Source organism: Anopheles bellator, chromosome 2 (assembly GCF_943735745.2).
Source record: "Anopheles bellator chromosome 2, idAnoBellAS_SP24_06.2, whole genome shotgun sequence".
NCBI lineage: Eukaryota > Metazoa > Arthropoda > Insecta > Diptera > Culicidae > Anopheles > Anopheles bellator.
This window is the reverse complement of record NC_071286.1, coordinates 76,060,893-76,205,071: the sequence shown is the minus strand read 5'-3', so window position 1 is coordinate 76,205,071 and position 144,179 is coordinate 76,060,893. Positions and strand designations below refer to the sequence as shown.

Sequence of the window (144,179 nt, the reverse complement as noted above, 5' to 3'; positions counted from 1 at the left end):
CGTGCATCAAGGAGGGCATGAGACTGTACCAGCCCACGATTGGCAACATGCGATGCGTCGGTCGAGATATAGTGCTGCAAGGGTACCGCATTCCGAAAGGTGTAAGTGCACTGCACTATGAAGAGCTGGAGCAGCATATGATTTCTTCCGATTGAATTTTTGTAGAGTGATCTGGCGATGCTTACGTCGGTGTTGCAGCGTGACGATCAGTTCTTCCATCGGGCCAGTCAATTTCTGCCGGAACGGTGGCTTAGCGAACGTCCCGAGGGTATGCCCAGTGCGAAGGACACGAATCCGTTCATTTTTCTGCCCTTCGGATTCGGGGCGAGGAGTTGCATCGGCCGGCGGCTCGCCTTGATGGAGATGGAGATCATTATTTCGCGCTTCGTGCGAAGCTACGAACTTCGCTGGAATTATGACGATTTAAAGTTTAAAACAAACGTTATCAACACTCCAGCCAATCCGCTTCAGTTCCAGTTGCAGGATGTAACGAATTAAAAACCGAAATTCCTTACTTACTTATTCACCCAAAAAAAAAATGGAAAAGGTAATTTTTTTAACTGATTATGGAAAAGAATATGATACGAAACATTGTTTCGATGGCCTTTAATAAATTAGAATGTATTTATGGCACACCTTGTCGTTGATAAGGCCCATCAGATAACTGAAGCCCAGCCACCTCGGGGTCCACGGGAGCATGAGCAATTTCGAAATTAAACAAACCACGCCAAGCCTGTAAGTGAATCAAAAACAGTAGCCGGACGAATAAAATATTCGCCATCCACACGCGCTAAAAATGCAATGCACAAAATTAGCATCCTGCTGCCACGCCGCTGAGGTGTTATTTATCTAGGAAAATGATGGCGAACTTGATAACATAATTTACTGCTTACGGCCGGGTGTCTTATCGCATCGGCCACTGCATCTCCGCAGTACATTGTTGCCCCGTACGGCCGCCGAATGGTGAGTAATTACTGAACAAATTCATTTAAATTGTGCATAATTTCTCAATTATTAAGCCCTCGACACCGAGGTATGGAAATGAGCCGAGCCGGGGCAAGAAAGAAGCGTGCAGCCAGTGCATAAATTGCTCGGCCAAAGGTGGTTCGTTTCTTGCAGGCCTTTGCGTGGAACGGTTTCGGTGCAAACCAAAATGCATCGGCCAGCCCAGCCAGCCAGACCTCCGTCGTCAACACATTAGTATGCAAATGAAGGGCGGGGGTGCTCCCCGCTGCCCGGTCGGTCGGGTTTGCTGGTGATTAATTTTTCGAAAAAATGGCCGGCCAGACGTTCGTAGAACCAGCGCCCGGAGCACATGAGAGCTTTTTCATGCTCCACCGACGGCCGTGCATAAGGCCGTGTTGCTGTTTATGAGTTTAATGTTTTCGCTGTTTTTCTTTTCTGCTGCGGTCCGATTAGTATCCGAGGACGGCTAAATCCTTACGCCGGCCGTGCCGGCTTAATGTCCATTATTTTCACAATTTCATTAGCATCATTAATGGGCAAACTGCTGCTGCCAGCGCGGTGGCTTCTTCTGAAGCCGTACACTCTAATTGGAGCCGCTCGCAATGGCAATCTGCGCACTCGAATGCAATTCGAACGGGTGGCGGGAAGGTGTGCGAAATGGCACACCTCAAACCGTGAACGTGCCTCGTGACATTCCGCTTGACGATCTGCAATTGCAGCGCAATGCCCTTTGCACTCATTAAAAGGTAAACATTGCCGGGTCGATTGCCGGGTCGTGCGTGCGAAATAAAATCACCACGCCACACCGCGAATAGTAATGATGCACATGAGTTAGCCGGTCCCCGGACCCGGCACATAAAGTGTCCCATAAAGCACCCGAACCCGTGACGGCCGTGCGATGGGCCGTGACGATTGTTACGGGCGTAATGTTGGGCTATTTTAATGGCTCGTTAGGCTGCAATCGGCAGCCACTGTTTATCTCACGGCTCGCAGCTCGCAACTACAGATAACGCGATGAATAAATCGAGCATGAACCGTGTGCTGGCTGATGATGAGAGCCGTTCCCAGCCCGGGCACGGTCAATCAATTTGGTGTCGGAATCACGAGCATTACGGTGAGTTATAGAAATGGTACGATAACGCTGCACTTCATACCGCCGGCCAATGTAATTGGCTGCAACAAACGATACGATTGCCAATTAGTTTGAGATAGATACACATGAATTTAAAGCACTTGCATGAGTGCATAAAATAAATGAAGCTTAATGAGCCGGCTGAAGACCAAAACGGCCGGTGCTTTGAATAACTCACAACCTCCAGGAGTTGGAGTAATCTAATACAAAATTAAAAAGTCATTTAACTGAACGAGCCAGGAATTTGTTTATGAACGTTCCTGGTTGGAAAAGGTGGTTTTATCGCCGATGGAAACCGATACACTGAGCCAATGCCGGATAATAACACTTCTTTCTTCTATTTCATTAATCGTTCGCCTATGGGCGACCCGGGCCGTCAGAGCTTCAGAGCCATTGGTCAGCACCATCTGTCCGTCCAAAAGTTAAACAAAATATAACCAGAAACCAATAATAGCCTTGCGCTTGGCCGCGGCTCCGAAGGCACCGAAAATGATGCTTCATTTCGTATGTTTCTTTCGTATTTCGTCTTCTATCCGACAGCGCGAGCCACATGAAGCTGTTTCGCTGTGGCCTTTGCTTTGAGGCCTTAGCTTTTGATTGGAAGCGATCCTCGGGTCGCCCCGTCCCACCCTCCCCTCGGGGGTCCCTCGTGTTCTGGCGGCTGAAAAACATGTTAAGTGTAACTAACTCATTATGTGAAGCAATCTTCGGGGGGGCAAGGAGAAATCTAGTTTTTTCTCTTCCTCTTCTGCGGATCGTCGTTATTTCTGTTTTGCTTTGTTTTGCTCGTTCCCGGGCCCGATCTTCTTCGAAACACGATCCCGGGTCTAAGTCGTCGTCGCGGGGATGATAATCAACATTTCTCGAGTCCTCCATCTTTTGCGCCCGGGGAGGCGTTCGCGCGCGCGCTCGCGCTTGCGCACGGCCACTCGAGGACCTGCCTGGCTGCCGGCGTTGGGGCCAAGCCGGGGGGGTCCAGAAGAAAAATGAACCCCCGGTCGGAGACGAAAAAATGCCCAAACCAAGATAAAATACGGCCCGAAATCGGACGCACTGTCTCTCGGGCTCCGGCAGAGATCCCGTGGTGTGGCCGGCCCGGGCCACAGGGAGTTAATTTGGAAACTTTAAATTATCTCATTATGGATGATTTTCGGTTTTCTTCGAACGAACCGAGTAGGGCCCGCCGGGCCGCCATTGCAGTCGGGGAGGAGTCGCTTCGAGGTTAGAAGAAGAGGATCGCGTAAATGGCGGTGGACGTTCCGTACGTTGATCGTTTCGGGGTTTTGTGGATGCGTTTGCGCGAACCGGGCAGTAAATTGACACATTACGCAGTATTACGCGGGGCCAATCGTCGAATTTGCGAAGCGATTTGAACAGTGTCACGAAGATGCCATTTAAGCGACGATCGTGCGTGGTGCGTGATGGGACGGATCAATTTGCCCTCACACGAATGGCGGCTGATGGAACGAAACGCGGGTTCGAAGGTTGAAAGGTAACGTGCCGGGGCCGTGGCCCTTCCTGACTCAGCGTGGAAAAATGTGGAAAGTTTTCTCACGCGCAAAATTAGTGCGCCGCATAATGCAGAGTACGAAATATGAAACCCCGAGCCCACATTCCCGGTTCGATCCCGGAGCCTTACGAAATTCGATCGCACGACGATCGCCGACACTTTGCACCACACTTTATTTCGCCCGAACTCAATCGGTAGCCTCGGGCGGCTCGAATTGCGTTAATTTAAAATTCAAAACTTCAACGGCCTGTGGGGCCGGTGGCCGGCGGGCTTCCGTTTTCGAGCAGTTACGCGGCCTGGCTGGGCTGGCCGAGGGAAGCATCAATGATTAACCGTCACGTTGACGTGAGCGAAACAATGCTGGCGGAATGGAAAGTCCACCACGGGGTCCATTGTGGGGGCCCGGTAATGGGGAAAATGCATCCTTTCGCCGTCATCTTCATCACGCCACGAGCTGGAGCTGGCCCAAAAGTCGTGATAAATGATTCGTTGCTCTGTCTCTCACACACTCCGGTCCGGGCTCCGGTGGCTGATTATCAAAAATAACACATTAGTTCCCGTTTTTATTTCAATTTAGCGTGGCTGCATCATCATCATCATCGGCAGCGTGCCTGTCTGGGCCCTGGGCACGCCCGGGCCCCCGAGAGGCCATAATTCGGTTCGCATGTCCTCCGTCGCTGGTGGAGATATAAATATTTCATGGATTATGGAGATTTAAAACGCTTTTCAAACGAACGGCCGTTCGGGGTTCTTATCGTCGAGGCCGGCCGAAAAAAAAAAAACAATAAAGAAGCCCGATCCCAAAAACGTGAAACGGAATACCATTGGGCGACGGGGCCGTCCGGCCGAAAACAGCAAGAACGGCCAAACATAATAAAACGAAACACAATCCCAAATCACAATCGTGAGCCAGCAGCATCAAACGCGAAAGCGCGCGAATGGAGAAATCAGGACAACGGAGAGCGCATCGGAGGGCGAAGAACGAAACTTCGCTGCCACCGAATTGCCTCCGATTTTGGTCCGTGCGCGCGCGAATTTCGCGAAGAACCGGCGGCCAAAAGAACCCAAATTCCCCCACTTCAATCCTGGGAGAGAAAAAAAAACCGAAAAACAACGCGAAACATAAATGTAGCGGCCACGGACGGCAGCGCGCCTGTCACGCCGTTGAAATTGGCGGCCATTTTTATTCCACCATCGGTGCCCATCGGGAACGGGTTTTTTGGTGGGGCCCGGGAAGTCCATCCATTTCTCGACACCCCCAGCGGCTGGCGTGGCGAAGCGGGAAACTTGGGGAATACTATGTTTATTTATGCTGCGCACCGCACGCGGTCGGTTCGGCAGACGGATTCAGACACCGGGGTTGGACGACATAATTTTTAATGTCGATATTTTCCAGCGCGCAAAAGAACACACTGGAGCCTCGTCCTTGGAGCCCGGGAGCTCCAAGTGGGGCGAGGGTTCCAAGGAATATTTTATTAATTTTTTGTCCCGCTTCTCCAGCGCCCTTTTTTTCTGCCTCCGTTCGCGTTCGGATTTGGTGCGCGATTTTAACAAACTTTTTCGTTATTATCCGTCGTTCATTTTTCCGTTTTTGCTTCTGCTTGAGCCCGGCTGGTCTTTTTTATGACACGCTCAATCCGGCGGTGGGCTGTGTATTCCATCAAAAGCCCGTCACGGCGCTTGATTGAACTTCCTAACTTTTGATTTAGGAAACGTTCCGTCAACCCATTCCCCGGGATGGGGTAATAAATTTAACGACCCCCAAAGTTGATCGGGTATCGCTCGGGTCATAAAGCTGCCTCGTGAAAAGCGAACTGCGAACGAAAGCAAAAGCTGCACACCCAATAATGGCAATTTATTGGACCGGCTTTCGTCCTCGGAAAGGTTGACGTGCGAGAAGAACAAGAGAAAAAAAACCCGGATTGTGCCCAGAGAGAGACACGCTAGCCCCCCCGAGTGACACCCGAACCCATAACTCATAAACGGGAGCACCGGGGCTTGGGTGGCAACATCATGCTGGCCGGTGCGGGGAGACAGGTTCTAATCGAGAGGCAGCAACGGGCAGGAGACCCCCCAAACCCGGCAACGAAATTGAATTTTTCGGTCGTTCGGTCCGGAAATTAACATGTTTCGGTGTTCGTGCGACCACATTTTAAGTGTACGCCGCGCGCAGTGAGTCCTTTTCGTCTTCGATTTCGGTTCGGTTGGCAATTGGCAATAAAATTATGAAACCCCCCACCCGAAATGCCGCCACGATTTTATTGGCCCTGCCGGTGGGTCTGGAGACGCTCCGACGTTCGGAAGACGCTCCAACTGCTAATGGGTTTTTGGGGTTTTGTGCTGATCGTCGATGCCGATACGGGACGGGCCATAAAATGGGCCCGGGCCGGGTTCTTCGGTGGATCAGCATTGTTTTAAGTAGTCCTTCGGTTGCGGCAGGAGCTTTTCGTGGTGTTGTATTTTTTGCAGAAACAAATATTAGTCAGCAGGGGTCTGAATGACTGTAGGATTCCATTACACTGGTTGTACCGAGCATCGGCTGTGATTGCCTGTAATGTCTTAACGTCGGAGAGAGTGCACAGTGTTGGCATTAATTGTGCTGTTGATTACCTTGCAATTGAAACGATTGCTTGCGGCCCGACTAAATGCGAGCCACTTCAATACTCAATGATCCATTCAACACCCAAAGCAAGGCGCGTTCTTTATCATGCTCAATAAAACCCCCAGAGAGCCCCCCGAAACTGGTTTTCGGTGGTCGTGGTGGATGGGAATTAAATCAAAATAGAAAAGAGACTCATCATTCTACCCAGCGGGACGCCTCGATTGATGCATAGCGAAAGCATATCCCGCCGATCGAACCGAACCGAACCATTCCCGAACTTGGTTCGCCTACGCCGACGGAGACAAATTGATATCGAATCGATCGATTCTCTAATTACCTCATTTGGTGAAATACGCTCCTTTATGTGCCTTGCGCACGGCATAATTTATGTAGTGAAAGTCAGCGGGATGAGTTTTCGGTTCTCCGTCCGTCCGTCCGTCCGTGATCTGCGCCCGAGAACGTTGACCGTCCACCGGACGGTCTGATCGGTTGATGGATCGTCGGTAATTTAATTGATTTATTAGCCGTCGACCCGGGGAGCCGTTGTTAACGGAGCCCAACCCAAGCCCACTGGCTCAAACCAAAAAATCATGGCCCGGTGCCGAAATAATAGGAATAGGCACCGGCGGGAGAAAAGGAGTCTCCACACGAAACCGCAATTACGTTGTTAATAACTGGATGGATAATTTATAAAAACAACTACATCATTTCTTAATTTCGCGGCCGTCCATTGAGGTCCGGCCGGGGCCATTGCGATCGCTCGCGATTGGGTAGCTCGCTGGCTGGCTGGCTGTCTGGCTGGCTGGTGATCCTTGCCGACTGTGGACGAAGGGATGGAACGGCCACGGGCCATGCACGTCCCGCGTGTTGGAAGACCGCAGCTTCCAGCCTCGTGGAAGGTGTGTGATTAATGATCGCGAAATTATACGTTTAACTGTGGCCACGATCGACATTGGGGTTGGGCTGGCCCAAATCACCCGAAAGGTGCACTTCGAGCTCGGTGCGAATGATCTGTAGTTGGAAGAAGGCAGTCAAAAGCTGGCCGGGACCGAGTCGAGAAGTAGAGAATCTTCAATTTAAAATATTCTAACAAAGTTTTGTGAAAAACTTTTTCGAATCAACCAGTAAGAACCGTCAAGGAATATTCTCATTATTAAAAGATTATTAAGCGAAACAAAAAGTTAGTTGTTCTTACTTCTTCAGCCTAATCTCATTATTTTCTCCATTTTTGATGGCACGCATTTTGGACCCTGACCATGATTCTTATGCTCCACCTATTTCACTTCTCTCTCTTTCTACCTCTTTCTATTATATTTCTCGTCTGTCCGATAGCATAACCTCGTGGATGGCCGATCGGAAATTGAATACGAAAGTAAAGTGGGACCCGTAACCATGTTTATAAATTTGGGGTAATAATGATATTTCCATTCATTATTAAATCTACCAAACCCCTTTCTACCTTCCACGACTGGGCGGGTTGTTTATGTAGTGTCTCGCGTCTCGCTTCGTCGTACGGCTTCGTTCAACCCTCATCCATTATCACGAACACCCCGCCGGCCTGTGCATGCTGAAGTCGTTTCCATGTTGGGTTTGGGTTAACTTTCTTCCCCACGAACCACGGACGATCACGGAGGGAAACATTTTTCATTACTTGTCGATGGCCCCGGGGGTTGCAGGCCCCGGCCCCGATATCGTGCTCGAGATCGACAACATCGCGTCATCGGCGGTGAACCGGGTCGAATGATCGTGCATAATCTGTTCACCATATTTTGTTCCATCGATCCGGCTCGGCCGCTGATGCTGATAACGAGTGCGCCACGCCACGCCACGACGACGACGATGTTGCACCATGCTGGGTGCTGGGTGCGCAGCATAGATCGCCACGGCGGGCGATCGTGAAGTTATAGTTTTGCTGAATTAATTCGATTTTCTCGATCGAGAGGCCCGGCGCGATTCGGGACGAAGATTTGGTGCATCCAGAAGAAGGAGGGTGCCGTAAATGGGTCCTGCCACATTATCGCTGTCTCGGGCGGCTGGTGGCTCCGATCGCAGGGCATCGCCGCATCGAAACATGGCCCGATTCGATAGGAAATTTATTTTCCGCGAAGAGCGCGCGCGATAGGGGGCCTCGGCGTCGGGGGCCCGTGGACAAATCGCGGCCCATCGCGGCGAGGAGTCCGTGCACATGCAATCGATGCGATTAAGGCTGGGTTCGATTAATGAATTCATTACAACACCCGCTGCGTGTTGCGGGACCAATAATGACCTCGCGTGGACCGTGGAGCACCCGGAGCATAAGGTGCGCCAATCAGCAACCTATCAGCAGCACTAAATTATGGGAGATTTCATACGTGCGTTCCGTGGTTCCGTGTTTTTTTTTGCCTGCGTGCCCTGCGTATCGATGAGAGCCGCACATCGACATGTTTTGAGGCTGATAAGTGGCTTCCTAGAAGTTTCGCTATCGCTTTGCAGATGGCTTTTTAATAAGATGCTGGCCCAAGATACTCGGGAAAGTGGGCCTGCGAGGCGGTAACTGAGGACTGAATAACCTAATAAATCCCCTCACTATAAAATTAACCAAGAAAACGAATAATGTACCTTTCACGGGACAACCATTTTTTAAATAATTCCAACAAAACAATTAATAACATTTCACCAAAATAAAGTCCTACTGGGCCGGTTTTGGAGCCCACACAAACCACGATTCGATTGCTTTACCGAGGACAATCTCCAAATCAATGCACCACTTAATCAGGATTAACCCATTCATCGGCCGTCCATTCGTGGGGGCTTCGGCATTTATTTGAACTTGCCACCCAGTAGCATGGCCAGAACGGGCAGCCAGCCTAATGAAGTTAAGCCTTGAGGGACGCTGAAAACTTCGCGGCCATTGCTGTCGCCGTCCCCAAAAAAGGAACCTTAAGTTTCATCAATTTTTTGGATAATTTTATTAAATGTCCTCTGCGAGGAGCACGGGCGCAGGCTCATTCGTATGCAAAAGTCATTCAACCGCACAACAGGTAGCTGGCTATTTGTTATGTTTCTCGAATTTCCGCGCCCGGACAGATTTCTGGGGGCCCTCCGCCGTCGCCCCGGGCGGCCTCTATTGAATCCTCCATTTTGAATACAATCAGCCTCTCGCTCCGCATACAGGCGGGGGGCTTTTGAAGGGGTGGTGGTGCTCCAACCCCCGTTTTTGGGCACGATAAATCCGGTTCCGGACCCCCTTCGTAGGGGGGGCTCCGATCCGAGGAAGGCTACGATATAGCTGTCCGGGAATTAAGACCATTAAGCCGAAATTTATATTAATATCATCCCATCGCGGCTAATTAATGGTCGACGATCGGACCGGTCGACTGGCCGGCCAGCCGACCGGCACGGTGCGTTTCGGGACCTCCTGCCAGCTGCCAGCTTGCCAAGTCACATTTTTTCCGCCTCATTTTTATGCCCTTTTGGCGAATGTGTTTCACTTCGGGTCTGTCCACGGGCAGCGGGCCCGTGAGCGAGAATGGATTTTTCGGATAGGTGCCCGGTGTTCCGGGAAGCTCTGCGGAACGGGGTGGCGTGGCGGTCGAAGTGGTGACCCGTGCCCGTTAAAGCGCACTACAAACGCACCGAACGAAATAATCAAAGTGAGTTAAATGGCCCCAACGCAGGCCCTCGCAGGACCTTGGCTGGCGCGACACGATGCGTTTTACTTTTTTATTATGCTCGCAACATTATGTTCTTGACGGGGCCGCCACTGGGGGTTTTGGGGGACAAGTATTGTGCCTGAGGTATTTTTGGAGTTGACGGACATCGTGAGTTCGGGCTAATTCATTTGAAGAGTTTGAACATTTCTATATCGAAGGGCTAACTTTGAAAAATCCCAACAATACTAAAGTATGAATTGAATAAACACTAATCAAATAAATCTGTACATTGGGGTTATTTGAAATCCAAGATATAGGACAATAAGCCACAGTCCTTTCGTTGCCCCAAAAACAATATTCGCCTTGGACCTTGGAAAATAAAGCATCTTTCAAATGAGTTACAAAATATTTTAATGAATTTTTTAAAGAAACAAATGCTTCCAATGGCCAAATAAGGTGTTTTAAGATGTTTTGGAACAAGTTAATGTTTTTTAAAATAAAATTTCCTTCATATTGTTTTTATTAGTTGAATTGATTCAATGTTCGAAATATTTTCCTTAAGTCATTTAAAAGTTTCGTTCGCAATCTTTAGGAGGATTGATTGTGCTCTTAATTGTTGGTTCATTAAGACCCATAATGAGTCGTTTCGTTCTGGACATCATCTGCTTCAGTGGAAAGGATAAAATCATGACCATGCGATGCATTAACCGCAGCCGAAAGCGCATCGCTTCTTTAGGAGGACTCCCTAAACCTTCTTCAGCCCATTCTGGAATCCATTCGATACGCACTCGCGGGCTCCCAAGCTAACGACAGAGCCTCCAAAGCTTCCATTCGCTTTCTCCGCGATAAAAATGGCGGCGATCCCGAAAATAAATTCCCGATTATCGTCTTTCGATTGGTCCCTTTTCGGTCCCGGGGATCGAGCAGGTTCAAGACCATCCAAAAGCGCGGGGGGTGGTCCAGTGGAGAGCTTTTCGTAAAAATGCACTTTAATGATTCCATCCTGGCCCTGACCCTCGTTGGATGCGCCGTCGGAACCCCCTGCCGGGGACACTTTCCCCATTCCCGGAGCCCGAAAACGGATCGGAATGGAAATTTGAATTTATAATTTCGAGCCACCCCAGGCTCGAGGGTCGCGCTGCGCGGTGATGTTCTCGAGGTGCTCGTGACCAGGGACCGGGCCCTGGGCCGCCGGGCGTTGCGTTATCTAAAACGAGAATGAAAATAAATTTGATAATTTATGAAAATACATTAAGACCTTCGCCGACGCCGAAGACCCTGGGGCCTCCAATCGCCGGCCGCTGGCGAAGAATAAGAAGCGAGTGGTCCAACGGTTTACGGTCCATTTGTCGCGATGGCGAACGACGGGACCCGGGACCCGGGCTGTCGGTCTGATATAAACTCTTTATTTTACAGCGAACAGCCGGCCACGGGTGTGCTGGAAATGAAGCTACCAATCTTTCGGTGGGGCATCAGGCTGCCGCCGCCATCTTGCCCGGTCCGGCGATTGTCGTCGCCGTGTGGTGTAGATAATTTAACGTGCCTTTTTACTGGCTAGATTTCGGCCCGGCCGGGATCAGGGCCAGTAACGACGCGGCAATAAAAGCAGCTCGGGGCTCGCTGGAGCCGGTTGAGCATTAAGCATAGTCTCACGCACATAAATTGAAAGCGACGGACGAGAGTGTTCTGGGATCTACCACCCGATGGCCAATAGGAGCCAGCGTTTGGACAACATCTTCGTCGAGGCCCCCTAAACATGGCGGTCAGAGGCACGATGCTTAGCCTAATCCCGTGTAGCACCATCTCGGCGGAAGGTTTTGTGGGTTGGCTGCCCAGCATGCCGTGAGGTCCGTGGGATTCCAAGTTGCGTCCAAAGTTTACGATCTCATTAGTGGCCGGCAGAAGATCCGTGGCGAAGATTTGAGACCTAGAACCCGGCGGATGGCGATGCAGGGCGAAAGCCATCGTAAAGCGGGTGAAACTGGAGAACGCGCGCAGTACGTTAAGACTAAAAACCCGCTGCCCGAGGATAAAATATCGAGTTTCCGGAAACAATTTAATCACTCCGTAGGGCGAATTGAAAAATCTTCCCTAATTAGATAGGGAATAAATTAGGCAAGGCAAGGTTTTCGTTTGGGGTTCTGGGACTCGCGGATGGCTTGGAACTATGCGATAGTTCCTTAAGCACGACGGGTGTCCAACATTTGTTTTGGGGCTTTGGTCAAACCGCACCAGGATGAAGCTAAATACGCTCAAGGCATAACCTAAAGACGGCGACTATTCACAATTACTTATATAAAAACCTAAAACTTACCTATAAAAACCTTAATACCTTATAAACTTATTGAAGCTAAGAACTTTCCTAAAAAAAACATTCTCAAAAATTTCCTTCTAAAATATAGGTGATTCAACTGTTTGGACTATAAACTACTAACCGACATGGCTTTTAAAACGTAAAACGTCATTCTGAAAATTGTTTAAAATGTAGTAAAAACTTTGAAACTTTCGAAATAAATAGGGCGCTTTGTGTCTGCAGAAAATTGGGAAATACTTAAAACTTACTTCCAAAATGGTGAGTATTCAGCTTAAACTGTACGAAATTTGAAAAGCTCCCTTCATTAAAGGTCATTTCCACGTCGGTGGTTATGTTAATAAAAAGAATTGTCATATGTAGAGCTTCGAAAAACCCACAAGTCACGTGCAAGAGAAGCCAATGCACCCACAATGAGTGGCTGTTTGGTGCGGATTTCGGATTTTGGTTTGAAGCTGAAAACTTGGACGACATTTGGTTTCAACAGGACGGTGCTACGTGCCGTAAGGTGACAGCCACAATCGATATTTTGCGCCCCATCTTCGGAATCCAAACAATAGATGGACCACTCTATACTTCTTAAGAAGCATCAGAGTGTCTTGCAAAGCATTAAAAAGAAACTTGAAGCGAATCCTACTCCTACGTGATGAGCATTAATCTACATTGAACAACATCATTCGAAGCTATATGGTGAACTAGCTATTAGCAACGTGTTCTTATAAAGCAAATATTCGATTTATGTCTCTATTAAACAACTCTATCGCACTCTTGTACAATATAACCTGTTCCCCGAATCTCTTTTGTACTATAATTCTCGTTCTTCTTTTACTATACAAAATTTATGTTGAAGATGCCTTAGTTTTTCAACGGCCCTCCAACAGACAACAGGCACGACAGACTGGGCCAGGGGCATGCCAAATCTCAATCACTATCATCCGCACCTATCCCGGGATGAGCAAATTATAATGTTGCTTCCAACGTTCGCTGTCGACATCGGCGTCGTGCGTTTACCTTTCGTGTTCGTTTCGTTACGTTACGTTTTCCCGTCCCAACCCGATTTCCCAGTTGTCTCGGGCTTCAGCGTTCGGGCCGGTTCCGGCGAGCGAGCTTGCGCTTTTAGTGGCCCCAAAATTTCGGCCATTATTTGCGGTTCCGTTTAATGGGGGGGCCTCCAGCCAGCTTTAGGCCAGCGGGTTTTGATGTTTCCATTGCCGCCATTGACGCAGCGGAGACCCATGTTCGTTTGCGTGCTCGCGGGGTTCCGTCTTTTTTGCGTTTGTCCGCCACAGACGCAGCCACACCACTCTATTCCGGTTCGCGCAAAAACATTCTGCGCCGTACGTGAACGGAATCGGCGGTGATGGGAGGGATGTTCACCAAATGGCTTGCGTGCCGAGCGCAGCGAGAATGGCCGAGAATCGAACAACTTTGGCGATCTTTGGTTGATGAAGATTGAATTTAAATTAAGCTCTTAAGCGCTCGCAGACGTTGCAGGCGTTTGAAGGATGCGTTGCCCCGGGGCACGTGGTACTCGTGGCGCTGGTGGATGTGTTACTTCCAGGACTTTCTTTTAAAACGGTCACCACATGCTCTATAGTTTGTTGCGTGTTCGGTAAGGATACTCATTGACCTTGTGGGAAGTAACATCACAGTTGTAGTCGGCGAATTGCCTGAAACTTCTGATAGGGTGAGCTAACAATAATGAGACTTGAGTGAGACTTGAATACTGGTGGGGTTGTGACGTGTTGTTAACAGTGTATTGAGTCACGTTTTGACATTGACGAATCGAAAATTAATAATTAATTTAATAACGACCAATTATGCCCATTAGCAACAACTATTATGTTTCGGGCTGATTAACATATGTTCTATGCTCCTCTGGTAGTAAGAGTCACTTATTTCGGATGACGTTACATTATTTCCATGCGGGCTTACGGGCATAGTTTTATGAAAATAGTATGCTGGGCGAGATGTGTTGGCACAAAGTTTCTGTCCATCGTCCATCGGGTTTGGGGGACTTTTCACATATCCTTTCCTCACCGCGCATACTCCTCGCTGGGGCCACATACTGACACATACTCCACCGAAATACGCACCCACATGCACAAGGGGCGAGATTCGGGCGTGCGCACACGCGATCGGTCCAGCATCGGCGAGGGAAGCATATGCGCATAGCAGCATAGCAGCATAGCAGCATAGCAGCATAGCATCATGGCGGCCTCGATGCGCAATCGGTAGAAGCCAACGAAGCGACGAAGAGGAAAAGACGATGATGATGGCTTTGTTTCTATGCGCGATGGCGCGTTTGCCGAAGGAAAAGAAGAGACCGAAGAACATAAAACCGCGGGCGGAGCTTCTCGATTTCGTGGGTTCTCTCCGCGCTTTTTGGACATCATTTTTTCCCACATCGCATCCACCTCTGGACGGGGTTTCCACGCATTTTGGTTTTCGATTTTTCTCTAATCTTTCGACCGGAGGGACCGGGTAGCTCTGGAACCGGTGGCGGGGTGAACTGAAAATGAAGCTTTTATGGTCGAAAATTTATCCCCGCGCCCGGCGGACCTCCGGCCGGTTTGATTGGGTTTATGAGTTTTGAGAAAACCATCCGGCCCGGGCTGGCTAATGACAGCTTGTTTACGTCACCGCTTGTTTTTTCGGTTGCCGGCTTGGATTGGAAAGCTTGGGAAATTCAGAACCGTGGGATGAACCCGCCCCCGGGGCAGGGGACAGGAAATAGACTTCCTGCGCCCTAGAGCGCCGCCGTTCCTAAAAGGGGCTTTTGTATTTTTATTTCACCTTAAAACGGACATTTTTGTCTAATGTTTCCTCCCTTTTTCTTCTATTGCGGCGGCGGCCGGCGGCGTTACTGGCGCCGTAATCGGCAATAACTAATCCGAAGGCCTTCGGATCTTCGGACGTCGATCGAGGGAACTCGATTCGACTTATTCGCTTCTCCAGCGGATCTCCGTGGTGCACATCTGGGCTTCGTGGCTGAAAGCCTGGGAGAGCAAGAAATGCATGGGAATGTTAGATCGAGCCGTGTGTTTTACGATAAATCGTTAGTTTGGAAACATTTTTACCTATTGGTATGCCTTAGGCCTCGGTGGTTCGGAGGTCATACATCAAACCGCCGGCCGGAGTCCATAAACAAAACGGGGTCGAACGGAATGAAACTTTACCGAACCCTCGCTCGGTTTTACTGGGGTCCTGTCACGATGCTTCAATTCTCCCTTCACAGCGGGCAACCGGGCCTGCTGGAGTAATTTATGCGTTTACAGTTCTATTAACATGCGGCGCATTTGCAAAGTTCCGGCCGGCGTCCGCGGGGAGTCCGCGTGTTTCAAAAGTAGCACATTCTCTCTACGGTGCTTTCTGGAGGTGCTGCTTACTTCCGAAAAGGGTTGATTGACAAGTGAAGTCGTCAGTTGGAAGCCGGCAGCGGTAGCCTTGCTCCCCTATTTATTATGTTGTCACGGGATCGCTGGTTCATAATGGCCTTTTTTGTGCGGGAGTTTGACTAACTAGCAAAATGGTCACAACCTGCTTCTTGGGTGGTTGTTAATTGCTCCTGGATCCGAGGTGTGTCCTGGATGTTTATAGATGAAGATTGTTCATTGATCTTTTTTTAAATTGGAATTTTTGAGAGGGAAATAAACCGATAACTCCACGTCGTTCTGAGGATCATTTTCCGTGTTTGCCTAGCTCTAGATAATATCACTAAAGCAGTTATGTTAATGTTTAATATTACTAAAGCAATTGTATCAATTTCGAGCATATTTTATACGGGAGACCTGTATGGGTATTCTGTTCCAATCAAAATAATCTTCTTCTAAACTTAAACTTGATCTAATGTTGAACGCCTTGATGCCTTGAAATGAAGGCTAAATGCTGAGCTGTAGTTGAAGAGCTGTAGAGAGTAGAGTTGACTATACCGACCGATATGACCGATTCTATGCGAAAAAGACGATTATCTGAGTGCTTAGTGACCAATCTTTCACAACGGACGCGAAGACTATCCGCTCCGCCGGCGGCCGTGCAAAACCGCGCCCTGAGCCCGAGTGTTTATTGGGCAGTAAGAAAGGAAATCCCAACAAAGCTCCCATCTGCGCTCTACTTTGTAGTAAAATGCGAGTTGGTGGTGCTGCCAGTAGCCAGGAGTAGAAGTAGCGAAAAACGAACGACCGCGCGGCACTCCATTAGCGAACGGGGCAACATTATTAATTCATCCAAACCAATCCCATCGGGCGGCGTGGCGAACCGGGTGCCGTGGGGAACCGGAATGGCGCGACCTGACAGATGATGGATTGACCGTTTCAGTGTGCAGTAGCCGTTTCGAACGGCGAACTAGCGGCGAATTCGAGTAAAAAGCAGTACACACTCCTAATTCCTCTCGCGGAGCGGCCCACCAGTCAAGCGGAACGAAAATGGGGAACATAAATCAGCCCACCCGACCCGGCCCGCTCCACGAGGCCAGGACTGCCACGCCTGATTATGTTGGCTGCCTACCCGGGTCCGGACCGCGGCTCGGGACTCGGAATTGAAGTTTCGCCTCATTAAGTGCACCATTATCGCAATCGATGAATCGCGGTCACGTCGCTCGCTGGCCGTTGCGTTGCCATAAAGCCGTGCTATAAACCGCCGATTGCCGGGATAATAGGGTCCCGCGGGTCACCTCGTTCGCCGCGCCACCCCGAAGCGTATGTTTATTTAGAAAACTTGTCAATCGCCCAGCGCCGCGGAACGGAACGGGCGTATCGAGAGATTGGTCATTAAAATCGACTGGATCGATGAGCCACGGCCAGCCCGGGCTGGCGCAGGTCGTAAAAGCGAAATTGAACTTTCCAACGGTTGGGGGCGACCTCCAAAATGGCGGTCCGAACGACCGAGCGAGCCTGAGCCACCCACAAATGGCGAATGGGGCGATTTTATGACTTTCGGATAGATTTTTACTGCCCTGCCCGGGGAGAGATATTTTAACTGCTGTTTAAATAATGTTCTCCCCGCGGTCCGGCATCGGAGCACACGGGTCCTGGGATGCCTCCCCCCCGGTTCGCGTGGCAGCCTCACATTAGACCACAATGCCGTGGGGAAATTTTCTTCGCGCCCGGTGCTGATGGGACCGAAAGATGATGGCCAAAGTTGAGTCCATTTTATGGCTTCATTTTTGTAATACCTATTTGATGGCGCAATATACACGCGGCCAGTGGGTGGGTGGGTCCGCCGGTCCTTTCCGTAAATCGTGCCGATTGCATTAGAGAAAATTGCTTTCCGAACTCTAGGTTGACCTCGGGTACGGCCCCCTGTTGAAAGGTACGGCTTCGAAGAATTGTTTTATGTTCGTTTTATGGTAATTACGAATCGATGGTGCTGGTGCTCAAATTATGAACCGGGCCCGGCTCCGGCCCGGTTCGAGTTTTGGGGCAAATAAAATCCCAAAACCCCCCCCCACGAGGTCCATAAATTTTGCTACGAAAGCTAATTATGCGGCTTTACGGTTGATTGAATTGTAGATTATTCGATGCTTCTTCCGATCGGTACCGAGGGTCCTTTTGGGCCGTGCGATAAGAGATGTGCTTTTAGATTAAATAGGGTCCAAACTAGGCCACGGTTGGGCTATGAATAATGTATGGCAAGTAGATTTATCTTTCACAAAAAAACCCGAAAGAACTATTCCTAACGCTCGATGCCCGATGCGAGCTTGCGGAACATCCGCCATCCGCCACACTTGATGGTTGAGGTTCTTTCAAAAAGGGATGGCCCAAAAAAGACTCCGGGTCCGTGTGGCTAATTACCGACGCGAAGATGAGGGATTCGAAAATAATTACTACAGACCCCGAGCGGCGAGCGAACTATAATAAAACGGACCGCCGGAAATCGATGACACTTCCGTTCTGCGGGCCGTTTGCCGAAAAGAAGCCACCGGATACGCTTCCGGTGCCCGGCGGCCTTTCATTTCGCCTTAACCCTACCCATAATTTATCGTTTTATTACCCCAAAGCATTGATTACTCACGGTTAATAGTTAGCATTTGAAGCGAACCGCCAGCACCCAGATGTCACTCGCCGCGAATGAACCCGGAATTGTAACAGAACCGACGACATTCGATTGGCCGTCCTGCGGGCGACATATGTTTTCACACAATGTGGCGCTTTGCAGTCAGTTCGCCAACGCTACAACGCTGCGGCTCCGAAGGCCCCCAAAGGCGTCCCCATTAAGCATTAGCTCCTTGGGCGCCGCGAGCGACAATTATGGCTATCGACTCTCCTGTGGGGCCCGCGGCCTCAAGCCGGTGCGAGAGAAGGGCTATGGAAAATTGTTTAATTAAGTTACCTCAAAACGGCCGAGCCCGAGCCGAGCGTCGAGGTGAGCGAGTCCTTGGCGAGCGAGTTGCGAGAAGTTTTTTCCCCTGGTTTCGATGTTCTTTTTTTACTGAATCCCGCGGTCACCGGTCGGCTCGTTACTGCTCACCGTTTGGGCAGCGCTGCTTAGGTGGTTAAAGTTTTATGTAATAATTACAACGGCACCGCCACCGGCCGCCACCGGACAACAGCAGGTCCCACACCGGTGCCGGTGGTGCAGCCAATTAAGGGAGCCGCGCTAATAGAACCGTCTCCCGTTCCGTCGGAGGGCAAACGGCAAAAAAACACTGGCCAACAAATTAGACCGAGGGCAAGACCGGGGTTGCACGAAGCCGTTTCGGTACAGCATGTTACAGATAATTGGTTTTTATACAACGAACCTGTGGAACTTTGAAAACAGGTTGAGTTTGATGAAATGCTAATAAAATTAAAATAAAATGCTCGGAGTTCGGAGCACTCATTTGCCTATCAAGCAATCTCTCTCCGGTCCGTCTCTGGGTAATTAAATCTTTTGGATGAAAATCTTTCTCAACTACCTTTCGACTACCGAATCTTGACTTGGCCAATCGCGGAGAAGCACACTCAAAGCAGGGCTCTTTTGCGGCCCCTCTTTTGTCACCAATTATCTGTCCGAAAGCACACTGCGGGGCATCATCACTGGCCGTTCTGGTTCAGGTCCAACTACCCCAACAGACCACAAGTCTCGGAGTGGTCTCGGTCGAATTTCCTCCCCGTGGCAAGTGCCCGTCCATTAGTCAGTTGTCAGCTGTGGGTTGGGTAACGGAAAGCTGCGCAAACGGGCGAGGATCACCAGAGCAATGTCGTCTGTGTCGCTCGAACCGCAAACCGATCATTATCACGACGACGACGACGACGACGAGTTTCGTTCCAGTGGCCAAGCTCGCTGGGCCGAGATATTAATGAGTTCGTCGGCCGCAACAGTAGCCACCGGGGGCCCCGGTCCTGGTGCAGCATAATAATCGCTCAAGGTTACGTCAGGCAGTGAGAGGTTATCTCGCAGCGGAACAGCGGGACAGCAGGACCGCGGGGCATTAACATGATCAGTGGCCACAGATTAAGCCATTCTCACGACTGTCCTGCCCAGAGGGGGCAGATTGATCCTCCCTGGCGAGTGCTGCTTAAACCCGTGGCGCAGCAAATTGACTCGCTAAACACCCGGTCGGACCGAGCTCTTGTAGCTGGGAATGCCGGAACTAGGATCGCCGTAAGATGATCGCGTTTCGGCGTCACGGCGAAACGCGCCATACGGCACCCGGGCCCGGAGTCTCGGGACCGATAAACTCCGAAACGTGACACGCGGCTGAGGCCGGAGCCTTTCACGGAGCCGAGCGAGAAATCGAGCCCCGGCCCGAATCGAGGGTCTCATCGTGGAGCATTTGCGATCACCGTTCCACGCCGACGGCCAGGCTGGCCTTTAATTTGAATCGCACTTCGGGGCGAACAACGGAGCGCGGAAATAACTGTATTACTTTCACGAATTTAATTTAAAAATGATGATCCTAGCCCTGGATTAAAGACCGCACCGCAAAAAAAACACAAAACTTAATTTATGGTACGTGCTTCGGTTGGGATCGGGCGGGCCAAAAGAACTCATCACTGTCACACGAACCTCCGTCAGAGTGGTTCGAGATCGTAGCGCTCAGATTAGGACTGGTACCTTCCCCAAAATAGCCAGCCTTCGTACCTTCCACCCTGGGCAGACGTCAAACCGGGTGTTGTTAATATACCCATAAATCCGACATCAATCACGCGCTTCGTCCGTGATTCTCGACCGTGGGGTCCAACTCAAGAACCCGGGTTTCAGGATCTGATTGAATTCAGCCGACCCCGCCGCGCACACAAGAAAGGGAATAATCAGAAAATTATGATCAATTAGGCAAACCCTAGACGCCTTTCCATTATCGCCCGTCACCAGTGATCGATCGCACCGATGCCGATGCGTTCCGCGGCCAAGAACGCCACCCAAAAAGGCCCCCGGGGGGGTTTCAATTTTTCATCCCCAACACTTTCCGCCCCTGATCTCTGAACCGGAGAGAGACAGAGAGAGAGAGAGAGCCCTACTCGTCAGAGATCAAAGCCGGGACCACAATGGCACTCGGTGATAGTTTCTTCACGAAAAAAGGTACTCGAGCACGATTCTTCCCCGACTTGTTGCCAACTCATTGTGGTCTGAAGCTATATCCCACATTTTGGTCTGGGTCTGGGTTTATGGCCTCAGCCATCAACCCAAACCCCAAATGAGTTCGTGAAATGAGGAAATCTCGTCGATTGAACCCCAACAACGAAAAGAAGGAAATTTGAGGCCAGGTGCCAGGTGTTGGTGTACAAACCCCGGCGGCCGAATCAATAGAAGATCGTCGGTCGGATGGGGGGAAAGAAAGTGGTGAAAAATGGCCCCTCTTTAAGGGGTAATCTTTCAGCCGGCTTCCTTTAGCGGGCTTCCTTTCCTTAAAGGCGGCGACCATTTGCTTTGTTGAAACGAAGATTACCGGGTGCCTACCAGGTTTACCCGGTGCCATTGTCCGGCCGGTTGTTACCGATACCGTTGTGGCCACCGGCACAAAAGTCCCCTTTCCCGGAGCCGATCTATCGGATTAAGCAAATCTTAAAACCCACGCGCCACGCCGCGGATCCGTGGATGCAGAACTGCAGACCCGAATGCAGAAGCTGGCCCGGTGTCCGCGGGATTGTAAAGACCCGTTTATGAATTGTAATGAATTGAGTGAGGATTATACAAATTGGTGCAGCCCACAACGAACGGAGCCCCTTCAATCTGCCAACGGTTCGTTGCATCGTTCCAGTGGGAGTATCTTAGGTTCCCATCGACCCCAAGAAGCTGAGTGGCAGCGGCGTGTTCGGTTAATAATCCCCGCGGAATGGACACGGGCTGAGGTTTTTGGCAAATTGGCACTCCATTCGTTCAGGAGAAGCCAATGTTGATGCATTTTAGTGAAAATGATGCCTTTTGACTCTTTAAAGGGGTCAGTGAAGCGCTCGACGATCCGGTGGAGATCATCCTGTTAGCTTTCTTTACGATTTCTTGCAGCAGCAGTGGCTCCCGATAATCCGTTTCATGTTAATTTTTGTCTTGTCTTCTTTCTTCCGCTAAAACGATAAATATTAAATCACTTGAAACAAGTATTCAAAGCTAGTGTTAGCATAAGTAACATAAGAAACTTTAATATATGATCAACCTTTCCAAACAATCTTTTTAGTTCGCTTTGGTATTTACTAGTGTTATATTATGTATTTTTTAATTCAGGTCCCTCTCTTTACGTAGCATTTGAATATTTGATAAATAATTGAATGAACGCTTCTGATTGTTACTCAACTTTGCCTTATTGTGCCAGCTTAATGATGATCAGTCGTCGACGCAGTCAGTATTCTTTTTATTGTACACCCTGGACTTATTCGTCCAAACAAAACAACATTTCTCCTCCACTTATCCTGCCACTGCGCAAAACTTTACGCAAGAAAGCTATCGAAAGACCGAAAATGACACAAAAAACAAACCCGTCGCGCAACGCGAAGCCAGATTGCGATCCGACCCGAGCTCGTGGGTCGTGTTACCGGGGATTTTGGCGAATATTTATGACTTTTCATTTATGATAGGCTACCACATAAGCGACGCATCGCACGGACTTTTATTTTGCTTCTCCCCGGCCGAGCCGTTTAGTTAAATCTCCTGCACCGTGACAGGTCGCTACCATCGCCATCCGCCATCGGGCCCCAAACGCAATGTTTTGTACGACAAACAATCCCGCATCTGGCTGCAACTGGGACTCGGGCGCATCGAAGATTAATGCACCCGCGCGTACCGAACTTTCAGCGGTTTGTTGACGGATAACTATGTGATAATTTATGTGCCGATCGCGTCACATCTTGCTTTAACCGCCTTGCTGGCCTTGCCAAAGGATACACTTGTCACGGGATGGATTTTTGCGTACCACGATTCGGACGAGTCCGAGAGTTGCTTAATTATATTTTGCTGTGATTAATTTTGCATCAAAACGTCCACCGGTTCTCTGGGCGCTTTTATGCCATTCGGCTGGGTCGCGAGCGTCCTACGAGAGGGTTCTACAGATAATAACAGCATCGGCCGCGTCAGGCACTCTGACACTCGGCGCTGTCTTGTTACGATGATTGATGGGTAAATGGGTCGGAATGGGTGATAAAAGCCTCGAGAAGCCGCCGCGGAACGGAACGGCACAACGCTGGGCGTGGGTTTTTCGGTCTTTAATGGAGGACCGTTCCATTGACCCGTCCTGTGGGAAGAAGCTTTTTGTGTACTTTTTGGTGTGTAGCAAACGAAAATTGGGGGTTTCCGTTACAATCAGGTCTGAGTGACTCACGTAGTTTGCTATTTCCGGATCCGGGGCCTTTTTTTCGATCAACTCTCCGGAGGGCGAAAGTATGGAACATAACTCATCTTTTTCGCAACAACACGCTGGCCGAAGGAGAATTTAGTTCGTGGTAACGAAACCATCCCCTGTGGATAGTGGGTTATGAGCTTGAGCTTAAAGCATTTTAATTTTGGAAAAAAATAATTAAATTGTTTGCAGAACATTAGAAGCTCGTTCAAGTTATTCAAGGACACTGTAAATGTTTAATAAATAATAAAGTAAATCCTTCTTTAAACTGAAAATTGTGTCGCTCACTGCTCCTACTGTGAAGCATCCGAACGAAAGTTTCCAGACCGGGCATCACAGCCAAGGGCTTACCTGTGCGCTTTCCAACCCGTTGCTCCCGTTCCTTTCCCCGCATTCATCGGCCGACGAACGGCAGACCGAGTGGCGAGCGTCAGCGACTTTCGCATTCCGCCCGGGCATCTTCTGCCAAGCCGTTCTACCGAGAACCCTTGGCGATGCTCCGAAGCGCATTAAACTGAACCGAGGCCCCGAGAACGCTGCTCCATCGCTAAACGGCCGACGGGGTGGAAAGGACCCACCAAGGACCGCGGCCGGGCCGGGAAGCCGTTCGCGTGGAATGCGCCGTTGCGTAGCCGTTTCGTGGCGACCACAGAAGCAGGACAAAAACTGAGCCCCTCCGAAGAACGATCTCTTCCTCGCTCCGTGGCACCGGGGAGGGCGGTGGTGGTGGCCGCGAATGGCGTGAGAAGAACGTGCGCGTTTTACTCTTCTTTTGCGGTTCGCTTAATGACGGTGGCTGCTGTTGCTGTTGCTGCTGCTGTTGTTGGTGGCTGCTGCTGCGAACGAATTGGACCACCCAAGTTGAGAAATTTTTCGTTTCTTCCTGGCACGTTCCCCACCGGCACCGTTTCAGCCCCGTTCCCCGCCGCTGCCGCCATCCGCGAGCCGCTGGTTAGCATTTCTGTAGCAGCTTCTTGGGCGCTTGCTTGCTTGGGCTTCTTCAGGTTCAGGAAGTTCGGCCAGAAGATCGGTTTGGCCGCTCGACGGAGCGAGCGTGGAATGTACCCGAAACCGTTGGAGCGCCCTTTATTTTGTTGTTTTAATATTTTCTCCTCACTTTCTGCGGTGCACTTGGGGCGCTCTGCCTTTCCCGAGCCGTGGGGCAATCAATGCAAATGCAGCGGCCTCCGCGATGGGACAGGGTCTCGTTCTGCGTTTGTGACCGGCCGAAAAGGATGTTGCTAATCGAACTTTCAGCAGTGAGATGCTCAACCACTCCATAACGAGAGCGAGAGAGAGCGAGAAAGGGAGCCCGGGAATGCGTTCCACGGAACTTAATCGGCATGAAATCTGCAGAACAAAAAATGAGAAACGATTCACGATGCTCCGTGATGCGTCGATGCGATAAAGTTATGCTCGGGTTCATTCCTAACCCGACTCACCCAGTGTCCGGCAGTGTCTAATCAGTCTACGGGCGGCCAGCATATTGGTGTGTTTGCGGTGCAAAAATGGGGCTCATTCTGGTCCTGCGTGCATCGGAGCGATCCACGGCCAGCAGGGCGCTTTTGTGGGTCAGTAGTGGCAAACTGTTTGAGGGAACCAACTCGGTTGGGTTCGTCGGACGGTGCTCAGTTGGATGGCGTCAATCGTGGCATTAGTGTGTTAAATTAGATAAAGTGTAATACTATCTACTACCGTGAATTAGAACACTCAAACTTAATTGGGCAGTGAGATATGTGTTGGTTTATAATTATATGTAGGCATATGATGTTGTAATACAATATTGCCTTACAAAGATATTATTTGATTGCCAAAGTGTCGTTGAGAGGTGTTACAAGTGCATTAGTTGAGTTTATTTTGTAATTGAATCCAAGAACTAAGGATTAGATGAAAATAATATGAAGGTTAATTCTATGTATGCGATTTTGTAAGATTTTTGTTGGCACTACAAAATTAGTTAAAAATACAGAGAACGGATTGTGTCTTCAATTTTAGTATTCGTAGCGAACGACAGACGTAAATAAATAAAATGATGTTGTATGTAACTTCATAGGAGGAATTTCTAATCCATAAAAAGTACCGTATTTTATCTTTTAGAAATCACTTCTCTATATCACCGTAATAAGTCGTTTCTTTATTTTCAATCAATGTTTGTAAAAAATGTTTAAAACACAGACTAAATTTGTAACATGCTCTGGACTTGTTATCAATCGTAGCGGTCCTGGAACTACTCAACAGATAACAACAGATGACTGATGACTGTTCCACTGATAGCGACCCTTCTCCTTCTTCATGTTGGTGTCAAATGTTGACTTGCAGTTGTAATCTACTCACTTCTCTCTTCTCGAGCTCTGTCTGCTTGAACGACTCGTTGATGTTTCCACATCAACAGTATTTCGAAAGATTTCGAAATTTATTGTACTTATGTGTAAAATTAAAACATTGTTACCATTTATATTTTAGTGTTTCAAACGATAGGTAAAAACCGGAGAGTTTCATTAAAACTAGTCTACTTCTAATTCAAGAAATATTTACTATGCTTGTATGAATCGTGGGGTCCAAATTTTCATCCCGAAAGAAAGTTTTTTTTTCTTTTGTATTATAGAGACTTTGAGCTGTAATCGCCTAACATTCGTCTCTCAAATCCCGAAAGAAAGCGAAAAATGTGTGACTAATAAAGGATAAACCACGGTCATGCTGTCATTGGAAAAAGAAATATTGAAAACTATTTTTTATAGTAATCATTAAGGCTTTGAGAATAAAAATACTTCCAATCTTTCAAAAAGTGTATGAATTTTTCTATGAACAGCACACAAGAGAGACCCCATAAATATCACACTCTGGTCTGCCTATTTCTTCGAACCCGAAGCCGTTGCACCGTTCTAGACCCCGCACCAGCCTAGCCTATCACAAGTCACAGGTTATCGGTGACCCTGTCCATTCGTGGCTCGACGTTCTTTCTTTTGGTGATTTCTTATGCGTGTACCACACAGCGAAAGGCCTCTCACGGGTGCCAAAGGCCACCTAACTAATCATTTGGCACCATCATCAGAGCCACCCAGCAGCACCATCGGTTGTGACCATCATCGGCAGCAGCTCCTGGGGCTCCACGGGCCCGATTGCCCTCCGTTGTGAGTCAACCGAGTCACCGAGCTTAACACGCTCCGATGCCACCGGCCACATCAGGGTTGTCCCGGGCCAGCCCGACCAGCCATTGTTACCCACCGGGGGCTAATGCTTCTTCTGGGGCCTAGGCCTTTTGCAAAAGATGGTGCTACAACAAGCCCCAAGTACACAATTCAAAACAATCCATGAATAAATTTTGCACCACCAGCGGGCCACGGGCGAGAAGGTATTTCACGCCACGGGCCGCGCGAAAGATATTTTGTCGCCTTGGCTGTGGTGCCACGGTCCGAGGACCTCTGTGGAACCTCTTGAAGCATAATGCTCACCGGAGCATAGTGAGCGCGCGGTCGGTCGGTCGGCCGGGGTCGATGAATAATAAACGTGCGCCCCGAGCCGTGTACCGCATTCCGGCGGTCCTGAGAGCCCTTCCGATCCGTTTTCAGCACCCTGATACGGGCGGCAAACCCGTGACTGGGGCCCGCTGGAAAATGGGCCCCTTATCGATAATCCCTGGCCCGAGGCCGGGGGCCCTGGGTGTCCCGGCAGTGCTAAAGGCTTTTCTCCCCACCACCGGCGAGGTGTCCACACGATCGCGCCGAGCTGCAAATTGAATAAAAAGCCATTAAACAGAAATTATCTCGCTGGAAAACATTCCTTTTATGGTATTTATGCTGCCCTCCCGCTAATGGATTGCCATTGTACGCGGGTCCCGGCCCGATGGCGGTTGGTGGGGTCAGGTCGGGCAGCGGGGTGCTGCATCTGCCGACCTCGGACAGTGTGCGGTGCATTTTTATTCTGGAGCACGGAAATCGGAAACTCCACACTCCGAAGTGTCAACTATGTTGCTCCGCGGTCCGCGAGAGAGAGAGAGAGAGGCCAGGCCCCTTAAGACAGAGCGCTTAATTGTAACGTGCAACGCCCCGGAGCACGACACAGGAAAATCAACAAACAACAGAGCACGCCCGGCCAGCCCCGGTCTAGCAACTGATTAAATTGGCCGCGACCCGATGGTGTTTGTGGGGCCCTTTTTTTGTTGCAGTTTGCAGTAAATAAATTGCAATCGTCAATTCAATTAGTTTTTTGCATGCCCGCCGGGTGTTAGACGGCGGGGCTCGACAGGCACCGGAGCCACGGGAGACTACCCCCGCCCCGGGGGGGTCACGGGAACCGAACCGGCGGTCCTATTACTCATCTCCGTGGCCGTGTTGCCGCTGTTGTTGGGGCCGTTGTTTGCCGTAATTACCGAATCGTGAGCCGCATAGAACCACGCTCCTTATTATTACAGATGGCTGCCAAAGCTGTGTCTGCTCATTAGCTGTGTTTGTTTAATTTGTTTATTTTTTTCTGTTCTCTTCGTGCCCGATTCATTTGTTTGTTTAATTTATGGAGCTGTTTACAATCAATTATTGTGCAAGCCGGGCGAGACAGGATAGTGTCTGTTGCAAACTGTTGAAAGTTTTTAGCCCTTTTGTGGGTCCGAACTTAACCTAACGAAGAAGTAATATTTGACTTTTTTAAGTAAAAGCACGTTAATCATTAGGGCATCCGCTCAAAAGGTTTCAAATAAAGCCGAAAAGAAACTCTCCAAACGACCGGGCGTCTCCATTATCGTTTTATTTCTGTTCTTAAATTATTGTATGGTAAGTTTCCTGGACAGTTAGTATTAAGCATAGTACGAGTTCGTGAAAGGCTTTGTTTCTAAATATTTCCCTCTTTGTAGCATTAAACAACAAACATCAAATAGGAACCGAATAAAACTAGAAGGAAGCAGACAGGATATTTGCTCTTGCTCGAGTACATCGTAAACAGAGCCTTAAACGGAATGGCAACACCGACCACCAATCCTGCCGATAATCCTGCCGACCGTGTGACGCACTGAACCGATTTTATGTTTCCTAACAAGTCCATTTTGATGGCGTGGCCACACACACCGAGCCGAGCCGAGTCCATCGTTCCCTTCTTCATTGGCCATTTTGTTTCCGGCTTGGCTTTATTTCCCTTTTTCTCGTTTCGTTGGCTTCTTGCTCCAACCAAAATGTCCTCATAATGTCCTGGTAGTCTGACCGGCCGGCGAGTGACGTCGTAAAAATCCGTGAACAATCACATAAAAGCTTCATAATCTAATCCACTTTCGGGGAGTGCCGGTGTGGGTCGCGTGTCACGGTCTCCGGATGTCCTCCTTCCGGCGTCCTCGGCTTTGGTGGGTTTTGTTTTTAGAAACCCCCCCCCGGTCGGTGTGTGCGACAATGGTCGTTGCGATAAGGCACGTCCTGGCGATGGCCGCACCCCGACAACGTTCGCTTGGAATTGGGAGTCTCATTTACATACCCTCTCGTCTCTCTCTCTCTCTGTCGCTTGGAGTGTCCTGGCCCAGGGGCCGAATGACACATACACAATTTATGGTGTCGCCGATGTCCTGGCCGGGCTCCGGTCGGCCCGTGACTGTTTGTTCATTTGCCACCACCATTTATGTATGAGTATATCTCGTCGGCACGGCCAGCCCTTTTCCCGGTCGATAGCCGTGAGATTTTCCCGTCCAATTATCCGCCACTTGGTGTGGGTCTCTCTCTCTCTCTCTCTCTCTGTTTCGTTCACTCTAATCGAGGGCCATTTATTCAAGCAGGCACACTTTATTAGGCACGCAATAGGCTGGCGTGGGGTCCACTCTTCTGCGGATTGGTTTCGGTTTTTATGGCGGCACCGACTGTAAAGTGTTTTCGCGAAAATCCGTCGACGGGTGGCATATGCACGGATGTTTGATTTGTTACCCACACACGATGTTATGCTGTGATAAACACATTTCATAGGCCAGGCCGGCGTATTTGCTTGGCGAGTCGTTTGCCACAACAGCTCTTTAGTTTAGTGTTAATTTGTTTGACTTGAGTTCAACCGGTTCCGGAGCGTTCGAACAATGAAACCGTTGGTTGAAATGCTTTTCGAGAAATATGGTATTAATAAACTGTGTTGAATTCATGTCGTCAAAATCAGTTGTTTGAATAATAATTTCAATTGAAAATTTGTGTACACACCAAACGGAAGAACTAAAAATATTGTACGCCAAGCAGCACTTCAATAAAACATTCATATTGGAAAGAACAAGAACAAAATTTCAAATTATAATTATATTAACAAAATTCTACCAGGCACAGTAGGGTGAAAACATATTTGGAGTATCATGGGAGCAATATGGGAGACTGCCTCTGCCTTTAGGACTTCAACAAATTTTTATCTTATTGCGAGTTTCAGTTTTGATGGTCAATTTAATCGGGAAAGAGGTTTGACGACGTTTCAAATAAAATCATATTTAAATGTAACTTACACAATATGAAGTTTAGGATTGGAATGTGAGGCAAGTATAGACGATAGCGCGTAACACTGTATCTTGAAAAGGAAATTGGTTTCATTTACGGAACTATGTTTCGGCCCAGGATTAGGCATGGGTATTGTATGTGGTTTTTGCTACAAACTCATCATTCGTTCGGCCTTGTCCCTGCCAATGTGTTCATATTGTGCTCGATTCGTTCGCTGAGCTTCCTGATGATGTATCGATTGTTCTAATCCACCCGAACTTGCCCGCCTGGCGATTGAATCGTATGTAGACGGTGGCGAAATATTTCATTTTCTCACCTCACCTCAGGACATGCGGCGTCATGTTCGTGTTATTAGTTCATCACTCTTTGTTACATAATTCAGTTCGCTGGTGCTCGGCCTTCGCTTCACGGAACCCATCGCCGGGGTGGGCCAAATTCGGAAAAGCACAATGTCCTAACCAAACAATCAATTCGGCCGCCCGGGTTGCCGATTGAATTTTCCCGCTCTCCTTACCTCCGTTGCCCGCGCCATGGGCAGGATTGCGGCAGGATTCAATTTGCTCGCTCCACAAAATGTGATCGCCCACGTAATGGCGCTGCTTTCAGTGCGCCAGTCTCGCAAAGTCATGCAATGTCATCGTACCGTGCGCAGGCACCGAACCTAGCACCCGCCGGGAGGGTTGGCTAATAGAACGCGAGATTTCGTTCCCTGGGCGCCGCCTTCGAGGGAGGAACCGCCATCTTGGCCGCTTCGCTCAGGTGGGTTGTTTGATGTAGAAGATTTATTGTGTGGCGAGCAGAGTGATGATAAGGGAGTTTTCCACGGACCACAATGTGGCCCGTTTTCCGGCGTGGCCCCGCGGATCACCGGTTCGATAAACAGGGAGAGCGGTGGGCCCGGGTGTTTATTTTCCATTTCTTTTCCGTTCTGTCAGCTCGATTTTTTTCGCTCGCCAGATTCTATTCACCTGTCGCCAGAACGAGAGACCGCGAGTGGCCCCGTTTAGTGGCCAAGGAAGGAACGTGGCGTACCTTTCTCCACCGACGCCCTGTTTCTCGGGTTTTTTTCTTTCTCCTTCAGGGGTCCCTTCTAAGGGGGGGTGGAGTGGGTTGCCGGAGATAGATAAAGACCGGGGACCGGTTCGGGGAAGAAAAAAACATGTTGCCCCACGACGAGCGGGCGGAACGTGATTTATGGAACCAAACAGAAGGGACATAATGAAAAATTGCTGCCCCGGGAAAAATTATGGCCATCGAGCGGGTCCCGCGTGTCGACCGGGCCGGTCCGGGCTTGGGTGGAAGGAGTTTTCGTTTTCAAGAGGTTCTACGTTTTTTCTGCGCCCCATCGCAGCGACGGAAGCACCGCCGAAGTTTAGCTTCATGTTTAACTTAATGCACTCTCCACTTTCAATTATCACGGCATGATCTCGCGCCCATCGCCGCTATTTTGCTTTAAACACGATCAAACAACTATAAAAAGGCGATAAACACGAACTAGCTGCTAGCGGTTGAAGCTTCGAAAACTGTTTCTACTTTCCGGTATTCAGGAAAGTGTATTGAAATGAACCAGAGCTCGGGGTGGTTTAGATTTCGAAACAATTCCGTAATGTCTTTTCAGTTTTCCGGTGGCTCACGCGATCTATACCTACCGTTGGATGGTCCAGAAATGGACAACTTCTGCTAGCAAGGAAGAAATTGTATTTCGGCAGGATAATGTCGCACGCGTCTCGATAGTTACTTCCGAGTACCTCTGAGAGAACCCAGCTTCACGGGATCGGCATATTTTACCAACATCAATTCGTTCAAATTACTAATAATTAAAATTATTCCCAATCAGAAGTTTGAAATGATACAAGAGCATGGTTCAGGACTCAAACAATAAAATCCTTTTTTGAAAGCTTATGAATAAAATCTCCATAAGCTTCCACAAGTAAAAGTTGTGCTCCGATCGCTTTTTTTTTAAACGAAAACGCAAAAAAGCGAACGTTGCCAATGCCCTTTAATCAGAACGAATGGATTATTAATTTATTGGAGAATAAAACTGAGATATTTTTATAGCTTCAAGACAAATGAGAGAAAATGACCCTCATATCAACTCGAAGGAATGCAAAGAACCCTGCTACAACCCTATTCCCTTCATTTTCACCCTGCAGGTGATCCGCAGAATGATCGGCGGCTCGGCCAAATGAGACACCACCCAAATTAAGGAAAGTGTCCGAACTAATTGCCCCCTCCAATCCGCGTATGGCTCAGTTCTTCCCGATGAAAGATAAGAACTTGATTAAACCGCTGCTCCGCTGCTGATCGCTGATGTGTTACCCCGAAAGCCCCCAAAAAGGCTGGACCCCAGAAAACGCCGGCCAAAAATTCCTTCACGCACCGTGTGCGCGTCGGCCACTTTCTCCGCCGCCGGTGGGGCGTAGCCCGTTCGTCCAGCAACAACCCATCAATTAGGTGGCCAGCATAAAACTCACACTCAGCCTGCACCGGTCAGCAATCTCTTCATCGATCGATCGGCCGCCAACCGGGGGCCAGTGCTGCAATTTGGTACGGCCGCACACACAAGGTAATAATTACCACTGGCGCAATTGCAACGCTGCGCAAGTGAAGTCATTAAAAGATGGCCATTTTGTCTCGTCAACTCGAACGGACAATCCCAGTCCCGCGATTGTGGGGTTCGGTGCCAACTTTCCCACCGAAGGCTTCGGCCGCCCCGAGGGGGTCGTTTTCCAATAAACAACAGAAATAAGATAATTAGCACCCTTCGCGGCGCAGTGTCTCGGGCTCGAGGTCTTGTAGGATCGGCGTTGGATTGATCCTCGGACCGATCCGATAGCCCGCTTTCCGCCGCCACCGCCGCACTCACACTTGAGTCAATCGATCAGAACTGAACGGACGGCGGGGAAACCTGTTGAAAGCCCATCAGCAACTGACCGGAGTCCGGTGGCCAATCGACACTACTGGTCGATGCGATGGTGAAGATGCAATAAAAGACAGAGACTCATTTTCTGCTCCGGTCGAGAAGCTGCCTCCAATCAGTAGCCCACTTAAGATTACATCCCGAGCGAGCAAATTTATTTCCACCACCGAGTGGGGCCAGCAAATGCAAATGCTGGACGCAACGCAACAAGATGGCCAACGATTGGCTGTAAAACGTTTGTTGGATTATTTTATTGCACCCTTTTAGGGTGCGCTCGGTCGGTCGGCTCCGTGGTCCGTGGCGATGCGCCGAGCTGCGTTCGTTGGGTTGTTGAAGAAAGTGGTGCAAATAGGGGATTGCTTTTAATGGCCCCGGGAAGCCGGAGAGTGAACGGAGAATTGCGCTTTTGGCACCCAATCCACAGCTGCGCGAGTGGATAATTATCACGTTTCGACATTGTGCCATTGTGGGTTGCAATGTTGTACACACAATCTGCACATTTGTGCCATCACCTAGGAGGGCACTCGGTTTCGCTAGAAAGGCCTCAACACTTGGAATCAACCTGTTGGAATTTTGCGGTCATTCCATAAGTTTTGCGGTTTAATAACAGAGGGCTCAGCTACTAGTCTGAATTTACTTTGTTACGTTTGTTGGAGATTTTCGGAAGGATAAAGTGGATTTTGTGCGTCGAATCATCACTGTGGATGAGACTAGGGTCTATCATTATCATCAATCGGCCAAAAAAATTCATACGTGGTAAACGTTTTGTTCTCGGAACTAATTTATGAATATTCAGGGAGACCATACTGATTAATAAAATGTATTTCAAACCGTAAAATTTTGTTCTTCTTATCGAAGCTCAAAACTTATTGAACAGCATGGTTTTTCGTTCGTCAATTCAACGTCAACATAAGAGGACCATAAGCGACGACGAAAAGAGACGAAAATAGGATGAGGTTACAACAATAATAAAACAATATTTACGTCCCCAATTATTCCGCTTACATATCAAAAATAACTGGAGAAAGGATCAAACCGGATTCGAAATTCCTCACACTTTAAAGCTTACTTTCCGAAAGACCCAATGAAAGATTTGACGAGAACTACTAAAAAAGGCGTCGTTGGATGGTTTCAACATATTTTTTTAAAATAAAATAAAGAGTGATTTCGAGAAATTTATATTTGTTTAATAGTCTTTAGTTGAACTCCTGCTTTAATCGATCTAAATACTTTTCTTACTTACCGAAGTTTAGTTGCTGCCGATTCTATTCTACTCACACTTCGTTTCACTTCACAGCACTGCGGATCAGATTCTTCACCGTAATCCGTCATCACCGAAAACTCCCGAAAGCTACGCACTTAAATCCTTATTAAGCCATCACGCCCGGTCCCGGAGTCTTTGGGTACCGTGTTGTCGACTCACGGAGTAAAAATATTAATAATTTAATCCACGAATTATTCTCAGCCTATCGGATTACCGGAGCCTGGTGGCTGGTATCGGTTTGCCAAAAAGTTCACCGATCGCGGCGACACCGCGCACGGGATATCTGGAATGCTTGGCACACAAACAGAGCCAAGCACACGTACAGCAGTGAGCACCTCGGAAGGAGACTCAAAAGTAACGACGCGAACACCTTCTCGTCGGCGATAAATGTCGAGTGCAACCAAAACCCGCGCCCGGCGACGACGACGACGACGAACAAACGAGAAATATATTTAAACTGATTATCGAGACGAAATCTGCAGAAAGACGAGCCGACGATCGTCCCACCCGCTGCCCCCCTTCACGATCGTCATCATCATCATCATTCAACGGTCCAGCGGCTGCTCAAATTATTTAAATGTTATAAAATGCGCTCAACGAGCCCGGGAAGCAGCGACCGGTCCGCGGACCACACACGTCGAATTTCCCATGGCCGAGAGGCGGCGAAGATCCACCGCCCAGACGCGTCTGCGTCTGGAGCCGGCGCGAAGGATGCGCGGACGGAGAGAGCGGAATGATTGAGAGCTCGCGAGCTCGCGAGCCGCAAACTGCAACTGGGTACCGGGTTGTCGCTGGTCGCTGGGGAGTTGCTAAATGGAGCCGGGCGACGGGGAACGAAGAGACACATTCGAACACGAAGGTGCGCACGTTTAAGGAAAGGTGAAACATAAATAGTCCCGCCGCCCGGCCCGGCCACAGCCGCGCGGCCGTTGCAACGCTGCACCACTGGCATGCAGATAGGCGGCAACAGCAGCAGCCGGCAAGCCGCGGCGGCAGTGGAGTGGAAAAGAAGTTGCCAATTGTGTTGTGTTTGCCCGTTTTCGTCCCACTCGTCCCACTCGCCCCTCCGTGTCCCTGCGCTCTTCGCAGGATCTACGGCTCGGCTCACGCCCGGCTGAAGACGTCCACCGAAAACCGTCTTGCGGTTGAATTTTGGAAGTCGACGACTTACGCTTATCGTGGCTCCGTTTGTCGCCTTCGCCGGGGGGATGCAGATTTGGTTCGTGCCTCGTTTTTGTTCGGCGCTCGGCGTTAACGGGAACACATAATAAGCGAGCGAACGATCGAGCGAGAGTGGGTTTCGTGCAGGATGCGATCGTGATGCGCTCCTCGATGCTGGCAGTCGTTCTGGCGCCGAACGGATCGGGGGGGGTGTTTTTATTTTGTTGTTGCTTAAGGGGTGTGATACTGATTTTACACCACCGAGGATGGGTGTTAGGCCTCAGCCTAAGCATGCGAACTTGGTTGCTATTCAGTTCTCGTTATTGGTTTCTACTCCTTAAGTCGTAAATGTTAATACAAAGGCGAAAGGTTTTATGCTGAGACTAAGAACCTAATTTTACTAAACAAGTTTTTGCGTGTTTTCCCACTTTCCCATTAACCTCTTCGGTTTGAGCCACAAAAAGTAGCTTTCAAAGGGCTAATTACTCATTGATGTGTACGACGAAGTGCACGACGCCAATTATGGCAACGATTGGGCCAATAAACCAAGATTTGTGTTTGAAAGTCCCTAACCGAACCCTGCTTGCCTACCGATACAACGAAACAAACTAACGATCAATTCAAATACATTCTTATATCTTTCATTGAGGCGCCGGATCTGGGCTGAAGTACAGATACTTCTGGCAAACATTTTTCTTCATTGATCAGAACCAATAGAACACCCAATCGTAATGCATTCGAAGGACAAAAGTCTTTTCAGATAGATATAAAAATTAGCACAATTTAATGAACGAATGTAATAAGGTTGGAAGGTGCTTCCTGGAGAACTTAGAGTATTTAAATTGATAATTAAGGCAAATTGTGAATTTATCGGAATAAATTAACAGTGGGCTTAGTGGATTTTATGGAAGGTTTCGTCTTACACATCCTTAAACGGTGTTCACTATTACCGAATAGTTCTAATCCCTTCATCTTGGAAGTTGCCAGAAGCCGAATACGTTGTTCCTTTAAGCAATCTCTCTCTCTGTCTTTGTGAGCCACAATTTGCTTATTAATGCAAATATAGTTATCGCTCGCCCAGGCGGTGGCCAAGCATCGGGAGGCTCCGAGCACACGGCGAGCTACATGCACGCGAACTACCACCATCAATCATGCGAGGATCCACGGGCCGATTGGTGTCCCTTGGCGGCCCTCGTTCATGTTTACGCACGTTCCGAAGCAATTCGCATTCGCTGCATTTGCATTTGCCATTGACGGCTTTTATTTGTTTGCTATATAAAAATCGTAAAGCCTTACCCAATCAAAAGGGATGCTCGGGATGATGGGCCGTGCTGGGTGCGCTCGTGATCGCATCCGTAATGGGTTGATGAAATAATTTTTTATTACCCAGCGCACTCGAGGGCGATCCGTTTTCGGTGGACGTTCATAGACGACGCACAGCTCGGGCAGCTCTCGAATGACCATGCAACATAAACAGAAGTGTAACAATGCGCAACAAAAGGAAAAGCGAGAAGGAAAAAGAACTGTTATCTTCCACATGCCAGCCCGTGGCCCATAAAAGCGGGGAGAGGCCGGAGGCAAAGGACCCCCATAGCCCCGTGCAATCGGCGTACACAATCGAACGTTCGAACCGCCGGAACCACAGTGCGCTCGGTACTTGAATGTACTTATTTATAATAAATATACATGTACGAACTGTCAAGTGAACAAACAGTCGAACAAACTTGCCAACTGCTCGGCGGCCCGTCCCTTTCCCGCGGGGCGGCCCGACTCTCCCTAGGCGCCACATTCATCGGGGGACTTCACTTACTCAGCAATATCGGCCGGGATATTGACAAACCCGCGCCCCGGCCGGCAGCCCGACCGACGAGAGTCCCACCCACATCGGGGCTCACCATCATCATCAGCCAGCGGGACATGGTGAGCGATTATGTTCGGAAAGAGCCGGCGACCCGGCGAAGAAGAAGTACACCCACCGGAGTGCGCCGGAAAGTGCACGGCGCACCCCGGCCAGGGTTCGAAGGGTAATAAATCCAATTCCCGTTTATGTTCGTCGCATGCCAGAGAGCGCATGAATTGCACGGAGGCCACGGGGGCCGCGGTGCACTTTTATTGTGAGCCCCTCACCCGTTCGTTCCCTCCGTCGTCGCGATGGTCCGTTGTTCGCCAATAAACGGTACGTATGATTGACATGCGGCCAATTGTGCCCGCGAGTGGCTTCCTTCGCCGGGAGTTACCCGAGCATCCGATGTCCCGATGAAACGGTTCGCGGGCAGCCGCGAAGCAATCATAGTTCCTTTGCGTTGCCTTGACATGAGCTAATTTTCTGTAACTTAAGACCAAAAAATTATATTTTTGTTAAATATGCTATATAGAGGGATATAGAATTGAGAATGCAGAGCCGAGCAGGGCAGGATTCATTTGAAATTAGCGGTCTAGTTGATACGTAGTTCTAACGAAGGGAAAATACTTAAAATAATAAAGAGTACTAAGAGTTTACAGTAAGACATGGAATGGAGCATAGAATCAGGGTAATAAAAGTAAAAAAAAAAAAACAAAGGTATGCGTCAGAAAGAGAAGAAATAGACAGCGTTTTTGCACTGATTAATAGACATGTTCAGTTACTGCAATATTGCATACACTGTAGATAGATATTGATGAAGCCTAGAGGACGAATGACTGGAGTAGTCAATTCGAAAAGATGGCTTCTTATAACCCGTTCAGGTGCGAACAAGTTAGTAAAAAGGTGGCAGTAATTTCGGAAGCTAAAAGCATGAACATCGAAATCCTCGCCAGTCCTCGAGACAGACACTCTTGTAAACCTTCTCTTTATCTATTAGTCTACTCGATGGCTTCTTCCCGACATTGAGAGACGCATCCGATTGGCTTCCCTTCTCGCTTCTCGTTGAATGCATGGCAAAACTCGCACCAGTTGAATTTTGCTTAAATTGTTTGAAAATTATCCGAATTTTGCTAAAAAATTTCCCAGATTTTTTATGAGGGCTCTCCTATGTAAAGCAGTTCCGGCTTACGGAAACTGCCCTCGGTGTCAGGTCGAGAAGAAAAGCACGAGAAGCGTTTTCCCTAAAGCCTCAGACGGAAACTGATTTTCTTTCGGTGGCCAGGCGAAAGTAAAGAAAATTGTAACGACGGCTTTTGCGGTTTTCAGCGAAAATGTTTGGAAATTATTTATTTCTTATTTATTCATTTCGTGCGGCTCCTGCGGTTGCCGCACCCTGTTCGCCAATCTGCAGATCCGCTGGAAGCCCGGCTTCCGGGTGAACATGCCGGACCGCTTCAGAAGGCAGCGGATGTACTCGCCGCACAGGAACTTGCCCTGCGTGATGATGTCCTGTGAGGGGAGTGCCCGCTGCTTCTAGTCGAAACATACATAACATACAAGAATACAATAATCAAACAGTAATATGGATGAAACAGTTTCTAAGAAGACACGAAAGACAAATTTAATTTATTAAAGTAACAATTTCATTTCGATCGGACGGAATTAGGATGTCAATAAGAGTTTGATGGTAAATGTAAATAAAATCATTTTCCTGTTTAGTCTCGTTCATAGACTTTCCCTTTCGGGGGACGGGATCTGCTTTAAAGTTTTACTTCTTCCCTTCACAAAGTAAAAAACAGCAAGTTAACGTCCCGAAGGAAAGGTCAAAGAATGGGCCAGGCGATTTCTGCCTCGCACGGACTCCGAAGCCTCCAAAGTCCAAGGACCTAGTCGTCGTGCAGCCGTCGCCAAGAAAAGGTGCCAACATGCCGACTGCTCATTGACTGCCTTCCGTCGCTCACCGTACACTATAAAACGTCGCTTGCCCCGCCGTCAAACGTTTGCCGGCGTAAGCCCCCGACGCGTCAGACGACGTGGACTGACGCGGTGTGTCATAAAAATCGGTTTAAAATGTGTGCGACAAACGCGGCTCGTGACGACGGGGGTTTCCGATCCGGCGAGTGAAAGGAATTTAAGCCGCAATTCCACCGACAGAACCGACCGAACCGGTGGTCGGCGATGAGGTGTGTAATCTTTATGGTTTTATGGCGGCATGTTATGTCGAGCGATCGGAGCCATCGACACCCTTCGGCCGAGTCCGGGGGAGAGTCCGGAGGATCGTCTATTCGCCTCTCTCTCTCTCTCTCTCTCTCTGTTGAGCCTCGTGGAGTCGACTGACGACAACGCGGCGGGCGCACTTTCTGATACGGGCTGGCGACCGTTTACCTCGGGGTCTCCCGGTAGTTGCGCCCCCGGGACAGGATAAAACGTTATTTAATGGCCCACGGGCTGCGAGGGATCGCCGATCGGGAGCCCCAGGAAAGGAGGGCACCCGAAATAAGATCGGACGACTATCTTGAAGACTTCTTTTGATACGCGGACGGACCGTCGAACGATTGTTCAGGCGGCGTCGTTGAAGGAAGGATGTGTTTTTTTTCTTCAAGCACCCCCCGTTGGGGGTTTATAGTCGTTGTTTTCGGGTTGTCTTTATCTGGATCTGGTTTACTGTAAAGGTTACGGGCTCTGTCGGCACTCCGTCATAAAGCCGCGGCTTTTCAGGGTGGCTCACCAACGGGTTGGAGAGAGATTTTCGAACGTTTCACCTCGATACTCAGGACGTGGGCTACATATCTTGTTTATCTAAATGTGTAGAGAAAGGAGTTGAGTTTCCCAAAGCAGATTCTAGATTTATGGCCCAAGAAGATGCGCTGGATACTTTCTACACATAATGATGATCGTAACTGTGGTCTCGCCAAGCAACAAATAATTATTCGATCATTTGCTGTGGATTCTAGAGCTCATCTATTTCTGATCTTAACCAGAGAAAACGGGCTACATCCCCGGATCGAAAACTCAACCATCTGTGTTAAAACTATTACTAACAGCTAATAACAACTGATGAGACAAAACCAATCGCAGGGAGGTCTAAAGAGAGAGCCGTCTGAAAACGGAGAGAGAGTGAGTTCCAGGTTCCAGTATCAGGAATTAAACGAGTCAAATTGAGCAAGGAGTGTCGACGAGTCAATACGGAAAATCAAGACCTTAAAATACGAATATGGCCTGGCCTCTACGATGCCCAAGGCCGACCTTATGCCGAATAGAGAAGGATCGGACAGGAGAACAATAAATAGCTTTAAGGTAAATAAAACTCCGGAATTTGGAACTTGGATATGCAGATATTGAAATCGAATATCCTGGGGGCACGATTGATCATGCTCATGATCAATTCTGATGGCGTAAATGCTGCTTTCAGTTGATCCTTCCAGAACCCAGACCACATGCCCAGCCGCCATATTAACCGTAATTGTTTTGCCAACAAGAGCCTCCACCGATGCTGTTGACAAATAGGGTCCGTTAACGGGCGCAGAGCAAACCGCGTGGCAAGCCACACTAACCACACTCATCGATAGCCTAACATCTTCCGGTCTGGGTTTGTGGTTTTGTAGAACGCGTGTTCCATGCGACCACCTGCGTTAATTATTCCTGTCACGAGGCCGGCCGACCTGATTACCGACCTGAACCTGTACGCAGGACCACAGGATCGCACAAGCTGCCGTCCCATTGATACATTGTTTCATTGTGTTTCAATTTTTATGATTTTATTTCATTTGGCCATTCGGCCAGTCAATCGTCTCGAGTTTTGTTCTTCGCCAGCCGCTCGTCCCTTTGCCGGCTGCTGCTGTAATTTATTATCCCATTTGGTTAAGTTGGTACACAGTTCGAGTTATGACGGTCCGCCAGGCAACGGGGGGACAAAAAATGTAAATTCCGTCACCAACCCTCCGGAGGTGGATCCTTGAGCGAAGGGCGTACCGAATCACCTTCAGTGAACCGAACGTTCGGCACCGTTTTGCAATGTTGCCAGACACACATTAGCCACGGCCATTCGATGCACCACACCTTGGGCCGGCGAAGGGCGAAGGTCACTGTCGAAGCATAAACCGCCAGCATCGGCCAACCCGCAGCGGGCTCGGTGGACGTTGGGTCGCTGTGGCCTTTTCTTGTTATCCAATTTAAACGTATCGGTTACAAGTCATTAGGAACGGACCCGGGGTGACCGGTGCCGGAAAAGTGCAACGGACCGAAACCGAGACCGAGTCAACACAAAATCGGGACCCAATCCCGGGGCCAGTCCGGGTGCAGTCCGGGGCCAGTGTTTCGCCAACAGAGACGGGAAATATTTTGACTTTTTAATCGGATCTCGACGAAGGATGCTTCGGCCGCAGGAGACGTTAAGCTGTGGGTCTGTGCGTTTTTTGTTTTGGCTGCTGCTGCGAGCCCACTGGGCGGACGGACCTGTCAGAACGGCCAAGGTGGCCGTTTGGTTCTGCGTCATTTGACCGGGGCTGAAGATGTTCCGAGCTGAACGAAAGGAACTGTTTTGGGCTTGCACCGGCCACAATTTGCTTAATCGACACTTCGTCCTGTGGAAGTCCAGGCAGGGTTTGGGATTACCGTCAAAGTCAACGGTTACGGTCGGTCGAAGGGTTAAGCGTTGTCAGGTTTAAGCTCATATTTTGAGCCAAATTAGCGTCGCAGGTTTACGGACCTTAAGCAGGTGGGTCCTTACTCAAAACAACTTACTAGGAATTTCAATCATTCTTCGCAAATCTCGTTAAGGATTAACGCCAACGCTACGCCATTAATGGCACCACGGTCTCGGTAATGACCAACCCGGAGATCCGGAGCAGTTCTCGATTACCTTTCTGTCGCCAAAAGCCACACGTCATTCTTCGTCATGTTAGGGTCCTGACCGGACGATGATCACACCCGTCCGCGATGCTCTATAATCAGCGCGGCGTACCCGCAAAATATTTACTCAGTTCCTCAGTCCGCCAGCTAATTATCACGTTCCGGTGTAATCAATCAGCCCGCAGCCTGGACCGGTGACCGGTTGACTCAATCACCTGCCGCCGGACCGGGGCCGGGTTCCGAATTAGAATCGGGAATCCGAATCGGGCTGCGCCATTTTTATATTTCTTCTACGATCGATTTCCACACAGGATCGGCGTCGCCATCGAGAAACCGGTCGTCCGGGCGTTTCGTTTCGCGTTTTCAAAGTCCGAATCGGGTCGGGAATCCATTGAGACCGGGCTCTAGACTCTAAAAACACGACCATAAATTAAACATTCGACCCGGTCCCATTGTGGCGGTGACCGCAATGTTTAGAAGGAAGCGCTCACCGCGGGACGGAAAAGGATCGCCGGTCGGACGGCGGTGACGGCGTGATAAATGTGCCCCGGTCTCAGCCAGCGCGAACACAATACACATAACAGCGTTCCGGTGGCTTCTTCCCGCTGATAGCGCTTCGCTCTGCGGCGGCGGTCCGGATCTGAGGCCGAAGATGGACCCAAACAATTTGGGTTCCCGAAAAAAAAAACAACGGCCCGAAGGGCCCGCACTTGATGCACCCAACCGGCCGCGGCGTCCTGTGGCCTGTGTCTGCGTGTGTGTTGTAGGGCCCCGTGTTCAAGATGGCTCCGTCGCTGATTAGTTACGATAAAGCAGAATTTATTGCGATGAATAACAATGTAGCAGCACTGCTTTGGGTTGCATCAGCTTCTTCCTCCTCGGGCGCTTCCGGAGCCTGATCCTTCTTCGCTGATCGCTTTTTCGGCCGTTTCTAAATTGTTGCAGCCTCGTTACAAAATGACCGGCGTGCATCGGAGTCTTACGTGATTAAAATTCATGGAAATCGGTGGCCATCGGCAATTCTAATTACGGTGCGGGGCTTTTCTTCGACGCACGCTAAACACGCTGGCCGTCACGAGTTTTCCACGAACTGTGCAGGCCATTAGGAAAATTCAATCAGACTAAACGCCGTGGCCACGGTGCGTCAATCGTTCGCTGCTCAATTATGGATACGTGTTCCCTGGCCACCGATGGCTGATTGGATAAATATTTGCCGCATCAAAGACCAGGCGGGTGTGGCTCCGGATCAGCGGAATTACTTACTTTTGGGTCTGACTGACCGACCGAACCCGAGTCCGATCACGCGATCCCTTTGAGCCGCAGGATCCGCCTCGGTTTTCTCGGAAAACCTCCTCCGGCGCGATTCCCGGGCAAACGATGGCATATGGTGACCGAGCATCGGTAAACTATCGGTGCATCGGGACAGATAATGAGATATTATCAAGCCACAATGCCGGCCCCTAACGAGGTCCTAATTGTTATTGCATTCGGATCGCGCGCTCCACGGCGGATTGGATTTCATGACGACGACGACGACGAGGCATGTGTCAATAGACGCTGAAAGCGTCCGTTTCCCGTGTGCGGTCTGTCAGGCCAGTCGCATTACGCACGCACGCGCTCTGTTTAAATATGTATTTTAGTCCCAATTTGTGGTATTCGGTGCGCCGCCCGGCATAATTGAAACGGCCGTTCGGGTGGATGGGCCCCCGGGTGCACATTTTCTATTTAAATTATTACCTTTAAACGGACCTCACCGAAAGGCCAAAGCTGCATGCTGAACACGCGGGGAGTAAGTTGGCAAAACAAATCGCTACGCAAGCTGGAACCACGGTACGAAGAGCCCTAGAGAGACAGAGAGAGGCTCCTAGAACGGATTGACATTGTTCGGTGCCGGGTTTTTTGTCCGGTCCGATTCGTCCTTGTCCTCCCGGACGATAGCCCGAGAATCGGCCCGATGAGCAACGATCGCTCGGGACCGCCGTGGAACAAGTTATCTTGTTAGTTGTCAGTGTCCGCAAGAAGTAAAATATAATAAATTGTTCTCTTAATTCAATTTATATATGAATTTATTCCAGTGTTTTTGCCCCCCTTCGCGGCCACGTCGTCCGCAGAACGCACTCGCAGGGCGCCCACCATAACGTTCGGCGCGATGCTTTATTGCGCCTGCGCTCGGGCGATCACATTTCACAGGGGCGAATACAATTTATTTCTGCGCGTTCGGTTTTGCCCAGCCCGGCCCGGCCCGGCCCGGCAAATCCGCGGCGGAGCGGCCCCCGAGCTTAAAACAACGACCGCGACCACGACAGCAACAACGACTACTACGAGTACGAGTGCCACCGCCAACTTCTTCTTCTACACTTCTGCAACCCGTCGCTCGCTTGTTGGCGGTGGCGGCGCAACAACATCGTTTTGCGTTTGCGCGCTGCTCCCAAAGGAGCATAAATGTGATCGCGACTCACCTCGCCCGATCCGCACGGCCACCCTTCGTCCGTGTGCGTTTGCTGCGAGTCAATCTTCGGTCGCTTCCCTGCGCCCCGTGTCCCGTCGCCGGGGTCCCCGGATCCGCCACGCTATTAAAATGGCAATGACAAAACAAAACATACATTAGTACATGCATTACCGAGCCGGCCAACGGACGAACGCAGGGCGCGCGGGCCCCGGGACGCGATGAGCGAAAACGATAGACTGCAAGCGACGAACCCCGGTTTTGTCGACGTCGTTGCGCGACTTCGCGGGACAGCCACAGCGAGGATCGCGTTCGGTGATCACAATCACTGGTGGCGGAGAGGGAAACCGCGGGGCGGGACGTGGAGGAAGGGGAAACAATTCTGCTTCGCTAATGGGACCCGCTCGCCTGAGCACCGTGTGGCAGGCGGGCACCGGCCAGCAGGCATTGCGTCTCTATAAAGCCGATTATTAAATTGAGCGTTTTGTTCGGCCCGAAAGGCCCGGGCGGCGGCGACGAGGCGTTTACTAGCATCCTGCCTGCGTGTGCGCTTGGCGCTGCTAGTCGCTAGTCGTCCAATGTGACACCGTTCGACTTTTTGCTCGACTCGTGCACAACAGGACCGGCACCGGCGGCCATCGTTTTGCTGTGGAACTGTTTTTCTCCACTTCGCAGCCGTCGGTTTTTCTCGCTAGTCGCTAGTCCCGCGGGGCCTTGGGTTTCCCACCAGACGGTTTTCCGATAGATCACCGATCGACTCGGTCGATTCGGTTCGGAATGTTCCGTGAAATGAGCCGGAGCACCTGCAGCCCACGGTGGTGGGCATTGCGCAAGTGTACGCCCGTGGGGCAGTGCGATGTTGATTGAGTTCAGCCATTCAGCGACACGGATCTGATATCGGGATCGGTTGTTCGGTTGGGCTCATGTTTCGGTTCAAAACATGTTAATCAAACTCTGGGGCCGTCGCAAATATGTGCATTCGATTGCCCGTTTTCCGCCCGTACTTTCTCTTTTACATATTACCTTCTATTTGCTGTTCCCTAGAGGCAAGCCAGCGTGGTTGTTTATTTACTAGAACGGACAGGGCCTTTTTAAGGCCACCAAAATGGCTTGATTGAGCCGATCTAAAATTAAGAAACGTTCTCTTAGTCTTAGACTACGCCAGAAGGTATGCAACACACATAGCAACATACCAACATACCGTTACTAGGCAATGGTCCTGTTACTTTTTGTTGTTTTTAATAATTTAAATTTTGCAACAGCAACATATGTAACAGTGCAGATCGGTGCCATATTGATTCCCCCGTCGATGCTAACGGAATCAGTAAATTGAGCTAATCGGAATTGAACAGTAAATCAGACATTATCGCAGCCCCAGCAGCGCGAGAGATCCGCGCACTAATAATCAACAATATGTCAATCCCGTTCGCTGGCGCGATAACAAAAAACTCGCCGAGTGGCTAGGATTCCTTTGCCATCCAGCACGGCGGATCTTACATTCTGGCGGAGAGAAATTAATATGTTGATCGATTCCCATTTGGTTTATCGGACAGAGTAAATCAATTCCGCTTTTTTCGCCGTCGGAGTCGGGCGGGCTGTCGCGAAAATATGCCCTCCACGCAATGGCCGCCAATCGCGATCGCGGGGTGCTCACATTTTCGCAACGACCACTTCGCAGCCACTCTACGCACGCACGCACGGTAATCAATTTGTATCGTGGCGGCCCTAGATGGTGGCGGCCCTGCGCAGCTTCGAACGGCCCATCAGGCACTCCGATCACGATTCACGCCGTTTCGATCAACACAATTGCGAGCGTCCAGGCCCCGACTTTCGATCCCGTTCCGAGGGGCCTTGTTGTGGTCTCTTTTTTCCGCTGCGCCGATGGACGATGTCTAAATCGATCATAACACATCGGCACGTCCACCGACCGGGGGAAAACATGTTGCTTCTCGGAAGAACACTTGAGGCACTGATTGGGGCGGACTCCACGACCACGACGTCGAATTCCTCGGGAGGCCCTCCCCCCGGCGGGTTGTTGCCCGCCCTTCCTCAATCGACAGCATTCCGACGGGCGAGCTGAACAAACAGCGAAAAGGGGGTTCAACGATGGCGGTTGGCACGGCACCGGTGACGCGGGGGCACCAAATTGATCGCGATCGATAGCCGGCCAGCGCACCCTACCGGCTGCACTTTCTGACCGGCGGGGGGGGGTACTGACAGTAATTATAATTATGATTCGAGACCCAACGCCAACCGCGACAACGCGATGGCACCCGATAATGATGATCAACGCGATCAGCGCGATTCGCTAACCGGCCGAAGGGTGACCGGCGAAAGAACGAGGATCCCAACGAGGGGGCTTATGAATTCATCATTAAATCAATTATAATTGAGGCCCTCGGCCATCCGACCGATCGAACGGCCGTTAAATGTTGCACCGCTGCGCCCGCGATGACCATATGTATTATGCCATTACGATGATTGATAATTGCGGAAATAGCTCCGCAGCGTTGCGTCCCGGGAGGATTCGCAGCGCCGTCCGCGCTTGGGCTTAAATTGCACGCCCCGGAATGCAATCTCTCGCCGCTCGGTCCCGTCGGCATCGGGCTCGCGCTGGGATCGGGACCGTCCATTCTGATCAAGATTCTACACAGCACATCATACGAAAGGTCCCTCGAAGGTTCGGTTCCTCCGGTTACGGATCTGCGCAACGAGCTGCCGTTAATCACCGTGATCGTCATCAGTGTGTTATGGCCGTGCGCTGCTGCTACGTTTTATAATTCAAACTATCAACAACATACAGGGCAACATAAGACGCTGTGCCGTTTTTATGGGACTCTAGTTTTACACCAAAACCGCGGGTATTTTTTTCAACGCCATCACGCCATTGTGGTGGCGCTTCTTGTTACTGTTGGTTTTGCCGTTTGCATGCCCCGGTCGGTCGGGGTCTTTTTGCGTACATTAAAGCACTCAAAAAGCCATTACAAACATTACACAGGCTGACAAGCAAGTTCGCAGCTACTGATTGCTAGGTTTCGCAAGTAAGCACTCGGAACGGAACACGGCGATCGCGGAACGTAATGATAACCATTTGGCACGCCGCGAACCCTTGGCTGGCTCGTCAGGGGCGCTCAACATAGTTGTTTGCAATTACCTGCCAACATTCGCGAGCCGCGCCGATCGCCGCTGATAATACATAATTAGGTGACACTAAATGGACGCCCATTTGCTGATGAGATGGTTGCCGATACCGGCGCGACTGGCCCGACGATCCCCGGACATCACACCGACGGCTGATAAACCCACGGTCCCCACGGTTAAGTGCCGCCTCGAAAATGCTGCGCAATCAAACATCCGGCTCGGGGGACAGTGCCTGTTTTGTGCGATCACCCGCCAAACGTTTTCATTATCGGCGACGACATCCGTTTTTTTGCTCTCTCTGCGCGCGGCTAATAATAATAATAATGATAGCATTATCAACACAGTGCCGGTAAGTGTTGACTTAGCTTCGCGTTTCACGTTTTATTTCTCCTTTTGCGGGCCTTGCGGGCCAGCATAATGCATTCCGATCTCGTCCTTGCGCCGCGGGCTTCACGCACTCACGCACGCACGCACGAACGCACGTACGCAAACGCAAACAACGACGGCACGTCTTTATCGGGTTGCTTTGATCGATTTGCTGTGCCGGTGCTGATGCTGTTCGCCATTCGGACGGAAGATTTGCGTCCCCTTATCTGGGTTCGTGACTGGACCGATCTTGGTTCGATCGATCGCAGCATATTATTAATATATGATCCGAGTGGAAAAACGGGGACCATTTGCGCCATGGGTGCGTGAGACGTTTTCTCATTTTGTCGCCATACAAACACATTCACACGGGCACGGGTGCGAAAGGTAATGGAATAATTATGATAAACATGTTCATTATGCGCAATCCGGCCGGGTGCATCCTTCAAAAGGAGTGCGATGTTGCGTTGGTCCTGTTTGTTTCTTCTTCCACCAAATTTGCGGGAAAATTGTCAACTCAACGAACACGGGAAACTTCTTTAAAACATTACTAGAAGCACCTCTGGAATAATGGAAATCATTTTTGGAAGAAAGGAAATAGTTTTATTATTTACCACCGGTCGACCGAAAGAATATGGCCATAGGCCACGCCCATCGCAGTACGCTTCCCCTCGTTTTCGTTTTATGGCTGAACTTAACGAACGCTATTTACCCGCTTATATACTGTACCGCGTGGTTCAACTTAACGAAAGTAAATACGATCTCAATTTTAACGAACAAATTCATTAAAACATCCTTTTCCGAGCTGTTCTGTTTGCGCGGCTCATTTGCATGAAAATAAATGCGGTACGATAATTTTAATTTATGATTCCGCACCAGACTGAGTGAGTGAGCGAAACCCACCCGGCGGTTCTCTCGCTCGTGCCCGTGTAATCTCGAACGGCCGACATTTAAGCCATTTTTTCGCCATATTCTTCCGTTGGTTGAGATTCACGGATGCTGCTCGCTACATTTCAATTCGCAGAGAGAAAACTTGTTTTCAATCCGCTTTTCAGGTTTTGCGAAGCTGAAGCTTGGCGCGTTCGTTGATCGATTTTCGGTGCTCGCTCCGACCGACCGGCCATTAATTTCTGCGCCTTTTACGATTCCTGCTTCTGCGGTCCACTTCGTTCAGTCGAACGAGTGATTTAGAATCGCGCAGGAGGGCGCAGAAAATTGGCGACCAAAAAGGAAGGAAAGCAATAAAAGCTGCAGGAACAATGGAGCATCAGATTCCATTCGATCCAGCGGCCGTGTTCCGAGACGGATGTGTTTGAATCATCACGATCGCCGGTCGCTCCGAAACGCAGGGATCATTTGGCGACTCTTAGAGTTGGGGTCGGCGGCCACAAAAAAGTGCTACACTTAATGGATCCTCGAGACGCACACGGCTCCACTGACACGCACCGGTCGGCCGGCCGGCTAATGGTGATGCAGAGATTTGATGAATTAATTTTCCAACACACCAGTCCGGGGCCCGGCCCCGCTCCATGTCCACGTCAAACAGTCGTCATTCGGTGTAAGGCGTTTTTTTTTTCTTGTTGGGGTCCGGCTGCTGTCGAATCGTCTTTTGAATGTTTTAATTATTTCATCAAGATGGAAATCAATTGGATGATTGCTAAATGATGGCCGCGGCAACGATGGCGTTCCGTTGCACGATTCAGTTTCGAAGATCGTTGCCCCGTTTCCTGCCGCGCTTTGTCGGAGATTTGAGGAATTGGTGGGTCCGTGTCACGCAAGCATCGGTTTTCTTTGCGGAATGAATTGGAGGCGAAATTATACAATTGGAACTGAAACAGTGATTTGTTTTGGTTCGCTGCAAATGAGGTATGCTTTTTAGTTTCCAAGGAAATTACACCAATTTATTATCTGTTAGGGAAACGGCTGTAAGGCTCATTTCATTTGAACTTGGCCATCAATAATAAACACCCAGTACAGCCCGTTATTAATTTATAAATCAAAGCGAAACAAGTCCCTCGAGTTCTTCTCGAGTGCCTGGCAGGCATCCTTCGTCTTCGCCGCTCCTTTGTCATTTAGCCTACTGACCCCACGGCACGCCGATGACGAAGTTTGATCGTTCGATCAATTCTACTTCAATTCTTCCAACGGGAACCAAGCGCTCGGAATGCTTTCGCGCGCCCCCAACCCAAGCGTTGGTGGTTCAATCAAAATCCCACTTTTCATCCCACGATCACTGTGCGATCTATCCGGTTGGGTGTTCCGTGCGAAGCAAAAGGGCCCCCCAGCCCACTCCTCCAGCGATCGTTGTCTCGTAAATTGAATTCACCCATTTTCGTTACGCCGCTGCCCGGGTGTTTGCCAAGCTTTACACGTGTAAAGTGGCCGTTCGGTTTTGAGGGGCCTCCGGCGGCCGACAACCCGGCCAACACCCCGGCGGGATTGGCGGTTCAATTCGAGGCGCGAGACTTCATCGATTAATCGATGCCGATAAATCCGTGGCCAATCCGGTGCCACGCCGGTGCTGCCGATGCTGGGTTGCCGTTGCTTCTTTTGTTCTCGTGCCGATCAACCCGAGAGGGGTGGGGGCAAAGTCTCGGGGCCCCGGCGATGCGATCTGCAGGCGGAGAATGTTCGCGGCGATGAAGCTGAGGTGGTATTAAAAATTGAAAACTCCGCAGAAGTCCGCGCTTATCGGAAAGCCATTATTTTATGCCAGCACCGGGCCGCATCAAAACGGGCAAACAATGCCGCCTCGGAAAATCGCCTTCCATCGCCGCGCCGGGTTTGTTGTCGAGCCATTGTTTCACGCTCTTTCGCTCTCTCGTCGGGAAATACCGAGCCCAGCACAGCCGGCCATAACCGCGGCGGTTGCGAAAGTTGATAAAGAAATAATTTAATCATTATTTACACAGTGACGAACGTGGAACGCACGGCCCACCACCGTGCCGTGGCTCAGCCGAGGGCCGGTCGCTGGCGTAAATGGGCCCACAGAACGGGACCGATAGGTAATCGATTAAGCGCTTCACATCAACCGTTTCAAATGGCAGCGCAGAAAGCGAGAAAGGATCGGGATAAATGAGAAGAAAACTTTCCAACCGCCTCTCAGATGTTTACTTTCGTGTGCGATAATGGCGAACCGAACGGAAAGGTCGATGAAACCGATCCCTAGTTTTATTTAGTAATACATCGTCCATCGTCCGTGGTGGAGACTCTTAAATGTACGTAAATTTAATAAGCAAAATCTCGGATTAAAATGGCCTTAAATTGGTAAGTAAAGGGGAACTATGGTTGATCCGGAGCGTATTGGTGTTTGGCTAAACTTCTATGATCTTGATCGCCATTGGCAGGACTTTTTGCCCATCACATTCATTAGTTCAGTGAACTATTTTAAGTCCCCGTGGCACAGGGCACTTCACACACTGTGAAGGGGTGTGAAAGAAATATGTTCACATGAGCCACGGAACAATCACAACCCGGGGCCGGGGCAGAGAAATGTAAAGAAATGTCTGAATGGGCTGCACGGCTTTGCTTTGATCGCGATCAACACCATTCCTGACATACCGTTGGCTTTCGCGCCACCAGCAATTATCGCCTCGCCACCATTGTGCCACCAGTCGGGACTCCCAATCGCCGCTCCGACGATGATGATGACGATCGTGGTGAAAATTTCCCGTTCGGGCGAGAGTAATTATGAAAATTAAGCTAATGATCAAACGATCGCCACCTCGCGGCCGGATGCGATGCAGTTATGAATTCTCCGGCCGTCCATCGGCGGTCGCTTCCCCCGCTTCGTTACGCTTTCTGTCCTCGTCCTCTAAGGCTCAGGCCAGCTGCCAGCTTTTTATGATGATGATGGCCGCATTGTTGCCCCGCCGATTCATTGTGCGATGAAGAAATGAACCAGCTCTCTCGAGGGAGAGTTTGATTGAACGAGCTGGCCGAACAACCGATTTCTCCTGGGCTAGTTTGATCGACCCTTCGTAGAGACATGTCATCGATAATGGCCAACTGAGTTCCCGGGACCAAACATCCCCGGGACCGTTCTCAACCTTCGAGCTCGAGTTTCGTCCTTCGCGGTAATGGACGAGGCACGCTTCACGCCTCAAACTCACCGTGTTGTCACCGTTGTCCTTCCCGCCCGAAGGACATTCCGGGAGTGGGAAAGGGAACGAAAACGGTAGCGTCTGTCACCTCGGTGCGTACGGATCTCCCGTGGTGCTTGTTGGTGCTACGCAGGCGAGACTCTCCGGAGTCGTCTCCCGGGCCTTGGCCTTGCGTAGCTCACGATCGTTGAATCGATCCAGGTCTCTTCCCGAAACAGTTAATTACGATATTCAAATGGGAAACGTTTTAATGGCGCAGCCACCGGCGGCGCACTGCACCTTGACTTCCCGGACGCACTTGCCCGGATTTAATGGGAGTCGTGCGACACCCGGTAATGCGCTGGTGTCCTCCAGGATTCAATCTGCAAAACCTTGGCTCCGGCTCCGGCTCCGATGGGAGATTCTTCCCGAAACACGCCGGGAGGGTGTCGCGTGGCTCGAACCCGTCTCAAGGACCCGACCCAGACACAATTCCTGCCTTACGGGCGACGGTCTACTTAACGTGCCGTGAATTATGTCGTTGCTCGCTGCCATTTCCCAAAACTCGGAGCTCGCCCCTTCGACGCACTGAAACATGCTAAGTGATGATCGTTTGGCCGAAATTGGCTCAATTCGCTGTCGCCTGTGCGTGATCACTTTAAGTGATCGATCACTGCCTAATGCTTCATAAGGCTTCCTTCAGACGATCGAACGCACCCTCAAACTCTTGTTATGGTGATCAGGGACCGGCGCTGTTTAATGGCGCCGGATTCGGACCAACCCAAGCTTTGAATGGGCCATTAAACTCACTCAAGCAGGGCGGAAAATATGGCCACCGCCAGTAGGGTTGCATTGCGAGCGTTAAACCAATATCTGCTCCCTCCGGCTCCGGCCAGACCAGGGGTTTAAAAATAGTGAAACCGATCGCAATCCATTAGCAACCCAGTATTAGGGGGGGATGTTTGGACAACTCGCTTCCCGATAGGAAGCGGAACGGTTCACCCCTAAATATAGGCTTCCAAGTGCGAGCCTTTGGTTAGGAAGGTGGTGCGAATTGTCAGCACCATCGGTTCGATACAAAATATCGAACTCGGGTCAATCGATCGATAGAAAGTTGGATGTCCAAAAATGCCATAAACCCAGGTCTAGGTCCAGAGCCACAGTGTTGTTACCGTGGCTCGAAATAATTGAACCACTTTCGGTGTGTGCGCGCGCGATCGCGCTTTGATCGTTGCCGAAATCCCTGTCCCGGCCCAACCCGGAATTTGGGCGTTGGTTTTTGGTTTCGAATGCTCATTTCCCCCTTGGGTTTTTTCCGGTAATCCCTGTTTTAATCACTTCACCGTGTGTGGGGTGTAATTTTCTTGTTCGGCCCGGAATTCCGCTCATTTCCGCTACCAGTGCGCGGTACACGCGTAATTGCTTCGGAGGATCGGCTTAAGCTGTGGCTGGTGGTGGCTCAAGCGCAACGAATCGAATTCTAATCGCACCCGCGGCCCTTAATCGTGGGCATTCGGGTGAGCAGCGATCCACAACAATTACACACCGAGAGCGCAACGGCCGAAAAACGGGCGTCCATTGGCCAGCGATGGGTTGGCAAGCACAGAGGGCACACGGCGCAGTTTGGCAATGGCCAACCTTCAAACCATTACCGGTAATCAAATTCTCCCGCACTGATGGCGGCAAGTCGAAAATCGGATTTTGAGGTTAGGAAATTAGAGAGGCGCAACGGGGCGAACAGACCCCGAGGAAGCAAAAACGGGTTGGTACGTTGGTTAATTTCCACCATCTTCCGTTGGGTGTTAATTGAAGAGTCCGCGATGCCGCCGCATCATGGCGCAAGACGCCTCGCGCAGACGCTGATTGGCCGCAATTAGGGTTTAATTGTTTATTTATTTACGGTTATTGTTTCAACCAATTTCCGTTTCCCCTGACTCACTACTGCAGGCCGGACCCGGTGGAAGAGAGTTTAAATTATAGCCACCGAGAAACTAAATCCTCCCCAAAAAAACACAATAATAGGGCCCAGATCGCGGGAACGGGCATTCATTGCAGCCTTTTTCCGATCCGGAGTACCGGCAAATGGTGCCTTTTCCTTTGCTACAATTTGAAACAATTTTCCCGCACACATCGGTCGGTTTTGCGCCACGTTGCGGCCACCGGTGCTAGTGAACAAATTAATTATGAGCAAAAACTGGGCTCAGCTTTGCAGCTGTGTATGCGGTTCGCGCAATCCGGCCCGAAGGTGTCGAAGGAGCGGCCCCACTAAGCTAGGGCCGTGGAAGACAGAGCCAAACGAAAAAAAAAACGAAACGAAACAGTTTAATGAATTTCCATCCAGCAACTGGCAGGGGCCGAGCCGTGTGGGAATGCTGAGCAAATAGCTCGACGGAGTGCCGGCCCGGGCATAAAAATGCCATCAACCCCGAGTCTGGCCCGCAGTCTGGCTGGTTGGGAAATCGAGAGCAACTTGGTTGCCTTTTCGATTTTTTTTTCCACCGTGTTCGATGGTTAATAACGTGCTAAAAAGAAATTGTTACACTTACAGCGGGCAGAAACCCGATCCTTTGAACGACTTCGACTTTCGACTTTCGAGTTTACTTGATTTGATGAGCAATCAGATTTACATTCAGTATTTGTATGAAAACCAAGAGATTCCTATTAAACTGGATAATAGTCAGGGTTAAACTGTCTTAATGTAGATCAACGATAAAAAGCCGAAAAAGGAATTTATTGTACAATGATAAACCGCTCAGACTTGACAAAAATCGCATAATTGAAAACCCACGACAGGCACTACACTACAATACATTTCAATAATTATGTTATACATCCATTCCGTGGCACAAGATCGACCGGATGCCGTTACCGGGTGCGTTGCCGGGTGACCTACTCCACTGTGCTTACAACGCAACGCACCCGTCCCGGCCAACTCCTATTGAGACGCCAACTCCGCGAAGCGCAAAGGTGCCATTTTCATACGCATTTCGCACCTTGGCTGCGAGGCCAATTCGGTGTGCTCACTGCTCGGTTATTAGCGATGGTTCGAACGCAAACAAACATCGCCGGCAAAAATTGATGAATATATTTCGAACCCGTCCCATGAACCGTCGCCGTCTTGAGGCGATAAATGCCCGCAACAAAAAAACGGTCGGCGGCGACACCACGTTGCAACTGAGCGGCCCAGTCAAGGCAGTGGCATTCGTCGACGAACGGTCGCACTTCACGCTGGTGGAGGACGGTCTCGCGGACGGACGGGTTGGCCTAGAGGGCCCCAACCAGCCCCTGCACCTGCAATGGACTGGAGGAGTCACCCGTGTGGAAAAAAAAAATCACGCAACGTGTCTCTGAAGATCTCGGGAGCGCCGAAGGGACTCCAGTACACGCTGCCTGGAGTAAAGACTGTGCAGAAATTGGACCTGCCAGAGCAATCCCTGCTGGCTGACGGGGCAACGGACGGTGCTACCGAATTCGCGATCGAAAGCATCTCGAAGACGATGGTCAGGACACGGAAACGATCGGTAAGAAAGTGCCAGATGTTCCGTTCCAGAGCTCCAAGAAGGCGGAAATCTATCACCCGGTACCGGAGAAACCGCGCTCTCGCTGCGACACGCACCCACCGGGCAAAGACCCGTCGCTGACGAAGGACGAAACGTTTCCCGAGCTGAGCGTAGGGTCAGTCGAAGGTTGCGACGATCAGGAGTCGGTTTGCTCGAGCAACAACGAGCCCGACGGCGATGCGTTCCCGAAAGCGTTCGAACGGGACCTAGTGACGCCGAACAACTTACTTACAACTTAGCGCCGAACGCCGCTGTTTATTATCAGGCGCAAGAACAAACAACGCAGATGCTCTTCCGACCGGTGAACATCCCACACATAATTGACCATGGGAAAAACATTGGTTTTCCAAATTCATACACAACACTTCAAGGATTGGCCTTGTGGTTTGTTAATGGCCATAGTGAATGCAAGACAAATCGGAAATTGAAGTTTTTTAAACTCATCGGGATCCTCGGAATGAGAACATTTAAATGCGAACGCTGTTATGCTTTAAACGCTAACGCTGTTAGCGATGCAATCGTATCGAAACGCTGCTCGATACAAATCAGCTTCTTCTTCTGGAACAACCGCTGAGCGGACATTTAAATCAGCATCCCGTCGAAAACTCGCTCAACTTTTGCTCGTAGTGACGCTCTCTGTCTGGCCTTTCTCGAGAAAGGAAAAACTGTAGCCCCCCAACTCCTTTCATGCGTCCGTTAGAGAGGGGTGGGGGGCTATTTTTGGTTGGGAGGAGACGCTGCATTAGCGAGAAAGAGAAGCCAACAGTTGTTTGCTGTTGTGTGCTCTGTCTCGTCTCAGTATGAAAAAAAAACAATTGTTGCTTCATTGTGATGCGGTCAGATTATAAAAAGTATCCTAAAGCCTTTCTCGGTTCAACGTTTTATCTTAGCCTCAGTCTGACAAAACGGGCGAGGTTATCATTATGACAAGCAGTGTATATAAAAATGGTTGTTTGTCTGTCTGTCTGTCTGTACCGCTTTGTCTCCAAAAGTACTGAACCAATCCGCTTGAAATTTGGCACAGCATAGTTTTGTGACCCCGGGTTGTGAATAGGAAAGTTTAACCGTCCCACATCTCCGTGGAGGGGGGCTACCATACAAACGTAACGTAACGTAACGTCCCATACGTAACGTCTCATACGTAACGTCGTAATACGTAACGTCTCAAGGGAAGCCAATCGTCCGAAACGGAGGAATAACGGGAGACGGGAAGGGAAACCGATCGGACGTCATCAGGAAGTCCGATCCTCTGAAACGCCGGATAGTCGAGAAATGAGAATGAAATGAGACGTGGCGAAGCTCCCCGGAATCTGCTAGTAGGGAATAAATGTATGAAGTTCAGTGGTTCAGCGGTGGATGAGTTTGTGGATGAGCTGTCGAATTTAAAGTGAGAAGAGCGAAATTGTTCACTGGGTAGTCTTTCGCTTTCGGCGGCGGTTCGTGCATGCATAGAGGGGGGGCACGGACCGGTGGGGCGGTGGCGTGGAACACGTGTGCCCAGTCACATATGTGAGGGGTTAATTGGGAAAATTATACAATTGAAAAAAAAAAACATCTCGATTGCTTCTCGGCAACTCGTGGTGGTGTGTGTTGTCGTCGTGTGTGGTCCGCTCAATCAAGTATCTGTTGGCGTGTTGGGAGGGGCATTGGAGCAGAAAATATGCTACACACACTGCTATGCTCGGCAGCCAATCCAAAAATAGTCGCAATAATAAAGTTGTATGAAGCATCTACACACATACACATGCATCCGAGTCTGAATTCCCCTCACGTTTTATTTCCCGTTCGATTCTCTCCACAAAATCACGGTGACCACGCCCATTTCCACACGAAACAGAGCCACCAACACTAGCGCAGTGCTTTGCTTCTCTTTCTTCGCCTCCCGCAGAGCTTTCGTTGCGCGCTCTCTCTTTCGCGCACTCGCACTCACACACTCAAGGCTTGGCGTGCGCGCGTTATGTAAACCGAACGAACTGTGTGGGAAGCGCAGAAGCGGTTAATAGAGACGCAACGCACAGTGTGCGAGCGAGACAGCCTGCGGCGTGTGAAAAGTGAGAGCGAGTGAGCGAGCGAGACAGCGAAGAATTCTGTGGGCAGCAATCTGTTAATAGAGAGGCAAGTGAGAGAGAGAGAGATGCAAGTGAGGCGAGCGAACGAGCGAAAGCGAAATGGAACGAAAAAACAACAACGGGCCTAAGGGAAGGGAACGGGTGGAAGGGGGTCGGTGGTGGTCGGAGCCGGATCGTCTTTTCGGTCAGTTTCAGTCAGTTTCTTGAGCTCTCACTCAACTGTCAGATCACCGGTGACATTTGACTATGTCACATCAACTCGCGTCGCGGGTTTTCCGTCCGAAGTGCGCCAAAGTGCCGTGACCATTTTCCTGAAGTCCTTGCGGGTGAACAATAGAGCACCGCCAACACAGACCGTCTGTACGGATTCTAGGGAGTGATCAATGCGAGTGTCCTTTAATCAGTGCGATCGTTAAGAAACGGTGAAACGGAAGTGGACATTCATAACATTAGCGCGTGAGGTCCTTCGAAGGTCTGAAGGGCGAAGAACTGTGGTGAAGTGTGTCGGAAGCCAGGGACCATGGCCCTGGAAGACCGCTGCAGCCCACAGAGTGCCCCGAGTCCGCCGCATCACCACCACAGCAGCCAGGCCCCGAGCCAGGCCAGCACTCCGACGACGATGATGGGAGAGGTGCCTTTGCCACCACTTCCGTCGCACCATTCACTGGCGGCCGCTAGCGCGGGTAGTTCGCCTAGCCGCGACGAGATGTCACTAGTGGTCATCAAGCAAGAGCCGGAGCTGCACGATCATCAACAACCGCAGGCGATGGTCGGAGGACACCAGCAGCAGCCGACGCCCCCCGCGACCCCCAGCATCTCCTTTTCGATCTCCAACATCCTGAGCGATCGGTTCGGCTTGAAGGCTCCACTGCCACCGCCGCCCTCGACACACACCCCGTCACCTTCGCCACCGATCAGCCCGGGAGGGCCACATCTCCACCCGTACGCCGCCCTCCAATCGGTGGCCCACCTGCACCCGTCGCATCCTGCCTACACCACCACCCTCACGGTGGGCCCTCACTATGCGCCACACCATCTGCTGCACCACTACCAGCCCTACCCGCACCATCCGGCTCCAATCGTTCCGCAGGCTCAGCGGCCCCGCGAATCCCTCTTCCGGCCGTACGACATTGCGGCCAAGAGCCCGGCTCGGCTCTGCACCAGCAACGGAAGCAGTGCGGCCACCCCGCACCCGTACCACACGGACAGTGAGTCGCAGGACTCGCACTCGGCCGCTACCAGCCCGGCGGGGACCCCATACCCCGGCGCGGAGCCTGGCCGGCTGGCCGCCCTGCCCGATGTGTACGACTTTAGCCGGAAGTCCGTGGCCGCCCTCGACCACCGGGCGGCCCTCCTGAGTGGGTTCAGTGCCGCCGCCAGCTACCCGAAGCTCCACGAGGAAATCATCAACAGCCACCGGAAATTCCAGGCGAAGCTGATCGAGTCCCAGTCGAAGGTGGCGGCGGCGGCCGCCGTTGCTGCGGCCGTTGCAGCCTCATCCATCGCTCCATCCTCCGTCTCCTCCTCCGTGTCCTCCTCGCTTCCTTCGTCGCTCGGGAGTCTGTGCAAGACGGTGTCCCAGATCGGGCAGCACGTGGCCGGCACCGGAACTCTCGGGTGTGCCACCACGACGGCGACAACGGGGAGTGTGACGACGGTGGCCAAGGGTAGCCCCAAACCGATCCCGAAACCCGGTGCAACAGCTCCCTCCGAGCACGGCGGGTCCTCATCGCACGATGGCGGCATGGAGTCGTCGGACGACGCCAAGTCGGAAACGAGCAGCTCGAAGGACGGCGAAGGCGGCGGCAATCTGTGGCCGGCGTGGGTCTACTGCACCCGCTACAGCGATCGGCCCAGTTCCGGTAAGTCACGCACCGCGACCGTTACGACGCGTTCTGTCAGAATATTTGGACCGGTTGTGTTCCGTCGAGTGAATCGGAGTCCGCGCCCAGTCAAGCCTTTTGGGACCTCAACCAACGTGCGTGCGTGTCCCTCCCGAAGCACGGCAATTAAAGTGTCTCCGTAGGCCCGGAACCAGAACCGGAACCGGGGCTATGATTAAAGCGGAAGCCGCTCGAAAACCACAAACCACGGTCCCGTTATCGATTGCGATGTCCCGTGCTTGTGTGACAGGTGACATTTTTGTTCGAAGGAATGTCGTCGTCGCTGAAGGGAATTAATTACATTCTCTGTCTTCCGAGTTCCGAGGGAAATTGCCTTATTTTTTGTATAAGATGACGGCAATCGTTATGAGACTTCAACAGACCCTCGGTACTTCGGACGTCGGGCAATTTTTGGCATCTGCTTAATAATTCCTTGACAGATTCTTCGTTTTGTTAGCTGTGGACACAACTTACAGTCCCGCCACAGTTTATGCTGCCCCGAGCTATCGATCGGCATCCGGAACCGAGGTCAACCGAGCTAATTATGACAATCAGTGCACCGTGTGATATGTTGCCCGAATCTGCCGTGGCCCCTGGCCGTTCCCCGACGAGGGTGATAATTTATTCACAACCCTCATAATTCTGTTATCGACGCGCACCCTGCCCAAAAGGCCGGCGGTGATAGTTTTATTTGCCTCCAGCCACCAGCCGATGATGATGGCCACCATCATCATGCTGCGAGACCCTCATTAGACGTCGTCGTGCCACCTCGGGAATTTTCGATAATTTATGACCCCCGGGTGGGTCCCCGATTGACGCCTCGGGCTCTCCAACTTCACACCCGGGGTCGGGCGATGATAAAAGAAATAAAAAGTTTCCCTGTCGCGGGCTGGTCAATCGATTTCGCTTGATTTACGCCGAATTTCCGGAATTGGAGCCGCTCGGCGGACCATTTGCATTTGCCGCCATGTTTTTCGGAGCACAAAACCTACCCACACCCCGGCCACAAAATCGACCATCGGTTGTGGGAGTAACATGATAATAGGTCCCCACCATTTGCAGCGCATAAAACCATCGAGCGATCCGCTGCGACGCTAAAACCGGGCATCGGTTGGCATTCCAACTCCATCTTGGTCGCCGCCGGATGGCTCCATTTCTTGGTCCTCCTTCCCGGGTGGGGTGGATTACGCCGCGGACAACTTGTTCTACGAAGGCCTAATGATCGGCCAAATCAAGATAGATTATTTAATTTACTTACCCTCCGAGCGGCGGCCGCTTCGCGAAGTATCCACGATCGATCCCGGGTTTGTCCCGGGTGCATTAAGAAATAATAAATGAATTACGATTCGAAATCGACGGAACGGGGTGGACTGGGCAAAAAGTGGCACAATGTAAAGTGGAGCCCGATCCGTCCGATCGCAATCGGGATCACCCATTTCATGTTGTCTGTGTCTTCGATCGCCTTCCGTGGCCACAAGGAGCCAGGCAGGAGCAAAATGGAGGGCCTCTCGCTCGAGGTTCGCAGTTCGTGAAGTTTTCGCACGATTCCATCCGGGGCTCTCCAAGGGGGTCACCTAGGGTCGCTAATCGCAATAAAACTGGCTGATATTTCAATTTATTAGAAGCAATTAGAGGAGTTCGTAGCGGAGCGAGGGCTGATCCCGATCCCAGTTTCAGCTGGAATGCGTCCGACGCTCCCCTCTCTCGGAATCCCCGACACCGAATGACTCGGATCAACTTTAATGGGCTTCTGTTCTGGAACAGCTGGCAGCAGCAACCTATAAATGGTTCTTGATTCCCAACCGCTCCCCCCCAACCCAAAAAAAGGGTTAGGTCCCGTAGCGATCGCTTTGTTGAACAAAGAGCCAGTGCCCAATTTAGTTGGGCAACAGGGCCCATTTTTCAATCAACATCCACCGAGTGTGGGTCCATTTCTCATACACATTTCTCGGTTGGGTTGTTCTACGCCTTGTTCGAACAAATTAATTTCCAATCCCGGGGTTTTTTTGGGGACTCGCGGCCCGATGCTGTCAACAGTTCATCCGTCGGCGTGCCGGTTGTTACTACTTTTTAATGGGTTCCATTTTTCATACGGTTCCGATCGCCCCCGGGCGATGTCTTTTATCGATCGCGGCTAAGTGATGCCCGACCCGCTCGGAACTCGCCCCGCCGGAAGATGGAATGTGTGAACAAACCTATGTCGGGCGACAGAAAATCGATCAACGAGCACTTCTACCGGAGGCCAAATTCCGTGGCAACACCTTCCGCGGGTTTTTTCTTTGGGTGGACTGGTGCGTAGTTTTTCTTTTCCAGTAAATCTGTCCAAAGCGGAGGGCATTCCACAGACTGAGGTTCACAGTTTTGGAGAACCCGAAGGCAAATAGGTCTCAAAGAAAACTCCACTTCCGGCCCTGGCTAAACGCTCACTAATTTACCAGGCAACGGGCGAAAAGGAACGGAATCTTAAGCACCACCACGACGACGCCACGATTAAGTTCTATGTTTATGGGAATATTAGGCCGCCGTGGGGCCATCGCAATATTTTATTCCACCTTCGAGTGGCGGTTATGGTGGCTCAGTTTTTAGAACTTTGACTCCAGCGAAGGGGTTTGGCTATTAAACTGTCAAACTGTATGATAGACCACGGCCCCGGGTGAGCCGCCGGGGCCGTGATATTAATATTCATATCCAGGATGTCGATCCACTCTGTGCTCAGAGCCCGCACAGAGTGGCCCGAAATTAATTATCGAATTAATATATTAATTAACCTCCCCCAAAAAAAGGGACCCGCGGCTTCGCGTTTGTCTCAATTGCGCTCAAGGCAAATTTCGGCTCACCGCCATTCGCCATTAATTAGTGCGATTATTTATTTCGTCTCATTTAAATGGTCGCGGTCCGGCCAGCAAGCCTGCCTAGGGCCTAGGAATAGAAAAGTCCCGCCGGTCCCCCTGGGGATAAATTTATGAACAGAGCGGAGTAGAGCGAGACACCGTGTCTAGCCCCCCATGTTCTGTGGCCAGCTTCCCCCCGGGTGCACCTCGATGTGGCAGCCATTTTGCGCACCGCACTGCAGTTCGCTGCGAAAACAAACGGCTCCGGCGAGCCTTTAATTTATCTCAGCCCAACGGTTAATTGAATTAGATAAGACGGACGTTAATGATTATTTATTCACTCCGCGGACCGCGCGGGGCCAATTTTGCAGTCGTTAAAGTCGGTGACATTTTTATTAATTTTCTTCTCTCTGTTCTCTCTCTCTCTCTCTGACTCTCTGTGGTGCAGGTCCTCGCTATCGGCGCACGAAGCAACCGAAGGAGAAGGGTGAAAGCGAAGAAAAACGCCCGCGGACCGCGTTCTCCAATGCGCAACTGCAGCGGCTAAAAGTACGTTTTGTGGGGGAACGATTCGCCAAGAAGTGGCCGTCCGATTCGTGACACGCGTTCGCCTCACGTTCTCTCTCTCTCTCTTTCTCTCTCTGTCTCTCAGAATGAGTTCAACGAGAATCGGTATCTGACGGAGAAGCGCCGGCAAACGCTCAGTGCCGAGCTGGGGCTGAACGAGGCGCAGATTAAGATTTGGTTCCAGAACAAGCGGGCCAAGATCAAGAAGAGCTCGTCGGAGAAGAACCCGCTAGCGCTGCAGCTGATGGCTCAGGGTCTGTACAACCACTCGACGGTGCCGCTCACGAAGGAGGAAGAGGAACTCGAGATGCGTATGAACGGCCAGATCCCGTAAACCGGTGCAATAGAGACCCAGGATATCAGGACGACGACGCGAAGCAATAACCACAAGCAACCCACAGTGGAAGCCCCCCCCGTTTCTTAGCTGCTTAAGATCACCTCACATTAATGTAAATTATTAGTAGCCACCCGTAGCGTGAAGGATGTAAATACCGTAGGCGCGCTACCGTAAGGAGTGCTTGTGCATGTGTTTGTGTAAATAAGGATTAATAGTTCAATTTATATCGTTCGTCCTTTTCCTTCGCGAGACTCTCGGTGCCTCGGGAGGCCTCGTTTTTAATGTCGGTTTCACGTGTCGAGTGACCCCTGCACACACAGTTCCAACCGATAAGCCCTGTAGGGCAGGTAGGGCACGATCGTTATTAAGTAGCCGTTAGAGCGCCACTAGAGTAGAGTTAGCCGACAGGGAAATTGTTTACCGCCGTGTAGTGTGTTGTAGGTCGCCCTGTAGGCTAACCAAACGCGAGCAGAAGGACCTCCGCCCTCAGAAGGGACCCCAAGGAGCGCGTGTATTGTTTGAAACAACGCCACTAAACGCACGCCCGCCAGCGACGCCATCGACGAGTTTGTTGATGGCGCAAAAGTTACTCTTTTAAGTTACTATAGCAACCGTACACTCTCTTGCACGCTCCCATGTGATATTTGAAGGAAGAAGATTAAATTAAAACCATGAAAATACTACCAATCGAAAGTGTGTATCTTGGCATTGGCCGTAGTGCAAAATCTGTATCACACATATAGCTCCTCCGGGGCTAGGGGTAAGAGAACGATGTTTTCATTTCACCATTCACTCGTAAAATTCCAGTAGCCGAGCCCGAAAACGGGTCCATCCCAGCCAGTCCCACCGTCGAAAGTATGCTTCAGCGGGCAAGAGCCCAGAGCCTACTTTGAATATAGTAGCTCCGAGCCGAGGCTTCAATTAATCACAACAACCCAAACCCAAAATGGCGGCCGGCGACGGTAACTTGGTAGCCGCGCGAAGTGGGCTTATGAAACGCTCCTCGGCCTCCGGTGTGAGGTGCTTTGTTTGATTGACCATCGGCTGAGGCTGAGCCGCCCGAAAAAAAAAACACATCATCGAAAGAAACAAACAAGCAGCAGCCGCTTTTGTCAATTTCAGCTATTTATGTTGCATAGTTTGGCTTGGGTAACACCGGCAGAAAGCGAACCCGAGCACCGTCCTGGCGCAATTAATAACTTCACTCCCCCTTCTGGAGTTTCTCGCATAATTAGCATAAACAGCTACTGCGGTGTTTCGGTTTCGGGGGGGGAGGCCTACCAAAAACTAGGAACGGAGTCAAGAGCCGTGGCAAGAGCGCCGGAGACCTCGATGATGATCAGCAGCCCCGGGTGCTGATGGGTCTGTTGGGACTCATTAAGATAGCTAAACGGACGATGATTTGCTTTGATCTCGACTTCGGTCTGCTTGGCGCAGATTGGCGCCCGGATTGGACGGTACGAAAATATCTGGTTTCTCGAGGAAAGAAAAGCGTCTTTTGGGAAATGTTTTTCCGATTTTCATCTCACCATTTGTCACTCGTCAACAAATTCGACCAAACCACCCCGATGAGTCTGTTGAAGATGGAGGCCCCCCTTTTACGAGAGGGGCCATTACGAATCGCCCACTCGGTCGGTGCTTTATCGCGACGCGAAGATCAAAGGAACGGGAGGCATCCGGACTCCCGAGGCCTTCGTTAATGATTAACCGTTTAATTAACAAGATGTTCTAATTGGACCATCTATCTGAGGTGGCCCATTCGGTCCCGTTAGCAGAGGTTCGGCTTTGCCCGCAATCCGCGGATGAATTTCCTCCCTTCGAACGCACGGATTTTGCAGGCAACCATTTTCGGTGGTCGAAGGAAATGAATTTCCAAAACGCACAGTGGCCAATCCCCTTTCGGGTGATGACGAGAAGTGACTAAACGGTGAACCGTTGGGCCGATGATTAATGGAGTGGATTCACTTCAGTAGTCGACGTGACCTGAAACACATCACATTTCGGCCCTGATTTAATTAATTGGGCTGCTGGTGGCTGACCCAGATGGGCGACCCCGATATGACGATGATGGTACCGGTGTCCTGGCTATCGTGTCCTGCACACGTGAGGTCAAACGTTGGGCTTCACAACGAGACCCGCATGAAGTCGGCCGGCGGAAAGGTGATTTATTAATAAGAGTCCTGCCATGCTGCACTCAGAACCGATTGGTTATGCATTCGACCTTATTTAATGCCAACCCATCACATTGATAGTAAAAGGTTTCGCCCGGACGCACTCGACGCGACGCTCGTATTTCAAACAAGCGATCTGCACCCTTCATTAACATACTCCAGCCGTGAGCCAAGACTGGTGCCGAGAAGAACTGCATCATTACATCATCCCCTACTTTTCGATCGCCCGATGGTTAAAGCTGTCACGCTGTCATCAACGCAGTCAGTGGACGATCATGTGTCCAATATAAAATGTTCCGGTAAACTTCCCGAACCCGAAACCGGCGCTTCCCGTCCTTCGACGGATGGCAATCCGATGATGAGGTCCTGCACCGGTCGTTCCCGGAGCTCCGGCCATTTCGAGTTTCGAGGATAAATCAATGCTCGGACGGACTCTCGATTTTCTCGCTCTCTGCCTACCTGCTGCTGGCGCTAATGGTGGAGAATTTCAATTAAATTGTTTGAAACTTTATACTTTCAGCGCCAGCGACGCGACCCGATCCAACGACGGTGTGACTGGACATTGCTCCAGCCCATGGATTCACTCAGACTGGACGGAGGGTGAGGAAAAAAGCGTTCGAATGGAACGATGGCCATCGATGTGGGTTTGCAGTGCAAACGGGCCAACTCGCAGAGAACGGTAAATGGGAATTCGTTCTGCGATCAGAACACACATATAGAACAATACGGATTTTAATGTGATTTTTATTATGTGTTGTATGTATTTTAGTTTTCAAAAGTATTTAACTATTTTAATAATAAAACAAAAACAAATCTCAAAAAGTATTTAAAGATTTTTGACTGTCGCAATCCTGTTTGTAGCTTTTCCATAGTCTCACATTCCAAGTCCACATTATTTTTAAAAATTTCTGCTGCATTATTTTATAAATTTCTACTACGCTTTGCTATGATATGAGATGCTTAAAGATCTTATCGAATTTCTAAGTTGATTATGCGGTAGCTATTAGAATTTTGAAATTGATGCGGTTTTACTCATTGGCATTGATGACATTAATCACAAAATGTCCTATTTTCTTAAAATAAAATATGTGTTTGAAAACTCTTTGATTAAAATATAAACAATGCCTATTTTATGCATTTAAAAATGTTGAATTTTGTTCCTAGTAAATTGTTTTGTGTTTCGTTCTTCTAAGATTACAACACATTTTTTTAGGGGTATATTTCTACGAATTTCTATCAGGAGTTCTACCGACACCCGGAATAAAAATCGCATGAATCAAATCAATTTCCTGATACTATATTTCTTGCTGCTGCCTGATAAAGGAATTGGTCTTGAGGTTCTATTTAGGTGTTCTATATTTAGAAACAACGAATGAAGTCACCTATTTTGTCGACAAAACTAGACTTAAGGAGCCTGCCCGGTGTAAGCAAGTATTGTAAAATCTTCCTCAAAACTTACATTGAGCCCCGTAATAAACTTGCAAACATTACACAGTCTTGCTTCCGCAAGGTAAACGTAAATTGTGATCACTCGAGGCATTGCTCTTGAAGAAAGGTTAACGGATACCATTTAAAATGGTTGAAAAATGACGATCGTATCGGCGCTGTCACCATTTGCTGGCCACAAAGGCCGAAACGGGTAGCCATTACGGGCAGCTTTGCACCTTTCGCAGCACAAAAATCGCGCCTTTTTGACGACGCCGGAACCAAACCTACGTGAGCCAGCCCATAAATACATCGACACATCAATCGGCACGAAAGCGACACTCGCTTTGACACTCGTCGTCGTCATCGTTGTGCACTTGTTGTGAAAGAACGGGATTAGAGCAGCTGTCGACAGCGGTAATCCCAATTTATGGTCGTCCCCGAAAGACACCGTCCACCTTGGCCCGTGGTCACTTTGGCGTCCTTCACGCTCGCCCGGAACGTTTGGCGAACGATGGCAGAAATGCGAAGCCCCGAAGCCCCGACTCGATAATCCCGAGGGTCAGACTGGGCTCGGACTCGAATTTAGGCCTGCTCTCGGGCTTGACCGCGGACGATGATTCATCCCACCATTCGATGCGGACTGTCAGATCGTATCAGAACCGGGGCAAATCGGCTGAATCCGGGGCCCAAACGGTAGCCCCGAACAACTTGTCCAACTTTGCATACCACCCAAGTCGGAATAAATTTGCCACCGTCCGGCGTCGATCTGCGGGAGCGATCGACGGGGGTATCGGAATGATAAACCGTTGTTCGCCATCGCCGCCATCACCGTGCCAGCCACTGTGCTTTGCGGAAGTCCTTTCTTCGGCCTTGCTTCGCTTCGCGGTTTCGGGCTCAGGGCTAATAAATTGGAAGCCAGCCACAGACACACGCGCGTACCTGATTCCCGGTGGTCAGCCAGAGCCAGGTTGTTGTTGGTCGGGCGATCGATTATTTTGTGGAAGTGAAATGGTCCGAAAAGGAGTTATAGTTTTAGAATACGAACTAACGGATTTATGATTATATTGCTAGTTTAGTTTAAATAAGTTTATATCATCTCGTCTACCAATGAAAGCCATCGAACGGTAGCAAGTGACGAACGAGTGCCATTTCCCAGTGGGACACCCGAGACAATGTGCTTAAAAAATGTGCCCACCTTGCCATCCTTGAAGATGGCTGAACTGTCCTGGGACGCCTCAAATTATGGTTCCTGTTTACGTTTTCCCATCGATCGGAACCCTCCAGAGACAGAGCCACGCTCGGATGGCAGTCCTTCGGAGAGAATCCTTTTCCGACTGTCCGTTGGGCAGGTAGGATGGCAAAATTAATGAAAAATGTTGTTCTGACTTCGCCGAATGCGAACGACGAGTTCTTTATTTCCCATCCGGAGGTTGGTTCGAAGTTGTGGTCAATATTTACCCTCTTCTGTTTTTCTACGCCACAAAGAGTCTATGCGAGAAGCACCACTTTTCTTGTCTTCAAATAGATCACACCCTTGAGATATTGGAACAGAAGCAGCTTCTGAATGGGAAGTCCAGGGTTTTTCATGCAGCTTTGGATCGTTCAAGCAATACGCAGGTTTTGTGCGAAAGGATTAGCGTTAAAAGTTCATTAATTAATATTGGACGGGTTATCATTTATCATGCGCTCAAAAGGGCAAGAGCTCAATTCTGAATGTTTTGTGGAAATATTTGACTTCAATCGGTGTTCCTAGAATTTACAAAGAATTGCAGTAGATCTGTGATGCTCAACCGGCTTCGAAATGCTATCATTAAAAATGTTCCCAAAGTGGGGTCCAAAATGGTTTAAAAATATTCTAACAAAACTTCAAAGCGACTTCTTCATCGTGTGACATCCTGAATGCTCTCCGATCTTCTCAAATACTCTTCAAAGGGATCCACCGGGTGACGACGCTTAGAACAACACTGAGGCCGAACCAACAAAGAAAGAAAATACGCACCGCTCAGCCCAGCCTAGGGGATCACCGCGGTGTCCGTGATTAGCCAAGACACTTGGGCTAATTAGCACCGACGATTTTCCCGGAACGGCCCCACGCTCTTGTCGCCTCGGCTTTTGTCACGATGCGCCACTTCACTTTGATCGCGGCTCGCGGCTGTTGAAGCGCCTCCGGTGTCCGGGTGATTTTGTTGGTTTAAAATTAATTATGCCGCTTTCCAGTCGATTTGCGCCGTCCCGAGCCCGGGAGGGAAATGTGAAGCCAATCGCGCGTTTTCATAAAGCTTTCCCCAGGCAACCGAAACCGTCGGGCTCATTAGTCCACACGATTTGTCTCATTATTTGCCCACCGTCGGGGATCGATGGCCGCTCACCGGCTCGCGATCGCAACAACACAAAACTCGGTACCATTTTTGGGATTTGCAAGATGCGCACGGTTTAATGTGCCCCACTCGGTTCGTAGGTCGGGCTCATTAGTGACAAATCAGTTCCTTTCCCGAGGCCGCCGACGATGACGATAGCCGACGGTGAACCTGGGGCGACAATGAAGGGTAAAACGCACCGCGCTAATTTCGCTCCATTCGCGCGGATCGTTTCGTTACATCGTTTTCGCGCATCGCCCGCTGGTTAGCAATTCAATCGTCACCTCGCGTCCGAAAATGGCAGCCTGGGCCCCCGGCCCGGACGAGTACTTCCGTCACCTGTCTCGGCGCGGCTCGAACAATTTTCTCACCGCGGATTCCCGAAACAAGGTGAAAGAGGAAGAAAATACGCACTCGGCCGCAGGTCCGGGGCCGACCGTTAGTAATCTGTCATTAATTAGTCAGCGCACGTTTCAATTGCGCCACAGTGCGGAAACTTCTGATCCTTCCAGGCCGGCCCCGGGCCGCCCGGCAAGGAGTTGTGGAGCTTCCCCAAAACGGGTGACACTTTCGCGCAATCGACTCCGGGGCGAAAGTGTGAACGGACATTCCACATTTCCACGGGAAAATGGTCCCACGATCTGTCCTTTCGGCCGTCCCGGGTTGCGGTGCTGCTCGTTGCAACCATTGGCTTCAATTAAAATTACAGCTCATCCGCTCAGCGCTAATTAGAAAATCTATATCAAATCCCCAGTACGGCGGTGGCCAGGCACGGGCTCGCTGGGAAAGGCATTTTCTCAATGGGCCTGCCCGGTACTGGTCATGGGAAGGAGAGCAGGCACGTACGCACTGGATAGGACCGCCACCGGGTTTGGGCTTTGGGCTGGCGAGCCTATCAGGTAGTGCCCAATAATCAGTGGTCGTAAGTGCTTCAAAGTATTGTGGTCAACTTCGAGTGCACTTCGGTCGAATTGGTTTAAATAATAAAGCGTTAGGGAAGTTGAATTTGAAGAAAAAATTGAAAATTGAATCACAACCGGCCAAAAAAAGTGTAGTCGTCAAATATTCGTCAGACTTTTCTAGACTTTTTGAAAGCATTCGCTATGAATCGAATTTTTAATCGTTGATATTATAATCGACCTCTTTCATGATTTGTTGCTACAGGGTGATATAGCAAGTGTTCTCTTTTTCATTTGGGTATGAAACAAAAATGGCTTAATATTTGAACGATGATACGATGCTTGAAGTTTTATTTGAAAGGTTGGTTCTTATCATTTATGTACAAAATAAAATTTTGGTTGCAGAAAAATTGGGATGTATGAAAAATTTATTTCCAAAGTGGTAGGTTCGCAAATCATTCGTCAAAAGCACATTTTTTTGAAGCTCATTTCCACCTCTGTGGCTATGTTAATAAGCAGTATTGTGGTTCGGAAAATCCACACATCTTGCAAGAGAAACAGTTACTGTTTTGCGCGGATTTTGACTGATTGGTTTTTCGGCGAAATAGAAGCTGAAAATTTGGACGGCATTTGATTTCAGCAGGACGGCGCTACGTGTCATACAGTGACAGCAACGTTTTTTGATAATAGATATTTGTGTTATGCGATATTTATTTTCATTCGATTTCTCGATATGTTCAATCGATATTTATATTATGCGAACATACCTGCAACAATTGACGACCTCAAGACCTACATTTAAGTTACTGTTGCCAAAATAGGACCAGATACAATTGAAAATATCCTCAAAAATATGTTGACCAAATGAGCCAAGCCAATCGTGGTAAACATTTCACCAAAATTGTTTTACATATAAAAATGCTAAAAATTAACCTTTCAAAAAAAATTAAAGCATCGAAAAATATTCAGTCTAACAACGTTCTTAATGTTTCTCCTTTGACCCTACCAACTTCTCAATAAACAGAGTTTGACACTTGAACTCGAATGCCAATTCCACAAACGAACCTCCGCAGAACTCAGTTCGAAGTTCTCAGCTGACAATTACCTGCCGAGCCCCGTTCCCTTTCAATATTCATGTTCTTTCGGAGGCCCGCCAAGGGCCAAAGGAATACATTCAGCCCTCGAAAAGCCACTAGCCGAACGCCGTCGTTCTGATTTATTTCGCGATCTTCCGCTCCGATCGTAGCCGCTTTTCAAACTTTTGCAATAAAACTTAATGAGCTTCGTTTCGGATTCGCCCGTTCGCCCGTCGGCCCTCGGCCACAGCCGCTTTAAGTGGACGCACATTTTTGAACCCCAGCAGTGGAGTGTCATAAAATGCGCCCCAAAAAGTGCACCGAACACACAGTTCGCACCTTGCCTTCTGCGCAGGACATCCGGGAGATTGATCCTTCGCTTGGCGCACGGGAACATTTCTGCATTTTCCCACCATCGATGTTTTTGACATCCTGCGCCACGAATATAGGCACGCAGCATATTAACGACATCGGCCCGGGTTGTTGTTGCTGCGAGCGTGCAAAACCCTGTGGCCCGAAAAGTAATGCGCGCGAGAAAGGAAAACAAAAACGCGACGCGAGAGCCCCAAAGTCTGACGGAGTACGTCCGGGAGGGAGAAAACCGGGCCAAATGGTTTTCTTTCGCCAACTGTCGACGGTGGCAAGATGCTGCGGATGCTGGGGGAGGCGGTGAGAAAAACATCAACTCAAGAAGGCGGCCTCAAGGAGCGGCGTCTGGGGGTGCCGTGGTGGCGTCGAGCGGTGTCGAGGACGTCGGGGCAAAGCGGAGAAGCAAAAATCGACGTGTGTGGTCCTCATTTCTCTCCACGCCACGGCCGCTTGGTGGGATTCCGTGGTGGGCCCCGGGTGGGTGATTGGTTTGGGAGGGATGCTCGTCCTCTCGCGACTCGCGCGATCGTCGCGTTCCGCAGCGCGCAGGTCCCGCGATTTGTTCCATTTGACTGTTTTCTTTGGCCCGACTCGCTCTCTCTTTCTCTCTCGCTCGGTCGCTCTCTGTTTCACTCCCGGCCTGGGACGAGCGAAACGGTGAATGCCGTTTGGCCGCAGGTTGTGACGCGGAAAAACGGTGATGCTCGTGCTCCGGTGTGGATATTACTCTCGAAATCGATGCCATCGGTTGAAGACTGGGGAGCCAAGGGAAGGGCGGCTCCTCATTAGCTGTCCACCGGGTGCACATGTTGCGGGAGGCAACACGGTGCTGCCGATGCTCAAGGTGCTGCACCGAGCTGTACGGCTCATCAAATTAGGAACCGGAAAAGTCGCCCGGGAAATTCATACTAAACCCGCCGGACCGACCTATGTTCGTTCTCTTTGAAGGCTTTAATTGAGATTGCGATGAGTCGAGCGGATCAACGGAAAAACATTACAGTTTTAAATACCCTTAAATTACCCTTAAATTAATGCAAGAGATCTACGGAATTGATCTACGGTGAGACCTCGGTAAGCATTAAAAAGCTTGATTCGGATCAGCTTCCCCGCTGGTCGATTGCATCAACCCCAGTTGAAAACATGGAGAACTTTAATGATTTTGTTTTTATGCTAATTATATTGAAATTTTCAAACCGTCATAATGTCGGCTTCGCTCCGATGCCCACAACACGGATCACGCTGATTGCGATATTTACTTGGCGCATTATGATTTACCACTACTTCCCATCGTTTGTTGTCAGAGCCCCATTCGACTAGTCCTCGTCAAGCGTTTCGGTGAAGAATGGGAACAAATTTATCTTCTCACTGACGGATGGCTGCCGTGATGCTGGGCTAGAAGCCGGCGCGATCAATGATCGTCGTTTATTTTTATCGAAAACGTAAAATAAATAATAGGCCGTAGGGTCACCGATCACGTCTAAGGTACGGTGGTAGCATTACCAAACACGCAGCAAAACAATCTCCATCATCATCATCATCATCATCGGAGAAGTATGTCACGTTGGACGGCGTGGGGAAATCGAGTGAGGCGTCAAAAGTGCAGTGCCTACGAAGAATCGTCTATCGGCCCGATCGGTCGCTTTTCGGTCGCTTCGTGTCGAGCGAGAGTGGGTCAAGATCAGGCACACATTCTACGCCACTTCCGGCAGGCCTTTCTGGTAATTAACGCCAGTTCGGTGCCATCACTCACGGTGGCATCACGGGAGTGCAACGTGTAAATGAGGTTAAAATATTGCCGCCAGATAACTTTAATTGATACATTGCCCTCCGGCCGTGCACCGGGAACGTAACTACCGGGGACTCTGGGGACTCCCGAGGCTGCCGGAATTCATCATCTCGCCTCTCGTCAGTATTCGTCAATGTCTAGTCAGCTTTAAGAGTGGCGGGGTTTATGTCCCCGAAAGCAAGAACCGGCCGGTCGGTACGTTGTAAGATTAATTGCAACTGACCGTCGGAGGCGATTAGCGTGCTGGACGGCAGGATTTTGGGTTGGCCGGTGACAACATCGCGCTGCAAGAACGAAGGGGCTCTCGCTCTCGCTCTGCGTGAGGCCATTTGTCTTAGAACGGGAGCCGTCTTAAGACGTGTTCTTTTAAATACGCAAGACAGGTCGCAGGCGGGCAAACCCGGCCGCTCGGAGCCGTTGACCGGTTGATGATGGAACGGTCAAGATCTCTCGAATGTCGCTGCTTTAATGTGTTCATTTGTCAACGATCAGTTTCTTATCGGGGACGGAATTGCATTAGGATGGACGGACCTTTAGGGAGTGACGGTCACAGGGACTCGCTGCTCCCGAGGTTGTGTCATCCGCTTCATTCCTCAACTCTGCACAACTCAAACAGGGCGTTTATTTTAAAATGTTTTTATTGATAAAGATTTCAGTTTTATGACCAATTTTGGCTAAGATTAAGATGATTGATTTCGCTCGTCAGTTCAGTTGGGTTTTTCTTTATTTATATTTTTTTAATTTTTTTATTCACAACGGTTAAAGGACAATGTAGCCTAATTGACGATTAACAACTTGACATAAGTTAAAAGTAGAAATTGGTGTAGTAACGAGCCATTATGTCCGGTGAGAGACAACCGCACATCAATTCTAAGTTCCAGGTGAGGTCGTCCACTCAAGTCGTCAGGACCTTCATTCGGCTAACAATTTTCGTTATAATTTTACTCTCTTTCCTCTCCTACAATTATTGTGACAAATTCTTCTAACTGTGAAAGATTTTACAGTAACTTTTTATCACATCCTCGACTAGAAATAAATAATATCAATTTAAAAGAATGTATCAAAGTGATAAGGTTTACCGAATCGCTAGTTGAATTTTAAATTATAATGTTCGTCTTTAAATTTATCCACAAAAAAGAGTCGATGAAAATATTGGTTCCCTCGCACAAATCATAAAACAAACGCCTTTAGTCCAGCACCAATCGGCCGCTCGGCGGAAATGCCTTCGAGAATTCCATTCGCCTGACGTCATCGGCGACGCGCCGTCGACTTGATCCAAAACGCAATGGCAGCGATTCGGAATCGGACCGAGCGTGGGCCACCCTTTGGGGAGAAGGTCCAGCGCCCGACGAAGACAGAGAGACCGAAAGGGGATAAGATTCCTTTTCCGCGTCTTGTCCGCCAATCGGGGCGGTGACTCCACTTTCGCGACGATGGCCGCTGGCCACGCGGTTTCTCGTGGAAAATGCAGTCGTGGAGGGAGCAGGCGTCAAACGAGGCGAATAATCAATGGGAGACGGCAGCGAAAAAAAAACAGGGAATGAAAATGATCGATAACGATGTGGCGATTCGTAACGGGAAAATGGACGTTTTGGACTGCTTTTTTTGGTTTGTCGATCGATACGCTCCGGCCACAATTAGGGGTTGCCATTTTTTCGGCTCCACAAACAAATGAGGATCGGATACGACATGCGACATGCGATTCGCAGCAACTCACGACCCACGGCCACCATTCGGTATTGGATGTGACCGAAATCCGGCGCAATAGTCGAGCGGCCAGCTCGAGTTCTGGACCCCCACCGACAAGATAGCCTTATTGGGCCAAGCGACAATCGCTGGCCGGACTCCAAAAGCCGGCCAATCGATAGCTCCGCAAGCGAACCATCATAGATCGATGGTTAATTAAATTGATCAATAATTAACAACTTCATACCATTTATATAACAGCCCGAGGCCGACCGGCGATTCCGGAAAAGGGTCTTTGGATGATGTTCTCCCTCTCGCTCTCGCTATCTGGCTCCCTTTTTTGCGATTCGCGGACGCAGATAGAGCGTCGCGTAATGATATACTGAATGTCGCCCCGTCTTAATAAGTTGTCATTTGTGTGGCCACAGTTGTGGTGGATGGCCTCCGGTTGAGGAGGCCACTGTGGGCTACCGGGCAAGATGCGATCGCCAAGATCGAGATAGCCCCAGATGGATCGCCCGGCCGAACGTGTCCGCATTTCCGAGCCAGCCAAACCGAAAAGAAAATCACGAACCCCTTCAGGCGATTTCGTTAATTAATAATATGTTAATTAAAAGTCACCTCGGCGATGTCAGGCGAATGTTGAAACAAATTCCCGGTGCCCCCGGTGCCGAATCAAACCTGATCCTGGCCAGGACCTCCCACAAAGGGTCACTTGTAAGGGATCGACAGCTTCGCCACAGTTCATTACTCGGTCGTCAGTGCCTCCGGTCTCCTGTTGAATTCTAGAACCGTGCGGATGGCCATAAGGCGGTTGAGTGTGTAGGAGTTGCAATCCGGCAGGTCCCACGATCGCTAAGGTGTGATGACGCCCCGTTGACCGATAGCTCGTTGCGCCGGCGATGACGATGAAGATGATTACGGCAACGACCGACCGACGATGATGATGATGATGTATGATTACTTTATATGGTTTAGGGTCGGCCGCGCGTCGGAGTTCTGTAATGGAGAGAAAATAATTCGCTATCGCTTCCCCGCAATTAAACTACAACTCACTTCGCAGGACACCGGTGACCGGATGACTCACCGGTGGCTGGACGACATCCCACCACGGGAGGCGTGATCGGGTTTCGGAACGCGGGGACACGGAATCGCTTAATAACCGGGCCGGGCAAGGTTCGGTTCGGTGATCACTTCTTGGGCGATTGCGCGCTACCGCGAGGCCCGATCTTGGATCCTTGGGCCATCTTGCTCCGGTGCGCAGCAGTAAAAACGATGAATAATCGCGATGACGGTTGAAATTAATCATGCATGCAATTTATCGCCACTTATGCCGCCACACGATCAGCCGAGCTCCGCAAACCCTTTGCGCGGGTCGCGGCTCCCTGCCGAGGGCGACTAATTTTGTGACCGCTCGGTGACCTCAAGGCACGGGATCGAGTGCAGTTTTTTTCATAGCCCTTCAAGACGCCATATTTGCTCCCGAATGGGTGAAGCCCGTAGGAGTTATGTGACATGAGGCTTACAAGCTTTACTCTTCCCTACTAGGGTCTACTTTTCTAAAAATAATGTATAAATAATTAAAGAAAAATGAGGATAGCAAACTTTGAAAGAAACAAAATGATACATAATTCGCAGCATAGTTTGATAGTTTTAATCAAAATTTAAATAGAACCAAGACACTACAAAAACCTTACCTTCTTGATTTAAAATATTAAAAAGAACCTTCTGAATGATATCATTTAAAAAAGATGAGTCATCTTGGTTGTTTGATCGCCCTTTCAAGTACCACATGATATTTGAGGTAAATAGTTTTCAAGGAATTCAAGTCCTTTTTCTTTTTTATGGTCTCCTGTCGAAACGTTAAAAGGCATAAAACAATTGGAGATTTTCTCCTTAATCACAAATAAGGAAACGTTTCAAACAAATAGAAAAATAGAAAATGTGCCAACGATAGCCCCAGCGATGCTGCTGCAATGCTCTCCGCACGTAAAGACGAAGCTCATCCGCCGTCCCAAACTCCGATTTGCATATTCCAGAAATCAATCAACCCCGGACACCCCGTGTATATCTCAATTAGCGAACCGCGCGAATGCTTAACAATTGTTTGTCAGCGTGGCCCAACAAAAAAAAAACAGCCTTCGGACCGAACCGAACCGTGGCGTGCGGTAGGTCTTCCGATTCGAAGTCATAAAAATTCCATTAGCCGCAACTTATGCAACCACTCATAAAAATGTCCAACCAAAAATTCAATGGCCGCTGGCTCGGCGCGCCCGGACCGGGGCGCGGTCATAAACGCCCGGGTGGTGGTGGTGTGCTTGATGAATTGCTGTCGTTAGGCAGCTCATTTTCGTTTTGACGATCGCCAAATTTATTGGCATGGCAGATTCAATAATCAACCCCCGGGCCGCGAGAGGAGCAATCAAATCAAACGATCGATTCAACCACAACGACTGACCGATGGGCGAGTGAGACAGAGAGAAAGAGAGAGCCAGACACCGATAGGATGGGTCAGATTAATGCCTCCGGCGGTTAGAGCATTATTTGCAAACCCAAAGGCCCGATCACTGGCGATCTTCGCCGAATCACTAAATATGTTGGCCAAAAAAAAAAACGCCGTGATGTTTCAATCACCGCGCCGGATGAAGCAATCGATACAAGTTATTGTCCAAAAGCACACAGAAAATGCACTCCGTCGGTCACGAAGCCGGCTTCCGTGACGGGTGAGTCGCGTGAACCGTGATCATAAAGATGGCCTGACTCCCGATCGCACACCCCGAGCACGTGTCACGCTCGATCGAGCCTCAAAAGTCATTGCCAGATTGTAATCGCGGCCCCTGCCAGTCACCCGATGACGGTTTAATTCGGGGCGGCCAACGAAGCCAACGGGGGCAGTTTGAGTGAGGGGCTTATCGAAATATCGAAATCTGATGATGCTGCGCCAGCCTTTGCCAGCGCGATGACGGCGAAATCAACTAACCGAATCCGAGCGGATAATTGTCTGTTTGATTAATTATTGAAGCACACTGGCACACACGCTGAAAACCGTTTCTTCCGGCCCCACCGTACAGCATCCCGGACTCGGACTCGGACCTTCTTCGGCGGCCCTGCTCGGCAGGAATTCTTAATCTGCGCTGCGCGAAATCCGCGCACAGCAAAACGCAAACCCGCCTCGCTACGCCCTGCGGTCCGGTGGCGGGATGGCGGCGGTGTGGAATGAATTATTCACTTAATTAAATGTACATGCACTTTTTGATTGTTTGCATAAATATTTATTATGTGTCTTTGTAAACAGCCGCCATTAATTAGCCGCGGCAAGCTTGGGAGCCGAGAGCGCCCGGCGGAAACGGAACGTGAAGCGAATGCCCCGCGCTCTCTGCACAAACTGCACATGCAAACGAGTGGTGGGGAGCGCGGGTCGACGGTGCACGGGGATTCACGGGAAAACTGAGCCGCGGAAAGCGAAAAAGAGAGACCGGGCGAGCGAGCGAAGCGGTTTGGGAAAATGGTGCATCGGCGATCAAAAGGCGAGCCGGAAATATTCCTTCATCGTTTCCATATTCCGGGCATTGCGCATTCCATCGCTCGTTAGTGGCGGCCCTAATGCGTCATATTCTCTGCAGCATTCCAGCTCTAATTAACCGGCACACATTAACCGGGTCGCATAGTGAGAAAAACGGACCCCCAAAAAGTGTACATTATTTATTGCTATTATTTAAAAGAGAAATCCCGGTGTCCTCAAACTGCAGGAAGTCATAAATCGTTTCGTGGAATGGCCGCACAATACGTCAATTTTTAATTCGTTTTTCTTATTTATACAACCTCTCTTAAATACATTACATTTCAAATCATGACATTGAAAAAGAGAAATTAAATCCCAATTTGATTAATAATTTTGAAAAGCTCAGAAGCAGACCAATAAGCGTTATAGGCTGTTACGATCGCCCTTTAGGCCGATCCCGATCGGCTGTCCTATGTTTTGGGCCGCACTCCTTTCTTTGTCGCGGTCGATCATCCCCAGGAGTCGATCGCGATCGGGCCTCTACGCCAAACGTTGCCCTTCACCAACGTTAATTTGCATTGGAGCGTGTCCCCCTCGAAACGGCGCTACAGGCATCCCGTGGCCCGAACGGGAGATCCGAGATCTCCACGCAGCTCCACACAGAACCTAACCTCGCAACGCAAGCAGAAGTAACTCTACTCGATCGCTCCACGCCCGTCTCGATCGCTTCTGTTGCCGCCGTCGCCGCCGTCGCTGTTGCTGCTGTTGCCTGGTGTCTTGTAATAAACGAGTGATGGCCAAGTTGGACCACCCAAGTTGAATGCTCTTGGCTCGAGGAGCTCGAGCCTGGGCTCTCGAGCAGTTGGCGCATGACGTCGTCGCGCCGGTCTCGAGGAGCGAACGGCGAACGAAAGGCGAAACCGAAGGAACCGAATGCCACCGGCGGCAACGAGGGGGGAGGCCGCCGGGAGGGCGCTGGCACTCTCGAGTGGGGCAGCAGCAGCAGCAGCCGCAGCAGCAGGCCATAAGATAAACGGAACAGAATCAACCCCATGTCACTTGCGCGGGAAAGGTTCTTACGCCCGGGACGCCGGCGTGCCAAGATCGTGCCAAGCGGCTCGGAAGGAAAAGTGCATGTACCGAGCGGGAGGGTGGAGTGGGTGGTAGCACACACACACACACACATGCGGGGAGAGCGCCCTAAAGGATTAGCGTCGATTTTAAGCCGTTTTATGAATGTATTTATTTTATCTTTCTTACGCTCGGACTTACGTTCGGTTCGGACTCGCCAAAACCGCGCCGTCCACGGCCTCCGCCGCCGATCGATCTCGGGCCGTTTGACGATCCAAAGCCCGAAGGATCAGACGGATGGATGGATGGATGGGCCGTTTGAAAGCCGTTTAAGTCGAGAACGGGAACGGATTCGGTCGCCCTGTCCCGCCCGTCCTGCCACTGATCGATGATGCAATAGTCGTGTTCAAACCGATAGCCCCCGTCATGTGCCGTAATTAATTTGGTGAATGATCAACGAATCACGGCCACATTTGGAGTTTGGACATTTTAAAGTTGGTTGGGATTGTGGTTGGTTGGGGTTGAAAAAGGGCACTCAAGTGCATCTTTCAATTCCTTGCAATTTGCACGGAGGGTTGTAGAGCTTCAAATTAAAGTATTGAAAACTTTTTGAATACCTGCGAAATGGGATTTATCTGGTTTCTAATTTTGGTTTGATACCTACCGTTTTATTGATTTATTTCAATTTTAACACAGTTCTGGTTTGAGTGTTTTGACTTCAACTTACAAATTTTGAAAGGGGTAATTGCCTACATCCAGGCGGCTGAATCGAAAGCGCCTGAATGTAGCCAATAGCAGTTGCAAAGTTATTTCTTTAGCCATGTATGCTTTCCTATTACTTTCTCAGGGAATTGTTGCCATGTAGTGTAAAGAACTTCCCGACATTTGGGCCATGGTTTGGAAAGGCTGTAAGCAACGAGACTCGTCGAAAAGACACAACCCAAGACTGAGGCGTTCCTGCAGCGCTGGTCACGCACCCGGGTGTAGGTTCTTAATTAACCGAGCGAAGGTAGTGTTTGCGTTTCGCCCGCAGCTCATTTCAACATATTTAGATGTTTATATTATGTTTATTTTGATTCCATTCGTCTTCGCCCGTGCCGTCCCCGGGGTCCGTTCAAACAAATCCTCCAAACCCGTCAGCTTAACCGTCGACCGTGTCCATCTGGTGCGCCCGTGGTCCACCGCCGAGAGAACCCGGAGCTCAAAATGCAAATCTTGCACTCTCCCGGGCCGCGGTTCGTTGCGTTTCCCCACTGCCTTTCAGTCAGCCTCGTTATTCATTAGCCGGCCCCGGATCGATTTAATGATGGATACATTTCGGGCCGATCGAGCGAAACATTATTAATAATATGCAGTTTTGCCTTAACACGCGCGCGCGCGCTCGCATTTTGTTTATGTTTGCGTTTCGCGGACCCTCCACAACGCACCGTGATCGATCGGGGTGATCGTGAGAAAAATGTGCGGACCCCGGCCGGCTGGCCAATTGATTATGCTTCGATTTGGCTGCGGATCATAATCGCTCTTTCGAAATCGGGACAAAACACGGTGACCAAATGCCAAACGAGGCAACTTTTTGGTGGCGATTTCGCAGCACGATCGCTTACGAAACGAAAGGTGAACCAAGTGGCGATCCTTCGGCAATATCCTTCGACCCCTAACAGGGAAGCTCATTACTGCGGGTGTGTGAGTTGGTGAAGTGTGAAGTGAAGAGCAAACAGCGCACTCGTTGGCCCGGCTTTCGATCCCACCTTGAATTGTTTGCCAACAAACACTGCGCCCCAGGACTGCGCCGGGCCATTATTGGGCGCGTTCCGGTTCCGCTCGGAGCGCTCTTCAAACACTTTCGCGGGTGTTCCTCAGCGCCTGGTGGGTGGGGGGGGGAACGGGGAGCTGTAACTAACTAATTGGCCGGGCCCAGTAAGCCCACCGGCCCCCGGGATCGGATTGGACAATTGTCCCCACGGCGGGGTTGGAGGGGTCTACCGATAATCGTGCGTAGAAAATTGTCTAAACAACGCGCTGGGCCGGTTCCCCGCTTGATCGCTAATTAACATGTAAATGATGGGCAGCACTTCGCTGGTGGCCACTCCGGCCGGCGCTGCTGCACCGGCAAACGCCACCGGTGGCCCCACTCCGGGTGCCACTGATGCCTTTAACGCACCATAATCGGTAGCAAACGTGACAACTAAAAGCTTTTAACCAAACCGTGACCGTGTGCGCCTCTCGTGCGACCCGCGGGCCACGGGCCAGGCGCCACGGAGTTTTGGGATAAGATTTTCCGTCCTCTTTCGCGGGCGTGTGGTGGAGAGTGTTTGAGAATGGGAGTTTGAACAGCGTTTGTTTTACCACCAAACATGCGAGCGGCGGTGCAGCGGCCACGGACCGATGGCTGAGTGCGACGAGACAAATCGCAAATAATCGAAGGCTCACAAGATGCAGCAGGCGTTAGAAAGAGGCTCAAGTACATTTGCTGGCACCGTTTGATTGCACACCTTCTCAGATTGCCGAACGCCTGGCGAGTTCCAAAACTTAGGCTATACAGAAGCTGGGTAAGGCCTTCAACGTTAACGTACATATTTTAAGTCATTTGGTTAATACACGTTTTTTTCATTTTTGCCTATCCATTAGATCAATGTGTCTCAAGACAACGCGAAAATGAACTGATCTTAGAGCAAATGTGCATGATAGGGATTGTTTGTCACGATCAAGGACCTGAAGGTGTTACAGTAAAATGGTGAGGCTAGACATAAGTCGTAAATTGATTGGAACGTTCATTTCATTAAGTTATGTTTTCATATTCAACAGTCAATAAATCTACTGCGTTGTTCAATATGCTGGGGGCTTCAATAACAGAGAGCGCTGCATCAAGACTACATTTATTTTATTGTGTTGGTACACTCTTCATACGAACGGATGGGAAGGGCAGTGATTGAAGTTTAAAAGCAAAGGAAAGTGGTGAACAAATGTTGAAAGTATATAAGGACATAAATCGCCTTCAATTAATAGAGTAGAAAGATACGTTGCTGAATTTGAACGTGATCGTACAAGCCTTGAAGACGATCCATAAATTTATTAAAAAAATATATATAAAAAATTGGTGCTGCATTTGCTAAAAATAGAAGAACAAACGCATTCAAATGCAACTTTCTCGGCAATATTTAAAGCTTTTTTGAAAGGATAAAGACGATTTTGTGCATAGAATCATATGGCACTGTGGATAAGAGTTGGGTCTATCACCATGATCCTGAATCAAAAGATAAAGAGGCTAAAGAGTGGCGTGAATCTGGTTCTTCGGCTCCGAAACGATTTCGTGTCCAAAAATCGGCCGAAAAGATGTTAGCATCAGTTTTTTGGGAATATAAAAGGAATTTTGTTTGTTTATTACTTGCAAACTCGTCCAACATTGTAAATTCCGATAATTGTTGTAACCTTTTGGACAAGTTGAAGAAGAACATTCACGGAAAAAGTCCCACAAGAATCACAAGAGCATTTTGACAAATGTAAAAATCTATGATCAAATTGTTGGCTCGTCCACCGTGTTCACCATATTTGGCTCACTTCTGGGATGGAATTCGTAAATTGGAATCTATAAGATGGAATAAGCGTATTGATTTTCAGGGAGACTATAATTATAAAGGTTATTCCAAACCATAAAATTCTGCTCTTCTCATCGAACCGCAAAACTTATTGAACGCAAAGCCTGGTAATTGCCATAAAACAAAGAGATTTCAAAATGAGATGCTGCAAATTATTCGTTCGGGGAAGGTACAATAAAAAAGTTTCAGTTTCAGTTGTTAAGTTCAAATTTATCATCGCCCAAAGCGCAACCCTCCCAGGTTGGGCCCATTGTGCCAAAAGGCTGCCTAATCCTCATAAACACGTGCGTTCGAGTTGCGCGGTTATTTATTGTGAATTAATCAATAGTTCCCGTGACCGCGTTCACCATTAGGGACAATTTATCACGACACTATTCACGGGGCGCCGCCGCCCCTCCTCATAACGGTCCCCCTTACGGCGGTGTTCCGAAAGTATCGAAAGTGTGACCGGTTCGCCCGGTGCCTTACGGTTGCCAAGTTGCCATAAAGTATGCACCGCTTTCAATGCGAAGAATAGGGGGTCGTGACGTGGAAAATGCAAGCTGGGCGCTCCGTCTTAGAGTGGAGCCGACTTTCACGAGTGGCCAACGCGAAACACGACACCTCTAGCGGGCGGCCAATTAAATGCTCGAAACGCCTGACACTGGGATTAGCTCCAACGGAGTCCCGGGGTTCCCGGTTGGGACTCGGAACCTCCGAACAAAACACATGCGTTCCGCGTGGTCCGTGTCACGCCGCGTGTGAGTTGCGAACCACGCAATGGATAGCCACGCGGCACAATGGTTCATTGTGCCGTGGCGCTGCAACAACATTGCAGGAAGTGTAGCCCGCACCGCACCGCGGCTAAAGTTCAACCGCGGCCCGCGGAGATGGAACGATATTTATTTCGCTAGCCCCAGACCGTTTCCCACCTTCTCGCCGTTGCCTAATGATATATAACTATATCACGCAAAACATAATCACATTAATATTCAATCCCTCTGGCCGTCGGTACCCGGACACCTTTTCGCCTTCGCAATGGCGGCACAAATGACGCTGCACATCGAGAGGCCTCCCACGCGGCGGCATCGTGTGGCCAATACACTGTACGGTGGTCCCTCCGCAAGTGCTCTGCACGCAGCTGCACCTAGGCCTAGGCAACCCGGGCCGGCGGCCCCGCGAAGGGCCACATTCATAAATAATTCGTCATTACATTAACGCCTCCCGAGCGTTATGATTTAAACAATTGAATCATATATTTGCTAAATGATTACATGACTCCATCCGCGGGGGCCACTCGCAGCGCTCGAGTGCTGCCCAGGAACATATGTATGTTTATTTACACGCTGGCCAGTGGAACTGGCCCGGTTGGGAGAGATTTTGTTATCTGCGCCCCGGACCGGCCGCGGTCCAACATGGCGTGAGCGTGAAGTGTTTTGTAATAATATTCTTCTTTTTCCCATGTCCATGTCCTCCGGTCCGGTTCGAGCCCGGTGCATAAGTGGCTCGTTTAGCATGACGTGTGTTTGCGGCGTGCCATGTTTTGCAGCCCATGCGCAGCCCATTTGCTAGCGAAGGGTTTGGTTCACCCGAAGTCGCGTGTCGATCCGATCGTAATGATCGTAACGACGATTAAACTGGACACTAGTGGGCAGATAGTAGATCTGTTAGTAATCCTGTACTCTCACGATGTTTTTCGATGGTCAAGAGCGATCGAATCGGAAATTCGAAATCCTTTGATGCGATCTTCAGTACATTCGTATTGGGTGGGTTGAATAAGTAGTTAAGCTGAATTGATAAAATAAGCAAGACTTTCTATCTGAGATTGAAAGGTTTGCTTGTATTTAATTTGGGACAGTTCCAAAACCATAATCCAAAGACCTAGCCTGGCAAAGAAGTGATCACCAAATGAGCGGCAACAAAGCTAATCAATCACCAATTTCTTGGGCACCAAAAATGCTAAATTTCTTTATTGCTTCCGGCAAATGTTACCAAAGTAGTTCCTTATAATTATGCTCGTTTGTTATCAGTTTCTACAGGGAAATGAAAAGTTGACTAAATGGCTCTCCATCACACGATTCGACCCATTTCTTGTTGCCACATGCAAGTGCCTTAATAACCGATAAAGCTATAGTCAGAGACCACGAGCTTAGCCCGAGTCCAATCGGGGAGGAATGTTGTGCCCACAGTTCTTTTCGCCTCCATTTTGGTTTCCTTTAGCGCCTCCACCGAAAATATCTCTATCCAAACCATTAATCAAGCAAATAGCACACAGCGAGCGAACTTATTATTCATGACCCCACCGGAGTAATAATTCCCCACCCTCGGTGGAATTTCTCGAGCATAGTTTTACGATTTTCACCGCCGGCAACGTAAGGGCAGCCGATTCATCCGCGAGCGCGATAAATATGGCTCTATTAAACGGGCTCAATGAAATCGTTCCTCGCTAAACGCTGGTCATAAATCGGCCCCAAAACTACGGCCCAACCCGTGGGGCCCATTCGCGCGCCCGACGCACTTGCGCGAGTCGAAAAGCGCGGAATGTAATAAAATGTAATCTCATACTTCCGCGACCGACCGACCCGAAATTCCGTGGTTCCCCACGAGCGCGAGCAAGCGCGGCCTCCCCCGGATAATTAGCTTGCCGCTGCTAAAGGTAAACACCAAATTTATGCTGGAGGGTTGATTACGTGGTTAGAATGTCGTCGTCGCCGTCGTCGTTGGGGCCCGAGCTCCGAAGGTGTAAATTACGTTACGTGCACCGGCCCGGAGCGAACAAAATGGATTCCACAAAGGCGGATCGATAGCCGGCGACTGGGTTGGCCGGATCGATTCATAACTTAATTTCGTGCCCGATTTTCGGATCGGATCGTCGGTGCAAGATCGAGTTGGCAATTGAAATATTCTCACCTACGCCACCCGGCTTGGGGCTAATCAAGCGGCTCGCGGTGCGTTATCGAAGGAAATCTGCCCGCAAACGAGAGGGTTGCGTGATTGGCAGCACTTGAGCGCAATGAGGTCATACCGCTCCGGGCGAGAGTGGCGATAGTTAGCCCGGAGCTTTCGGTGGCCCTGTTTGGGCTGTGTGTGCCGGAACGACTTTGTCCAAAGGTCCGGGCCCTGACTGGTGAGAAACGACGCGAATAGTTCAACACCTCGTGCGGGTTTTCGTGCGGCCCATCGTAATGAAGCAATTGCTTCCGGTTATCGATCGGAAACGGAGTCCGGGCCCGGTCGATCGTTTGGGCAAGATTGTGTGATCCATAATTATAATCCATTCAGAAGGGATTCCGAACGCATGCTGACGCAAATGCTCTGAATAATAATTCATCACATTAAGCGAGTTCGATGTAATCGAAAAGATCCAACCATCGGATTGGGGCTTCAATAGATTGTTTTACTCTGCAATAAACTCTGAACACCCATTGTAACGTGGAATCTCCGCCGAACATCAGCCAAGCATTTCATTTTCGCTCATCGTTAGCAGCATTCAATGATAACTTCATTACGGGCGTAAACAACAAACTGCTAAATTATGTAAACTTTACCCTCCCAGAATACCGATGCAACCGAGGCCTGTGTGGGGGGCCTAGAGACCCCCTTTAATCACTTACTTCACGGCAACGGCACGAAATGGAGGCCACCGGCCTGGTCGTTCCGTTGTTGCTGGGGCCGTCGCCATTTTCGTTTTCTTTCCAAACACCTCCACGGCAACAAGGGCAACGCGAACGGAAAGAAGCACACGCGAACCACCACAACAATGTTGCGGGCCAGTTTTAATTGAACTATGAATATTTTATTTTTCACAGTACTAAGTAAAGTTTCGGTTCCTGACTGTCTGCCCAAACTTTGGCCCGAACCCCTTTGTTTACTTAGTCCACTTCTTGAATCCGAAGAAAATGCTGCCCTCTTCGCGACGGCCACAGAAGTAACCAAATTTTGTATTAAACTTTCTCGCCAACAACACGCCAATACTGGAAAGCGGACCACCATTGAGTGATCCGAGACTGCACTTCTGAGCACACTGAGGACCCTTCTCGCGGGGTTCCGCCTCAAGTCTTGCCAAACATCGAGTTACGCTTAGGATCGAGAGTAATTTGCGGTTGAGTAATAAATAAACGATATACTATCCTTACTGTACACATCCTTTCTGCGCGCGCTCGTGCAGCTCACGAAAGAGGGGCCTGGCCATCGATTGCCCAACGCCACACGCTACTACTCGCTAGTCAACTATTTAGATATCACAGATGTTCCCTTCTGCTTCCCGATCGATTCCTCGCGCTCCCCTGCTCTATTGCCATGGTTTGATTATTTAAGGTATTTCACTTGTCACTCTCTCGGCTAGGAAAGGGCCCCACGAACCGGACCGGACGGGACCGGATGGTAATAAATAACGTAGTTCATCACCCGGACACTGGGACTCTTGGGACGTGTCACTGAAGAATTTGCACGCGGCACCGGCTTACGCATTGGCCGCCGATGCTGCGGCAGCCGCAGCCGCGGCAGCAGCCGCTGGTCCTGCGGATCCGGTGCGTGATTCGGCTGCGGCTGCTGCGGCCGCTTGCATCTCCTGGAGTTCCTCTTCCTCGCGGGTCAGCGGCACGGTCGAGTGATTGTACAGCCCCTGGGCCATCAGCTGCAGGGCGAGCGGGTTTTTGTGGCCGGACGACTTCTTGATCTTGGCCCGCTTGTTCTGGAACCAAATCTTGATCTGCGCCTCGTTCAGCCCGAGTTCGGCGCTGAGCTGTTGCCGGCGGCGCTCGGTCAGGTAGCGATTCTCCGCAAACTCGTGCTGCGAATTAGAGCCGAGTTTTAGTTAGTTTTTTTGTAAGGTGAACTATAAGTAGGATAAGGATTTGGGAGGTTTTTATGGGGGTTAGATCATATTGCTGATCATTTAAGTTGTTGGGTCTTTAATCGGATTGTGTTAAAATTAGCCATCAATTGGTCCTTCTCATGATGCTTTTTTGACAACACTGCCTTGTTTTAACATTTGGTAAATGCTTTTGTGCTTTTGTGCTACATGCTGAAGGAAACTTCTACAGAATCGTATCAAATGCTTGTCAAAACGTGTTTTTGGAAGATCGGAGTGCATTCAGCGGTTTAGAAAATTTAAAAATGGTGACTTAACGAGCAAAGAGCGTCGGAGGACTCCAAAAAGAACTTTCTGATGGTACCACAAAGGTTTGGTGTACCACGGGCTCCTAAAACCTGACGAAATTCAGATCGCTACTGACAAGCTACTGATCGCTACTGATCAGTTTGAACCATGATCGAAAAACTAGCAGAATGGGCCAAAAGATATTGTGAAGTATCTTGGCTCCATGACCATTCGCCAGGAAACAAAGTAAAAACGCACTTAGCTCAAAGCACTTGTCTCCTTCCGAACATCATTCATTTTCATTGATAGAACATGCATTGGCTGAGCAGAACTTCGATTTCTACGAGGAAGTCGAAATTTGGATGACTAATTGATTTACTTCAAAAGATGAAGAAATTTTTCATCGTAGAATCCACGGTTTAGCAGAGAGACGGGAGAAATGTTTTAATGTAATAAACATTTGATTTCATTTTGAAAAAATATTTGAGAAAAGTACGATTTTCCGAGTTTTAGACCTGACATTTAGTTATGTTAATTTTGGATCCATGGACTCATCTAAAAAACCTTCCGATTTAATAGAATCGGAATAAAAGATCATTGATCGGAATGATCCGTTAGCTTCAATCATTGGGCCATTATGCAAACATGCTGCACGGCCCAAATACGTGTAATTCCTCTCTTGTGTGCTCTCCTTTAGCGCCAGGCACCTAATCCGTGGCTTCCCGTTATCTAAACAACCCGCGTAAACAACGCGTAAAACGCCGATCTAATGTGACAATTACCAGTAAATCGCTCATAATTAAACCCAATTCAGAGCAATGGCTCACGGCACGCCATCCTCAACAAAATAACGGAGAAAAGTCAATATGTGGCCACCGTACGTCGACACTTTTCACCTCGGTGCCACATTTCACGGGGCGACTTTTCGTAGGGAATTAGTTCAGAGCGGGATTTTTTTCGGGCTCGTACTTAGAAGGACCCAGCTTACCTTTAATCGGGCCAGCTGTGGACCACTGAATGCCGTCCGGGGTCGCTTGTCATCCGCCAGGGCTGCCGCTGCCGCCGTTGCCGCAGCCGCCGAACTGGAACTGCTGGCCTGGGCCGAGCTGCTTTTCTCCGCCGGGCTTTTCTTTGGTTTGCGCGTCCGTGGACCTGTGTGTGGGAAACGGGGAACTCAGTTAGCGTACGGATGTGAGGAAAGTACCAGGGAAAACCGAAGGGGTGTAAGCGGCGTGTTTCGCGTTAAACGAAGACAATCAAACGGTAGCGATGCGTAGTAATTGATGTACAAATATGCTGCCGGCAAAGCATGACGCGCATGGCGCTCCGGGTCTGCGTGCATTCCAGTGCTAGAAAGTGATGTTCCCAGCGCCAGCCAGCCAGCCAGCCAGCTGAACGGAAGCCGCTGCCGTTCGGACTTTTCTCTCGATTTCCACCTCGATTTTTTCCACCAGCTCCATTCGCGACGAGGACCACCGGAGTAGTTTGAGAAGATTTTAAGGTGGTGGATCCCTGCCCGGCGCTGGTGGTAAAGTGGATCGCTGCCCGGTGGTGCCCTATGGCGCCTCGAGGCCAACCCTTTGGCCAGCATAAGTGTTCCCAAGAACACGGGGCGCTGGCGCTCCAGCAGCTGGGAACCGACCCGGGGCCACCCGTTTACAGCCCCGGATCATAAAACTAACAATCGTTAAAAAGAAAACATTGAAGCATCGAAGCGATCACCGCGCTTGTCCAGCGTCTCATGTTTGGGATCATGTTGTTATGGATCTCGTTTGTTGTTTGCATTACCGTACGGAAGAGGAGAAAAAAACGGAAAACTCAGAACTATGAACTCCCTCGTTAGCGACACGGGAGAGCATAACTCCGACGGGACTCCGACGGGACTCGGTGTTTGTCTATCTCGCGCACTTGAACCCCAGACTCTATCCGTTCGATTCTAGACGCCTCTCACATCGTCGTCGATTACTGTCCCGGGTTGGGTTCCCGTGAAGGGCTTTCCCGGAGGCAGCGCTTCTCGGAACAGCTCTTCAGCGAGGCTGCCGAGGAGCTGCCAAGGACTCCGCGATGTGCCATACTGGGTCTGGGCTTGGGCTTGGGCTCGGGAAAGTCGTGTTGCAACAACATGTGTTAGCAACCTCGTTGTTTCTGTCCGATCGCTTTAGATCGGAAAAACAAACAGCGATAGGGAGCGATGGAAGATTTCGAAACGATCATCATCAGCGCGTCATCAAGCCCTTCAGGGCCCCACAAAAAAAAACACCACAAATGGTGTGAATCCCTTATTATTCCATGCATTTGGCTGGACACGAAAGTCGATCGCCGATTACAACCGATCCATGAGCCCAGATTATGTTGGCGCAGATTTATGCACGATCGTGTTGTCGACGCGGTTACGATAATCGCACCGAAGTCGCACGGACTAGACACAATCTTGGCACGATCTTAAGAAGCCGAACAGTCGAACGCAGAAAAGTTGATCCTTTGTTCCACGCAAGAATTGGCACCCCTCATAGTAAATCTGAAAGCCCCTTTCGCGTGCGCTCTGGTGTGTCATGCGGGGCTCCATAAATACGGCTCCGATCGGGACTGCCAATAAATCAGACATTCAATAAATTCTCCAATTTGTCATTCGACCCTCTGCGTGCCACTGCACTTCCCGCTGGGCTGGTTCCGGTGTGCGCAAAAAACCAAACCCGATCATCTGTTCCGTGCCGATGTGTGCGGATCATAAATGCCAAGACCGGGAGTGGCTGACCGTACGAAACCCGGTCCGGGTGCCGGTCGTCGCCGTGGGTGGTCCGCGGACTTTACGGTCGACCACGGTGGAGCCGCGATCCGGGGCTGTCCAGTCCAGAGGCCAATTAGCATTCCACCGGTACGTTCGTGGGACGAGGCCAATTAATTGTCTTTGATTTCAGAAAACGCAGCTTTATGGCCCACCGCTGGCCCATAAAGGGTCTCGCAGGATCGTGCAATGTCCGTCTAATGGTGGCTAATGTCTAAATTTCTTCGACTGCTTTGTGCGATCGAGCCAACGAAAGAAAATTCCATTACCCTGACCGTAGGTGTCTCCTCAGGCCTTGATCCTTTCCCTTGGTCTGAAGCATCGTGTCATCGCTCTGTTCCGTATCATGTTCAGCAACACTCGAAAAGTGATCGATCAACGCGAGCGGTTTGTGTTTGCCTAAGAACCTCCATTTGCTCTCGAAACCGAGACGAGCATTGTTTGCGCCTCACTCTACTTCCCGGCCCTTTTGTTAGCCGAGGGAGAGAGAGGGCCACAGAATAATAGAACACACGGAGCCACACTTGAGCTTCATTGTGGGTGATCCGAATGTGTAACAATGTTTTCATTTCGCGCTCGATCTATTCTCCGGCTCCGAGTGTTTGTTTGTGGAGCTGCGATCGAAAAGGTTATGTTTCGCTCTCGTTATGCTGCGGTCCATGTTGCGATGAAAGGCGAACGAAAGAACGAATTATGAGCCGTGCAAACACTCGACACGAACAGAACCCCGTTCGGTGATCTACAGTTTATGCGCTGAGAAGCGATCGGACGAGGAACAATAATGTTTGTTCGTTCGTCAAGCAAAATAAAGAATAGAGCGAAAGTTGTTCAAGTTGCCCTCTTTTATTTATTTTACACTTTTGCTTATTTTGACATCGGGGAGGCTCAAGGTTCATTTAATAGCCGACGGGTTCATTCGAAAGGAAATTAAGGCTCGAATCGATCCAGAAAAAGCAAAGCGATGCAAGATACCAATCCGCCCCTTAATCGGAGCTCGGAGCTGCAACACTCCTATTTGCCATTTTTCCTACAAAATAACCTTCCAGCAGCGGCGGTTGAAATAGTTGTCTCGCACCTCACGAGCACCGTACAGGAATCCCTTCCCTAGCCCGTCGCGATCGTGATCGTGTTGCACGATAAGAAACGGGCCGGGATCGAAGTAATTTGTCATCGCACACCGTGTTCCCATTCCGTTCGCTTGCGGAGCGCTTCTCGGAGCCACGGCGCTGTTTTCCCCGGAGAAAATCATCTTTCCAACTAAGGCCGGCCCTGGGCCGGCCCGGCCGATGACGGATGGGATCGATCGAAGGTCCATCATTTAATGCGCGCCATTTTGGGCCAACTCGCTGGTTCGCGATCGCTCGCTTTTCTTGCTTTATTTGCCCCTCTTTTTCCTGCACTTCGGCTGGCATTTTCCACGACGCTCGGCCGCGAGACCGAAATAAAATAAGCAAAAAATATGAAATGAAGAAAGCAAAACCAGCGCACACACAACAAGATACACGCCACAACATGCGCCGCGGTGCATCGACGTGGGTGGTCTCTCCGCGAAACATTAACCGGAATTCCTTTATATCGCTTTATTGTAATTGCCTCTGACGGTTGACGGACAGAGAGTGCTTTCCGAGAGGGAACGGGGGACCGTAACGGGAGTTGCATTTTTGCATTCGCTTAGTGCACAACCACGCACACAGAGGCGTGGGGTCGCAATCAGCAGCAGGACATCAACAGCACCAGCGGCCAGCAGGGTTGCTGTTGGGATAGCGCTGATTGTAGCATCAATATTTAATAACGTCAAAATATTTAGCCCTCCACAAGGAATCTCTGGGAGAGAAAGGACATTGGCTGTTTTGTCGATTCGGGGGGCAGATGAATTATTTTACTGACTCGAAGCTGTCAGCTTTCGTCTGTCGGATCCTTGAAAGTGCCTTAAAAGCAACCTCGAGCAACCCCCGGACGGACGGCTCTCTGATTAGTGAAGGTAAATGAAAGGTAAAATGAAATAACGTGACATCCAGTGCAGTGCCTTAAATCCTGCTCTTCGGTTAACGGTTCGGGCCATTTTCTTGCCATTCACCGACCGGATGGTTAATCGGCTTTAAAGCCACACGCTCCAAGCTCGGCCTCTAATCGATAGTTTATCGATTTTCTGCGAAGCTCATGGCGACCGCGAAACAAATAACGGAAATAACATTTATATTAAAACGGGCGGTCGCGTCGGGCGGCCGAGGCCGGCCCAGCCAACGGCTGGAATTTCCTAATTAAAACTTAGGACAATTAATTAAACCGAAAACTGTTCAATTTCGACACTGCGACGCGGCCCTGACAGGCGCCTTTTCGCTGGTCCGGAAGCGCTGGTCCGGAATGTGCCGGGCGAGAGTCACGCCGCCTGGGTGATCATCGCAAACGCCAAATGACTCCCCGATTCGAGGCAATGAGTCATTCAGCACAGTATGTCTCAATCGATCGACGACGACGACGAAGCACCATCCGCCATCGCCATCGACATACCGTAACCGTAGTACTAGAGTCCTGCCACTTGGTGCCTTGAGGCCATGTCCTTCGACTAAACACCCGAAGGCGACGAAGTATTGGACCGTAGGAAGCAAATGACTCGAACATATTTAAATACCTTGTCGCCGTGACGGTCGACGATCGCTTCCCGGTCCGTCCGGCGGGAAGACGAAGAAGAATGCTCTCCTGGGCCCAAAATGGGACCAAACTTCCAAGCGTCTTTCGAGTGCGGTCCCCAAAACGTCGAACAAGGGAAGGGCAAACATTTAACTAAAGTTCGGCCGGATTGGCCACATTCACCGAAACCAGAAGGCGGAAGGGTCCTCACCGTGTCTGGCAACTATTTCGAGCGAAATTAAGAAAATTTGAAGCCCTCCCCTTCAGAGGCCGGTAGCCGTTCCAGCCACCGCAATGGCAATTGAAAGTAATGACACTCTTCGACACCGTTCCAACGGACGTCCTCGAGGGTTGGCCGTTTAGTGGCGTCTCCGCCGCCCCAAAAGTAGACAAGCTGCTGATTCATGTACCGGTGAGTTATTTGACTAAAATTTAAATGCTTAATTGCTTCCCAACCGGAGTGGGCTGGCTGGCCTGGCCCCGGAGAAGAGAAGTAATGAGCAACATAAATCTTCCTACCATAAAATCTAACAACCCAGCAAATGGATGGACCCCCGGGAGATGGCACGGGAGAGAGAGAGTTTGTGTTTTCGTCGACCCACGAGCCACTTCGGTGGCCGGCACTTTGCCGGCTTCCAACTCAATTCCGTCGGTCGGTCGATTTTGCGTAAGGACTCCTAGTCTGATGCCGATACGGTGACGGATGGTAAAAGTTTCAACTTCGGTCGGGTTCGGTTCGGTGGGTGGTGGAGCAATTTTTGGGGGTGCTTCAGCGTTCGAGAGCGAGACACCCTCCCACCGGGTTGGGGTTCGTTACGAAGCTGATTGGTCGTCGGTGCTCGAGTCGAGATAAAAAGGAGTTTGGAGGATTTTTTCGGACCACCACACCCGGGCGAGCGTTTTTCGAGCTGAAGGATTCGCGAGTGGGGCGACCACTTTGGGTTTTGTAAACACTTCCAACCTTCCGGATGCCGAACCACGCACCGTGGCACCGATTAAACATACTCAACGGGACAGAGATGTCAAACAAATCACACGAATTAAGCCATTCCTCGTGCCATCGCACGCCTTCGCGGGCGCGTGAATTTGATTTCATTAGCACCTAGGAGTGGCCATGGCGGATTTGCGCAACCGAACCGAGCGAGTCTCGCGGAAATGTCGAAGGCTAATTCGAGACCGGCGAAGGTGTGTTGTGCTTAGCGGTCGATCCATAGAAGGGGCATCCATTGACTCAGAAAGTATATTGGAACTCACCCCGGAATACGTTCTAATTTTCTATGGTGAGGTTGAAGATGTCTCTCACGGCGGTAACGCATTCTCACTTCATTCGCATTGGCTCCGGAGCAAATCATAAAATTTGGTTGAATAATATCCTATGTTCTCACAAATAATTCAATGTTTTGCAGAATAATTAAATCGATCGATTCGATTCGAACTAATAATTATATATTAGATTCAAAACCAAATAAGTTCAACAAGTAAGAAGAATTTGTTACAACAACTTTATGGTGATGAGTTTGTAGAGAGATGAGATGAGATGAGATGAGATGAGTAGATCAGTTTTTCTGTCCTAAAAACGAAGTCAAACACAAAAGAAAACCCCAACGAGACCAAAGTCAAAAAATAGAGACAATGCTGATCTGCTGATGTTGAATTCGAAGGGTTTAATCCACAAGGAATTCATTCCTGAACGAAAGATCGGTCAACGTAGAATAGTATTTAGAAGTACTGAAACGATTATGGTTAACAATTTTATGAGTAAGACCTGAGTACTTGGTGGATAAGCAGACGTTCCTATCATGCCAAAAAACCTGTCTGTCATCCAATTTTTAATCCGTCATCCAATTTGCATGAAATTGGATGTATTTGACAACAAAATTTAAAAGATGAAGAAAAATTTAAACCGACCAATCTCTAAACACATCTCACATCTCCGTTTTTTTAAACAACTTACTTAAGCCCTAAGCAATGGCGATCACTACACCAGCTCACCGCTTGTTACATAACTCATCCACTAATCGTGCGGCCGGTGCGATGTGTTGGCCCCGTTTCTGAAACCCTTAACGATGCGTTATGCAAAACCGAACGGTTGGGCTTGGCACGTCGAGGTGCGCCATTCTTCATCCACGGCCCGCAAACCGCAAAAACCCCAGGTGACACTCAATGAATCCTGAAATTCCACCCAACTCGGGGCCTCTCTCGGTGGAATGTTCGTTGGCACCCATTCACGGGAGCTGCGTGTTTACTGTAAGCATCACTTGGCCGTCGTAAGGGTAACGTATGTTCACGACGCGAGTTCACCGTTTTCGTGAAGAATTTTCGCGAATCATTCACACGAAATACCTTCATTACGCCGCCAACCAGCCTCTCTGGGTGCGTGGCCTCTCTAGGTGCGAGGCCGTGCTTTAATTAACATTTTAAGCAATTGAGCTAAATTGAGCGTAACAATTAACGCTATTTTTTCCTGTTTCACGAGCGGTGCGGTGCAAAAATAACCCGATGGTGACCGATGGTGGTGGCGGTGGCGTGACCACAGCATTTCCCTCGACGACGAGCGACAGACGTTGCCGCCGTCTGCCGAGATCCGAATCCGGTCCGGGACGGGGAAAATGATGGAAAAATCGTAGAAATATACTTAAATCATTACGATTATTACTCCATCATTCCGGAGTGATGGATCGGTCGAAACCGGCAAATCCCTCAACCGTTTGACACGCGCACGAACTCTATTTGCATTCCTTCCGGGCGGTCGCGCGGTGCGAGCTTTTTTTAATCATATTTCGAGTGCAGCGAAAGCCAACGTCAGTCAGTTGGCGCAAAATATGGCCACCGATGGGTGCACCGATATTTAACGTGTGGTTTTCGTGCAGGATCTGCCCGCTGATCCCGCCGTTGGCCGTTGACGATGCACCGCATGCAGGGAGTCGGCCCCGTGTGCTGCACATAATTTGAAATTAAGAGCACCGGCGAAAACGGATTAATTACAACGCCTTGGCAGGTCGACGAGCGCTGCGCTGCGAATCGTGACACGGAACCGTGCTGCTGCTGCCGCCGATGATGATGATGGTGACGCACTGCGACGCATTCGTCAGTAATTAAGCGAACGCAACGTGGCGGTCGCTCTCCGCGGGTGGCATTCGCGCGGTGGCACACTAATTGCACGACGAAATCTTGACGAATGCACCTTTCGGGAAACAAAAACGGGGCCCAAAACCGCACCACCGTCCCAGCCGAGACACAATTCGTTCGTGTGTGGTCCACTCGGCCTGGGTCTCGGGGAGGGGCGGAGCGGGGCCCGGACTTATGATGGCGAAATGGATAAAAATTAATTGCAAAAGGAAGCGGCAATTATTGACGTTGACATTTTCACGGTGGTGGAAAACTAGCGACGGAACGTCGGATAGGTCAGCTTGGCAGCAGTGGCAGCAGTAGTAAAGGTGGTGTCCCTATCCGGGTTCTGCACGCCGTCTGGAGGTGTGCAATGGACTGTGAAATGACCACACCATCCACTGCGAATAGTGTGATCGCGTGAAGGGGGTCGTTATAAACCTGGAGCTTTAAGTAAACTTTATTTTATACACCTAGAGCATGATAAATGATGGTGCGTTGGCTAGCTTCTTACGTCTTCTTACTCCATGTTGCAAAAGGGAGTGACGGGACATTAATTTTCCTTTTCAGTAATAAAAGACTTCTTATTGATATTGGCAAAATCTGATCCAAATTAGAATTTCCCCTTGGTTAAAGTCTTCTGCGCGCTTGACGATAGAGAACTTTTCAAGTTTTAATTTAACAATCTGTTCTTTGATTTGAGGGCCGATGTAGAAGTCTAGCCAGGGAAGATAGCCATCGCACTTTACGTGCATTTAAGAATACGACAGAATAGAAGAGATCAGAATCATGATCGCGGGATATTGCCTGCGCACGTTGCACGTTTCAATGCACCAAATTCTTCAAATGATGATCGACTTTCCAATAAACGAAACTAGACAACCACGGCATCGAAGTAAACTATGAAGTCCTTCAGGATATCTGTTTAATTGGTTCGCCACGCTGGCAGTTTGTCAGGTGACAGAATGGCGAATGTTATGTTTATTTAAATATGAAAAGCAAACCTAGCTCACGCAGCGACTCCAAGTAGTAATGGCGATCGAAATATGACTCTCGTTGCTATCATTATCAAACCATCCCTTTTGCTATGCTGTCACAGCAGGACCAACTGACAGCATGGAGCTTTCTTTTCTTCTGCAGAGAAGCTAAAGGGTGTCCAATTTTTATCCATGTAATTGATCATACTTGTCTGATCAGCAGACAGCTACGTAGGCTGCGAGTTGTTATCTGGATCTATGTAAATACACAACCAATAATAACACCAAAATGCCCCAACATAAAGCTTATCAAAATCAAATGCATCGTGCCTTTAAAATTTTGTTTCAATCCACGAACCGGAAAACTTGTTTTTTAATTGAATGGTCTTCACCGCAATCGATCCTATTGACTCGGAATCACTTATTTTGTCCTTGCGGTCTCGCGGTGCTCCTTATTACCCCCTCGTTTACTCCCTTGAGCCTAGCGACCTGCTGAGCCGGGGCATAGCATCCCACTCCGACAAACCCAAGATCGTCTCAAGCTCAGATCTGAGTGTCATCCGATCCCTGCCCGACTGGCGTGACGTGTGTCGTACGTAAGTGATACTTTATTTTTGCCGTTTCACACCGACCGATCGCCCCGTGACGATGACTCGCTCGGCCCCGCGCCTGTCAATAAATGTGTTAATAAACTAATTAAAATTGATTTTCTCCCTCCCGTGAGCCGTGTCGCCGACGGTGCCGGTTCGGGGCCGTTCAATGGCCCGAAACCCGAAAAGATCAATCGAGTGGCAAAATTCATCGGAAGTGACAACGGGATCACACGTACGACGACGGCGAGCGAAAACGTGTCCTTCGCGTCGGCAACCGCAACACGGTGGTAATGAGGCATGCGGATGCGGGTTGATCCGCGGCGCAGGTTGGCCGCTGGGTAATCGATCCGGTTCGACACGTCGTCGAACCTACCGCACTCTTCGGGGGCCGCGCGTACGCTAATGTCACCTGACAGCTGACCAGCTTGATGGCTTGATTCCGCAACGCTCGTCGCACGTAACGCGAGTTGCGTTTTTACTTACGCAAACCGATGCGATCGATGCGAGCGATGAGGAGGCAACATCTACGGCGGACTACTTACTTCTGCCTGCAAGGGGAAAGAGAACAAATCTTTATTAATATGCAAAGCACATAATTGTTGGTTGCTTAAGGGTTAAATTACAATGGTAGGATCACTCCAAATACGGCCACAAATTTCCCGATTAAATTATAGGGACCGAAGTGAAGAATGTGTTGAAAGCTATTCGTATAAAGAACTTTTGGGACCGTTTTGAAAAATGGAACAAATATAAACGAAGATCTATTTCATAGGAAAATAAAGCAAAAAAAATCTAGTACTAAGGAAACTCCCGATTTTTTTGCCACAGGCCCGAAAGACAATGATGAAAGAAATCAGTATCAAATCCTTCACGGCAACCTGTTTGCGAGGATGTACAGCAACAATATTCTTAAAATGGTTGATTGAACACCTTCAGCTCTCATCAATGGCCCAGTTAATTATAGCATTATGAAATGTAGTGTGTATAATGTAAAGTGTATTATATACATCGCTGATTATATTAATAACCTGATTATATACATCGCTCGAAATTCGAAACGTTCCATAACTAAATCCAAGGACATTTCAGATAATAAAAAAAATCGATTTCATTCTCCAAAGCAATTTGTCCACAAGGACACCTTCGTTTAAAAAAACAAACCCTACGGAACACAACACGCCCGCTGGCTGGCTGGCTGGCTGGTTGTCGTTTGTCGGTTCCCCACCAGAGGGTACCAGTTTCAAGAAAAAGCCATCAAATCCTGAAATCTATTGGGTGGAAAGATATTCACTTCAACTTCGCCCGTTCACACCCCATTCGGAGTAAATCGTTTCTCGGGGACCAACTTTGCCGAAGCACTCCTCCTGCTCAACGGGCCTGGCAGAAAGCGAGAGCGAGAGCGAGATGATTGTTGCAAATTGTTGCTCGACAGAGCCAAGGCGGTAACCATCCGGGCAGCCAGCCAGCAAGGGAGTCGGGAGTCGGTGTAATAAAGCAATAATAATCCTCAAATTAATCCAATAAAATTCAATTTCTGGCAACCGAAACGACACCGCCGGTTCTGCCGCCCAAGTTTCTTCGGTTGCCCGGGGAGGGAATGTCCTGTGGAACGAATGCGTGTCCCCCTGTCTTCGGTCCGCTCCCGGAACACGTGTTCCGGGAACGGGTGGTTTTAAAGAGGGGAAAGTCAAACAAAACCGGCAAAGGGCACGGCCAAACGGAACTTCGGCTCCCTCTCCGAATGGGTGTCACTGGAGTGTTTTAATCTTTATTGAATTACCACGGCGATGAAGTGCCGTGAGGTGGGTGGACTTTGAGTCGTCCGCAGCCCCTCAGGCGCATCCCTTATCAACCCGATGGCAGTCTCCCCGGGCTCTACCCCGGCCTTGTCACGTTGTTAGGGTTGCGCTTCGCACGGTCAGAGTGACTTACATATGTAACAAGGAACCGTATCCTGGACCGGAAAAAGGGGTTTTCCAATCTAATAAATCATCATTCGATTCACCCTTCAACGGGCATCTTGTGCGGGATGCTTCACCGAAATCTGTCCGCTTGATCGCTGGCCGTGCTTTGGTCTTCACTATTGCTTCGTTATTCTTTAAGCCATTCCACCCGTGCGTGTTTAAAGCTTCATTCGGAACCGAGCACTCGACCCAGGGTGCGGTACCGGAAACAGTGTTACCAGCCAGAGCCCCGCAAAGCGGGAAAAGGCGAAAATCAATGATCTTGAAACGCAAGAAAGCAATAAATCTTCGTCTCCATCACGCGGCTGACAGGTGAATGAACAAATCGGCTTCGGCCGCCGCTTGTGTTTTTACATTTTCACACTCTTTCGCCAGTCGGGGTTTTGATGGTGGTGGTGGTGGTCGGGAAAATTGCCTACCAAGAAGGAAAAACACTCCGACACATTGGCACCCCAGGGCCACGTTCACCACGCTCGATCTCCGTCGGCTCCTCATCGCGCCGACGAAAAGACCCCGACGAAATCTCAATCGTGTCACATTCCGTCCGCACACACCAGGCTCGGGAGCATCATTCACCGGCCACTGGGAATCGGTCACGTCCTCCCGTCGGTCACGGAACATAAGCTAGTGGCGTAGTGAAGTGGAAGAACATCGGCATAAAAATGGCCGCGGCGTGGCGCGTAGGTGTGTTGATTTATTGTTTTTTATCGATTTTACCACGGCCACGGCCCCGCGTAGACGAGAGCGAAGGCGAAGAAACACCGAGTTTTGGTGTCACTTTGGGTGCCAAACTGCTTGTCGCAGGGATTTCTAGGCGAGCCACGCCAACCTCAAGTGTGTTTCCGTGTTTTTATAATTTCGTAACTCTAATATAACTAAATTTGAAGTTTTCCACACATTTCCATCAAAGGGCCGATCCATAACTAAACCCAGCTAAAGAATGGTTGGACCCAAAAATGGGGCCACGATTTATATTTGGCCCGCGCGGAAACACAAGGATCGTTGCGTAACTTGTGTAGCTTGTTGCTGGCCAACCAGAGGGCAGTTTGTCACCCGAAGCCGGATGAGGAACGGTGAATATAAAAACCATAAAATAACCGTCTGTTGCACTTCACTTCGTGGGCTTCGAAATAGGGTACGCCAATAATCGATAATCGGCACGCAATTCCGATCACCGGCGGGAAGGAAAAGTATGTTACGTTTGGACGAATCATTAGAAGACGCGGGACCCCCGGGCATGTCACCGTTTGACAACCAATTGATATATTTACTGCCGATTTGACCGTAAAAAAGGGTAGTTCGCTGACTGTAGGGCCAGATAAATAAAGCCTCACGCACACCAGACTGGCGCAAGGAGCAGTTCCGACCCCGGCTGCGTTACAACTGAAGCTTGAGGGGAGTCGACATAAACAATCATAACTTTGGACGAACGTGACGACGGTGGATTCCTTACGAGACAGGTGGAATGTCTTTATGAGTGGCTCCCGTGGGTCCCAGGTGGCTTTTGCCACCTCCCTCCGGTTCTCTCTCTCGACGACCTGGCGAGGCGTGCCTTGGTATCGATTTATTCCGCGCATAAATCGGCGTTGCGTTGGTGGTGGATCGTAAATAGTATGAATTATGGACGAGAGCTTTCGGAGGTTTCGTTCGTTCGTGGCCAACGGAATCGATTGAGTTTCGCCGGCCACTGCCGCCATTTAAAGGTCGTTGCGAGGGTGGTCCCCGGACTGGGCCGAAGCTTACGATTGAATTTTGAGCGCGAGTGTGTGGTTATTGTGAATGCATTGTGAAGGACGCCGATCGGACCGGAAACGTGTAATTCGCGAGCGAGCGAGAAGTAAGTGGATTAAAGCGGGCGTGTGGTGTGGTATCGGTTGAGGGATTAATTGGACCACGCGGTACGATCCGATCGCTACCGAGTGGGGTAACGGATTTACACGCACTTCAAGGACTCTCCGCAATGCAGCTGTACCGTGTGCTGTGCTGACAGTACGCCCTCAGTCTGCAGCGAACAATTCGGACACAGGTTCCCTGTGGCCGATCGCCAGCCTTCCAGCGGCAGCAGCAGTAGGCGACGACAATAAATTTTCTAATGACACTTTAATGGCTTTATTTTTTGGTCCATTTGTTATTATTTATTGGGGGGCTTTAGTGTTGCGGTTTCGATTTATTTCGAAGCGACGCGTTCGGATCGGATCGTGCTGTTGAGGCAAGAGTTTGCTGTGTTCCGTGGGCCGATGAGAGATAAAGGTTGCTAGGGGCGCGATCCAGAGGGTCAATTCGAGTCTGGAGTGGATTCACTTATAAATAACGGATTACGGTTTCAGGCCACGAAGCGGCTCGATCCGTGTAGAAACAAATGCATCACGCGGGAGCGGAAAGTGTGGACCCTGCCAAATGGTCGCTGACTAGTGCAACGACTAATCTGTTGTAATTTTCATGTGAGAAGCATTATGTTCTGTTTCTCAGTTTAAATATTTAAGCAGGCGAATCGAGAGCCCCAATGATCGAGCGAGGCTTCTAAATTAGTATGATATCTCGCTGATCAGAGATTAAAATGTAATATACAATGTACTAGGCTGTTCAATAATTTCTTTGCCTCGATGAGAAAAACACATTTTTATGATTTGAAATGTACTTTGTCATACAGTATATCTTCCCTGAACATCAATGTACTTGATCCTACGAGACTTCAATTGAAGAATTCGATAACTGAAGTGAAAAAACTGAACGCCTTCAAAATACGCTTCCACAGCTGCTATGACGTCATCATTTGATGAAAAACACTTTTCACGCACGATTTTAGGTTATAGTGCAATATGACACTGTACCAAGTTTGACGCAGAAAGTTCCTATTTTAAAGATAAACGATATTTTAAAGACAACGGACAGTCGGCACTCTGACTCCGATTTTGTCAGATCAGTCTGTCATCAGCTTAAATCCGGTATCTAGTTGTTCAGCACATCCGAAACGGTAAGAGTCGTAACAATCAATGTAACTAGACTATCATAAAGTTACTACCTTTTAATTATTAAGACAAGTCTTTGGTAAAACAAAAACAGTTTGGTAGCTTGCGGGGTTCATTCTCGAAAATTTTCAATGAGGTACCGCATATGATTAATCATTAACTACTTCTAGAAAGAATTAGGCAGTGATCGAAAACAGATGCTTGAAATAAAATTTCACTAAAATCCGTCTCAATAAAGCTAAATCATCACCGGTAGACTCTTTTACCTTTCCACAAACATCCGAAAGATTGTCTTTAATCGAAACGGCCATTAACACGCCAAACTTACGTAACCATCAACCGCCAAAGGGCACCCAGAAATATCTCCATCCACCGCAACACCTACGGCCGAAACCTTGGGCCACCTTGAGGTCGGTGGAGGTGGCGCGAGGAATCCTCCTGCCCGTCCGAACCATCCACCCGCCAATTCCCTGCCCCGCCAGGCCGGTAAAACATCTCGCCATCGCACGAAGGGAAGCACGCACCTAACAACATCGTCAAAATCTTAATTAGGCATAGTTTAGTAACTAATTATTTGTGCCGGGCTGCCACGGGTGCTGCCCCCACATACCCCTCTGTCCACCCTTCTCGTCCCCTGCCGGTCACTGCCTACGAAGGGAGCTACGCCGTGAAGGCGGGCAGCGAAAAAAAGAAAAATTCGTGCTCAAACTTCGTCGTGGCCAAAGGAAGCCAAAAAGCGCGCCATTTCTATTCGACGTGAAAAACAAACAAAAGAAAAAAGGGCAGGGCCCCAACACGACACGGGCCCGGGAGGCACGGACCCCCTCCGCGGGTGGGCGGCGAGGTGAAGGATAAAATGTAATTTCGAACCGAATCTGTCATGTCGTTCCACCGTGGCTCGTCACCACGGCTCGGCTCGTGTCCGTCGTGGCCGCTCGGCTGAAGATTTGAACATTTAATCCTTGTTTTCCGCCACACCGCGGGACCCCAGGCCCATCGCCACCCAGTCAGTCTTCTTCTGCCCCCCTTCCCGGGGTTCCCGGGTGATGTTCGTTTTCATTTCAAACGTCACATCTTAACAAACTGTCATGAAGTTAAATTTAATTAAATCCTTCATGTCGCTGTGTCTGTTTTCCCGGACTTTTCCCGTGGCCTTCCGATGCCCGGGGCCTGCCACATACCTGCCCTTCCTGGCGATTCGTTGCGCGTCGGGAAATTCGTTCCGAGTGCCGAGTGCAGTGGAAAACGATTTTCACCGGGCCCGCGGCCACTGGATGCACTCGCAACGGACGTCGGATCGGGTTGGTGTTTCGAACCCCTTTCTTTCGGTCCTGGCCTAAGCGCGTGCTAATGTGTTCACGCGCGCGCACTGTCCCTGGCTCACTAAACCGATCCTAAATCATTCAACCATTTTCATCACTGTCACGGCATCAAGTGGACACACCAACCAGTGGAGAGAGCGAGAGAGAAGCCTCCGGATGGCCGTAATTTAATGGTGAATTTATTTATTGCTTTCCACGCACGGTGGCGGTTGGCGTTTAATTTGCGCTGACACAGACGTTGAAAGGGTTTCACGGGTGCGCGTTTAATTATGATAACAGCTCCCGAAGGACACTCCTTTTGGCAGGCGAACCGATTCGATCGGTAACGTTACGAGAAACAGCGCTTGGCATTAAGTCTCGCCGCCGATAAGCCTAATCGATTTGCCCGTTCGATCCTGTTTCGGGCGTCGTCCTCGTTCCGTCGGATCGTTACAGGCTTGGTGTGTCACCGGCGATATAACCGGTGAATTCATGAACCGTTCGTGTCTCCGGGAAATTGAAATCGATTCCCGAACCGGGGCACTCCTTATTCATTTGCTGAAATGCGCCGCAAGCGAGAGGCGAAGGAAAAAACGGATATCATCGAGCGGATAGCCCGATCCCATTTAATGGACGATTGCTTCCGATAGCTTCCGACGCCGCGTTGGGTCGTTTGCCCTCCTGCTACTGCGGGTGCCGCTGGTGGTGAGTTTATCTTTCAAAACATAATGTTTTCCCCGTCAACCCCTCGGACTCGGGTCGGTTCCCCTCGGCAACCCTCGGGGTGAGGGCGTAAAGAGCAATGATTTTCAATTTTCGCCGCGCGCGCGCGCGCTCACGCTCGTCGGGGTTGGAAAATTAGGGTTCCGTCCTCCGTCCCTCTCGGCCACTCCGAAGGGCCACTCGAGACCGACCGTTTCTCCCGCCCGTAATCCCGAAGGGTGCTGCTGCTGCTGCTTGTGCGGGAAGTGCTTTACTTTTATTAAATTTTTACGTCCCTTTTCTCCGGGATGCTTCTTCCTGGGTAGGGTGTACGGTTGGCACGCGGTGAGGTGTTTGTTTTTCTCAATCGATATCACCCTCGGCCCGGGCTGGCTCGCCCGAAAGGGACCGAACCGAGGCTGGGCAAAGTGGCAAAATTAACAGCAAATCTCCGCTTTTCCGTGTTTATCGATAATTGAGAGCTAAATCCGGACGGGACGGCACGGGCTCCACTCGACCCGACCCGGGCCGAGATTTTGCCCCGACGGTTGGACCGGGGAAACCATATGCTTATGTGGGTAATTTGAGGTTATCGGTGAGCCGGCGAGGGTGCCGGATTTCCGAGTGTTCCCGGTGTGGTTGGCCACAGTTTTCAATTAGCTAAAAGTGTGGCCCAATATTCAAAACGTTCTGCGTCATCTCGTCGGCCTCGGAGTAGATTTCATTCAACTAAAGCCCTCGCTCGTAATTATTGGATGACACAATTCTATTTAAATTAATATCCACATGAGGTCAGCGATTTTTGTCAGCTCCGAGCCGAAGGGACTCCGAACTCCATTACGTGTCGGTTGATTTAGTGAAATTTGTCAGACTGCGGATTATCGACGACCATCATCCATCACCGCTAGAGGGCCACCAATTAGAGGGACCGATTTCCATAAACATTCGTAGACCGAGCATGCACCATTACCCGGCCACCTATTAAAAGTTGAGCCGACGAGGAGAGGCACATAAATAAAGCCGGGCCGTGGTACAATAAAATCTCCATCGCCCAAGACCCAGCGAACTTCGATGTCACAGCCCGGCTTAATAGCCCAAGATGTTGCACATGCAAGACGCGGCCGTAAATAGGTCCACGCGGCAGGCCACTGCGACCCCCAGTGGCCGCAACTGTCTAGCTGCGGGATCATCAGCCTCATGAAACCCGGACCCCAGTCAGGACCCCGTGAGTTATCGCCCATAAAGCCACGCAAATTGGCGGATTTGCGCGAACGGGTTTGCGTGTGCGCATCAATTAAGTTCCATCAGCCCGCAAAGATTGTGGCATTTTTAGTGGGACCATTTTGTAGATCGAACCAAAAAATCGATCAAACAAAAATCATCCATCTTACGGATGTGGGCTTAAGGAAGTGTGTGGTCCACCGGTTCATTCATCGTTCCGTGGGTGCCGTATAGTTTCATTCATCAGGATTGGCCGCACACATAATAATGCGGATGTCGGCCAAAGTTCGGCACCACGTAAAGACAGGCCAATAAGTAAAGGCTCACTGCGCGCCTTCAATCAATGCGTCCGTGGCTGACTCACCTCGGGGTAATAAATCATGAATTTGTACAAATCCTGTGGCCGCAGCGCGAAAGGTCAACGTACGCTCGTGCCGTGCAATCATCGATCGATGATGACATTTCTGCCGCCGCCACAACGATGATCTCAGCCGGGGAGTGCAGCTCTCGGAATCGGAAACCCGAACCAGGCCCAAACTCAAACAGGCACCCAAAGGTCGAGTAGGAATGCCGTCTCGGGTGTTCCGGGAACCGGGTAAATGCGGATGAAATTCTTTCGTCCGTCAAAATCGCGAAACGAACCCCGTGCGCGATCCCGATCTCCGGTCGATCGCCGAGCGAACTAATTAAGACATTAAAGTTTGGCTCCAAACATCAATCAAAAGCGCAACGCAACGGCAAAGAAACGCCCCTCCGTGGCCGTCGGAGATCGGTCGTCTGCTCGGCTTCGATCGTCCACGCTGCCTTCCAGGCATTCCGCGGTCCAGAAAGACTCATCATCGGTGCCGGGGTATCGCCGGCAACGTCGCCAGACGTTGCCGTACCTTGGCTGTAGATTTATTTACCATGGCATGGCGCAAGGCCCACGCCCCGGCCCCGGCCGGGATTCGAATCGATTCCGAACAGTCGATGGCTTAATTGATTTATTTTACAAACACAGTGCGGCTCAGTTCGGCTCCACCACCGGAACGGGCCCAGACACCGGGCCGTTCAGCGATCGATCGTTTTGACGGCCACATACCTCCCAAGTGGAGCCAGGCAGTGTGGCCAGCGAAGGTGATCGTAATTAAAAGCATCTTATCGCGAATGGCGCGCGGCCGCGGGTTTTCATAGCTTTTGTCGTGCTTGGGATTGAAGTAATTACGTTTTGGAGTCATAATTATCAACTTCCTTTTTAAAGCAATTTCTGTTTTGTATTTAAAGATGAATTGATACCTTCACAAAATTATTGTGCAATGAAAAATGGTTATTACTTTATTAATCAAACTTAATTGATTGCATCACTTAGGCCACTAATCAGTCATAAAATCGTGCCACTTGGCAGCACTGGCCCAGCCGCGATGCAAATTGCACCGTTCCGGGATATAGCCGGGGGGGCGCCCAGGATCGGAACCATAAATTTGAGGATATACCGCGAAAAGCGATCGCCGGCCGCCGGACCGCACAGGATCACGGAGGAGGTCCTTTCAGTCGTCGCTCACTCGGGCGCACCGACGGGCCCCGAAAAACCAACAGTTACCCACCAGAAACCTGACCGAAAAAAAGCTGCCCGATCGAGGGCCCCCGAAGCGCCGATGGAAGAAAGAAGAAAGAAATGCGAAGTGGCGGCAGGAAGTTGATAGATTCGGACCGACCTGGAATCTGGGCGCCAGCCACCGAAACAGGTCGGAAGACAGGCGAAGGCGAAGCAGCAGGAGGAGGAGAGAGCCCTAAGCCCCAAGGCCGAAGGCTGACTTTTGGATCAAATTGTAATATCTTCATTTTCGTCGAGCAACTCCCGACGCCGATGGCTTGGTCCGTGCCCAGCTCGCTGCTCCCGGGTGGCCAGGATGGTAGCGATGCCCCACATATCGAGGCCCGGCGTCGTTTCGTGTGGAACATATGCCTGGAGCGTGGAGTTTGTGAGTTAGCCCAAGATTTGGGTTCTTCTTCAACGAGTTTTAAGTTTAGATAAATATTTACAGAATTTCAAAAAATGAATTTCAAATTGAGACTATTTTACAAAATTACTCAAGTGCGAAACGAAGCTAAACATAAGACAGCATAAGTTTCTGAAACCTCGAAAGCTGGCCCACATTTTCGCCCGGTCGGAACTCGGCACCAAAAAGGAACCCGCAGGCGTGGACCACCAACACATACACGCATACGCCCAGCCGTGAATAATCCAACACGGGGGGCCCAATTAAGCATGTTCACGGCATTCATTCCGCTGCGGCGTATAATGCGTTCGAGGTCCCTAATGTGAGCACCCCCCCCGTCGGCCCTCCGTCGGCCTCCACGGGCCCATGCGCCATTTATGTGATTTATGTACGCGAACGGTCCACGGAGTTCAACATTCGCGCATTTTTCGGGCCCCCTTTTTGTTGTCTCCGGTTTGTTTTGGGTCGCCGTTTCCATCCCGTTCCCCGTCCCGGAGGAACCTGCACTAGATATCTGCATACGCGTCATCATCCGCTGTCATCGGCTGCGCATGACTTGATAATTCCCAGGAACGCCACCGGAGTAGACGCACATTCCGCGAATCGGAACACCGACACTTTCAACTCTGTTCTGCAACTCCCATCAATAACCGGAGCCTGGGTTAAGGCAACAATCCACGCTGCAACATTGTACCGATGGACAATAGAAACCTGGGCGAGTCTACCATAAATCCCACCGAAGTGGAACTTCCACAAAAAACTCGTTTGCCAATTTAGCCAACGGATCGCCCTCCCGAGACTCTCCGGCCGCGGCCGCATCATCTGTCCGGCTACGAACGGATCGTCTTGTTTCAATCTCGCCGGAGCAGAAGAAGGTGCAGAGAGAACCGACGAAACCCGAATCCTAATGAAGACATCTTAAAATTCAAATGAATATAGTAATCATTTTAATGCCCCCATGAATAGTTTTCAATAAAGAAAAACATATATTTATTAACTTGCGGGCTCGCGCTCGGTTCCATCCTCGACCACTGTGTGCGGGGCCGCCACCACGGAGGTCTCGGGCGTTCCCTTATCTCCGCGGAACCGTGCGAGTGCGAGCGAGAGAGCCCCGCGGCTGGCCGGGCCGGGCTACCGACTCCGGGCCGGTAAGACCCTGCAGGCTCCGCGAATTCTCTGCGGCTGGATGCTCTAGTATTCACGCTCTAGCATGTGGGACCGATCCGATCCGGTGGTCCCACAGGTCCCCAACCCCCTCACCGGATCAGACACCAGACACGGATTAAAACGTATAATCTACACGTTTATTTCTGCTCGACCACCGCTGCTACATGCTGCTTCTTGCCCGGGCGCCAACTCCGGAAGGTCGTGTCCGAGTCCGTCTTCGTTCGTTGCTTCGCGATCCGTGTGCATCGCGATGACTCATGGCCGTGTCCGTGCGCGGTCCATTTAAGGAGAAGAGTACCCCACACGGTCCTGACCGGGACCGGTCGCTTGTCTGATGGATTTACTGACGGATATTTTGACAGGTCCAGCGCCACCAGCGCCGGTTGGTGGCTTTTTTCGGGCCCTTTTGCGCGGCCACATTCTTTCGGGCGGTTCTTCTTGACAACTCTATCTCGCCGGGACCGGGAAGCGCTTTGGACGATCGCATCTCCGCATCTCGGCCGAGCCCTAGATCGTGCCACATTTGCATAGGCATTTGGTGGCGGGGATTAATGAACACCAGCGCGTGGTCCCGGTGACGCTAATCAATTTGATGGATCGTCTCCCTGATTAACTCCGGGGCACACATACGCAAGGCTGGACGGTGTTGGTTGGTGGCTTAATTTTTGGCAGCCCAAGGCTTCCAAGCAACGGAACGGATGCCCGATCGCCACCGCCACCGGTCCGCGGAATTTCGAGACCGGCCCAAGCCACGTCGGGCCCACCAACGACGCTCGGCGGCGGCAATGATCAGTGGAGCATACGGGGAGAGAGCGAGAGAGACCCCAAGAGGGATGGAATACGAAGCGGAGACCAGAGCTGGACCAAAGGTCCGCGACGACTGCGCAACATAAACATACTTTCCGCTTCTTCTCTCTCTCTCTCTCTCCCCGGTGAGCAGCCATGGGAAAAAAGGAATGAAAAATTAGCGGTAAATTTGATTCCCGTAAGTGTCCACCACCAAGTCCACGGCGCAGCATAAGCCTTCTTGGTGTGTAGGAAGAGGTCTGGGCGATCGCAGCTTATGCACCGGCCACCAGTGGGCTATACGAGCCCCCACGAGTGAACGAGGCCGAAAGCCCCCCTTTCTCTCTCTCAGCACGGAAAGAGGAACGTGGAAAAATTTACAACTCAATTAATTTACACCTTCGCAATGGCAGCCCGTGTCCGTGGTGCAGCATGCATGCCAATTGCATCCAGACCACCCACGTCGAGGCCGGTGCGTTGGCTGACCGGCTGCCCGGACTCCGGACCGGATTCGGATCGATGGCGGATCGGTTACCCTTTCCCGTACGAAGGAGAGCCGCAGGTTTGGCGAATTTATATCCGCGTCCGCATGATTTGTGGTCAGCATTACATCAAACGAGTGTGCATGTGTTGGTGAGCGATCGTGAGATCGTGGTTTCGGTGCGCAAATGAGGTGATAAATTCCGACGCTCCAGTTCCGGTTGTTTCCGGTTTACGGGGCAGCAAAACGGGTGGTCGGAGAGGCTCAGTTGTATTACTAAGTTGGTGTAATGCTTTTTTTACTTTTTGGAGTTTGAAGTTTCAAGCAAATATTCATCAAAATGAAATTTTTAACGAAAAGTTAATTTCATATCTTAAAAGTAAGATACGACTTAAGTTATATGATAAAGAAAAGTATGTGACAATCAGGCATTTTTTTAGAAAATTCACAAAAATGTTTTAATTAAACGCAAGCTATACACTATAGAAAGCTTTATGTTGTCAATTTAGTGCAAAAAACAAAATCCTTTCATCAAAGACAATAGTCTTGCTCTTTGACTGAAGATCGCAATCAACAATCAAGCCTGATGCTATGCTCAGCTTAGTGTATTGTAAACCCTGTGTTTGTCAGAGATTAGTTAATTTAATAGGTTGTTTTTGTTGCTAATAGATTTTGAACCCCCAGGGGTTCATTTCACGCGGAGGACCAGAGATTAAATATTTAATTAATGCTAAGGGAAAGCATTCATCGAAACACTCACTTCGATTGACATTTATGGAAGTGAGGCAAATAAAAAGCATAATCTGTGACACTAATGACGATTCTGTTCACTTCGAGGGTCCCAACACAAAAGCCGCATCCTCTAATACTCTGCCGCCCGTTGTTTTCCGTCGCTTCCAACGATGGATCGCCGCCGGTGGCAAAAGATTCGTCTTAATTATCATCTCACACTTCAATTAGCCCGGGCTCGGGCTAGCAAATCTAATAAAGCCCCGCGGCTCCAGCGGCCGTTATTATGTTGTAAACGAATCCGATCCCTCCTGCGTCGCTGCATCGCGTTGCAGCACCAGTGCACCAGGCCTCTCTCTCTCTCTCTCTCTTCGGCCACCAACCACCCCAAACATTAAGCCGAATGGCCTGTGGCCCCCCCTCCTCCCCCCTCGAGGGACCAACGATTGATGGACTGCTCGTCACTGGTGCAGCGGACGGCCGGCGACTGTGAGACTCATAAGAGACTCGCCGGTCGGCGGCCGTCTTCGCGATGTGTTTACGATTCAATTCCACTCTCGTGGGCCCCCCCAAGGACGCGGGCCGAGACGAGGCACACCGTGTGGGGCGGCTCGATTTGGGTGGTCCCCAAAATGGTCTCCAGATGTTGTTGTTGTTTTCCCGCGTGCTCGCACACAGACACTCACAAACACTGCAACCGGAGTCAGCGAGCTGAAGCGAACGGGCTACCGTGGAACGCGGGCTTATGCTGTGACTTATGCGGTTACTGGTTGCGCTCCCGCGTGTTGGTGTCCTGAAATGGACACCTTTCCCCCTCGGGGCAGTGCCCTAGTTATGGGGCACGGGCATAAAACATAATTTCGCACACTGCGAGGAACTCGGAGCCGCTTGACGATTGGCGGCGGTGGTGGTTCCGGATATGATGTAAGTGAAACCATTCAAAATAATTATGAAACTTACGGCATTAAAAAGGGAAACGAATACAACAATAACAATGCGAATTAGGCTTGAAATTCGCAGTCGAAGAAGCAAATTTCTAATACAAGGTAATCCATTTCGTAGTTTCGAAATTACAGGGCTGGCGCACTTAACAGTTTTTGAATTTACTGTCATCCCAATGGTCAAACTTGTAGTTGAATGTTTGTCATTTTAGAACATGACAAACCAACAAAACAACATATTAAAATTATTAAAACCACAAAATTATTAAACCTGTTTATGCTGACAAGCCCGTAGCTTTGGAGCATTTGAAAAATAACATTCGCCAAGTTATGTTCGAGCACCCGAAATGTCCAAAAAAGTATTTCAAAATTATTTGATCAAAATCGACTGTTGCCATCAGAGGTCCCGAGGCGGCCATCTAAACGATTTATGAAATAACAAAATTCAATAAAATCATAATTTTTCATTTCTTTTTTAAAGTTTGTTTTTTAAACTACGAAATGACCTGTATAAAAAACGCATTACATTCGCTGGGTTGGTTAGCATTGGATTGGGCACGCGTCTTCGTAATATGGTGACCCGACTCGCAACTTTCTTCGCCTCACCTGTCTACTGTGTCCGTTTCTGGCACCGAACCTAGCATACCCATACTCGCAGCCCGTTACCAAACTGAGCTCCGCGGAAGCTCCGGCCACCGCGGGCATAAGGCGATCGGGTTCGATTTCGATCTATTTGTCTCTATTAGTGTCGATCGTGGCAGAAGTGAGTGAGAAGTGCACGGCCTACGAGAAAGAGAGAAAGGGAGACAGGGAGCGCGAGAGAAAGCCTCCTTCGGTCGTGACAGCACGCACCACGGACACTTGCTGCACGCGGAAACGGCACCTGCACGTGACGGGCCGGACCGAGAGCCACGAGCCCGGGGCCTTCGTCCTCGGATCGCCGTTTTCAGCCCGATCCAGGCGGGTCGGGCTCCCATTTGCCAGTCATTTCACGTACGTCACGTCTCGAGGCTCGCATCTCGGGAGCAGATCGGCTAATGGGATCGATCCATTTACGAGCTCCTGGGCGCTCCTTAATGGTGCGCGCCGCTGCTCTGGGCGCGTGTGCGCATAATGCGTGCGTTTGGTGACCAAATTGGCCCGCGATCATATTGCGACATATCGCGCCATTTTTTTCCGCTGCTTCCCTCAACCGTCCGTCCGTATATTCACCTTGATGTCTATTTTATGGCCAGTCTGTCGGGAGAGCTGTGTTGGCCCGAGCAATCGCCTTGGTGCTGATTTGCACGCAAAAATGGCCCTGGTTTATGAAGATGCCACACGCGGGAAGGAAAGCTAGGCCCGAAAGTTGGCGAAGAGGATCGTTGGAGGCATCCAAGCCTCACCAAAACTGGCCACTCAATCGCACCTTGATTGAACACGTAAGCCACCGAGCCTGATTGGCGAGCTTGTCGCCGTCACCATTTGCATATCTCGGAGCATAAATTTCTAACGCACGCACCGCTTCCGAAGCTTACGAAACGAAACACACGCGCTGGGTGGTCACAGCATAAGATCAGACCACCGATCGATCTTCGATCGCCGCCGCCGCGATCTTCGCGTGATGAATAATGTAGCAGTTTTGCGTTGGGCGCGTTTCGAGATGCGTGCGCAATCAAGGCGCGTGTTCGGGTTTACGGCTTTAGCGGTGGACCGCGACGGGGACCGTAAAATTGTGACATTTACGCCCGTAAACAGCGCCCCCCCCAGTCGGGTCTGGCGGGTGTAAGAAATTTGACTCCGCTCGAAGGAGGATCAAAAAGGCTCGCATCACCTGCTTACCCGCGGCTGCTTTTCGATGTTTCTTGCTTCGGTGAAAACCGCACGCAACGAGACACCCATCGATCGTTTAGTGGCCATCAAAAGGGCATTAAATAGGGTCTTCTTTTATGCCGCAGGTTTTGACGAAGAGTACGATTGATTGGTTTGTCCAGCAATTTGAAAGTGTGGGTCAGTGGGCGAATCAATCATTGGAAGGTTTGGATATATTTTGTTATTGTTCTACTTTTTTATATTTCCTTTATGAAAACATTGCCTCGAAATAATAAGCCAAGATAATGAGACTGCGGAGCAGCAATTGAACGCTGACAATTGAGTGCCATCGAATGGTGCTAGTTTCACTTCCTCAATTAGCCGATCACCGACTAATGGGACCGAAAATGTTCTCACGCTTCCTTTTGTATTTGTATTATTTAAAAAAAAACATATGAAAGCAGAAAAAAATCATCTAAAGTACCTAATCGAAATTGAAAAAAATATCCCAGCCCAGCCATTCTGGGAGCTACAGTTCAACGACACGAAAAGCATCGAACACTTTCGGGTCGGGTCGCGAGTCCTTGTTTCCCAGGCGCGAGCAGGAGTCACCGATGCAGGAAGAGTGATGGGATCGCGATCGATCGACTCCCGATGACAGCCGGTCGATGTCAGCGCCGCGACCGCGAAGCGACAACACTTTCGTCACCGTCACCCATCTCGGAGCGGTTCCGGAGGGCTCAGGAGACAAAACACATCGCAAACAAGGCACGATGTTCATTATGGGTTGCGAAACGGAGGTGGGAATCTTCCTTTGTGCGATGACAGCCACGATATCGGGCCTCACGGAAGGAGCACACGCTCCGACCCGCCACGCTATCGGACATCTTCGTTGTTGTTTCCTTTGTCAACGGTCCACTAATTAACTCATTAACATTTCTATTTCCGCACCCTTGGCGCACCTGTCCGGCACCGCACCGCAGCGGGTCGCAATCCTTTCCCTCGGAAGCCATCTTGAGGCTCGGCCTCGGCCGCTCGGCGACATGTCCAGTCGTTGCTACCGGTTTTTTTTTTGTGTTTCGCACTGCCATCCTATGTTTCTCTGTCTCTCTCCGGTCCTCACGGTGTCCTCGCATAAAATTCCGCGAATTTCGGACCGCGTGAGCCACGGCGGTCGCGGGGTGACTTCAACGCTTCAACCACTTTCTAGCCGGGGTCGACCGCCCGACCGGCCACCATTCGTGAGAGCTGAAACCTGTCGACGCCGGAGAGCCTGTACCGGACTACGACACTGGACCGGGAGTGGCCATCCCAAGGACCGACAAAAACCCAACGCACGCTCCAACGGCAAGCGACGAACCCGACGCACACGCGAACCGGTCGTCGGGCTGGGAAATTTATTTTTAAAAAACAACACGAAACTAACCATCCACGACCAACGGCAACGAGCCTGTTGAATGCGCTGAAAACTAATGGAAATTAAAATTTATGACGTGTGGAAGCGCCCATTGGACAGTTTTCACGCTCCCGGTCGCGGCAGTCGGTCGATCGGTCCGGCTTTTTTCCTGTTTTCGGAGTGACTAATTCCTACGAAAACGGTCCCCGGTCCGAGGCTGATTAAAATAAATTGCCACAAATCGGCGTTGCTCCGGGAAGCTCAGCTCAGCATGGCACCGCGTGGATTAATTTACATTAAATTATTCCCCAACCGATAGGCCGCGAATCGGTTATCACCATTTAGACTGGACCAGAGAGCGGAGATTAACCGTGGAAGGTCAATCGGAGGTGTGATTAATCGCGAATCAAGAACTTCATCCCCGACGGATGGCAGTTTGATAGCGCCGAAGCGATGCGTAAGCTTGAGCGCCTACGCGCCACGGCCCACGATGTGAATTTATGAGTCGCGGCGGTCACGGGGTCGTTTTCGAACGTCCCCGTCCCCAAAGCTGGTACCATATTTGGAGGTCCTCACCCCCACCTGGGACAGATGTGGGTTAGGAGTTAATGTTGTGCGATCAATTCGATTCGCCATTTTCGACTCGGCCGGAAAGCCCGCGGCGATCGTTAACGTGCGAGCAAATTATCACATCACAATCCACCCGATCCTTTCGCAGGACATTAGGCCCGATTTATGCCACCCGATCGCGATTAATTTATGCAAACAATGCTAAATGTGCAACAATAAAGATTAAGCCGCCAGGAACCGATCACTATCGCTAACGCAAATACGATCTAATGAGCCCACAAATCGCGCTCGGAATCGCAAGTTTCGACACCCAAGCGAGAGAGCGTTCAGCGTTCACATCGGGCTCCCCCCTTTCAATGACTCAATAGACACACGGCTAATGGTTGGAAAATTGTTGCCAACGTTGCCAAGTGGCCGCGTGAAGGTCGGTGAAATCGGATCGGCTCACCGATCGCCGATGCTTCGAACCTATGCTGCGAGCGTGAAGTGGCGTTAACGAGGTGGCGCAACTAGAACACGACGACCGGCAAGTGCGGAGATGCGCTTTGCGTGATGCGTTCGCCGGCCACCGATCATCGCCACCTCACGTAGCCCACCTTCGGTCCGAGCGATGGCGATGAGTTCCGTTCCACGGTATCCCTCCCTCTCGGTCGAGGGTCCGTGATTTCAGCGCCCGGCTTGTTTGGCGAGACCTTTCCCAGAGGCCGTGGCGGGGGGACCCCCGGCCACAGGTCGCGCGGGATCGGACAGCTCGTTAGCATCGAGCTGGTTAAACAAATTGACATTATAATAAAAATGCAAAATAGTTCCTTCGTGCGAGGATCTTCCCGGGGCCAGGCCCTCGCGGCTGACCCTAGGGACTCTAGTTTGGCCACCTGGTGGGGCCACAAACCCACGAACCCGGAACCGAGTTTCCGTTGCCGGGTGGTGGGGGGGGAGAGGGGCCTCGACACGCCGAAGTGAGTGTGCAATTTAAAGATCCAGAGTGATGGATGCAGCTCGGAAACGCGACCACCGTCGACGCGGCCGATGGAGGTCTCGCCGGCCGAGGCGATCGTGCACATTCAATTGTCAGAAGCTATTACCGGCCGGTTGGATTGATTAATTTGCGAGTAGAGAAAACTCTCGCCCGGCCTTCTGCGGCCGCCGGCCGCAGAAGCTTCCGCCGCCGGGTCGAAGCCGACGAACGAGCGGATAAAGTACTCCCAACAGTACTTCCGCAAAGTTCCCACATTTTTTTTAATGGTGTTACGTTGAGCAAAACATTAACTAAGCTGGAATAAGTTTCAAAATGCAACACGAGGGAGGTCAGAAAAGTTTCCGAGCCAAGAGTGGCACAAGGTCTCCACAACGTTGAAAATATGTTCATAACCTCTGCTATCTCTTTCCCTTTAATTTGGCAGTCGTTTGCAGTTTTTGGACGTCCCTAACGTTCACCGCGATAAATAATAAATAAAAAATAAAACAAATATTTAACGACACCCCGAGCATTAATTTTGTTTCATAATGCGCTTTCAAATAGCCTGAAATTTTGGTGAAAGAACTGTCAGAAAATTGTCAACGAAACTCACTAGCTTTTATTTACTAGTGTTGCTATCTTCGCGGAGAGCTCATAAACTTTTCAGAATCACCATCACCCCCGATTGGTAGCCCTTCACTTTAGTTGTTTCTATTAAACTGCTGCCACTGCGCAGCCTGGCAAAGAATTGCCAAGGTGGACGACGATCATCCGCGATTCGTTAGCCTTAATGATGCGCGACGTGGCCTAACCCTTCTCTCGTGGGCCCGCCGGCCAATTAGCGCCGTTTTAATCCATCACCATAACTTAGCCCCTATTTATGGTGGGCCTATGGGCCTACCCGTTCACGCCGCCGCCACAGGACGAAGCGCCACCGAACCACCTCACTTATCGGCCCCCCGTATCGGGTCCGTACTCCAAATCTAAAACGCTTATTTACCGACCAGCACATTATGCTCTGCAGGTGTAACGGCGCGACTCTGTGACATGTGCGCAAACGTGGTCCGGCGAGTGGACCGTGAAATCGGTTCGAGAAGGGTCCTGCGCGAAGGACTCTCTCCCCGTTTGGGTTCCTTTCTTTCCTTCTCGCTCTCTCCCCCTCGCGTTCATTCGCCGATAATAAATCGTCGCGATAAAGCCCAATAAAACATTCACGAACACGATTAGGGTCCGGACGGGAGCGCTGCGCTTCCGCCGAATTCGGCTTCCGTTTGTCAAGGTTTTGTCAAACCCGGGCTTGGGCCGGGCGCACAGCGAGCCCGTGGTTAATTAATCCGTAATTAATTATAATCCGGATGCACCTATTGGGATCGCTTCGATCGTGGCCGACGAAGAAAGTCCCAGCCGAAGGAGCCCTACCCGAAAGGGTAGCCCGTGTCAGGGAGCGGATGGCTCAATTGATATGTTACGGAGCCGGCCACGGATCATTCTCGCGGCCCTCTCTCTCGAAACCCAAAGGAAACACCAAACGGGACAAGCACACACGGGGAGAGAGAACGAGATAAGTACCGACCCAAACAGTAGTAATTAAATGCAGCAGCAGAAGATTGAAGGTCCATCTTGGCCCTCTGGTTCTCGCTCCAGCTCTCTCTCTCTCTCGCTCCCTCTCTTTCTCGGTGGTCTGCGACTGTCTGCGCCCGAACAACATAATTAATTAAGATGTCTCGTAAGATAACCGATGCCGCCGACGACGACGAAATATTTTCGGTTCCATCGAGCGGCCAACGGGTTGCGGCCTTCCTTTCGGGAAGATCGCCACGGCACTGAGAACCACTGACACTCTTCGCTTCTCGGAAGCCCTGCCACCCTGCCCCTCGCTCTAATCCTCGTCTGCTTACGGAGGGCTCCCCGGTAACGGTACCGGCGCTCGGCGGCCAATTGACAGTCTAATTCGCATCGAACGCCGGAATTAGTGACGGACTTATAGAGTCAATTACTTCAAAACGGTGCCCCGCTGACCGACCGGCTCTCTTCCGCGCTTTCCCCTCCGATCGATTCCGGAGCTGATATCCGGACGCGTTCTCGCCGGTGATGCTCGCCAACTGTCAGACTCCACGATCGTCCGGGCTGGGGCTCCACCAGGCCGTGGCCCCAAACAGAGGAAACAAGAATGGGAGAGAGAGAGAGAAGCCTTTAATCCTCCGCTGGCCACCGTCCTTCGTTCGTTCCCGCGCGCACACGCTGGGTGGTCCGAGATGTCAGATGTGTGGTCTTTATTAATAAACTTGTACCACGCCGTGTATGCGCCTTCCGCCCGCCGAGATATCGCGGCCCTCGCGCGGGGGGGCTTTCTGGGGGGGGGGGGGGGGTTGCCTTCCCCCCTTTGCAAATGTGTCTTCGCGTTCATTTTTTTTTTTTCGCACACCCTTCGCGATCCTCGCTCCGCTTTTGTTTGTTTGTTTCGTCTTTCCGCTGTTTGCGCGGGTCTTTCGGGCAGATCGGTGGCTGCGGAGGACTTGGCCCGCGGGGCGCGACCAAATGAAGCCATTCTGATAGATTGCTTTATAAAGTGGGACAAACGAGCGAATTAAGTTCGGAAGAGTTTGGCAAACTATTTTTCCGGAACAAGGTTCGAGAAGAGCACGTCACCTGGTGACGTCAGCGCGTGAAGTGAGTCACCGGCGCACGGTCGATCCCACCCAGAGCTGGTCGTTTCCTCAACGTTTCCCTGTCGGAATTTCGAACGATCGTCGTCTGTCCGATCAACTTCCTAGCCGAAGAAGCCGAACGGAACCCACAGAGACAGAGAGAGAATGCATCAATTCCCAGCCCAAACGCATCGTAGAGGAAGTCGGATCCCAGCATCGTCGTCGGGGCGAATTAAGACGCAGACTGGCCATGTTTGAGTGCCCGAAGCTACCCAAGAAGAACGTGGCCCAGTTTGTTTGTTTGTTTTGCCGCGCGCTTCGTTTTCTTTTGTGTTTCTGCGGTTTCTTAAGGTCTTTGATTCGGGGTTTGACATTGGACCAAAGCTAGAATGAATGCACGCCAGGCCAAAGCCACCCAAAAATAAACACACAATTCGCGATTCGTATTAGTGGCAATTGATAGTAATTATGATTACGATCACACTAATCGGGTCGATCAGGACCTCCGGTTGCTCGAGCAAGATACTGTCACTCTGCGCTGGGGTTGAAGCATGGCGCAGTTGGGTCCGAGACAGGTGCACGGTGCAGGTGTTCCGGTGGTACATTTCGCCATTGGCCATTGATTGATTTATGGCTCCGATCGTCCCGGCGGCCGATTGCTGATGGCTGTTGACCATTTATCAAGTAGAGCACCGGCGGCACGGTAGCCACGGCCGATGGTCAGCCCCCGTTTTGCACGCTATCAATCGTCGCGACCGGTCGGAAAATCTCGGCAAACTCTGCCGGCTGGTCATCTATCTCCGACAGCGGGACATCGACACTAACCAGTGCAGTGCTAATGCTAATGTGGCTCGCTACTGGGGCCCCCGGGGGAACACAGGTGGTGTCCTGGCCATGACTCAGCCAGGCACGTCCCGTTTCCAACGGTTAATTAATGCTTCGGCCACCGGTCGTTCCAGCGATCGAACTTAGGATTATGCCGTCTTACGTCGAGCACGTACTTCAGATAAGCTCAATTAGTTGATGGAGCCCCGACTTCTCGATCCGAACCAAAAGTGCAATATATTTTATCGCAAGTCCACCGAACGCCACGGAACGTGCTATTAAAGGGGTGTAAATCATGAAAACCGGGTTGCCGGGTGGCGCTACAATTAACACAATGTTTTGCTCCATTCCCACTTACCATCCAGGACGGGTCGGTTGGTTCGATAGAAAGGCGACAATTATCGCTCTCACCCGACTTGAATTGAATTCCAGCTTCACACGCAAACCAGCAGCGAACTGCACGCTATCGACTCGAGTGCCAGTTATTAAAAGCAGTTGCCATTAAAATGGCTGCTTAATTAGCTGGCTCGGTGTGATCTAATTTTTCCTCCTGCAAGAACAGCTTCCGGCAACGGCCCCCCCCCCAAAAAACACGCCGCAACATAAACCGGACCGCCCAACGGTCCATAAAAGCCGCGGCCGAAGTTTGGCGCGAGAAAGCGAAAGCCCGAACCCGGGACCCGGGCCTGTTCTTAAGCTCTCCCCACACAGGGGCCAAGGCCGCCGCCTCCGTCGCGGTTAAGATTTGCGTCTTCCAGTGCTGGCGTCTTTGGTGGGCCCGGCATTCAGTTCGAACCAAACCAAAAAAAATAAAGACATCCTAAATCCCCCGAAAAACGGGTTCGGCGGACGCCGCTGCTGCCGCCAGCACCGAGCGGCTTTTAATTGGAAGATGAGAAATGAGTTTATATTTTCGAGGATTATTCAAATTTATTTTCAATTTCCGCTAATTTGAATGCAGTCCGGGTCGGGACGGCTTCCGAAAACCGGAGACCCCGGAGGGAAGCGGAGGTCGGGGGATATTTATAACGCTAATAAATTGGCAACGAGCCCCGAAAGGGACAGCATCCGCAGGCAGGCCGTTTGTTGATGTTGACCACCAGGTTGCTGTCCGGCTCGGGGCTCGGGAGACAAGTAGAAAGACGATTAAAAACTGTCATGCGAAGCAAATAGTGCGGGACAACAAAAAATAAATCCGCAACCAGTCAGTCCGGGTTCCATATTTCCGCCCGGCGGCGGGAGAGCCACTCATAATTTGCAACCCTCGTCCCGGGTCCCCGGGGGCCGCGTTCAATTACCCAAAAAATATTGCGCCGTCCCGGTCCGAATGTCGAGCCAATTGGGGCCTCCATGGGCCACGGGGGGAAAAGGATGCAAACTAACGTCGTCGAAGAAAAAAAACCCACACGTCTTTCAATTCCCGCTCATCGGTGGCCATCGGGGCCGGGAATCGGGAGCGAAAGAAAGAGATCAGTCACAGACTCAAAACAGCTGGCCGGGTCGGCGGTGGACAGGACGAGTCAGCCACCCGACGGATCGCATACACATATTTTACGTTCCGGCCACCGGTAAAAAGAGACCGGCGCGGTCCGGCCTGGCCCGGGGAGCCCACACACTCCGGATGGGATGGGAACCCCACCGGTAACAAGAGAAATATTCAAATTGAACGATGAACATAAATTGGGTATTTAAATGGGCGCCCGGTACTAAATCATGCGCCGATGAATGACCCCCCCCACGAACGAGGATCGGTCCCGATCGAGATACATAAGTCAGAGGCCGGTCGGCGTCGGCCGTGCGTTTTTCAATCGGAACCAATTCACCAATTTAGCGGTCGAGCGATGGTTTATGATGGAAGGAAGTCATCAGGACGTCAGGACAGCCCGCCCCACTCCGGGGGGCTGAGATTGTATTTTTTTATTTTTTATTTTTCTGTGTGTTTCTAGAACGACCCTCCGATGCGATCGAATATCAATTGATTCTGATGTGTTCATAGGCAATCGGTTAATAAATATGTTCGATTGTGTGGTATCGGCTGGATTTATAGAACCTTTTTTGTAATTTTCCAATCGCTTCAAATGATTTATCAAATTACATCACACCAATGAGCGATTGGAATTTGTACTTTGAGGTCTAAACTCTCGTCCCTTAGCACGACTTCAACTAAAGGAATGTTCGGTTTTTATATTTACACAATTTTGTTTAATTATTTGTTCGTTAATTAGGACTCGGTTGAAGGTTGAAGTGAAGCAGCAAAAGATTTCAACGAACTGTTCTAGGTAAACTCACCCAAATTCCTTCAATCGTCCTTCCTTCAACTAGTCCAGCTACGTACATTAGTTGCATAGTAAAAATGGGCACACATCTCCGCCGGTCAGTCATTACGGTTTTGCTAACCCCTAAAGCTAAAGCGAATTAATCGCCCCACTCTGGCTCCCGACGTCACATCATCACAATTACAAGTTAATCACCTTGCGGCCCCGTTGCCGACGACATGCACCGAACATCGGCGCGCGCGTTACGAAAGGTTAATGTGCCGCCACTGCGGCAGACAGTGGCCAGTGTCGGACAAGCTATGCTTCGCTAGCCTGGTAATTGTTGGGCAGAAATTATCTCCATTCCGCCGAGTCGGTCCCACAAACATAAGCCCACAAAGCGCAGAATCCGCAGTCAACATTAACCACGTACCAAAAATGGTCAAGCGCCAGAGCCGGGGGGGCATGGGGGCCGGGCGGGTGGTGCAGGTTGCACATGCGCGCGCTGTCGTCGTCGACATCCGCGGAAAGGGTTCGCTCCGGTTCGTCCGGTTTTTGGACACTTCTGTTTCGCTCACGCTCACACGGAGCATAGCGTCACGAGCTGGGCGACGCGCATTCACAGCTGCGGCCAGACGCGAGCGAGCGGCCATTTGCCACTTTCGTTCCCAGGATCGCTGATCGTGCACGCGTGACACTATTCGGCGGGTGCGCTCCATTTTGCCAACACGGAGAGGGAGATAGAGCAAAATGAAAGCCGGCGTGACGAGAAAGGTGTTGAAAATGGACCACAAGTGACTGAGGGGGCCCAATTACGTGCACCACAGCGATGGCCAGATGACAGCGAGCGACGACCAATTAATAGTGCCGCAGAATCCGGAGTTGGTCATTTAATTTTCGATATTAAAATGTAAAACTAATTAAACATTCAGTCACGCCACACATTAGGTTGGCAAAGTGTTGCGGGTCAACCTCGAGACGGTGACCTCTCCGAAGGCGATTGATTCCCTTTTCACTCACCGATCCCGGTTTCGATTGTATCGGCAAGGCCAACCTGTTGCATCCTCAATTATGCTTCCCACCACGTCACGGGCAAGTTTCGATTCTTAACGCACACCACTGCATCTTGCCTTCCCAGCTGATCTACATCTGCAACCGTGAATCGTCTTCGGCACAGATTTTGCGACGGCAGGAATCTGTTGCCCAGTTCCACCCGGTTGATCGTAATTAACCTCATCATTATCATTACCAGTCATTAGGGTACCCCTAATGACCGAATATCGGATCTCCCTACCAGGACGACATCCCAAAAACCGACAGTTGTTGGAAGCTGCAAAGTATCTCTCTCTCTCTCTCCCTCTCTCTATCGAACGGACACCGAACAGGTCGGTGTGCAAATGATCGTCCTGGCCACCGCGTATGGCCACCTCGCACATCTGCCCGGTTATGCGGGATGGGCGCAGCATAAGGGCGCAGCACACAACACGCAGTCGGTAGCAGTCTCCGGCAAATTCGGATCGGGACCCGGAAGCCCGGAATATTTTCCCAACCCCAGGGGGTTGTGACGCGATCAATTAGCGAAGTGGGAATCAAGGGTGAAAATTCAAATTTGACCCACATCCTAGACCGGGTGATGTGATTGCAACCCATTCTTGGTGAGTGAATAAATCAATTTAGAGGCTTTTGTTGACCAAACTGTCATGATCTGCGCGTCTGGTTGACGATAAATTAATTATAACCAGCATTATCTAGCGTAACCCTTATGAGGGGGCATTTCTCACGCATCTCACGCAGCTTTCCATAACAGCAAAATATTATTTTCCGGCTCAGCAGCAGAACTCAGTCCTTTGGCCATTCCCATCTGGTCCGCTCCAAAATTAGCACGTACCTGTAACGAAAAAGAAATGTACCGATTAGCTGAGAGCGTCAATCATTCTGGTTGGTGCTGAAGCCCGTTTTGAAACATTGTAGCATTGCGGACACCCTCGAATGCGCTCCTCCGAACACCAGAAGTCCAACGGCGTGCCCGGCCACCCAAATTCATTAGTCACAGCGGAACGGACTCGGACACGGACTTGTCATCCGGACTGGTGCAGCTGCCAAGCGGTAAACGATTGACTCTGCACGTCCGCTGGGGCGGCATCGCCCTCAACACCCTTGAGTCTTGTTAAAAACGCATAAATCTTGTAATCGAATCGAACCCTGGCCGGCTGGCCAGTCGGTCGGCCAGCTGGCTGCCGGCCCGCCGACGAATGGTCTGGCTCACTGATTTATCGATTGTTAACCAACTCGGACACACTTATTAGCGGCAAAAGCGGCAGATTGCACCCAACGTCAGTGTGTTGGTGAGCGGCGAGTAGATTGTTTCCCCTTCCCGTCCGGCACTGACCGCAACAGGGTTGGGTGGAAAATCGCACGCTGGTAATTGGTCAGCATAATTGGCGATACAATTATTCCTGTTTTAGCTCACGCACTAAAAGGTTCTATTCGTCCACTAGAACTAGAATCTCCGACGGGGTCCTTTTTTGCCCAACATTTAATAATCCTTGGAGCGCCAAGTGCTCCGCGGACCACCAAAACCCAATTCGCCCAGCACGGACGGGACGATTGACGGGACAACGTAACAACGCGACGGCGCATAGGCGCAATTGAGGTCGATAAATTATTCAACTTTATTTTGTTCAGCTGTCAGTTGGTCGGGGGGGGAGTGCCGGTCGGTTGGTCGGTGGTTCCGAGGGTTCCACAAGGACTCACCGTCGTCGTCATCGTCGGTAGCGAAAAAGAGACATTCCCGGGCCCTGTCCGGGTCCTGTCGAACTGTTTGGCTAATCGGTTGAACCGGGGCTTCCCAGGTGGCCCCGGGCGAGGTGGAAAACAATGGCAAAGCACGAGGACGTAGATTATTAAGCAATTTTTATGCGTGACAGCGCCCCCGACGATGGCTCGCCGGATCGGAAGCTTGTGACTTGGACATTGAGGGGCGCTGAAATTGTGACAGTTTATAGTTAACTTCACCGAACCCAGGACTAGCGCCTATAGGGGTTCAGCCCAAAGAAGGACTGGTAAAGGACTCCCGGACGCGATTGGGAAATGGTTTGTGTGGCACCCCAACGAACGAATCGCTCTACATTCGAGGTCCTGCCGGTGGACCAACAATTTGTAAAACAAACCATCATTGTGAGAGTCTATAATTTAAAGTCTCCACACTGGAACTGTGCTGGAACTCTCCGGTGCGTTTTTGCTTGCTACAAACAGTGATTAACGTCATTAGTTTTAATCACTGGTGTGAGTTAAAGTTTAGCAAAACGGCAGAGCTAGTAGCTTCTGAGAGGTCCACTAATAGAATAGATACAGTACAGGTACGTACAAACAGCTCAACAGCCAAGGACTGTTAAAGAATAGAATTGAAGGTAAGGTTGTCGAAAAAGAAATCCATTATTTTGTCGGTAGATGGCTTTAGTGATCGATGTATCGTAATTATCGATCGTACAGTTTCAAGTTTAAGTTTCAAGTTCAAGTTTATTCAATGTTTTGGGTTCACGCCAATTTACATTAAAAAAAACATGAAGGATCGAGTTTCGATTTGCGACGTTTTGGCCAAACGGAATGAAATCGACCCATTTCTAAAGCGGTTGGGTACTGGGAATTAGATATGTGTCACATACGATAATATTAAGACAACTTTAGAAACAACACTTCCAGGAGAGAGGCATTAGAAAGCTACCGTTAAAATGGCGGTAAAATCGAATCGTCGGAAACATCTTAAATAAAGTTTTGTAATTCACGCAAAAATAATGGATTTCTTTTCGCCAACCCTAATATTGCACATATTACATTTAGATAAACGATAAATATTTCATAAAAATAAAGAACATATGTTCTAATCTCGATTTCTGATCCATTTTTAAGACTTTTCAGCTTTACAATATGAGTACTTATGGTGACAACGCGATGGAGCTCACTTTCTGGTAGCCAACTGATCAAGACCAAGGCTAACTGATCAAGGGATCTAAGCGAATTCCAATACGTCTAAAAAGGCCGAGAAAGATTAACCATTTCTATTCAAGTGCGTGTGCGTGGGTTTAAGGGTTCAATTAGAAGCTATTAAACCCTGTTCTATCCCTTTAATTCTTTTTTTTTCGTTCTCTCTTTCGACAACTATGGAGACAACTACCCACAAACCGCGTACGCCTTCTCGAAAGATTGCCTTGTGCTTTTGATTCTTTTCCACCACTTTATCGAGCTTCATTCGGCCGGCGATCATCCTCTTCTCGAACGATCATGTGGAACGGGTCCGGCACGACCTCATCATCCCCCCGTATCCGCACCCGCACCCGTCCCCGTCCGGAAAGCACCCAACACTTTATTTATCTATCCCGGAAGATCATCTAAAACCGTTCGTAACATCTTAATCATCTAACCACACTTTGTGGCCGCGGACCACTGAAGGTCGGCCGGTCGGTTACATTGTCGTGTGTGACAAACACGGGGCACAGGGACCGGACGCCCCGCACCGTGTGTCACCAGCGACCAGGTCCCGTGGTGATCGCGATCAACGGGCAGACGGCGAACCGAGGCGAACCGAAAAAAAACGGGCGCTCAACTCTCTAAGCCCATATTCGGATCACCCAGCGCGAACTTGCTGGGTGTCCTCTCGGCGGCCCTGATGTGCGCGTTTTTATCTCGTTCTCAAGTCCGTTCTCATTCGTTTTATGCCACACACCAGCACCAAAAGTAAGGCTCGAAAATATTGCATCGCTTTCCGCCGGTCGCCGGTCTCGCTCTGGCTCTACTCCGGTGGTCTTATCGGGTTGACCACCGTCGCTATCGCTCCGTTTCTGTCCTCTTCCATCTCCTTCTCTCTCACGATGTTGCTTCAAACGACCTTAAGACGGCCGCGTATGAGCGTGTCCTTGTCACTCGCCCGCCCGGGTCCGCCGGGATAAATCATTTCCCTAAATGGTTTATGCTCTATGTTTCCTTTCCTCTCGATTGTATTTCACACCAAATCGAAACTACCGAAATTCTTCCGCTCTCTCTCCGTCTCTTTCTTTCGCTGTCCCTGCCACCCCAAAAAAACTGCCTCACAAACCTCGGGTCGTGTCCTGGTAAAAAGATTTTTTCCGTTTCTTCCGTCGCTTCGAAAACCACCCGGTGGCGGTGGGATTGTCCCGTGGAGCGATCCCGGAGGCCGGAACGTGTCCGGCGACTTCAAAACCCTGTCCCGGGCCCTACCCTGACCGCTGCCGAGCCACAGCGGGTGGTGGTGAGTCATAAAAAACCAATATTTTGACATTTCAATCTAAAGAAGATTATTTTTTATGTTTCGCCGCCGCAGTCGCCGCCGTCAGTCGCAGTCGCAGGGGGCGAAGGGAAGCGAGTGGGAACCGAGTGGCTATTGTTATTTGCGCCATGTGCTTAAGCATTGGACCCCGGTGCGCACCGGAATTGACTGAGCCTGAGCCTGAGCCCTGGGATGATGCAACCGCGCAACGCCAGCGATGTCTAATCTCCCTAGCGCCAGCCGCTGCCCGGGATTCGTTTCCTGTGCGCCTAAAAGTACTTCTTGCTCAGCACGTAAAAGATATGGATTTTTTCCCATTTTTAATTCCATAAGCCTCAGTGGCTTATTGAAGTTCCGCAAACGCTAGACACAGCTCGAATTAAATTCGGTGGTTCCAATCATACTAAAGCGTAGCAAAATTCCACTTCCTTCAAACGTCCTTGTGGCGCGAGTGTAACAAAACAATAAAAAGCCAACCTCGCTCGCTTAGAATCACCGCGCAGTCCATCGCTACCATTCGCTAACCGGGGGGCTCAGTCAGTGGTCAGTCTCGCAGATGGCCACGCAGAAGCCCCCAGTGCCACCGCTCTGGGGCGGTAGAAATTACCCCGAAGATACGATGGAGGAGCCAAGAAGCCAAGAGAAGGAACCCGGAAAAAACCGACCGACAACAAACCAACCCCCTCGGTCCGAAATAACTGACCGCACAATCAACAGCTGTGGACGTGAATGGGACGGAGGGCCAGCCCACCGGGATGGGGCAGGCAGGCAAGAATCACTTAAAACATGATATGGTCAAGCGTAAAACGCGGCTATAAATTAATCTCCTCAATTCTTGCGCGACCCGCTCCGGTCTGGCGGCGGGGGACACGAAACGCGTCTCGCGCAGATTGAGAGTGACAAATGAATGAGAAGGAGTGAGTGAGAGAGGGAGAGCGAGAGAGAAAGGGGGGTCCATAAACCGCATGCAGAGTGTTGCAGTGCACGAGCGCAAAGCATTAGTCATGAGCAGAGAGCGCAGCATAGTTATGATGCCACGATGCCCGAGTATTATGACAATTCATGTCCAAATATGACTGAAATGAGTCAAGTTGCCCTCAACGGCCTCCGTGTTCCGGGCACACACGGGAGAGAGAGAGAGAGAGAGAGAGGTGCTCCCCTCCATTCGCACCGGAACCGTCCACGGGGTGCACATGCACATCGTTAGTGCAACGTCTTACTTCGCGAACCTCGCGCGGCATGGTTCCCTCGTGTCCCTCGTGTTCGGGGGCCCTCGCGGGGAGGGTGAACCGGGGGGAGATGGCACGTTCGAGCACGGAGACCACCCACGACGAAGACGACGGCAATGAAGCCGCGTGTGGAGGACACGAAATGCAATACCGATGCATCTACCGTTGCAGTTGCAGGCGATGTGTTTTTCTATCCCACTTCCACCCAGACGATGCAACGCATTGCGCTGTTTTTTCGGTCCCTCGGCTTGACTTTGCCCCCCCCCTCGAACACACACGCGCGCTGGCACCAGGAAAAAATACGGTCCATCAACTGTTTTTATGGAGCAAAGAGCCCGGTGCCCGGAACTGCGCGCCTGTTGCGGCTCGCAAAACCCCCGGCCAAAGTATCAGGTGGCTGGCAACGATTTTTTGCTTTGTTTTTTGTTGCTGTTGGCTTGGTTTTGGTGTGCCGAGGACCTTAATTTTAATTTCGCCACAGTCGCTTCTGGCCGTTGTCACTTGTCGCAAATTGAACTTTGTGGTGCAAACATAATTTTAAACATCCGTTTGTTATTGAAATAGATCGTCAAACGATTCCATCATACCGGGCGCACATTTTGCGAATATTGAAACCGAGTTTAACTATCTAATTTAGGCGTTAGAAGGATTTGAATAGTTTGGGATTTATTTTGTATTTTTTCTTGTGTGAAACTTCAATATTAATCTTTTATTTAACTCATTTAGCAGGCCTAGGGCACTATGAAATCGGATATTTTTCAAAGAAATCACATTGAAAAAAAAAATTATATTTAATCCAAAGTATGTGGCACCGCCAACATTTTCCCATCTCTCTGCTAAATCGTGGATTCTACGTCCAAAGAATTATTCGCCTTTGAAGCAAACCAATTAGTCATCCAATTTCGACTTCCTCCTAGGAATCAAAGTACTGCTCAGGTCTCTAATTTAAAAGGTTTTGAATATTTTAGGATTTATTTTGTACTTTTTCTTGTGTAGCACTTAAATATTAATATTTTTTTTCAAATCGTTTATATTACAAAAAATGATTGAAAAATACTGTTGATCTTCTTACTGCATTTTCTAGTAATTTATAAAAAAATAAATAGTTTTAAAGTTAAAATCCCGTTTAACCGAACCGAACGGACTAGGACGATACTAGGGTTTCAGGTATGATCATTAGTGGTTTGGATAACAAATCAACGCCCTTTTTGTGTTGCGATAGACTAATAGATGGAAACCCATTACCGAACCCATTAGCCGTCGGTTGGTCAGCATTGTGGTTGCCCAAAGTGGCGCAATGTACGTTCGTCAGTTCGATCTAACTCGTCGCCTCGTAGGCCCCTTTTTAATTAATCATCATCGAACCTGCGTGTTCGTCGTCGTGTCTGTGCAATACTTGGTCACATAATTTACGAGACGGTAGCGGTATCCGGTCAGCCTTAATGGCCGCGCGGCTAAGGGGGCCACCGATCACCATCGTCACCGAGCCGATCGATCACCGGACGTGGCCGGTAGATAGATTAATCATCCGACCGATCGGGTTGAAGATCGTTGTCTAGGCGCGTTTCTGCTTTTTGCCTTCTGCCTTCAGCACGCGGCTCCTTTTCGCGCAATTAAAACATTCGTCCAGCCTCTCACGAAGCTGTCACCGCGCGCACCACAGGTGATCTCACCTGTGGTATTAGAATTGTTAATCACGAACCACGAACACGGCTGGCCGACCATTGTGACATGGCCTCACGATTATCTCACCCCGGGACCGGACCGGATCGGACCGGAGCGGCGTGACAGAAAAATCGCGGAACGGAAACCAACCAACCGGCGGCAGCCCACCCCAGAACCGGATCCCGCACCGGAGTTCGGAGTCGATTGAGCAATTCAAACTCCTCGGTGCGTGCGTGAGTCCTCCCCAAAGGAGGCGGCCGCTTTATAATTACAGACAGTCGGCAATTATTAAATTATTCCACCATCAACATCATCATCGCGCGATGCCGATCGCCCGACCGATCATCGTCTACGATGTCTGTGCGGGGTTTTTTTTTTGTTTCGTTTTTCGCACTCATCGTCGCCACCGGATGCACTGCGAGCGAGTTGCACTTTGCTTTTCCCCCCCCACCCGGGTGCGAGACAATCAAGTTGCACCGGTCGGTGCATCACGAACTGCAGTTCGTGGTTCGGTTTTGATTTACGGATTAGAGAGAAGCCAGCGCGAATTAATCATCGCGGCGCGTGGTCCGCCGACATACGGGAGGGGTCGATCCTTCAATTGTGCGAATTAAACTCACAATTACATCACGTCCATCAGGTGGCCATTACGGTTAATGATGAAATTATAGCGTCCAGGGCTAGATGAGAGCCAGCCGGTAGCCGTCACCAGTAGCCACCTCGGCACGTATGATGCTCCGTCAATTGTTGAGCCTCTCGTTGGGAAATTAGCCGCTTTTCTCACAAGCTTCCAGGGATCACACACAGCAACGGAAAGCGATCTAATGGCAACGCGCATTTCAATTACCGACCGGGTACGGGCTCCTCTTTCTGGTTTTAATTTTAATCTGCTCGACTCTCAACTGAAGGTCACGATCTTGGGGCACTCATCGTGGCGCATTCTTGAGCAAACAGAGCACAGGATAAAAACGAAATCTTTAATGACCACCGAACCGCGTTGAGCGGAATAAAATTTTAGGGGTCTCTTCACATCTCGGGCACGCTGGGTGAGGTAAATGTCAACGACTGACATTTAGTCGATGGATTGTTTGTCTTTTCACCTCTTCGCTCGCCAGAGCCTCTGCATGCGATTGCCGTTTGCGCTGCATCGCGATCACTTAATTCGAGAAGGATGGTGCGGATCGAGGATCGAGGTGCGCTCGTAATCTTGGTACCAAATGACGTAGCATTACCTAAGATAGCCTCAATTATACTACAGAAAGCCTATAACTTATACTGAAAGTTGCTTAATGTTTTAACCATCTCAAATCATTTGAATAACATGACAACAGTGGTATTTATGCCACTCGAAGATCATCTGATGAAAAAACTGCATTCATCTGTCGTAAATGCCACATGTCGCCAGGGCGTTCGCAGTAATTAACTCATAAACACCGCGTCGCTGCTGCAGCCAACTTTGGCCAATAAAAAGATAAAGTCGGAAGGCTTATAACACCCGTCCCGGAGCGAAAGACCTAATCCGAAAGAAAGAAAAAAAAAATGGAGGGAAAAAAACACTCTCCCCAAGACCGGGGCCCGATTATGCTTCACGCACAGGAAAACGGCACCCAACCCAACCCACCTCATCCGTTGCGTTCGAAGGACTTGTGCGCGAATCCTTCAGACCCGCACCGTCACGTTCGCAGAACGTCGCCCCATTTGCGGTGCATTTCATTTCGGAACTGCATTCGGCGAAGTGCCTGCGACTTGGGTGGTCTTTCCGCTTCGAACCGTTCGCTGACTCACTCACTTACGACGCAGTCCCCGCGGGGTCCGGGGTCCATTTCCTCTTCGATCGCTGACTTCAAATTATGCTCAACGACGAGGACGACGAGGCCAACGTCACACTTCCGAAAAAAGCGGTCGTTATAAGCGAGCGTGTCGCAAAAGGGTTCAGTTTTATTTTGTTTACAGGAATTGCACTTCATTAGTGCGAGAGATCGGAGAGATCCTCTTACTTTGTTTCGCCCCACCCGTTAGGTCCTTTCCCCGCGTGCGTTCTCTTTCGTCCCTCGTTCGCCCTATTTTTACTCTTCGCTTTAATTACTTGCGTTTGGTGGCCGGACCTTCTCGGTTTCCACGGCTTAGCCGGTTCGCGCTCGCGATCTTTTACGCGCAATAATTGACAAATGAATCATTTTAAGTGTGGCGATTCCGGTGGGATCGTAAAATAAATGAATGCAGCAGAGATTGGACCGAGGCGAGACTGCCGCGCTGGGGCAGTTTATAGTTCAGGCTCAAAATTATCACATTTTCAATTTGTGTTGCTGAATTTTAAATTGTTTACTGTTATTCTCGTACCATTTGCGCTGCTTGCGGTCATTTATTATAATGCATTCTCGGCCCCGCAAGGGTTTATGTAAAGCTTGCTTTAAATTATTTATGCCGTCATTGAATTATTGTTTCCTCTGCCCGACACTTCTGGTTCGGCTAAGGGCTCACTTTCGGTTTCGTTCACCTTCGACGCTGACCAACTTCTGCCCAGCATCTCCACAATTCCCTCGCCACCAGCCTCTAATGTCTCACTTACGGCCGCGCCGAAACTGTCGTACGCGTGGAGGGTCCCATCAAACGCACTTGTGACAAATTAAAAGGCGACACAGCATGCGCGAACGGTACGGACCTTTGAAGGAGGCTGTCCGAGGAACCTTCCATTGATAACTCCACTCCACGCTGTAGGGTCCACGAGTGAAACCACGGTGTGTGAGTCGCCTTTGTTCGAATTATGTGTATCTTTATGACATAATTTATACGGGTGGCCCGCTTTGGTGGCCCGTCCCGTCTCTCTGTTGGAAGTCGAAGTGGGAAGACCGCCAAGAAGCGATGCTCTCGAAAGGAACAAATCATATTGCCTGACGCCTGAAAGGTTGCCGGAAGAAAACGGGGCTTGAACTGGATGAAAATGTTTGGATTAACTACGAACTGATCGGTGATTGATCTGTCCGATCAAGAAGTATCCGAATGATAGAGGGAAACAAAGAACAGTACTAATACCTAACTAAAACTAATTTAGTAAGCTTTGTTTGAAACAACAAAATTAGTTGAAATAAGCCCCTAGCTAAGGGGCTTGAGAAGGCCGCTCACGCAGTCGCTTCCAGAAACCTGTCAATCCGTGCCACCAACACCACAAGTCCTGAGGGAATGACGCAAAGTAGAGCAGAAGAGCCGCGGCATCGGAAACCGTAAAAAACCCGGGCGAACGAGAATTAATTCCGGAGCGTATCCTCGGGCACCGGTAACCGCTGGCCCCTGGAGCCAGGATTTACGGGACCCGTCCGTGTGTTGGTGTCCAAATATTGTGCTATTTTTGTTTTTGGTTTTTTTGATGGTCCAGCTTCTCGACGAACGGAGATGTCGTTTCATGTGACCCTTCATCTTCTCCCTCTCTCTCGCACACTCTCCGGGGTTCCCCGGGTGCCTCGAACTCGCCGAAGCCATTTGTGATCGTTGGATTATGATAAACGAAGCGATTAGAGACAACGGAGCTTTTACCCACGAAACGGATGCCGAAATTATGCTGCGCCCGATGAGCCCGACGATCCTTCTTGGGTGGGCCCGCACGGTGGGTGGGCTCGAAGTTTTGGCTCGTTTTTTTTTCTTACTGTTTCACCGGTTTTTTTTTGCGCCCGCAGACCCGATTTTTACGCAGATTTTCGGTGCCTTTCAACACCGGGCTGGGCAACATAAACATTCGAAGGTGTCGTAAAGAGGCACACCCTTCACACCGGGACAGGACATTCACTGGTGACCGTGGGCCACCGACTTATGATCTATGATCGCCAACGTCAGCGAGGCTAACGGACCCGACACGATGGGAACGCAATAAATTAACCAAACAGTCGGCTCGAAAAACGAACTCACATTGGAACGGTGGGTGATTAGCAGTGCCGCCGGTCCGTCGGTGATTGGCGATCGCCGTCGAGCCTGTGGTCAGAGTGGACCAACAGCATTTCGCAAGTGCACGACGATTTACTCGAGGGGCTCGGCTGGTAGTACTGTGCTTTAATTAGAGGCCAGACCTGGTTGGCCTGGCTGGCCGGCAGATTGATCAGTAATTAATCTTCCGAACCATCCCCAATACCGCCGGACTGACGGGGTGACGCTGCTAACGTCCTATCATTAGGCTGCCAACCACCGCCAAGTCCAGCAGCTCCGACGGGGACGCTCTAATTAATTCATCAACCAATTAATTACCACGGCGCAGATCACGCGTAAAGTGTCCGCGCCGGCGCGAAAGGATGCCCGCGCGAAACCCGCGCTCGGTGATCGGGGGACATTAATAATAATCGTGGCCCGGCGCATAATTCCGATAAAGGAGGCGAAACAGGCTGAGGATCGGAAGCGATAGAGATGTTCGGAAGGAGACCCGAGAATGCAGCAAGGATTCGTAGCATAAACTGCGGGCTGCATAGTTCCGTAGCCCTCGAGATGATAAGGACCGGACCCGGACCGGTGCTCTAATTGGACGGGCACGATGAAAAAGGATATGCGGTCCGCATCCATCTTGTTAATTATGTCACTCGCGGGTCGTTAGGCTACCCCGCCGGTGCGTAACGTGGAATTTACTTTAATTTAATTGTGACCCCAGAGCGGGTCTTGGGTCATAAAGTAGATAAGTGTTTCAAACAAACGCTCGCGATGCAGATAGTAAAAGCAACATAAAAAAATCGGTCAATACCTAACGCTCTAGCTCCTAGGTTATGAGTAATTACACGCTAAAGACCCCAAAGACAGCTCTCGTAAACGCCCGTTCGGAGTCATTAAACCGCCGTTGATAACTTTAATCGTAGGTTTTTTATTTTCTATGCACCGATTACCCTTTCGGGTAATCTGCGTAGAACTCTTCACCGAAAAAAAAAACACCTCACGATTATGCGCCATGCCATAAGCATATTTTTCATCGCTCCCCGCAAATACGGCTCCCGGTGTCGAGGGGCCACCGCGTATCGAGAGATAATCAAAAACATTCGAGGAAATTAATTACATGAAATTACGAATTGATTAAAACAAAACATGGGCGAACGGACCGGGCGTTTTCGGACCCCCACGGCACGGCACGGCTCGGGGTCTACTATTCATCACCGTGCCTTCGGCAAGCCCCACCCAGAAAGGGTTTATCAACCGGCACAATCTGCTGCTGCTGCTGCTGCTGCTGGTCCTGCGCTAGTGTCGGGGGTCTGTCCGCGAGCAACTCCAAAAGACACCCCCCGCTCTCGGACCGAAAGGAACTGGGGCCTCGATGGCGCTTGCCTGTTCGGTGCCCCACAATGGTACGGACGGAGGCAAAACGTGTTAAAATGTTAAAACCCACCCGATAACCATCGGTCAACATAATACAACAATTGAATTATACTGACCCAACCGAACGGTGGGTCCCAAACCGAGCCAGCGAGCGAGAGAGAGAGAGAGAGAGAGACCCAGAGTAGCTGATTAGGACCAAAAGCCGCACTCTGGCGCTGGTTGGTTTGGCTTATCGAGAATTTCACGCTACGTTCACGCCACGGCCGGCCACAATTTACGGCCATCCGGGGTTGGCCATCGTGGCTCCGAGCCACCGACCCGCAGGGGGGAAGCGCAGATAATCGCGGGCTCCTCTTCGTGGTCGGCGCCTTCCCGGCAGGTGTCCCGACCCAGGCCACTTGGATGCGAAGAACGTTAGAACTCCCGCGGACCAGAGCCGCCAACGGCGAGGAACCCTAACCTCAATTTGATGATTGAATTAACCTTCCGCTGACACGCGGCAGACGACGCCCGGGACGGAGCGTTGCCCCCCCCCGTTCGGTTCCAATATGGCGACCCAGGCGAGGACACCGCCACCTGAGCCGGGCCACCTCCGTAAAACATGAACCCATAACCGAACGGCGAGCGAGCGAGCAGAAACCGATTATCACCAATTGTCACGTCGCGGTCGGACGATCCAAAATGGACGATCGATCGAGGAATGCCAGCAGCAGCAGCAGCACCCCCATCGAGGAATGTGTCCACGTCGCGTCTCCGGCGTGGCTCAATCTAACGCCGGAGTCGGCGCGCGTAACTCCGGTAGCTCCGGAGTCGGGAGTCGGCTTCGGAGGCTTTTGATCAGGAGGCGGCTCAGAGTGGCATTTGCAGTTGCACTCGACGGCTTCGAGATTAGTGCTGATCGATCGTTTCAATCGACGGATCGACGGATCGATCGATGGTTCGAAGCGCAGATCGATTGGCGGTAAATTGTGCCGACCTACGGCTGAATTAGCCTTTTATGTAATTGATATTGTAATCGATAATCGGGCCGCGCGCGGCACGGTTCAAAGGCTCACTAGGGACGTCCTCGGGATGGGTCCGCGGAAAAATGGCGATTGCGGAAAATTAACTGCCCCAACTAATGAGCCAGCGAGCCGTTGGGAAAAGCTCCGGCGTTAGGGAAATTATGGGCGCCTTAATTGTCCCACTGTGAGTGGACCGAATGGCCGGTTGGCTTCTGTGCCAGGTGTTGCACCTCGTTAGCCTATTGGATCGGTGCAGGTTGCGCAGCGTTAGTTGAGTCATTTCGTTAAATATAGCTCGAAAGTACGGTCTCGTTGACGATCGGTGATCGATCCGTTGCATTAAGGCCACTAATTAACCAACCCACGGCACGATCCTTCGCCAAACGTTCCGAAATGCTGTCCAGCTGTCGGGCGGTGAAAATGGAACCCGATCTACCAAACGTGATCTGGTGCAACGAACTGATTGACGTTTATGTGCACCGAGAGCAAAATGCAAATCCGTCCGTCCGCCATTTGAGACCCGCGCTTCCTACTAGGAGCGGGGGCCAATAAATGACAATTAAAAGTACACCCGAGAAAGGGGACCCCGGGAGACCGGAAAAGTGACACATGAATGATTTATTTTCAACCTAATGAATTTTCCACCGACAGTGCCTCGAGAGTGTGCAAGGCTCGCGGTGCATCCGGAAGCGCAGCACCGCGCCGATGGTCAGCCGATTGAGCCATTTGAGCCTCTGCAACGACAAGCTGGCACTCGACCCTCTCTCTCTCTCTCTCTCTCTCTCTCTCTCTCTCTCTGTGTCTCTCTCTGCCTCTCTCTGCCTCTCTGTGGTGAACCGGAACCGGCATGGCAGGCACGCAACGGAAAACCGGGACCCAAAGCTCGCGCAAATGCACACCTCGAGCAACGACGACCGATGGCCGTCTAATCGCGAAAAAGGAGAGAAAGAAAAAGCGAGGAAATGCCGTACACCGTTTTCCACGCACACATACAGCGAGTCGTCTGGGGTCCATTTTTTCCGCGTTTCGCACTCGTGCCATTGTTCGAACCCCTTCGGAAGGACCAACGCACATTACGCGGTGGTCGGAAGCCCAAGAAGAAGGAAAGGACCCGCTGCCGGTGGCCAGATGTGCTGACGACGACGACGGTTGGGGATCGGCGATCGAAAATTAGCGCCCCAGTGTCGTGAAGTAATTATGTTTTTTGTTGTTTTATTACAAAACTGGGTCATTTGGTCATTTTGACCAACATAAAGAGGCTCGGCTTTTACGCGAAATTTTTATTACCGAACATCACAGTTCGCCGGATCCGAACCGGATCCGTACCAATGTCGTTCGATTGTTTAACCGAAACACAAAGTGCATGTAAAATGCAAATGGTAATGGTTCGCCTGGTCGTTGCTGTGTTTGCTGGTAATGAAAATTGCATGCAATTAAAAAAGGTTGTTTCGAGAATGTGCGTAACGCGTTTAACAACCGATGCTTAATGTGCCCGGCTTAATGTGAAAACAGCAGACTCCGCCAAGTTGTTGCCACGATTGAAGCGGCAAAGGCAGGTCCACAAAATTGATTGAGACCCCCGGAGACTCATATATTAATTCAATACTGCAGTTTATTACAAAGACAATATTTAGGTGTTGAGTTTAGGGCAATGCAATATGCTGTTCCGTTCATTCGAAGACCTGTTCTCACGTGTGAGATATGTTGGCTAAACTATTTTATCTTATCCTTGTCCTAGTCCTAGTTCATTTTATGTGATCTGCTATTTCTTTAAACTATTATTTTTGTAATAATGTTGCTGCAGTTCCTAACGGAAAATTCGATCTGCAACAGCAGTTTAACATATCAGAAACATGGGTTATTTAAAGTTTTATCGTACCCAAAGTGCACGTCTAAGGACGATCCCGCCCGCGAATCGTTGGCCTCGAATCTCCCCAGGGCAACATATCAATCACCGCTCAGCCCCAATAAACCAACGTCAAAATACTTCACCCACCGCCGACGCTACAAACATAGCAAATGGCCGCACGGCTCGGCTCGACTGTGTAATGATGGCGAGTGATGTTTATTTTATATCCCAATTTTCCCACCCAACGCCGATCAAAGCGCCCGAGAGAGACCCGAGGGTCTGATCCATTCTGCAACCGAAGGTTGCTGAATGATTGATTAACCACTTTTCCCGATGGCGGGCGCCATTTTTGCTGCGTTTAGCGTTAATTAGAGAAAGCAACAGCCACCGACGGACCATTTTCTTTGCGTATGTTCCGACTAGTTTTTTTTTCCTATGTGCCATTCTTTGCATGATTGCAAATCGTTTGTTGGCGCTTTGATTCGCCGCAATTCCCGCGGCCTCGGGTCCGTCCGTTTACCGAGACGTATGCTATGCTTCGCCGTGTGGTATGCATTCGAACCTACTTAATTGCCCCCCACTGGGTGCGGTAGTACCACCCAACCGTACGGGCGCCCCATGCCCGGACCTTTCCCCGTCTTCCTCTTCATGTGTTAATTTGTTTGCCTAGTTTGTAACGCGGCTACTACAGGAAGACACTCCCGATCCCGGAGTCCCACCGATGCCGATGCTTTCTTCGTGGCCCATTTCTACACTCTCGTGCTCCCTATGCAACGGGCTGCACCAAGGGTGGACGGACCAATGTAAGGAGGCAAACCCGTTGGTCGTTCGATCAAAAGCACACCATTTTCAACGCAACTCACTGTGGGTGTGTTTGTGGTCAGCAACATATTGCGTGGAACAAGGGAAAAAAACGACGGCGATGAAATGCATTATCGATGCACGGTTTTGCATACACAGGCTGGACCTTTGATCGTACTTCTACTTCTCACCTGACCGATTCACGGGTTTAGCGAACCGTTTTGAAATCATCAAATATTAACCACCCGCCACAAAGCCCCCGACACTATCGATAATGCAAAACGATTCACGCCGCAGTTCGCGATCACGCAGGTCCCGACCCGTCGGTAATTTTTAATCCCAACGCTTCTTAGTCGGAAGAGGAAGAGGTTTTCTGTGAATTTTTGATTTCCGTGGGCACCAGTTGCTCGGCGGCGCAACTGTTCCGCCTGCACACCCGCCATCACCGATCCGGTTCCGGAACCTGTTGCCGGACGTGTACGGTGCGTATTTGGGCAAAAGAAAAATACTGCAATTAGGCCAGATTATTAAACCCTTGCAACAGCTGCCGTGCCGTGTGTTGGCCGTTTGGCCATTATCAAGCTCGGAGGGCGCGCGATTAAGGGATGCAAAAATAAATACCAACCTTCTTTGCTTCTGTCGGTGGTTTGCAGCACGCAGCAACATTAAAACATTGACCAGTGATAATGTTTTTGCACACAAATTGGTATGAATTCATTCCAAAAGCGTTAGCAATGGAAAAATAACGATCAGTTAGAGCTAATAAAAGAGAGTGTGATGGCGAATTTTTAGTCCAAAATCAACATGAGCGTTGGCTCTTTTCAAGTTCGGCGATTGACCCTTCTCCTGAGTTTAAAACAACAACCACTTCTCAAGTTTTAATCCGTAATCGGAAAACTTTTCATTAAATGGAGAAGTTCTATGTTTATTTACCTGTATAGTTATTTTCCTGTTTCATTTCCCCTTTTTCAATAACTTAAAACTACATTAAGGATTCGTATTTTTGTATTAATTTTAAGCACATAAAAATCTCGACTCGACAATAAATTCGTTTCGAGTAAACTAAATTTGTTATGCAATGTCTACTACGACTATAGCTCTTTACATTTGGTCTGGTTGCGCATGGCAACACCCAACCAAGTTGCTAGATGTTACTTTTCACAGTCACCAAACATCGTACCGAAACGAGTTTTATTTTGTTGACCCTGGCCAAGATCATTTCTTCGTCCACCGTATCCCGCTTCTGATTCGGCGAAGACATTCGATTTGAATAAAAATACTGTTTGCACTGGAAATGAAATAATTCCCAAATTGAAATTGCATTGCCGATGCTTTATTGGCCCCCCGTGCACCAATACCCCGTCAATTACAATAAATGTGAATGGTTCCCAGCCGTCCCATTAAACACATTCCCCGCGCTCGGGGCAAAAGGCTTTCCACGGCTCTTCTACGCGTCTTCTGCTTAACTCATCGTTTAGTCATACACGTCTGCAGCCTGCAGAGAAGAAACCAAACGGCCAAAAGTTAACTGCCGGGACCGGAGCGAGTGACGAATTCCCCGGACCAGTGTGGGCCAGTTACCGGTTTCCGTGCGCACCCGATTCCGGGAAGTGGCCCTGCAATGGGCTGCTTTTGAGCGGAACCACATTCTTTTCCGGCAAACGCAACAATGCAAGACATTCCCGCTTTCGGTTACGTTTCGCGGTGAGTCGGACAATTGCACACGCAAAAGTGCATGAAGGAGACCACCAAACCAAAAACGCAAAAACGAACAAAATGCTCGTGCGTTAGAAAAGAAACAATGGTTGGCCTTTTGAAGACCGTTCAATTACACACAGGATAATCGATAACGGCGGAACCCGTGCAAGGACCTTCTCGGACGGACGCCATTGCAACCACCGGGGAATGGGGAAGCCACTTCATTATCGAATTGACAGGCTTGAGCTCGAACTGACCGCGAGATTGGTTTCTCAAACATCCGGCGCGGACCGGGAAAGGAGTCTCACCTGAGCTGGGACGATCACTGTAGCGGGTGCAGTACACCCAGGCCGGCCACACCATCGGCCCGCCGCTGCCGCTGCCGGACGAGGATCCACCACCGGTGGCCGATCCACCACCACCACCACCGGAACTCCCACTGGTTGAGGTCGCCGCGGCCCCTCCGCCATCGCCCTTCATCGAACCGGTCGACGAGAGTGGCGACATGGGGCTCACATCCTCGCTCCCCACACTGCCGACGGAACTGACCGAACCGGAACCGGAACTGGCCCGACTGCTGCTGCTCCGCGGGCAGAACGAGGAGGCCTTGCTGACGGCCGAAAGGGGCGCCAGCGACTGCTGCTGCTGCTGTTCCTGGGCGCCGCTCAGATCGATTGCCGACGGGGTTTTGTCGTGCGCTTTTCGGCCCCCACCCGGGCCCGTTTCCGGTGCCTTGGGGCCACTCCGTTTCAGCAGCAGCGGGTCGGTGATGCGTCTCCCAAAGTCCGCCTTCAGGATGTTGTCGATGCTGAACTTGAGACTCTGGTCGTGGAGCGCGTTCGCGATATTATTGTTCAGTGCGGCCAACGCCAGCTGGTGCGGATGTGGCTGCTGGTGGAACGGATGGTGGTGGTGGTGTTGCTGGTAGTGGTGCTGGAACGGGTGCACCGGCGGCGACTGGGAGCTCTCGCGGGATGTCCGCGTGCTGCCCGCGAACGCCGTCGGAGACGTCAGCTTCGAGAGGTCACTGTTGAGGTTCTGCGTGATGGCCGAAATCGCGCTCAGGTGCGAATGGATCCCCCGGAAGCTACTGCCGGAAGCTGACCCCACTTCGCCCCCGCCGGGGGAGCCCGTCTCGGGGCGGTAGATCTCGTTCCGTAGCTCGTTCCGTAGGTCGCTCCTTGTCGCCGTCGTTGCCGTGGTCGTCGGTCGAAAGCCTCCCGGCAACGGACTGCGGGCCATCGTCGTTTCCAGCGGGCTCTTGCTGGCCCCCGGGCTACTCGCGGCCATCGTGAGGCCACGGGCCGCGGCCACAATCTGCATCTGCTGGCGCATCAGCTCTTCCGCGTAGAGTTGCGAGTTGCGCAGGAACTCTTCGTGTAGCCGGGTCGGACTTGGCCGCAACATTGCCTGTTGCTGCTGGTGGTGCTGATGCTGCTGAAGCCTCACAAAGTCCAGCTCGGGGCCGGCGGCTTCTTTCGAGTAGCGCGACGAATCGTTACTCATGTCCTCGCCCGTCGCCGGTGCCCTCAGATCATCCGGGACCTCCTGGCCGACGGAGAGTTCGCTGTCGTCGCTGCAGCAACTCATTCGATCCGTCTCGTCCAGCTCCTCCAGTTTGCCGGACTCCCGACCCGGTCCGGCCACTTCCGGTGAGCCCGACTCGGGCGGCGAACCGGAGGTCGGTGGTGAGCGCGGTTCGAGGCTCAACCCGTTGCCACCGAGCAATCCGCCCGCCGGACCACCCGGCATCATCAGACCCGCCTTGGCCAGGGATGCTTTCAGCGGCAGCGGTATCAGTGGCAAGTTGTGGGACATTATTGTGGCCATTGTTCTTCTCTCTCTCTCGCTCCCGCTAGCTAGTATTCTATTTTTGCCTTTGTCGCTCCTTTTCACCCCGCTGGCGGTGGGGACATTTCAGCTGAGGAACGGCACCGAATCGTCACCCCCAAAGTCGTCGCGTGGATTGTCCTCCGTTATTGACACTATTTGGCGGCACTCAACAAGTTTTTGCACAGTTCACGAACCATTCCGTCAGTTTCTTTTCTTGCGCCGCATCCTTGCCACGCTGGCTTGAACACACTTGAGACACACCAGCTGCCAACGGGTCTAGGACATTCGATACGCACTTTTCCGGGTCGCCGTATTCCGAGTCACTTCGAGTCGATCACCCGCACACATATACACGCACTTGGGACACGTTTTGGTTTTCCGAGCCCCCCCACCGGGAAAACAGCAGCAAAACACGCACTTCCGTCTGGGCACGCAAGCCCCCCGTTGTGCCCCCCGGTCCCGACGGACTGTCACGCACTTCAGAAAGCGCGAGGCAGCGCGAAAATCGGACGCGAAAACGGTCGTTCCATCGCGGAACACGCCAAACAACTAAAGACGGTTCCAAATGGTGGCCACGCCGAACCGAACGGATTGCGATTCCGGTTTTCTCGGGAAGGCGGAGCCTGTTCGGCTCAGTAGGCGGAGCGAGTGCGACTATTTATAACTATTTACTTCAACCGATTATTTATTTTTATTTATTTATTTTATTTACCGCGAAGCATATTCTGTATGTATCCCCACTCCGTTCGAAAGCTCCGTTTGCTCCCCTCACGATTTGCTCACTCGCTCACTCACTCTTTCTCACTCTGCGCTCGAAACGAGAAAAAGGCACAAAAGCGCTCGAACCGCAATTAGAGGATTCGTGTTTTCGGTTGTATTCCCCGCGCATCCTTTCCCCTGGGACGATTGTTATGTTGCCACCGGAAGGGGATGCGAAAGCTAATCAGCCAGCCAGCGAATCTTGCATCTCAGGCACGGGAGAGTTGACAAAAGGAATCAACTCCGTGGCCCGGCCGGGACGGATAAAAATGTTTCCACTGTTTATTCAAACATTATGAAGCGTTTACGGAGCCCGGG

The 144,179-nt window shown here is 50.3% G+C and overlaps 3 protein-coding genes across 3 annotated transcripts in view; 2 read left to right on the top strand and 1 right to left on the bottom strand.

The window, feature by feature from the left end:
* The window catches only part of LOC131208075 (uncharacterized), a 4,999-nt gene extending 4,500 nt beyond the window's left edge, over positions 1 to 499 (top strand). The window contains exons 15-16 of the mRNA XM_058200721.1: positions 1 to 101; positions 166 to 499. The exon at positions 1 to 101 is cut by the window's left edge and continues 148 nt beyond it. Coding sequence (XP_058056704.1) covers positions 1 to 101; positions 166 to 498 — 434 coding nt within the window. The 3' untranslated portion in view covers position 499. The remainder of the gene's footprint in view (positions 102 to 165) is intronic.
* Positions 500 to 57,563: 57,064 nt separating this feature from the next.
* Positions 57,564 to 62,658, top strand: LOC131211651 (segmentation polarity homeobox protein engrailed). The gene is made up of 3 exons (XM_058205222.1): positions 57,564 to 58,905; positions 62,206 to 62,306; positions 62,410 to 62,658. Exons 1-3 carry the CDS (start codon positions 57,564 to 57,566, stop codon positions 62,656 to 62,658), a joined length of 1,692 nt encoding a protein of 563 aa, XP_058061205.1.
* Positions 62,659 to 87,043: 24,385 nt separating this feature from the next.
* Positions 87,044 to 143,099, bottom strand: LOC131208074 (homeobox protein invected). Its single transcript, XM_058200720.1, has 4 exons — positions 141,578 to 143,099; positions 98,319 to 98,324; positions 88,671 to 88,834; positions 87,044 to 87,373 (listed from the first exon to the last, which is right to left on the bottom strand). Exons 1-4 carry the CDS (start codon positions 143,097 to 143,099, stop codon positions 87,044 to 87,046), a joined length of 2,022 nt encoding a protein of 673 aa, XP_058056703.1.
* Positions 143,100 to 144,179: the final 1,080 nt, after the last annotated feature.

Bases quoted from the DNA above. Each gene is read 5' to 3' on its own strand.
- LOC131211651 (XM_058205222.1), top strand. From the start codon at position 57,564: ATGGCCCTGGAAGACCGCTGCAGCCCACAGAGTGCCCCGAGTCCGCCG. The intron at 58,906-62,205 runs GTAAGTCACGCA...TCTGTGGTGCAG, and splicing joins CAGCGATCGGCCCAGTTCCG to GTCCTCGCTATCGGCGCACG. The intron at 62,307-62,409 runs GTACGTTTTGTG...TCTGTCTCTCAG, and splicing joins CGCAACTGCAGCGGCTAAAA to AATGAGTTCAACGAGAATCG.
- LOC131208074 (XM_058200720.1), bottom strand. From the start codon at position 143,099: ATGGCCACAATAATGTCCCACAACTTGCCACTGATACCGCTGCCGCTG. The intron at 87,374-88,670 runs GTAAGCTGGGTC...TCTAATTCGCAG, and splicing joins CACAGCTGGCCCGATTAAAG to CACGAGTTTGCGGAGAATCG.